General features: G+C 45.9%; 1 protein-coding gene across 3 annotated transcripts; it reads right to left on the bottom strand.

Moving 5' to 3' along the window:
- Positions 1-232: 232 nt before the first annotated feature.
- OTUD7B (OTU deubiquitinase 7B) lies at positions 233-86,097 on the bottom strand. Of its 3 annotated transcripts, XM_075908066.1 has the most exons (12): positions 85,748-86,094; positions 44,414-44,564; positions 34,530-34,700; positions 32,781-32,996; positions 21,074-21,175; positions 18,774-18,901; positions 15,402-15,514; positions 13,882-14,009; positions 13,068-13,217; positions 11,774-11,888; positions 8,314-8,398; positions 233-6,005 (listed from the first exon to the last, which is right to left on the bottom strand). In XM_075908066.1, exons 2-12 carry the CDS (start codon positions 44,496-44,498, stop codon positions 4,686-4,688), a joined length of 2,613 nt encoding a protein of 870 aa, XP_075764181.1. In that variant the 5' UTR covers positions 44,499-44,564; positions 85,748-86,094; the 3' UTR covers positions 233-4,685. The 3 variants fall into 3 exon arrangements, with proteins under 3 accessions (XP_075764181.1, XP_075764182.1, XP_075764183.1); XM_075908067.1 differs by lacking the exon at positions 44,414-44,564 and having other exon boundaries at positions 85,748-86,097; XM_075908068.1 differs by lacking the exon at positions 21,074-21,175 and having other exon boundaries at positions 85,748-86,096.
- Between the last annotated feature and the right edge of the window lie 30,252 nt (positions 86,098-116,349).

The following is a 116,349-nucleotide window of genomic DNA, read 5'->3' on the forward strand; positions in this document are numbered from 1 at the left end:
ACGACAGAGTGAGCTAAATGGACCACGGCCTCCCTTATGTTCTTATGCAAAAAGCGGACCGCTCTTCCCAGCTCTTTGGGTCAGGACTTTTTGTTGGTGTTGTTTGGGGAGTGCCAAGCACAACTAGGGCCCTCCTGAAATACAAATAAACAAGCCCCCCTCCCTCTCCTGCAGAGGTTTTTGGCAATCCAAGAAGGAAGCAGACAAAACAGCCACAGCTGCCTCTCGGCAGTTATTAGTTGAACTTTTCTTTTTATTGGTCAGTGAAATCTATGGTAGCATAAATGAAAGGATACTGTGTATTAAGACTGATTACAAAGCGCCATCTAGTGTTCATTACAGCAGTGCATTTAAACTAGAGTAAAAAGTTGCCAACCCAATATTTTTAAATAAAAAAAGTTTTTTTTTGTCAATAAGCAATTGAAGAATTAATTCAGGTCACTTCTCTTATGACTAGCAAAAAGAGGCTGTGTGCTAAACCTTCCTATGGAGATTCTTCAGGCCTACTAATTATATCCGTGGCTCCAAAAGTTGCTCTTTAAAATCAAATGAGGAAGCAGGGCTTGTAGAACTGAGGTCTAGTAGGTGAGATGCTATAATGACGTCTCCTACGGTGCTTTCCCTACAAGAGAGCCTGAGTGTAAAACGAGGGTGTGGGATAGTTAAAATGCTCTTTAGTAGTTCATTACACATTTTAACCTATTAAAAAGTCTCTAGTGCGTCTCAAGAGTCAGGACAGTGCAGAATTAGAGGCTGCACAGGAATATTCACGTCCCAACAGCAAGCAGAGTTTCTTCCAATTGCACCACTAAGTGCATGCATTTTAAGACCAAATCAAATTGTATCCTCCCACTCCCCCCATCTCTTATCAAACCTTCAGAGGTCTGTTCTGCTTCTAGTGTGTGTGCGCATCGCCCCCATTAATATCCACGGGAATTCTGCTGGGCTGACAGACACGGGAAAGTCTTCCTCTCCACTCGTTTGATCCTCAGAAGAACGGAGTGTTTGATGCTCATTTAAAAATGAAGGTGCTTTGGAGTCCACACTGCTGCTCTTTCTTCCTGCTGCCCTCCCTACCTGCTCCCATCCCCCTTAAAAAAATAAAGTACCGCAAAATATTCGGCCCCACCACAGGAAGGGGAAAATCGATTCGTTAGGTCTATGCAAAGGAAAGCCAATAGTTAATACTGTCTTTCAATAAATATAAAATTTCTATTTCATCCCTTTTAAAAAAATACTTGCACTATAAAGAAACAAAAAATGACCTGAAAGAATCCTAGCAGCTCCAAAGAAATTCAATAGATACCCATTAGTCAATTCATTATGACATAATTAAGGCGGGAAAGCTTTGGAATCAGTTATACTCAGGGTAATAGTTGAAACTCTGTAGTTTATAGAAAAAATACTCTTCAAATTTTTTTTATTGGAAACTTAACTTTGCTTTAAGTTCAATTTTTTTCTTTGATTAAAAAAGCTATGAACTATCCCTAAACTGCAATAAAAAAAACGGCAGACAAGCAAATGCCAGAAACTGACCGCAAAGGTAAGAGTCCACAGAAACCTCTGTCTAATAACAGACGACACAGCAGCAGCCTATGGTCAGAGCCCTGTCCCTACAGTCTCAGCTCCCGGGGTCATTCAGGGGAGTTATTCTTGTGCAAAAATTGCAGAGCTGGGTTACATGAGAAAACAAATGTTTGAGGCAACTTGCCCTTCACCTGTTAAACTTCTGCCGTGTCTGCTAAACTACCGAGCAATCGGATCCTGGCATATGAGAGTCTGACTGTTTCTCGTTCACTCTTTCAGACTCCTACCAACTATGTACAGGTTTACATTCACACCACAGTACAGCAAGCTGGGTTCAAAACAGTCGTCAGAGGGATGACAATACAGTCAAACTTCATTAATAAGAATACACTGTCAGTGCGTGCTGCAACTGGAGGATTAAAGCACCCGGCTAAGCGGTTTTAAAAAGAATAAAATAAGAGCAGTGACAATCTTCATGGCAACTGCTCGAGGGACTTCAAATGAATTTCGTTTAGACAAGAGAACGGATTCAGTGTTTGTTGCTCGCATCTTCCGAGCCAGTCAGTTATTTTTAAATTAGCAGTAGTGTGTGGGTGTCAGCTACCCTAAAACGGGAGGATTCATTTCAATTCATTCGGTAGCGCTAAGAATTTCTGAAGCAGCTAACGATTTTAGGGTCCCTAAGACCAACTTAAGAGACCTTAGAGGGGCCCGATTCTGAGAAAGTGCTTCCAAAAATGAGGCCTTGGCAGGGTGCACCAAAACCACCAGGCACTTTTAGGGGGAAAAAAATCTGCTCCCATTGCCCCCCTACAGCATGCTGCTGGTTTACCTCGATCTTTCTTTATCAGGTGGGTCGGGGCAGCACAATGGTGATGGCATACTGGAATCAGCCCAGAGTGGGAGAAAATCCCCTTTTAGGCAAGGAAGGAAGACGGAAGGAAGGCTGATGTTTTACCAGCATTCCTCCCCCCCCCCTTCCACCCAGGTTTTTCTGAGGAAAGCATTTTACAGGATCAGGGTCTAAGAGCCCTCACCTCCCACTGTGGTCAGCTGTAGCCAAGGATAGTAAAAACACAATGCAAGCGTGGAGCTGCTGTTTCCATGCCTGGGAGAGGAAGAGGCAGCCTGGGATCAGGATGAGAATGGAACAATCTAAACACCTGGGGCATTAACCTGTTACCCTGTGGCTTGGCCATAGCACCATGCAAGTGTAAAGTGGTCTCTGTCAATTACAGCTGCCCTACCTTTAGAGTCCTTTACATGGGCACAGGTGCATACAGGGGTTTCCGATGGTTTACCCACAAAGCTGCACCTGTTTCATCGAGGGTGTGATTTAAAAATCAATTGAGTCAAGCCGGTGGGAGAGTGGACACTCAGGTCTGGAGTCTTTAGAAAGAAGTTCAGAGAATGCCTTATCTACGCAAGAATGTTACACTGCTTTAACAAACCAGTTGAGTTACACCAGTGCGAACGCCTGTGTGGACATTTATTTTGGTTTAAGAGCAGCTTCTTTTGGTTTAGCTGAAGCTGCTTCCTAATTGGAAGAGAGTCCATCCATTTTAAAAGCACCCCTTAGTGAAACTGGTTGAACTTTTCCCTATAGACAAGGTATCGGTTCTTAAAATACACATTCAACTGGTGCAACTTGTGGGTCTAGACAAAGTCTGTGTGCATAGGAGAATAAGGCTCCAAGTTCATTTTGCAGTGTATTATCACCTTCTTTGCTGCGCTCTCCCTCCTTCCCACAAGTTAAGGACAATGGGCAGACTTAAAATGGAAAGTAATTGCATAGTTACGCCTTCTTAAACCAAAGAGGGAACGTTGGGAAGTTTTGAATTTTCTTTCAAATCTTCGACCCTGCTCTGTGCGAGCCTGGAATGAAGACAATTCCAGTTTGGGCTCGACAGTTACAAACGTCTGTGCAAACACAGTGCTCAAGTTATGCTCCCCTGCAAAGTAACATGTGGACTAAAGGACCGGTCCACACCAGGGGCCAGGCGAGGGAAAGTTGGGAACCATATAATAAAAGTGTGTGGAAAATTACATAATAGCTCTATTTTACTTACAGTTCTTTTATCAAAAATATCTTTAATATTACCTATCGTTCAAAGATCAGCTACGGCTCAACAAAACAGAGCCAAATTAATGCTATTCAGCAGAACAGAGGTAGTATGGAAGTAACTTGCTCAAGTAGAAAAATCAAGTGAGAGCGAGAGAGAGAGAGAGAGAGAGAGTTAAACTAGCAGCAAACTGGTATGGATTTAGCTTCCAGTGCCGCAGGGTGCTTGATACGTCCTTTCTATTTCCAACTTCCCCACACCGATGGTTATTGCTGGGTGGAGACACGGACTTCACTTTCCCACGGATTCTTACTAAGGAGGTTTGACTGTATCGGGAGCAGAATGGGTTTGCACAGTACTTCTGTAAGAAAAACGCCAATAATCTGTCCTGCCGCCCTCCCACCCCCACAAAAAGTTAAAAAATAAAATTTAAAAAACAGAGCTGAGCCCATCGCAACGGTAGAGTCCTGAACCTGCTGCTAAGAGGCATGCTCAGAAAAACTAGGAAGGAGATAGGTCTTGAGGTGCAGCCCCTCCCTCCAAGCCATGCCCCTGAAATACTCTATGGCCAACTTGAAATCTTTTCAGTACCAGCAAGGAATAAAAACAACATTAAAATCTCTTATTAAAAAGGTTCATGATCTTTAAACTAAAATTGCTGGGCTGCTTTGCTAACTCCTCGGAAAAGCTCTTTTAAATTAGTTTAAGTTGGAATCCAACGGAAAGGACCCAGTCACAGTCTTCTCCATGTGCCTTGACAACGCTTTGGTCTTGTTGATTGGATCATTTTAAGAACCTGGTGTCTCACTTCCTGTGCTCTGACCTAAGCATGCCTCCTCCAGTGGCTTGCTAACCTTAGTCACCCCTTGCCAGAAGAAACCGGTTTGATAGCATTCCCCTCCCTTTCAGAGTCTCCTGGAAGGAAAGGTTTGGGTTTTCCCTCCTTGTCAATGGATCCCCACTACAACACTGTAGTGGAATCACATTGGCCACCCCAGCCCTACTCTCCTTTGAAGAGGGAGAGAGGAACATGGAAAAAAATTATTGCATTCCCCCATCCTCCATGGGTCCCAATGTCAGCGCTAGCCAGACTCTTCAGAACCTGTGTATTAGTGCTTCTCGTTCCCTTTCTTTGCGTTTCAGTTCCTCTTTGTAACAGCAGGAGCAGAAATTCCCGGTTTCCGGGTGCCCGTAAAAACTGCAGTTCGGCTGCTTGCATTTGGTCTGAGGAACGTTATAAAGTATCCGGCTTTTGCTTTTGTCCCCGTTTGCTGCCTTCTGCAAGCTGTCCTGCTCCGGGGATTCCCTGTAGCCGTTGCTGTGAGGGGACACGCAGGTAGGACCATCGCACTCCACGGGGTAGTGGGGGGGGACATCCATTTCTGTGGGGGAGAGCCTCCCCAGGTGGGAAGGGCTGGTTTGGTATGGATGAGGCCGCCCCTGAGTGCAATGTCTAGGTAAGGTAGCATAGGGAGGAAGGCTGCTGCAGGGGCCCCCTGCTAGCTGTCTCCTGGTATCTTGATAGCTGGGGGGATGGCCGCCTTCTACACTGTTGGCCACAGCAGGCCGGGGAATGGTGAAGACTCCTGAGTAGCTGGAAGGGAAAGCAGTCATTTTTGCACCCATGGCAACCTCCGGGCTCTGGACACCGTACATCGGAGGCAACTGGGGGTAGGACGGGTGCAGGAGCCCCTCCTCGCCTTTGTGAAGATTAGCCTCCGGCTCCAGCTTCTTGGCGGCTCCGCCGTTCCCCAGGGCTTTCTTCTCCGCCTCCTTTTGCTTCTGCTCGGCCAAGAAGCGCTCCTCGGCGTCCGACAGGTACCTCTGGATCATCTCTTCCTGGTACTGGTGCCGGTTGCTGGTCTTGAGGTGGCCAGCGAAGATAAACTTCCGCTCGCCCTGCATGGCGGCCCGCAGGATGCTCAGGCTAAGCTTGACGTCGTTGCTGTATTTGTAGCCATCTGGCTGCTTCTCCACGGTCGCTTGGTTGGGGCAGGTTCTCTCAGTAGAGGCCGACAAATCCCCTTGGGAAGTTTCCTCTTTGCTGCCTTTCCTCGACTTCAGGGAGCCTTTCTTCTTCTTCTCCAAGGTTTCCCCCTGCCCGTTGTTCACGCCGCCTTTGGCAGTTTTACTGTGCATCAGGCCTCCCATGTTCTTTTTTAGCTTACTTCCCAAAGTCTTCCCAAAGCTGCCCAGCTTATTAGCCACTGAGTCTGCCCGTTTCTTCTCTTTCTCCTTGTCTTTGTCCTTCTCCCGCTCTCGCTTGGGTTTCTCCTTCTCCTTACTGCTCTTACTGCCGCCGTTGCTTGTGGAGCTACTGCAGACAGATTCCTTGTCCGACTCCCCGGACTCCGCAGCTGAACGGGCATCGTCGCCGGCAGAAGCAGTCGGGGATTCTGGCTGGGCGAGAGGGGCCTACGGAGAAAGCAAGCAACCTTTAGAGAAAAAGCAAGCTGAGCATTTACAGTCTACATGCCAAATTTGGGAGTGGATGCCACAGGCAGGTACCTAGTAGAAAGGGCTAAACATGCACAAGGGCACCTTGCTGACACTAGTGCTGGCTCTCCAAAAAGGCACAGACAAGCTACTCCGCAACAGGAACGTGTTGGTGCACAAGGCTGTATGTATGTCACGGCCTACCCAACAGCATGCTCCTATCCCAGGGCTGAGCAAAATACGGCCTAGGGGCCGGATCCAGCCCACCAAGCCACCGGATCCGGCCCACAGACCATCCTGCTGGGGCCCTCAGGCACACGCCACTGTCGCGGTTTAAAACCGTCCCAGCAGCTCTCTGCTCTGCAGGGAGGGGGAGGCGGTGAGAGAGCTCCCCGCCCCCAGCCCAATCCTATTGGCCAGAAACAATGGTCAATAAGAACTGACCTCAGACAATTACTCAGCTCCTAATGGCTGGAAACAACCAGCCAATCAGAGCTGACACTGGGGGCAGCGCAAGCTTCTCCCCCCACCCAGAGCGGAGGGAGCAGCCTGTATTTTCAAAGCGGCTGGGGCTGCAGCAGGCAGCCTCCTGGCCAGGAAACTTAGGCAAGCGCCTCCCAGCCAGCGCCTGCCTCTGGCCCCCCAAACCCGCCCACACCCCAACTCCCTCCCCCAGATCACCATCCAAACCCTCTGCACCCCCTGCTCCAGGTGACAACTCCCTCCCAGACCCTGTATCCCCTCCTACACCCCTCTCCCCCAAGCTAGAACCCTCTTCTGCACCCACACTCCCTCCCTGACTCTATACCCCAATCCCAACTCGGGGTCAACCCCCTCCTCCACCCAAACACCGTCTCCTGCACCCCAGTCCCTTATCCCCTGCGCCCTTCTTCACCAAACCTCCAACCTAGACCCCACACTCCTCCACAGAGAAGTGTGGCCCTTGACCACTTTCCAAAACCTTGGAGTGGCCCCCACCAAAAATTATTGCCCATCCCTGTCCTATCCAGTTAAAACACATGCCAAAAATTACATTTCTACTTTAGGTTCTGCAGATGCATCAGTTTAGGGTACGATTTTAATGGAGGAAAGCAGGCCCTTAACTAGAGACGTCCGCATGCTCTACTGGGCTGACCTATCCCCTTCGGGCCAACTACAGATGCTATTTTGGACGCGTTCTGGAAACGGCCACTCTTGCAGCCCTCATAGGCTTGTACAAATGAGCACAGAGGACAAATGCAAGACGCATGTTACCCACCCAAAGAAAGAGCCTTGGAGTACAGCAGGATGGCTCCTTACAGTGGGTTCGTATGGGACAAGAGCGGCCGTTTGGATGCTGAGATCCCATAAATAGTAAACCCAAATCAAGACAGCAGCACAATAAAACGGCAGATACCACTCAAGCTTGGAGCTGTGACCCATTTCACTAGGGGTCACTATACACCCATAGTTCATTCATGTCATTTACTTGTAATGACCTGGGGCCCTTCCGGGCAGGCGAAAATTTAGCTAGGATATAGGTTTACAAGTATTGTGGGCAATCTAATTGGGGGGGGGGGGGGGGGGGGGGGGGAGGGTGGAGAGGCAGGGGAACAGAAGAATAACTGTTACTTTTTCAATGTAGTCATCTGAGCTTTTTCCATATAGACCACAAATGAGCAGCATCTTGATCTTGGAAAAGATCCGAACTGAAATTTAACAGTTGACGCAGAATTTGGGGGAATCATTCCAGATCCTGAATTACCAATCTGACAATTTCCTTTTTTTAAAAAAAATAAAAGTCTGCAAACCTGGCAGAATCTAAGCCATGTTTACACTGTTAATGCAGATGCCATGACTTGGCAATAGGACATCTTAGGGATATTCTGGAGCACACTGGAGTATTCAGAACGCTACACATGACCCTCTCAGGTTTAAAGCCCCGAAGTTTAGCTTGTTCACCTCAATATCTTTATTCGCTTTCTGGTGGCTGTATAGCAAGTGTCCCAATCCAGTAGTGAACAGACCATACAGGCGGTGCACTGCAGTTGGTTGAATTAGTGGCTTTGTGTATTTTCAACTTTAAACTTTTCATGTAACTTATTAAAAAAAGTGTGCACAGAATCTCTCAAAGTGTCTATATGGCATTTCTCTCGTCTTTCTGACCAAAATAACATCATTCATCCCTTTTAAGGGCAGGTTAAAGAAATGTGCATGAATGAAAGCCAAAGTCCATCCCCTGTCTAGTCCTCTGTGGGAAGAAAGCATGAATGCATTCAAAGAAATAAAGTATTTCCTGTTTCTTTACCTGCATTTCACAGGGCAAGGTGATCCACTTAACATTCATGTAACTGTGCAGCAAATGTAGTTTTGCTTCCAACGACAGCGTCACACTATATATATTTAAAAAAAAAAAAAAAGAGTCATGAAACAAAGTAACAATCCAGTATCATTTTAGTGATGGTGGTTCCACTTTATGTATGGTGATTTAGTTACACTTTAATTGCCTTTTTCTTCTATTAAAACACACTTACAATAATTACATGATAGAAATTAGCATCAAAAAGTATTTTGGAGTGATACCTGTACTTTTTTATATGTATTTCCTCCTTACATGAACAGCATTTATTTAAAAAGTAAACAGGACAAATAGCTTAAATTAAGTCTACATTCTGCATTTGTATAAAAGGAATTTCTGAAAAACACTTCTGTTCACCCTACATTTGTAAAAGTTATTTTACTGAACTTTCTAAATTAAGATTCTTCTGCAGATCTGAAAACTTGGACAGAACTAGTACTGTATATGAGAACAAGACAGAAAAACTGACCACATGCTAAAAGCTTTAGTTTTAATCAACAAAATAAGGCAGCAACTTTCTCATCTCTTTAAAGATACAAATTATTTCCACAGATAAATGCATTTTCTGACTTTGCATAACATGAAGCAAACAAATTGTACATATTCTTTCTGTGATTGATAATAGTTTACTATTGGCCATAGTGATCTCAGTTAGCCAAAGCTAAAAAAAAATGAAGCTGTTAGAAACTATTACGCAGCAAGTGCGTGTATCTTGTTGGTATCCCTTTAAGAGGTAGGAGCAACGCAAGATAAATTTGAAAGCCGTCCAGTATTCTAACTCAGCCATAATGGCATACAGACGTATCATGTCTCTGTTCCTGCCTACAGAGAAAGGGGAGTGGTGTTGTTCTTTGCCATAGGGAGGGATAAATTCCTATGAAATTAACAAATCACCTAAGAACTCCTGAGGAAGCAGGGATTAGGTTACAGCAGGCATACATATGCAAAGTTGAAGAACAAGCACATCATGTCTTCAATTATTCAGGACAGCTCTATCTTAACTGGCTGAAGTTTACGAGGCTATAAAAGCGAAGGCACTTGACCATTCCTAAGGGGACTCGAAGAGCAAACAGTTAGTTAAATGCTGTCCAGGAGAGGGGCCTTGAATAATAAATCAATTTGAAGCTCTAGAACTGAATACAACAGGGCTTGTTTAACCCGGTGAGAGAACAGACAAGCTTGAACTGTAGAAAGTTTTCTGTGAGCTTCTAAGGTTCTCAATGAGTTTCTGATACCAAGAATCATTTTGTAAGGATCTAAAGCTTGCACATTTACCTGGCCTTGCTCGGGTCCTTAAGGATGGGCTCAGGGCAGGAAGTGAGGGGGAGGCGTGCAGGTGTCAGGGTTGGGGGGGTGAGGAGGAGCTCTGGCGAGGGGGCTGGGTGTGTGGGGCGGTGCAGGGAGGGCCAAAGATTCCCCCAGACTCACAGCTGGGCTGCTTGCTCTTCCCCTTCCTGTCCCTATCAGGGAGCAAGAGCAAAGGGCACAGCCTGCCTGCCCCTGTGCTCCCCAGCCAGAGAGAGGAATGCAGCATAGGGACGTTAGGAAGCGAGTAATTAGCTAACCGTGTAGTCGATAAGGGAGGAAGCACTCAGAGCTACCCCTGCTGCGGCTCTGCAGTTTAAATATAGTAAGAGCCAGGCGGGCAGGCAGCCCGGCTCCTACCACATTTAAACTGCAGAGCCGCAGCAGAGAGCTGGACACCCCTGCAAACAAAGGCTGTTGCTGGAGCAGGTTCTGTTCGTGGCCAGCCCCAGCTGCTGTGGACAGGGACTGCTCCGTGGGATGTGGAGCACTTCTGCCCCGCGGCAAGCCCTGGCCGTGGGCAGAGGCTGCTTCATGGCAACCTCCCCTGCCTGCTGCTCCCGCACCTCCTGGCTACGCTGGGGGCAGGCAGCACCTCAGAGACGGTGTTGAGGGGGCCCCCCAAGCCAAACAAACTTTTAAGCTGGCTGCCCCCCCCCCCCCCCCCCCCCATCACCAGCTCTTCCTCTTCCTCCCCCCTCCTTGCTGCCTCTGATAATGCAAGTAGTCGACTGACTAAACGATAAGCTCAGGTTTATTGGTTAGTTGACTACTCACCTACATTCCTAATGTGGCAATCTGTGCACTATCCCCTCACTCCCTGACAAAAGGGGAACAGCCAGCAATGTTCCTGTACGAATCTGGGTGTTGCTGGGGGGGGGGGGGGGGGGGGGAGAAGGGAGCTTTAGGGGCAGGGAGTAGGGGGTGTAAGTCTGGGCAAGGGGTTCAGCAGGGGCCGTTCTAAGCCGGGCTGCGTGCCTCATCCACAGCTTCTCCCTGGGGTTGGGGTGGGAAGCTGGGGCATTGCTGCCTCCCTGTGGTCATTCTGTGGTATTACTGTCCCTTGTATCGCACTCCTCCCTTTCCATTTGATGTGAAACAATCCTATTCCAGGCACATCCCATTGCTCTGGCACAACCCAACCCTGACCTTGCTTTAAGTTATGACAAGAAGAAGCTGTATATCGAATTTAGTGGACCTAGCTCTTACTGTTGAGTTTTTGAGCATATATATTCACAGACGGACAGAGACAGGATAGACAGACAGATGCACAAACACTCTCAAATATACAGTAGATTACCACGTGAGAGATGGCCAAATTCAAAAACACATTTTTCTGTATTCGTTTGGCACACAGGATTAATTTTGCATTCATGTTAAAAGGCCAGTCATTTGTACATGTGCACTTATTCCTGAAGTGGGTACCACAGGAAAAAAAAATCTAAATTCAGTTGGCTGGGAAATAAGCATTTACCTCCATAAAAATTATTTTCAATCGAAAGCCACTTTCCACAAAACATCTCTATATTGTCAAAAAGCAATTTGCCATTGAAAATACATTGCTAGAAAATTTTCTACCAGCTCAGAGCTATAACCTCAGTTACTATTGCTATAAGTTACTTATTCTATAACACCTACATAAACCTGCACTACCTTAAATACTTCTGCCTCACAATAACTGCTAACATTTGAAAAAAGGAACAGTGGTAAGGAAGGGCTGCTATGTCTGTTGATGATTTTCACACACTATGCATAAGTTTGAAACAGAGTGATAGACATTAACAGTTTTAGTTAATAGTTGGGGATACTGAGGGCTTATTTACACTAGACAATGGCAGCAATTGATCCACCGGTGATCAATTGATGTCTGTGTAAACAAACCAATCTTCGAGTGCTCCCCTCATCGACTCGTCTTCCAGGACAAGACGAGTACCTGGAGTCAACTGGAGAGCCACACTTATGGACCTAACCACTTGGAAGACATTGCCATAAGCGAATCAACTTCAGCTGCACTATTCACAGAGGCAGGGGGTTGTAGCATAGACTAGGCCGAAGTAGCAGGGCAGCTGCACTCAGGCAGTTTGATTTCCAGCTGAGAACTCACCTCGCTAGCTTGACATTGTCACTGTCATCTTTGCCCCATTCCCATTCTTTCCCAGGATCCACAGCGAAGTGCACAGGCAGCAGTTTGTGTTCCGAGTCGGTCAGAGGGATCACAGCTGAAACGGAAAGGGGTACAATGCAGCTTGTTGAGGGCCTGAAGAGACAGAGGCTGGGGCAACAACATGCAGAACAGATATGCCAAATCACAGCTTCCTATTTCTGCAGTGTCTTTGGAAAACGAAGCAAGTGTGGGTGAACAGCTCTGGAGGCTGAAGTCAAACGTTTATCTGCACAGTAGGGACAGCACAGGCAAGTTAAGTGCCCTTCATATCAGCCAAGCCTTCCAGTGTCCAAACCCTATAGTCCTTTAGTGGCTATGTCTAGACTGCAGGGTTTTTGCGCAAAAACTGAGTGTCCACACTGCAAGCGCGTTTTTGCGCAAGTTTACAGTAAATTAGAAGAAGGGGGGTTTTTGCGGTATAGATATTCTTCTTTCTTCGAGGAATAAGCCTTTTTGTGCAAGCGCTCTTGCGCCAAAATGGCACGTGGGGATGGGAAATGGATTTTTTTGTGCAAAAACAGCCTATCGAAAGAAGCACGGGTGCCCTGATGGCCTCTCTGTTAACGGCAATGAGAGCTTTCTTGCGAAAGTGTGCCCGGGCAGTGTGGACGCTCTCTTGTGCAGAAGCACATCACTTTTCCAACGTGCTTTTGCAGTGTGGATGCACTCTTGCGCAAGAAGCCTGAAGTGTAGACGTAGCCTCAGCCTCTCTAGCTCAGCTTTCATTCACCCTACAGAGGACTGGGTCAATTTAGATGGTGACTTGTGTAAGGCCAAAACATACCCAATGTCTGGGACCTGCAGTGTCTCTCAGACTGGCCACAATGCAGCCTTACACTGCTCATGACTTAGTTACTGGCTTTGTTCTATAAATATTTATTCATTTAATTAGGGGAGGGGGGAAGGTGCAGTAGACATTTTTTAATTCTATATCAATGTTTAAAAATTAGGTTTTTCCCCCCAGGGCTCTGTACAAACAGTTCCCCATGAAAAATGTACTAGTGAACTTTTAAGGTGCCCCAGCAGGATCTACATGGACAAGTAACAATCAATACTTCAGTGTTCTTTAGAAATTAACTCTCCCTAAAATCTGCATTACTGTTCCATGTAGATCAACCTTCACCACAAGTAACCATTTCCAGTGTTTTTCTTGTGTCTACTGGAAGTTTAAAAATACTTTTGTATCGGGGGCCTTAAGTGGTAAAATCCCAAAATCAGAAGCCCTATAAGGTACCTTGATCTTTTGTAGGTTCCTTCTGCTCCATGGATACTAGTGCAGAAAAATGGGCTTGATCATATGCCAATACCAAAGGAGAGCGATGACATTTGTTGGCAGGAACTTCCAGGGGCAGATAAATACCTCCAAACGGTATAGGAGCAAATGCTGAAAAGAAGGTACAAGGTGTTATTTTTCAGAATAGGTTATAAAGAACCACGTATATTGAAACTTCTGAGCCAACTTGTTTCACTTCAAATTTCACCTTCACATTTGATCTGTCTAAATTATTTTACTGGGGAGAAGAATCAGACAATGACTGTCTAGAAAGAATAAAAACAACCGGAGGTGCAAAGTTGTGGTATTAAATTTAATCTAACACCCAAAACTTACATACATGAGGTGGGTAATTGATTCATCTTTTCTGACAGGAAATGAAAGATCTGCTGGTGGAAAATTATGTTCACAGGGAGCGGAATTTCCCTTCTGCCCATGAGTACGAGGTGGCAAAGAATTTGGAAAAAAACAAGTGCATGCCATCTCAAAGCCTTTGAGACCTCATATTATAAAGTGTTTGGCTGTATGCCTTAGTGAACCAGTTCGGTTCCGATGGAAGTTCTGTGGCAACTCTCCATAATCCACAGCAATCATAATGCATCTTTCTCCTTGTCAAATTTCAAGGAACAAAGAGCCCATGTGAAACTGAGTAAAGGGAGAAGGAAGTATTCCACTAAAGTGCAACATATACAGCTTAATTTAAAAAAAAAAAAAAAAGAAAGAAAAAGCAGCTAGGCTGCAGAGAAAAGAGGACTAACAGGTCTGTAGGACTTACCTTCCCCACCAGAATCTCGCAGCATCGTATCTGCCACTACCACAACAGGCCTCTTCAACACATGGGCAAGAACAAAGACGTGGAACTCCTCCAGGCTCTCGTACACTGGCTCTTCCGAGCTGTCAACACTTTGGAAATGAGAGAGAAATGTGAACAGCCCTTTACCTCTTGCACCTTTAATCACTTGCTTTAAAAACAGACTCTGAACAAACTGTATATAAAGCATCCACATAGCTCCTATTAATATCAGATTAGAGAGGGAGGCAAGTAGAGATCAAATCTATTTGATCTTTGGGCCAAGATGGATTCCAAAACAAACTGCGTGACAACGACTCATCTTCAATAACATTAAGACTTGGCACCTCTAAGATGTCTTTCACCTTAACGACTCTCAAAGATGGCTGATTTCCCTATTATTCAGATGGGAAAAGAAAGCAGACAGCCTATCCCTAAACCAGTTGCGGTACCAAATTAGATGGCTGTCATGCTGATTAATTCTATTGCCACGTCGAGCATCAACACTTATGGTGCTACAATGCTCATTCTAAAGCCCCATATGCAGAAGAAAGCTGGGAGAAGGTTAGACAGACAGGAGGAGCTGTGAGCCAACAAGATCCCTCTAAACCAGAGACACGCTTCCTTAAATGTTGTCCAATGCTCTGTGTGTACTGAGAAGAGAAAGTGTGCATGAACATCAGTGCATAACAAGGATTTCATGGTAGCTTTTGCAGAGACATTAATCCTTAGGAACACAAATACACAGAAGATTAAATTTCTTTCGTCTTCATTGTTAACTTGGTGTGTAGCTATTTTTACTTTCGTCTCTGCCATCTGGCAGAGAGGCAAGACAATACATGAGAACTGTACAAACGTTAGACGGCTCAACTAATGAATCTGAGCCCCCTCACGAAGAGGAGAAATAAGATTTAGGGCTCACCTACATAAACAATTAGTTAACAGCAATTTTGGGTGTGACTCTACCCTGCACTAGGTTGCCACAGGCTGTCTGCAAAACCTGCTGATGTGCACTGTAAATTCACACTCCAGCTTACTGCAAACTTAACGTTTGTACCAATGAGCCCTTATCTAGTTTATTTGTGAGTAAATTTTAGTGAGACAAAGCACTGGCTAGGACCAGAGTGCCCAGAGAGGTACTGCTAGCAGCAGTGAAAAAGCTCTCCATCATGGACCATTGTGCTCGGCCCTGTACTTAACACCATAAAAAAGACAATCTCTTGCCCTAGCAGTTCATCCTTTAAGTTGGAATGCACCTGAAGCAGCATCTGGTCGTGGTCCTCAGCTCCTCACAAATAATTACTGTAAGTCATGCACCAGTGGGTCTTGCAATGAGACTACTAGATTATTTTGGTTTTGAACCCAGAACATCTTGGAGGGCAGAAAAAGGGGGGGGAGAAAGGGAGAGGGAGAGAAAAAAAAAAAAAAAAAAGACTGGAATTATTCAGCTGGGCTGCCAAAACCCAGTGGCATCTACCATCTTTGTACAGTTGTTGTCCACTTACCCTCCACAGCTGCCTCCATTTGTACCATAATGCATACGCGGCTCACTGGATGCAAGTTTGATTAGTTCGTTCCACTCCTTTTGCCACTCCTCTTCTGTGTAAACAAGGCCAGACTAAACAAAAACAAAAAGCCCCAGACAGAATAAGGCTTCAGCAATTCGCTCAAGCAAGCTGCTTTAATTGGCCCCAGCATCCACTTCTCTACTGAATTTTGCAAATATATTTAATGCAAAAGAGTCTATAATGACCTGATCTGGAAGCACAACAAGTAACTAGAACAGATAATCGAGTTAGATCCAGAATCTATGTTCCATGCTAAAGGAAATAGAAACCATTTAAACATTTAAAGCTAGAGAACTGGAATATAACAAATCTCAATATTATACTAAAGGCATCACATTCTTAGAATTAAGGATCACATAACCTATTGAGGAGAGAAGGGTAGCAGGAAATTATAACTGGATTAGCAGACCTGCAGGTTTTGCTTTAGTACGCAATTGATTCCCTACCCCCCTAAAGAAGAAACACAACCGCAGACTGTCCAGAAAGGTCACACAAGGACTGCTTTTTAAGCACACCAATGGGTCAGATTTTCAGATGTTACAAACAAAAGGAGTTTACATTCAGTCCCACTTTCATTCTAGCCTGCTCCCACTACTTCAATGCTTTTGTTGATTCATTTCAGCTATGGTCACAGATTGGTCTCATGATGTGCTGCAGGATTCTGAAATAGCTATTTTCCAGCAATATCCAGGCATCATCCAAAAGAGACTGGTACCTGCTGGGTTGAGCACTGCAAGACACCACATACTACAGCACAACCCTTGCCATGAAGAGCTGACAATCAAAGAAGATTATTGGAGAATGGCCCTACACAGGTGCCATCTACGCTACATTTTCATTCGCGGTGGCTTTCAGGATTATATACAATTCAGTACAGTTATATTTTGGGAATAAGGAATCTTCAATCGGCTCTCTTGGCTGAAGCTGGTATGTTGCTATGTCAATGACCAACATGCTCACAAATACCAACAATAAAAGGTAAAAAAAAATACCAGAAGCCATATCGCAAACAAACAATTAAAAAAAAAAGTCAGCCTGATTTTAAGTTAGACCACACGAGATGTTATACCAAACTTACTAAACCAGGCTCAGAAATCTAATTCACCAGGACTGGAATGGAGTGGGTAGGTGTGTATGTGAGGGGGCGCTGCATAGCAGCATGGCCTAGCCTCTCTGCTATCTTATGTTCCAAAAATCTAAGCTTCAATTTTGAAAATTAAATCACTAGTCTTGTGAAAAGGTTCAAAACGTGAGCCAAAAGTAACCAAGTAACCAAAGGGTCAACCCAGAAGTAGAAAGATGAAAATTTAATTGTCAACGTTGTTAAATGTTCCGTAGCTGATCAAAGTACATAAAGAGAAGAGGATTATGTTGTGCGGCTCTGCAGTTTGTGGTGAACAAGCAACAATACCACTAACCTTTTCCAGTCCAAACCCTGACTTACAAGTCAACAGTTCAACTGCACCTTTAGTATTTCAAACCGGACGCTCCACTTCCACTGAAATCAAGTCACTCCACTCAGTGAGTGTTTGTACTTGTTGAATACAAGGCGTCCCGGATTTGGTTTGGGCTTAAGAACGGATGACAGTATCACCTGAACTCTGGAATGTCAGAGTCAGTCACCAAGTGAACAATCAGATCTTCCACACAAAGCGACTAGCACAAGCCTGTCTTTCATAACACTAACAGCCATTACTGCAGAAGAGATAACTGTGCTTTATTGGCAGCCTACAGCTGGAGACAGCACTCCGAGGCCACGGACGGATGAGTTGCTGAAACACATGCTTTGAACATTAACGAAGAAAAGTCCATTTCATTTTTAAAATATTTGGTTTTGACATATTCGGCTCTCTCTCTATAGGATTAATCTCTCACACTTTAAAGCCTATATATTACTTATCTTTAAAAAACAGCTCTAGGGAAAACTGTTCTTTAGAATGGGATTCTATTTAACTACTGACATCTGATAACGTTCCACCTTTACAAACACGCATCCCTTGTTTCCTTGGGCTAGTATCACTACTGTCATGGTCTTTTAATGTGGTGAGTGTCTGAATTACCTTTTTTGGTGGTGAAGTCCACACAGCGCTCAGACTGAGAAGTGTCTGTCTGATCTTATCACAAGAGAAGCCTACATAGAGTATGATGCATTTCTTTTTGCTGAAAACTATTTAGGATCATGCTCTGTGACTACCAACAAGTGTAGGCGCAATAGGAATGGCTGCAGCAAATCCTAATGTAACAATACGAGAAAGTATGAGCGTTCCGTCACACTGTATTGTCCCAGTTGCACGGGTTCTCACGTGGGAACCTAACTAATCAGGGATAACCAAGTGCACCAATACTGGCTAACACAGCTATAAGTTACCACATGAAGAGTTTCTTTTCAAAGTTTCAGAATTGCACTTACCGTATATTCCGGCGTACAAGACGACCTCTGAAGTTAAAAAACATCCCCCAAAAATCGGGGGTCGTCTTGTACGCCGGATGCCCCGCCGCCGGAGCCCCTCCGCGGCTTTGAAAGCCTCGGGGGAAGCCGGCGGGGGGGCATCCCAGGCGCGCATGGGCTCCCCCCCCCCCCCCCCCGCCGGAGCCCCTCCGCGGCTTTGAAAGCCTCAGGGGAAGCCGGCGGGGGGGCATCCCAGGCGCGCATGGGATGCCCCCCCGCCGGCTTCCCCCGAGGCTTTCAAAGCCGCAGAGGGGCTCCGGCGGGCGGGCAGCCCATGCGCGCCTGGGATGCCCAGCCGCCAGCTTCCCCCGAGGCTTTCAAAGCCGCGGAGGGGCTCCGGCGGGCGGGCAGCCCATGCGCGCCTGGGATGCCCCCCCGCCGGCTTCCCCCGAGGCTTTCAAAGCCGCGGAGGGGCTCCGGCGGGGGGGGGGGGGGGGGGGAGCCTATGCGCGCCTGGGATGCCCAGCCGCCGGCTTCCCCCCAAAGCCGCGGAGGGGCTCCGGCGGGGGGGAGCCCAGGCGCTCCTGGCGGCTTTGCTCCCGGTGCCTCTGGTCTGCTGGGGACCATCTCCAGCAGACCAGGGACACCGGGAGCAAAGGAGGCGGAAGGGCGCTGGGGTATAAGATGAAACCCTATCTTTTAATTAAAAAGATAGGGGGTCGTCTTATACGCCCAGTCGCCCTATACGCCGGAAAATACGGTACAATGGATAGGTACGTCCCTTCTCACGGGACATTACAGATTTGCCCAAAATGCACATTATTTTTTAAAACAAGTTTTTACCCGAACAACTTAAAATTGTGCCTGGACACGCCTCCTTGAGCCATAACTAAGAACTCAGCCTTAATTCCTTCTCCTACCTCTTTGTTCTGCTGAGTTTGCTGCCATCGCCACCGTCGCTTAAGAGCTTCCCTTTCCACACCTTTATCCATTAAGGTATACAGCGATTTGCGAAGCATGAGATCTCTATCGTGGAAGCCCCACATACCTACATGGGGGAGAAGGGGGAGAGGAGGGAGAGAAAAGAAAAGTATTAACAGCAGCCGGCCTTTCTCCAGCCTCTGCACAACCCTGTGAACTAGGGGACTACAGCAGAACCTCAGTTGGGCTCCGATTAGAGGCCCCCTGCCTGGAGTGGTGGGGCTCTGGCGGTATCAGGCTTCACTTCCTCCTCTTGGGGTCATAGAGTAATTTTTGTTGTCACAAGGGTGTTGCAATGCAATGAAGTTTGAGAATCTCTCTTAGGTGTTTCTCCCACCCTGCTCATGGTAGAATCTGAGCACCTGGCCATCTCTAATGCATTCATCCTCACAGCACGCTTGCTATTAGTCTCATCTGGTAAATGGTGAATTGAGGCACCAAGAGCCCATATGACCTATCTACGGTCACACAGGAAGTCTTGGTCAGAGCAGGAATTGAACCTGAACCTGCAAAGGCCCAGACTAAGTCCCTATACCAGGGGTGGGGAACCTTTCTGGGGCTGGGGGGCTGCACACAAGTAAGAAACCAACCCCCCCCCCCCACCACACAACCATCATTGACAAGGCCCCTGACCATTCCCCACATTCCCTTCGCACACTAGAGCCTAGTGGGGCCCAAGCTCGTAGATTTTGTGCACTCCAGTCTCTCAGTAGGTGCAAGCTCTCCAGTCCTGGTGGGAAGAGGGGGGCTAGCCCTAAGCCTCAGGAGCTGGATCCAGACAAGCTGGGGGGCTGCATCTGGCCCCCAACCCTGCTCTATACAACTAAACTACCCCTTTCTCTGAATAAAATGAATAAAAGTCAGAGGATCAACTACCCTAAAGTGTAAGAGGGCCCTGTTTAGACAACTGCCCAGCACTAAAGTTACTGCAACCAGTGCCTTTGGATGCTAGACTTTTGCTGTTCAATAGGCCTTTATCTATGCTCTCCATTATTTTTATATAGCTCGTTCCAATCTTAACAACCACCATTTCAAAAGCTGTCTACTGCAATTCAAGTGCAGCTAATTTGGCCCTAGGCAGATAGCCTCGATTCTCAGGGAGTTCTGGAATTCACAGCGATTAATACAGTCCAAAGAGGCCTTCAGCAGCTTGTGTTTGCAAATCTTGGTGCAAAGCACAGTTCACGTCTGTCTGTCTGATAGACACACCCACCCACCCACCCCTAAAATCTTATTCTGAGAGCCACAAAGGCAATTCAATATTTTACACCTTGATTTTTTTTTTGCAAGATTGGCTAAGCCTCAAGCTACATTATTTTCACATAAAATGACTATTTTCTAAACAATGCTAAGGATGTTTCCTACCAAAAACCCACTTTCATAGCGACAGAAAATGTTAACCCTTCATATATTTCTTTCAGAAATCCATGTCTAACAATAGAGACTTTAAGGGTAGGTAGGGGGAAGAGAGGGGTTTTAAAAATAATGGAACTAGGGCGAAGTGGGGAAACACAACATGTTTTGCTTAAAAAAAAACCCCAGACAGAAAATCCTTCTCAAGTAGGGGTGTTGGCACTATAGGAACTTTTTACTCCATTTTTTTTCTTAATTCAGTTTTGCATGGAAACACCAGTTCATAGAATCAGCCATGTTTCCCCAGATCAGAGCGCCACTTCTACCTTGATACTTAATACAAATCCTCTGACCAAAAAAAAAAAAGAGGGGGGGGAGAGGGGAGGGTTAAAAATAAGAATGAAAGAAGCCAAGATCTTCCTGGGTGAGGCAAGATAACACTTCAGGAAAGAATAAAACTATTCTAGAGGCTGTTTCAGAAAAAGGCAGACCGCTCAAACCAGAATTCACTGCCCCATTTTAGGTTATTCTGGACTGTGCAGGCTTTCAAGAACACACACACTTACACACCCAGCTTTTCAAAGTTTAGTCCGTGTCACCCACCTGCGAAGCAGATGGAAAACGAAGGCAGAGAAAGAAGGCACATACCCAAAGCCACAAACCTAGGATTGAAATTCAAGTTCCTGGCCTCATCTCCTGTACTCAGATCATCTCCCTCTCTGACGAGCCCCCTTTAACACACTAGCCTATTAAGGGAGGGAAGAGATCAAGTGAGCCTGTTGGAAGTGGTGCCTAAAAAACTTCTCTGCATACGTTGATAATCAAGTGTCAAAGAAAGATCAGTCACAAAACTGTGGCTTTATCATTAATCGTTTGGAGATCTTACCCAGGGAGGCAGCATGAAGCAGGCAGTTCCCATCACCTGTTGTCGCCAAAGGAAGTAGCCTTTGGCAGCTGGGATCAACATTAGCCCACCAGTTTAGGCGACCTGTGGAAATATTTCAGAGAGACTCACTGTAAGCTCAGACTTGACATTGAAAGGGCGATTGGTAGCTTTGCCTGGTGAAAGGCAAAAGGTGGAAAGGATTGCAGCTTGGCCTGTCACAGAGCACCTGACACACAGGAATAAGCGGTTACATAGCCACTTTCTAGCGGGGAAGGGAACAAACCTATTTCGCTGCTTTTTCTGGCATAGATGACCATTTCCCCACTACTTCTGCCTGCTTTTCAGCAGAGAACTAGTCTCTCCAAGGGGGTGGAGGGGAGATCAAAGCAACAACAAAGAGATTTGCTGGACCAAGGAAGGCCCCTCCTCTCCTGGCCACCGCTGCATACTCTCCTCCCCCCCCCCCCCCCCCCCCCCCCCCCCCCCGAGGCTGGAGCTCCTGGCTCCACCGCCCATTTCCATCCACCCACACGTCAATGCATACTACCGTGCTCCTGCCCTGCTGCCAGACTTCGCTGTTCCTGGGCTCTGTGGTCCAGAAACATCCATGGTCCATGCTGGACCAGGAAGTCTTGGTTAAGAGAGGTAGCACCCACAGTAGCTGAACAAACAAGGTCGGGGCCAGTATGGCTCAGCTGGTACCAATCATACCTTTGAGTCAGATGTGTGGGACTTTGGCTATGCCTAAAATGACAGAGGGGCTCAGTATTGCTGGCTGTGTCATCTTTTGAATGAGACATTAGGATCCTCTCTGGCTGGGTCTGATGAGGGCCTGGTAAATGTTAGTGATCCCTATGGCACTTTAAACCAAAAAATAGCAATTGAGGTCTCCAGCATCAAGGACTCCCTCCTTTCTGATTTAATGATGAACACAAAAAGGGTAGAAAGGACAAACTTTTCTGGCCACTCTGGAAACCAAGCCCTATTATGTGTAAGCCTGGTAAAGATGCAACAGGGAGGAGTAGAACTGCAGTAAGCGACAAGTACATGAGGCTATGTGGACGGAGGAGGAAGACATAGTAGAGGGAAGGGTTAGGGCTGGGGGTGGGGTTTAAACTTTTGCAGAAGGTGAATGGACAACCAACGACAGGCTAAACTGCCACGCGTGCCAAATGACTCCCTTCTGCAAGGCACTAACACCTGCCATGTCTTCCACCAGATGTTAAAGGTTCTTTAACAAGCCTGTATGCATCAAGCCACACAATACCCACAGATTACCACATCAGACCCATTTTATAGCTGAAGATACAAGCAAAGAGGGAGAAGTATCTTGCTGAAGGTCACCCATGGTAAGGCACAGAGCTGGGAACAGAATCCTGGAGGCCTGGCTTCTCCTTCTGCCCTTTAGCCTTTAACAATTTTTCCCGCTGATGTTCAACTGCAAAAGTGCTATTTTTAGTTTTGCCTAGTGGTTTCATCCTTCATATCTTAAGCATGCAGAGGTAACACTCTACGATGCTCTTTTTCTCCACTTGCCAGTTCAGGAACAGCATTTGGGAAAATACATTGATCCTACCAACTAAGCAGCTTTGAAAGTCTTTTCCCACACGATTTTAGCAGCCAATATGTGAACTGTCAGATTAGCACTTAAAACTGGGACGCCGAGCTCCCAGGTAGCATAAAACATTGGAATTGCTACCAATCAAGATACAGCCTCTCAGATCAGCTGAAAAGCAAACAGACTTTGAAAAATTCATACTAATAACTGGGGTCACGTGTCATGTAAATGGAGGAGTTTGAATCTTTATTTCTACTAAGAAACCAAGTTAAGTTACAGTAGTCTGTAGCAGAGGCAAGACTTCAGAAGTGTTTCAAGCAGAATTCAGCTTGCCCCAGTACTTTTAAACCACGTCAGCACCAAAATGTCCATTGTTAACTTCTCCATGATAGACCAAATGAATGTCAACCAGCAAGCTGGCAAGCATCTATTCATACTCCAAACAAGTTGAGACAGCATGTGAACCTATCTTTAGAAGAACAAGCTTTCTTTCCAGCATTACTCATTAACTTTCTAGTCTATTGAGTCAGAGAAGAATGCGCTAGATATTAGCTACAAAGAGCATTTACAAGTTAGGGACACATTTCTTGTGATTTTTCCTTACACAAGAATGGTCAAACCAGATCAGACGAAAAGGTTCGTCTAACCCAGTATCTGGTCTTTGGACAGTGGCCAAAACCAGGTGCCCCAGAGGGAAACCGAACAGAACCAGGGAATTGTTAAGCGATCCCACCTATCGCCCATTCCTAGTTTCTGACCAACAAAGGCTAGGGACACCATCCCTGCCCATCCTGGCTAACAACCATTAATGGCTCTATCCTCCATGAAGTATTCTAGCTCTTTTTTGAACCCTCTTATAGTCTCGGCCTTCGCAACATCTTCTGGCAAGGAGTTCCATGGGTGGACTGTGCATTGTGTGAAGAAATACTACCTTTTGTTTTAAATCCACTGCCCATTAATTTCATCTGGTGACCCCTAGTTCTTGTGTTATGGGATGGATTAAATAATTCTTCTGTATTTACTTTCTTCACATCAGTCATGATTTTAAGGCCTCTATCATAGTCCTCAATTGTCTCTTTTCCAAGCTGTGAAGTCTCAGTCTTATTAATCTCTCCTAATATGGCAACCATTCCATACCTCTAATCATTTTTGTTTCTGAACTTTGTAGTCTGACCATCAACAGATGCAAAAGAAATTAAATTAAATCTACGAGTTTTAACACCACAAAGGGACAAACACAAAGCACAAAATGGAGTGCTAACTGCAATTTGATGCCAGTAATTTATTTTCCTGGGACCAGAAAAGGAAAAGGAATCCACTCTGTTTAGTACACAACCTCTTGAGACAATAACTCCACTCAGAAAAGCAGGCTATTTTCAGTCAATATAGCTTCTGGCACAGCAAAGTCACAATCCTTCGCCAACTGGAACAGTGCCAGAAGAGTAAACTGAGAAACAAAACAGCTTCTGAAAAAAGCTAAACAAAATTTAACACCACTGTAGTGCCTCAAGCTTTTTGTCCACTGCACACGTTTTCCTGGGAATTTGTTCTCATTTCAGCTGCTGAACTTTAACGTGTACAAGGAAGTTAACTTTCCTGGAACTAACTCTGATTAGTGTCTGAATATGTTGTGCAGTCGCAGGCCGGGACGACTTGTAAAATTTAGAACACAGCTATGTTGCTCAGAGGTGTGAAAAACCTCACACCCATGAGAGCCATAGCTATGCTGAGTGGTGCGGTCTCCAGCGCAGACATGGGTAAGTAGGTGGAAGAATGTTTCCATCGATCTAGTTACCACTGCTTGGGGAGTTGGATTACTTACCGTGACAGAAAAACTCCTTCTGTCACCACAGGAAGCATCTAACGCTTCAATATTACAGAGGCACAACTCAAATGCTTATGCCACTGTGGTTGCCCATAGTGTAGATGGCCTCTTGCAACGTGACACTAGGTTAAAATCAGAAGACACCTTAGAGAGGCATTTTCTATTTGCAGCGTGTAATCAGGATGTGCTACGTACACCCCAGGCGATGCACGAGCAGCAATTTGCGCCTTTGTTCCAAACGTGCTGAGTTATACAAAAACAGGCACCTCAACTTCAGTCCTGTAAACCATTTCCAAAATCCATTTTGGAATGGTTTGCTTTTTCCAAGGAGACGGAAAGGCCGAGCTGTCTGCTAAAAGTCTTGAAAACAAGATGCCCACACACACTTAAGAGATGTCTATCTTAAGAACTGTGGCCACAGTTCTAGCCCAAAAGCAGGCGAATTCTCTCTGAAATCTTAGCTTCAGAGATACAATTACACTAGAAGTTGCTTCCATTAGAAAGTCACATGAATATGAGCACTGAAACACAGCAAACAATAAGCCAGAGATGGTGCATTTTGTACTTCCATGGAAATTCCTGGCTTGCTCTTCTTTCCCAGCCTCAGTGCTATTATCCTGCCTAACCATGGTCTAGAGATGGATTTTAGGTAATAGGTAGCTGAAAATCACGGTATACTTCAGTGTAGGGAAAGGATTAAATCACAGGAACCTAAGAGATGCCATCATTCATAGAATCATAGAATAATAGGACTGGAAGGGACCTCAAGAGGTCATCGAGTCCAGCCCCCCACCCTCAAGGCAGGACCAAGCTCCACCTACACCATCCCTGACAGATGTCTATCTAACCTGTTCTTAAATATCTCCAGAGAGGGAGATTCCACCACCTCCCTTGGCAATTTATTCCAATATTTGACCACCCTGACAGTTAGGAATTTTTTCCTAATGTCCAATCTAAACCTCCCTTGCTGCACTTTAAGCCCATTACTCCTTGTCCTGTCCGCAGAAACCAAGAGGAACAAATTTTCTCCTTCCTCCTTGTGACACCCTTTTAGATATTTGAAAACCGCTATCATGTCCCCCCTTAATCTTCTTTTTTCCAAACTAAACAAGCCCAGTTCATGAAGCCTGGCTTCATAGGTCATGTTCTCTAGACCTTTAATCATTCTTGTCGCTCTTCTCTGTACCCTTTCCAATTTCTCCACATCTTTCTTGAAATGTGGCGCCCAGAACTGGACACAGTACTCCAGCTGAGGCCTAACTAGTGCAGAGTAGAGCGGCAGAATGACTTCACGAGTTTTGCTTACAACACACCTGTTGATACAACCTAGAATCATATTTGCTTTTTTGGCAACAGCATCACACTGTTGACTCATATTCAACTTGTGGTCCACTATGACCCCTAGATCCCTTTCTGCCATGCTCCTTCCTAGACAGTCGCTTCCCATCTTGTATGTATGGAACTGATTGTTCCTTCCTAAGTGGAGCACTTTGCATTTCTCTTTATTAAACCTCATCCTGTTTACCTCTGACCATTTCTCTAACTTGCTAAGGTCATTTTGAATTATGTCCCTATCCTCCAAAGAAGTCGCAACCCCACCCAGTTTGGTATCATCCGCAAACTTAATAAGCGTACTCTCTATCCCAATATCTACATCATTGATGAAGATATTGAACAGTACGGGTCCCAAAACAGACCCTTGAGGAACTCCACTTGTTATCCCTTTCCAGCAGGATTTAGAACCGTTAACAACAACTCTCTGACTACGGTTATCCAGCCAATTATACACCCACCTTATCGTGGCCCTATCTAAGTTATATTTGCCTAGTTTATCAATAAGAATATCATGCGAGACCGTATCAAATGCCTTACTAAAGTCTAGGTATATGACATCCACCGCTTCTCCCTTATCCACAAGGCTCGTTATCTTATCAAAGAAAGCTATCAGATTAGTTTGGCATGACTTGTTCTTCACAAACCCATGCTGGCTATTCCCTATCACTTTATTACCTTCCAAGTGTTTGCATAGGATTTCCTTAATTACCTGCTCCATTATCTTCCCTGGGACAGACGTTAAACTGACCGGTCTGTAGTTTCCTGGGTTGTTCTTATTCCCCTTTTTATAGATGGGCACAATATTTGCCCTTTTCCAGTCTTCTGGAATCTCCCGTCTGCCATGATTTTTCAAAGATCATAGCTAAAGGCTCAGATACCTCCTCTATCAGCTCCTTGAGTATCCTGGGATGCATTTCATCAGGACCTGGTGACTTGCTGACATCTAACTTTCCTAAGTGACTTTTAACTTGTTCTTTGTGAATCCTATCTTCTAAACCTACCCTCTCTCTGCTTGTATTCACTACGTTAGGCTACCTGTCAAAACTACCTGTCACCAGAATGGCAGTAGGTAGTGGCTTTATAGATTATTAGATGTACCTTTCAAGGGGTTCAAAGCTTGTGGCAAATGCCAGCACTTTAGTGCAGTCTTCAGAACTGAATTAGGCGTTAAGATTTTCAATACCTAACTGTCCAACTTTTTTTTTTTTTTTTTTTAACTTTTATGTTAAAAACTTCACTATCAGGCAAACTGGCTGAAACTACAGTAAAGACCAGATTTATCAGATACATAGATGAACACGATTTGTTGGCATCAAGACAACACAGCTACCCCATACCAATTTACTGGAATTTTTTGAGCATGTCAAAGCATATTGAGAAGGACATCAAACAAGTGTCATCGTTCTCGAGGCTAGTGCTGTTCAACATCTTCATAAATAATCTGGAAAAGGGGGTCAACAGTGAAGAGGCAAAGTTTTCAGAGAACACAAAATTACTCAAGGGAGTTGATTCCACAGCTGACTGAAGAGGTACAAAAGAGATCTCACAAAACTGGGTGACTGGACAACAAAATGGCAGCTGATAAATGCAACTACACATACAAAGTGACGGGATCGAAATTAGCGGTTACAACTCCAGAGAGATCTTAGAGTCATCATGGAGAGTTTTCTGAAACATTCACAGAATGCACAGCAATAATAAAAAACTAACAAATGTTAGAAAGCGATAAAGACGACACCCAATGACTCCGCTATGTAAATCCATTGTTCACCCAATGTCTTGAATACTGTGTGAAGTTCTGGCTGCCCCTTCTCAAAAAGGATACTAGAATTGGAGCAAGTAATAGGAACAAAAACAGTTATGGGTATGGACCTTTTTCCACATGATGCGAGAGGGAAAAAAGACTTGGAAAGAGGAGACTAAGGGGACATATGACAGTGGTCTATAAGCATCATGAATGGTGCAGAGTAAGCAATTAAGGAACGGTCATTTGTCCTTCACATTGCAGAAAAACCAGGGGTTGTGCAATGAAATTAACGTGCAGCCAGTTTAACATAACCCTCAAGTACTTTATCACCCAAAGCACAGTCACCGTTGTGAAACTCGTTGTCAGGGGATGTTGTGAATGCCAAAAGTATAATTTTAGTTCAAAAAAATAATTAGGTAAGCTAATTGAGGAAATGCTCATCGATGGCAGTTAGCCAAGATGGTCAGAACACACAATGCACTGGGTGTCCCTAAACTTCTGCCAGACATAAGCTGGGATCGGACATCAGGGAACAATCAATTGCTGCCTTGTTTTGTTAATTCCCTCTGAAGCATCTGTCACCAGCAACTGTCCAAAGGACTGGAGAGTGGGTTAGATCAGAGGTGGGCAATAATTTTTGATGAGGGGACCACTCAAATTTTGGGAAGTGGTCAAGGGCCACAGTTTTCTATGGCGGGGATGCAGGGTCTGCGATGGAGGTTGGGTGCAGAAGGGCGCTCGAGGTAGGGGTACAGGAGAAGGTGTTGGGTCGGAGATGGAGTTTGGGTGAAGGTGAGGGTTCATAGTGAACGAAGCTTCCCCCAACCTCCAGCACAGAGACTGCTGGCGCAGCCAACTGCTCTGGGCCCTAGGGCTGCTCCCTGCCTGTGGGTCCAGTGGGGTGAGCCACGGGCCAGACTGAAAGGCATGGCGGGCCAGATCTGGCTTTCAGGCCCTATCTTGGCCACCCGCTGGGTGAGATGGACAAGTGGTCTGACCCACTTTGGCCATTTCTTATCTTCTTAATAGTAGTTTTATAGTGGCACTTACAGGTTCCAACTGAGATGCGGGTCTTATTGTACTATGTGTGGTACATAGTATTGTTAGAGAGTCCCTATCCCAAATCTAAATAAACCCAATAAAGAAGGGGGGGGACCCTTCGAAATTCCCAGTTTACAAATGAATGTCTGAGCAATGGAGAAATCAAAGGAGTTGCTCATGGTACCAGCAAATCTGTAGCAGAGTCTGGGATTTAACGCAGCCCTGCAGTCCCACTTCCTTAACCACAAAACCATCCTTCCTCTAACATGAGCTCACAGTAACTACCACGAGTTACTTGTCCTCTTGCTTCTGAGGCTGATGTGACCCATTTATCACTGCCACCCACCACCAAGTTGCTCATTTAGTGTTGAACGCATTTCGTCCTCCTTCTGAATCACTGAGTATTGGGTGTGTGGGGGAATCAAAATTTAAAGTAGGTTAAAGAGACCCAAGAAATGAACAGAGAGGACACATTGGAAAGAGCAATTAAGAGAACTGGTGTCTACACGGAGGGGAGTTTTTTTAAACATTAATCACAGCTTCTGCTTTTTCAGAGTTCTTGATTATATACTGGTTAACTCACCCGCTGATTCTCCCACTCAAAGCTAGGAAAGCCCACACACAACAGATCTGACAGTCTGAACATTTTTATCTTTGAAATTTGACAGCTATGAGGAGAGCCTAGTCCAAGGTATTGATGCATTTACAGTTGGCTCTCTCCTTAAACACGGGGCTTTTTCCAATCTTTGGAAAGTTATGTGAATTTAAGTCTCGTCTACGGTGCCCGAGTGACAGCCCTGGAGACATGAGCCCTGTAGCTATAGAAAACATTCAGCAGAGGCAATGGTGCAGTACAAGAGTCACCCTCAACTTGAATGATGTGCCTCGACCTTGGAGGAGCCATCTCTATGGAGCGGATTCCACAGCAGAGCCGATTCTCCTCTCCGATAAGAAACCCATCAAGGGGTCCAAGCAGCACGAAGGGCAGTATTAGGGATGTTAAGTTTGATTAACCAAAGAGTCAATGGGATTTCCATCGACTCTTCGATCAGTGGAGAAGGACACCTCTGCCTTTGAACTGCAGCGAGAGCCCTGCCAGGATCTTGCGACAGTTCAAAAGTGGAAGTCCTGCAGGGAGCACGGGGAAGCCAGCGCCTGAGCCTGTGAAATGTACAGAACCCCAGTGGTGCTCTTGTACATTTGAAAAGCAGAAGTGCCACAGGGAGTGCAGGGCCAGCGAGGGGCATTCAAAAGTAGAATCACAGCAGAAGCAGTGAGAACAGAGACTGCTTTGTCCCTGCTCGTGCCGTTTCCTGCTGTGCCTCTACCTCCCTTGCTCCCCGTAGAGACAGTGTTGCGGGGAGGAGGGGGGGGGGGGGGAGGAAGAACTGGCTTTTAAGCCAGCTCCCCCCCAGCACCGGCTCCTGCTCCCCCCCGCCTCTCTGATAGAGGCAGCGGGGGGGGGGGGGGGGGGGGCAGGGAGGGGACACACGACTAGTCACCTATCCGATAAGCTTATGCTTGTCGACTAGTTGCTTGCATCCCTAGGCAGCACTGGGGAAAGAAAGGGAAGAGACATTTGCAGCAAGGGCACCTGTCCAGCAAGAACTGGGGCACTCTATATAATATTACTTGTTCCATGAGCATCCCAGTCCCCAGACAGCCATTGGGGCCATGGTGTCCAACCAGTTCTGAAGCAGTAGCTACTAGAGTGGCTACTGCTATAGCAAACTAATCACATTATTCAAACCACTGAGTCACATTCAACCGACCAAAAAGCCACATGTGGCTAGTGGCCAACGTGTCGGGCACCGTGGCATTGGGGAATCTTTTGACACTGTACTGAATTGGCAACGCATCTGACTTCAGTGAACCCACCTCCAGTAACAGCCACACTAGCCAACAACCAACTAGCCAGAAAACTGGCCCAAGCCGTGAAAGCTGTACGGGCGTGATGTAGAGTGGCCAGGGGATGGGGTGGAGAAGTGGGTATGCATTTGTACACAAACCCCAAACAAAAGATAACATCCTGAGAGAGAGAAACCTTTATTAAGGCCAGCGAAAGTCCTGTATTGATTTCTCTTATCACCCGTTAACAAATGGGAGGTTTCTATTCTGAGCACAAGGCAATCTGTTTGCCACTCACTCCCTGACACTTCATCAGCAGAGAAAATGCATTCAGTGGCGGGACATGCTTATTTCTGAACTCATCATACAGTAACTTTTAATGGTCTGCCTACAGATGGCGATTCACAGATGTATTCCCATAACGTATAAATTGAAGAAAGCAGAAGTTTCCTTGCCAATATGCAGTGGGCCTTTTTTGTTGTTGTTGTTTTAAAGCTACTCAGCATTGCTCAGCTGATCTCTAGGGAGAACAGATGGTCATGTGGTTAAGGTGCAAGCCTGGAAGACAGAAAACGCTTAGAAGGTCTGGAGTCTATTCCATGTGACTTTGAGCAAGTACACCTCTAGCTGTGAAAGGAGGAAGATACATGTTTTCCTCCAAGGTGGGTAGCATGGCTCAGTTCGTTAGCATTCATGCAATGCTTTAGGATCCTCAGAAAGGGGAGCATTAAGAGGCCACCGTCAGTGACAGCAGTGCACTGCCTCAGCCGCACTGAGCATCAGTATTCCCACCACTCTATCCTGGCAAATTGGAAGAATTCCCTGGGTAGTACCAGCACCAGGGCAGGACAGGGGGAGAGGCCTACAGGGGCTGTTCCATCCATGACAGGTGGAAAGCATCCTTAAGGACTCCCGGCTGTGGCCCTGAACGGAGCAGAACTGTGGGCACTTCCTGTTTAGGTGGGTCGTGCTCTCCATCTCGGAAGGGGGCGCCACAGTCAACCGGACGGGTACCAATCGGGAAATGTCTTCCGAATGCACGTGAGCAATCATTCAAAGACGCAGCATAAACACATCTGCCCTCACTAGGAGGCCCCTGCTCGGGGAAACTGAAGTTTAGCCTGCAACTCTACTTGCGCTACTTATGGACCAGCTCCATAGGCATTTTCTGGTTTCTGCAGTTAAGTAGTTACCTTGCACTTGGTTTTCAAATCATGCATTTTAAAAATGTATATTGCTAGTCATCAGCTGTGAGCCGCTTCTGTATATTGGGTAAACCTCTCTCCTTTCTCATATTAACAACTGAAGAAACGCAACACAGCAGAAATGAAATCTTAGGTGAGGGGGGAAGTAGGGACTAGAGCTGGGTGATTGTGAGGGGGAATGCACCCCAAGTTGACATTTAATGGGTTAATAAAGCCCTAGGGAGGCTGCATGAAAAGCAGCCAATAGGAGGAGGGCTGCAAGGAATAACCGATCAGGGACTGGCTGGCCCCATAAAAAGAGCTGCAGGGCAGAGTCGAGTCAGTAGGTGTCTGGAGCTCAAGGAAGACCAGGCTCCTAGCAAGAGGAAGGAGCGCCAGCACTTGGAGAGTACAGAACATGGACCACAGAAGCTAGAGAGCGCTCCTGGCTGGCTAAGACTGGCATGCTGAGAGCCAGAGGAAAGGGTGAAGAAGGCCCTTCCCACAGGGAAACGGCCCAGGGAAATATATTATGAGATCGGAAGGGACACAGCATGTAAGTACAATCAGCAGGGGCTGTGGACTGAGACCTGGATCCGTGCATGAGTCCAACTCCAACCTAATCCCCACTGAGGAAGTGACCAGGCAGTTGGACTGCAGTACCAGCCCTCCAGGAAGGGCAGAGCACAGATCATGGCATGGCCAGAGGACTGTGTCATGAAGAGGATGCTGTGGTCTTGAAGTAACATTGGTCTGGGAGCAATAGTGACAGCGAGTGACACACCAACAGGAGTGGGCACACTGAGCTGAGGAGGGAAGCACCAAGACTATCAGCAAGAGGTGCTAATGTGCTTAGTGGAGCCCGTTCACAACAACATTTAGAAATATTAAACAGATCACACACATACAATGCCTACACACAGAGCAAAGTCGCTTTAAGCCCGTTTATGGCCTTCTCTCCACTCTATTTGTTTCTATGCTATACAGAGGCTCATGCACTTTTATCTTCCATAGGTACCGAGTGCATCATCCCCATAACATATTCAGTTCTTTACAGCCTGAAATTTCTAAGCCAGAGCATTCTAGCGGCCACGGCCACAAATTGCTACTGCTGCTTCACATTAGTGCAGGCAGGGGGGAGGGGAGGAGGAAATCAGGATTGTACTTACCAGCCTGTTCCAATGCTACCAGCATAGACTGCTCAATGAGATCCCGCTCAATGAAGCTGCGAAATTCCTCAGTGTACACGGTGAGATCAGGTAACTGGAAAGTGCAAATGGGCATCTCCAGCAGATGTTCACTGCTACCATTGCTAGAGACGTGGGAGCGGGCCAAAGAGACAATGGTGGAGCTAGCGTGGGAAATGCCCCGAGACAGACGTTTCTCTGAAGCGAGAGAAGAAACATTAGGCCTCATCAGCATGTCTTCTACGTACTTCTCAAACCACTGCCCGCAACGTAAACGCATTTGACAGTCTTCCACTAGCATTTTTTTTTTGTGTGGCAAGAATCTGAATTGCCCTGGCATATAGATTTGGCAAGCCCTTCTGATTCTGAAAGGGAAGAAAAGCAAAACTGGACCATAAGCTACTCATACAAGTGCAGATCTCACGATTCTGTCTTACTTTGAATTAGCATCACTGCCCCTACCTTGGGCAAGGTCACATGAATCAGAGAGGTAGCCGTGTTAGTCTGAATCTGCAAAAGCGGCAAGGAGTCCTGTGGCACCTTATGGACTAACAAGTCTATAAGTCCAACACTTGTGTTAGTCCATAAGGTGCCAGAGGACTCCTTGCCGCTTTTGAAGGTCACATGAAGAGTCATTTCGTTTCTCTGTGCCTCGGTTCCCACATCCAACACTAAGGTTAAAGCCTACACCAACCAGGAAGCACGAGGTTTAATCTTGAAAGTGCCGTGAGATTTTCCAATGTAGCATTTCCAAACAGTGCAAGACAACTGCAATGAAGGGATTCTCAGACCCTTCACAAGCTGTGTGGGATGCACCACACAATCCTAGAACACTAGAACTGGAAGGAACCTCGAGAGGTCATCAAGTCCAGTCCCCTGCCCTCATGGCAGGACCCAGCACCGTCTAGACAAGTACAGCCTGTTATCAAATAACCACTTGAAGACAGACTGGCAGGGTTTTGATTTTTCACTTCCAAAAAGGCACAGTGGGAAGCAGACATGGCTGTGCACCACCTCGTGTAAGTTGTAAATTCTGGTCTGCCACAGGCACTGAAAGAGCCTCTGATCTAAGTAAGAATGGCCCCTGGTTGCTCAAATGCTTTAGCTTTTGGAATCTTCTCAGCTGCCTATGGACAGCAATGAAACTGTAACACCAGCAAGCACTTTACACAGAGGCTTGTAAGGGGTAGCTTAGGACCATTCATAACAGCAATGGGAAACCGAGGCTAGTGAGTGTAGCCAAGGCAAGATTGCTGTAACCAAGATGGTCTCCTGGGACAGGGTAGTTTTGCTCACTGCACATGCGTACCTAGAACTTGCAGCGTTGCGCTGAATGAACACAGTTGGGTTGTGACTGGATTCAGAGGGAACATGCAGCTCTCAACCCATGTGTGCAATCAGTGAGTACCTCACTTTACGTGTCCTTGCTTTTCATGCATGTAACATCAGTAGGGGGGAAAAAAGGACATGGATGAAAACCAGAATTGGATGAACAAAACGTCTCACGGGCCACACACAGAACTCCAGTAGGCCTCATGTGGTCCTCAGGCTGCCCAGCGATTTAGAATAACCCTACACTGCGTGTCTGCATCAAGGGAGCCATCCCCAGCTAGAGTCCAAAGAAGGGGCCAGAATCCATCCCACTGTATTTTGAAGGCTATCATTCTCCTTTGAGATGCGACTGAACGTGAACATGATCCAGTTGAAAATCAACCAGAAAAGCTGCTTTACCTTGAATGAGGTCATCCTGTCGCTGGAGTGGTGGCCGCATGGGTCGGGCGGCTTCTTTTTCCAGAGGTTTAAAGGTACGCCCTTCATTGAAGGAATGCGGCAGGTTCCCAGCGTGCACTTGCCTCAGCTGTTCAAAGTCACTTAGAGCTGCATTCACGTCCCAGTTTTTACCTAGTTTGGAAAGTAAAAAGACGACTCTCAGCATTATAGGGAAAAAAAGTTACTGGTTTTGAAACGTAGACCCCACAGAAATGACTTGAATACAAGTCATCAGCCTGTTGTCAAAACACTAACTCCAACCTAGAAATAAACCATGTGAGGAAAACAGCCAACAAGCCTCAAGCAGAACTGGGTACATTGTATATGCTTACAAGTAGAGGATGAAATAGGGAAATGTCTCCCAACAGTTTAGACTGTTCACATCCATTTCACTCTTTGAAAGATGCCTATTTTGTCTGCATGCAGCTGCACTTATTCACCAAGCTCGGTGTATCCCGACTAGTTGCTCAGCTGATTGAGGTCATGCTTAATATTGTTTTTGTAAGCTCTTCTTCTCTAAGAAATTTATTACAATGTAAGCACTGCTTGCTCGCCAATAAATTTAACAGCACACAGCTTACCATTCAACATCCATGTTAGTGTCAGTCGTGCTTGGCCAAATTCGGCTCTTTTAAAAGTTGGCAATTTGGAATTCAAGGTACTGATCATTCATGTTAGGGAGAGGAAAAGGAAAGGATTTCTTCCACAACAAACCAGGAGACAAAACTGAAGTATGAAAGCATGAATGTTGCCAGCCTCACTAGTTAGCTGGAACAGTTTATAGAAAATTCAGAGGCACTACTAACTAAATGAGAAACAATGTAGCTCAACCGCAAATTCAGTGGAATGGACTATCTTTAAAGTAAATCCACTTCACTTTATCGCTATTCACCAATCTATCAATATCAAGTCCAACCATGTAAATCTTTCAGGATGCAATAAATTGTCCTTTTAGAAACAACTGTCATTTTAGACATAGAAAAAAAGATGCCACCAAGTGGGTTATTACATATGCAATACGGAGGATTTATTAACCTTATTTAGAGTCTTAATACATTGTTAATTTGCTCCTTTAAAAAGAAAGCCAACATTACATAGCACACTCACTGTGAGGAAACCATTTAAACTGCTGATTGTCCATGTTCTATTGTAAGCCAAATGAAAACAAGTTTCACAATATCTAATTTCCTAAGGCAAATATACTTCAAGTGTTTAACTTCTGAGAGATTTAATTGATAATGCTTAGTGACTGACTCTACACAGCAATCTGCTTAGTAAATCACCGAGTCAAGCTTTTATTTAAAAAAAAAAAAAAAAAAAAAAAAAAAAAAAAACAGCATCAGGACCCCTGAAATCAAAACTTAATTTGCAATCACAAGTCAAAATCTGGTTCAGAAAAGGGAAACAAATATGATTAGGGGTTTGGAACGGGTCCCACGTGAAGAGAAATTAAGACGACTGGGACTTTTCAGCTTAGAAAAGAGGAGACTAAAGGGGGGATAACAGAATCTATAAAATCATGACTGGTGTGAGAAAAGTGAATAAGGAGAAGTTATTTACTTGTTCCAATAGCATAAAAACTAGGGGTCACCAAATGAAATAGGTAACAGGTTTAAAAATAAAAGGAAGTTTTCCCTTCACACCGCGCGGTCAACCTGTGGAACTCCTTGCCAGAGGATGATGTGAAGACCAGGACTTTAACAAGGTTCAGAAAAGAACTAGATAAATTCTTGGAGGTTAGGTCCATCAATGGCTATTAGCCAGTTTGGGTAGGAATGGGCTAATTCTAGCCTCTTGTTTGTCAGAGGCTGGGAATGGATGAGAGGAGAGGGATCGCTTGAGGATTCCCTGTTCTGTTCACTCTATCCTGTCGGAAGACAGGCTACTGGGCTAAATGGACCTTTGGTCCGACTCATGGCTATTCTTATGCCTCACTTGCCAGCACAGTCCAACAACTTCTACTGTTACACTGTGGCTTCAAGAGCTTAGAAGTGCAAGCAATCCACATCTGAATAACTGAGTATTACAACAACTTCGGTATTTCGATATTAGCCAAACAATTCTCAAATTTCCCCCCTATTTTCACAAATAAGGCCTCAAGTTTACATGGAAAGAGCCCAAATGGTGCCAGTTGTGAGGACTGCTCCAGCCATGCAGGGCCTGCAGCAGGCTGAACCCTGCGCACCATGGGCAAGGGCACTCCAGCCCAGCCTGAACAGCCCCCACTCCTAGACTCAGCATTCAACAGCATCATTATTCTAAATGCAACATGGAGACAGATACAGCTGTTCAGTAAAACTACCACCCAAAAGAGGTCTCCTCCAGGATAAAGTTGTAAGAAACAGCAGCAGTTAGTCAAACTTCATTCACTTGTTTTAACTACAAATGAACTGTGAACTCAGCTCAACTAGTATTCACTCACAGTAACTCCCCTGCTAAAGAAGCTCAAATCTCAGAGAGTAAGGGCTTGTTTCTGGCTTCAAGTAGAAGCTGTAGGTACTCAGCCCCTTTAGGGGGTACGTGCAAGGCCTGATTTAAAGGTGGAACTCTAGCTCATAGACTTTAAGGTCAGAAGGGACCATTATGATCATCTAGACTGACCCCCTGCACAGTGCAGGCCACAGAATCTCACCCACCCCCTCCTAGAATAATCCTCACCCCTATATCTCAGATATTGAAGCCTTCAAATACTTTGAAGACCCCAAGATGCAGAGAATCCTCCAGCTGTGATCTGTACCCCATGCTACAGAGGAAGGCGAAAAACCTCCATGGCCTCTGCCAATCTACCCTCTGCCAATCTAGCTGTATCAGACTTATGAAGAAAGGTGGAGTAAAGGGCTCTGTTCGGACATACCTATTTAAGGACTGAGACACAAATTAGGTAAGAGCAATAGGGATGTTAAAATGGTTAAATAGCATTTAACCAATTAACCTTTTTAAGCTAGGACCTGCTAACTGGCCCCACTTCAGCGGAGAGGTGCTGCTGATCCTACCGCGGCCTTAGGGTCCCACCGCCCGGCCCACCAGCCCCTTCACTGCCAGAATTCACTGGCAAGGGCCAGATAACCGGTAAACATACCAATAAGCCTCAGGTTTTACCAGCGATGTTAGGTATCGGTTGTCTTAGTAATCGTGTAGCTGCAACAATTTTTTTGTGGTTACATGATTGCTAAAATGCTCCCGGGGGGCAGTGTGATCCAAGCGCCAACCATGCAGGCCCGCAGCAGCCCGTCGGGGAGGGGGGGGGGGGGGGGAGGGGACAGGCCCACTATGGACAGAAGCTACTGCAGCATCCCACCTGCACCGTTAATTCGAACGACAACATGTACTCTCCCTCCGCCCCGTTGTCCCACAAGCACGGGCTCCTGCACTCACTCCCTCCTCTGTGGGAGGCAGCAAGGAAGCTCCATGAGAGCAGATAAAAGTGGGGAGGCAGCTTGAAAGCCAGGTTCCTGCATATACTGGCTCCCGCCTCCTCCCCCCAGTGCTGCTGCCGGGGAAGAGGAGGTAGCTCCGCAGGATCCGGTGCTTGTGGGGAGCCAGCTTAAGAGGTAGCAACGGGTGCAGAGGGAGAGTACATGTAGACGTTTGAATTAACCGATAAACCCGGGCTTATCTGTTAGCGATGTTGGCGTATAGACGTTTAAACGATTAATTGCTTACTGGTTAGCCATTTAATATCCTTAGTAACATCAATTATTGGACCAACTTCTGCTGATGGAAAGGAGAAGCTTTCAAGCTTCATGGACTGCTCTTCGACATACCTGGGCAAGGTAACTAGAGCATCTAAGCCAGTGATGGGCAACCTAGGCTAGAGAGTGGGCCGCATGAGCAGCCTTCCTCCATCTCAGCAGGCCGTGAGCTTGTCTTAACTAAGACCGTCTCCAGGGATAGGGAAGTTTTGCATTTGTGTACCTAGAATGTGCAGGGTGTGCCGACAATTACAGCAGCGCTTTGATTGGATGCAGAGGGAACACACGACTCTCACAGTCAGTACTGTGTGCAATCAGCACTCACCTCACTGCACATGCCATGTGAGACTGAGAGAGACTTTAAAAAACTACACAGATGGAAACCAGCGGAACCTGGCAGCCCTGCATGTGGCCAACAGTCAACAAAATGTCTCATGGGCCACACAGAACCCTGATGGGCTGCTTGCCACTCCTGGTCCACAGGTTGCCCACCACTGGACTAAGCTAAATACAGACTGGGACAGATTAAGCATAAGGGGATTCACACATGCTGAAGGAGATTACTTAAATATCAATTGGGACAGATTTTTATTTTCGATGCTCCGGTTACAATCCCCAGATGGGAGAGCTCTAAAGTTCAAGAGCTTGTCCCTTCCACCAACAGAAGTTAAATAAATCACCTCAGTGACTTTGTGTATCTAATATCCATGGACCAACACAGCTACAACAACATTACAAAACAAGCATCTAGGGATTGTCAATTCAAGTCTTCCGGCCAATGATAGGTGCTTGATTAAAACAGAATGAGAAAAAGTTTGATATAAACAAAGACCGTAAAAGGTATCCTAGAGCAACACTAGTAACTTAAAAACTAAGACCGCCAATCACTGTACTGCGTACTGTTAAGTATCCTCTCCAAAAAAGATAGCCAGTTATGCCTAAAGTCACTGACACTGCCTGAAACAAAGGCTCAAATTCTCTGAATCACAGATACCCACTAAAATGTTATAAAAAGAAAATAGTCATGAGAATGTTTTTATTCATAGAGTCTCATCTACAGTGAGCACCAATTAAATTGTGTGAACAGCATTCTTCAAAATGGAGAGACAAGTTTTAGAAAATAATTACTAAGAGTTTTTAAAAGCAAACTTTAAAAATGAGATAAGTGAGTTCATTTGTTACTGCAGTATTTCAGTAATACTACTGCATGAACAGCATGTTTTATATTCTGCCGCCACTAGCTGGATTTCTCTTTTCTAAATCAAAAGCCTTCATGAGGACTGATGAAAATTTAACTGAACTAGTGCCTATTAACCACTCCTGGATGTGATCAACTGCTCACATTTTACTTTATATGGTTAATGGTTTAAGAATATGTGGACAATTTAATTCTTGAAGAACTGACACACAGAAATGTACGCTGCATTTGCCCTACAATTGTAAGAAGTTTCATTTCACTAACATACAAACCGTTCAAAAAACTGAGGAAAGGCGATATGCCAACTCAATAGGTCCTATACAAGAAACATTACAGCTCCTTCAGGTCATCAGCATTATACAACAAATGGCTAAATATAAGCAGATTTCTGCAATCTATTCTAGACACAGGCTTTATTGAAAAAATACCTTTTATCTTAGGCATAAAATATTGACCCAGACAAGGATGGGAAGGAGCCAAATAAGGAAGCCAAGAAAAACCTCTTGGTATATTTTATAATATCTTCAGCATGTCCTACAAACTCCAAAACTATTTGGAAGAGATAGTCATACCACTAGTCTTTCAAACTAGCTGTCCCCATATTAGCAGTAAAGTCTTAGATCTGACTTCACCACAACATTGCCATTTTTAATCTATCACCACTATCAGATATTTATGTAACTAAACTCATACTATAACACAGTAGTAACTTTAGAGAGATGAGAGGTAATCAACTATTTTATTGGACCAATTTAATAAAAGATATTACCTCATACACTTTTATCGTCTCAATATCCTGGGACTGACAGGTATAACACTGCACAAAGTAATTTTGGCAGACGTACATAAATATCATACAAACTAAATTTTGCATGCACTTATTGTGTAGAAAAGGGTGCTCCACTGGGCATGACTGTTTAAATAGTCTATTGTAACTTAATACACGTCTGTGAATGATAATGCAGTATTTAAGTAGAGCCTAAAGTAAATTTTCACTGAAAAGTGAGTATGATTTAAGTAGCTCATACCCATGTGGTTTTGAAAGCAAATGGCAACATGAAATAATCTGATTTTACACACAGACTGCACTGACAGCTGAATAACTAGACTGAAAATAAAGGGCTCTTCCAAGGATTAGAACTTCAGTGGAGACAAAAAGGAAATTCACCATGGACTACGGAGGTCTGTCCACTACTTCTGCAGAATCTTTTGTTTCTGGAGGCCATGAAAAGAACATGCACTGTTAGAAAAATCTAACTGGAAGACAAAAGAACTTAGCACACTAAGCACAGATGATCTTGCCAAATGACATGTTTCCCATATTCTTTATTTTTGTATTGGAATCCTTACAACTGACACTGAACAATCCATCTTGCCAAGCAAAGCCATTTATACTTAACCGTGCTAGAAAGTTAGATTCTAACCAAGCAACAAAGCAGGTACAAAAATCCATAGCTGTGTGTCTGGGCGGAGGAAAGGTAATAATTAAGGTAACGTGTAATCAGAATGAGCCAGCTTGAAATTCACATGTTCAGCTCTGTATAACGTAACTTTATACACATTGTATAGTTTCACCCTTCTAACATTTTCAACATTTTGGCTAATTTAGTTACATGAAATATTCCTATTCCAAAAGAGTTCAGCAGAACCTTACAAATCCCCACCAAAACCAACCAAACCGCCTTGGCGCACCTCTCAAACAGTGAGCAGCAAATTCAGTTAAAACACGGTTTTGTATTAACAGACTGAATAATATCTCACTCTAAGATCACCTTTCCTATTCATTCACACAACTATAACTCATCACTTCACATCTCGATTACAGCAACATCCTTTCCCCTAGTCTTGACAAATGTAATCTTGTCCTATCATATCCATTCAGAATGCTGCTGCAAAGATAGTTTTCCTAGCCCGTCACTTTGTCATTCTTCTCTTTGGATCCCTCTACTTGCTCCCTCTTCTCCATCACATATCAACCATAATTTACCTGTCTTTACTTGCAAAGCTCTTCATGGCCTATTCCCAACCCAGCTATCGCTTCTTTCAGCTTAAAAAAAAAGTCAACTGTCTGTCATCACTCGCTTGCTAAATATTCCAACAGGCAACTTCATGCTTTCTTCCATGCTACACATATTTGGGAGGAGTTCCCCATAAATACCCACAAAAACGCCTTTTCCTTCAAAAATCCATCTTACAAAAATTCTCCTTTGCTGCACTACCTACAGAAAGATTTGACACCACTTAGATGGCTTGTATACTGAGACCACAGATTAGCACACTGACCCTTATGGTCTAATTGATTTCCTGTGCTTCCCTACCGGTCTTTCTGTACCCATTTTGTACTTAGATTATAAACTCAAGGGGTTTTTTGTTCTGAGTTTGTATTGTGCATACCATCACGGATCCTGGACCAGGATCAGGGCTCCTAGGCACTATGATAATGCAAATGAAAAAAAGATAAAACTGCAGTTGTTCTGCTAGTGTATTATGAAAATTAAGACTACAACTGTCAAAAAACCCACAAGTTTTAGAGATGGAAAGAAATCACAAAATACCTCTCCATCCCAAGCTACAATATTTCTTCCAAAAGAAAACATTCAAAATCCTTAAATGAAACACTACCTTAAATTACAAACCAGAGGATATATAGACACACCACAAAACCCACACTCAGACTTCCTTCTAGACTATATTACCAGCTGTAAACAAAATAAAATCCTGGCCCCACAGAAGTAAATATGGGAATTTTGCTCATCACCCAAAGTACATGAAGCAAACACTCTATATATGAATAAGCCAATCTTCAGACCCTGAGGGGCATTACCAAGAGGAAAAACAGGAGCTAAAAATTGAAGCAAATTGCACCTACACTTACAACTTTAGGGCCTGTACCTCATTACTGATGCAGCTCCATAGGGGTATTAACTGCAAGGAAACTAGTGCAAATTGGGTATAGATCTTGAAATGTTGGCTAGCCTCTCCCCCAGTTGGATAAATACTGACAGCTGGTCCCATCATTATTAGCACTTGTAGTAGACTGACAACATATCCCATTAAAGAATCACTAGGGGGCTATGCCCCCTGCTCACTATGTTTGCCAACTCCCCTCTCCCTGTGGGGTAGGTATCTGGCTGGGGGGATGTGGCAGAGCAGGGGAGGGTGCAGGAGTCTGGTCAGGGGGGAGGAGTGGACGGGGGGTGCGGGGCCTCAGTGACACAGGGCAGCCCAGGCTCAGACGACTGAGGGGATTCGGCCCCAGTCACTCCTCCCCAGTAGTACAGCCCCCCAGGGAGTGAAACAGCCCATGCCCAGAGGGGACGGTGCCAAGACTGGCCACAACAAGCGGCTGATAGAGGTGGCCAGTGGTCTCATGAGGACATAGATGACATGATGAGGTCACACTGTCTCATGCAGGAAAAAATATAAATGGGAAGGGAGCCAGAGAAAGGCAGTTGTATCCTAGCATTGTAACTTGATTATAACTAAAAAAACAAACCCCCACATGCAGAGAGAAGTACTACCTACCTGAAACTGGATTTTTAAAATATCTATAGTTAAGACTGACAGAGGCTGGGAGATGAGCTGCTCATATTTTCCTCAATACTTTGTGACCCATTAGAAAAAGTGTTTATAAATATTAGATGAGAGACTGGACTGAAAAAGTGATGTCATTTTCAAAAGCTAAAATTATAAATAGTTATTTTCATAACAGAGATGATTAACCTACACCATAGCCCTCAATCTTTCCAGACGACTGTACCCTTTCAGGAGCCTGATCTCTCTTGTATTGCAAGTTTGATCTCCCTTAGCTAACTTCCTTCCAAAGTCAGACAAAAATACAAAAAGTGTTAACGCACACTATTACTGAAGAACTGCTCACTCTCTCATTTGTACCTTACCATTATAAAAGAAATGTAGATGGGAATAAGCACACAGACTTGCATTTAATTATATCAACAAGTCACTGTCTGTATGAAATTTTAGTTTTCACTGACTTTGCTAGTGCTTTTTATATAGCTTATTGTGAAACTAGGCACATTTCTAGATGAGTTTATGTACCCCCAGAAGACCTCTACATACCAACAGCATTATGCGTATCTTAACCAGAGATCTACGCTAGGTCAGTGCTCCTATGACAAAACCAAAAATTGTATGTCATCAGAACGGTCACCTAAGCAAGAGCTAATATTCATACACAGATAGGAAACAGAATTAAAGTAATGAGAAATAGCTGTTCCAAATTGGAGTTTACAAATTGTATTTGCTTTGGGATCTGCATGTCTAATGCACAACACATCCTCATGGCTGTGCACATTTTTGAAAGCCGTAATTTTTGGAATAAAAAGTTGTCTGACTACTAAATGCACAGAAGGTTAATCTGATAGATAAGAAAAATGTCCTGTATTTTCAAAAGTATAAATTCTTAATCAAAGATCAAGGTTAGAGCAAAGTAATAGTAGAAGAATTTGCAGGTGAGTAGTTGAAAGGCAAAAAGGGGACATTAATAATATTCATGTGCAATTTACTCCTCCAAAACATAGCCACTCTCAAAGTCTGAAATAGCCATATGGCACAGTACACAAACACCAACACCAACAAAGGCTCTTTCCCCAGTACTATTTGTTCAAGCTTTAGAAAACCCCTGATCAAACTGATTTTTGTTAGCCCTTTAGATGGTTATTTACGGTGTGTATCACCCAAGAATAAAAAGGCATATTCCAACACTATACTGTGCTTCTGTTTTAGACTTTCTACCCCTAGCAATCATTGAAGGTTCATTACTGTAGTGACACGGATCATGAGATCAAGCCAAGATTTCACTAACTGTGCTAATATGTACAGTACAACCCCCACTGACAGCCTACCTATGCCTTGCAACTCTTTTTACTATCATTTATATCAATATAAAACCAACTGCAGAATTAACTCTTCCTATTCCATCACACACTCATTACCTTCAAGTAGGTCTCTGGCCAGTCCTGGTTCTGCCCCCGTTGAGCGAACAAAATCCGACAAGACGACATCCATATCCAGGGTCATGTGATCATGAATTCCTTGCAGGCAGTTGGAAACAGCTGGGACATAGATCAAAGCTTAGTCTTCAATCTAAGAATGAAATGTACACAGCTCGTGTTACAAAGTATAAAATAATTAGCCTTGCAATCCAGGCTATGAGCAAACTGGGAAGCATCCAATAGCAGATGGTTCATTCTCCTCTTTAATCCTAAAACAAAATTGATTTTTTTTAAGAGGTGGGTGCTTGGCTGACTGTTCACTAATTGATAGAAAATATGAATTATGTTGCTATTCCTGTTTCCTAGAATACAACCTTAATTGTTTCAGTCCATCTAAATTATGCGACAGGAGCTATAATGGACTGCAATACCAGAACTTTTTAACTAAACCTAAATGAGATGCTATCCAAAACCAGAAACCCAGGTTAGTGGCTTTACTAAATAAAGTAATATAAGAGCCGACTAACCTAAAAAAAGCCATTCCTTTAGTCAGTAAGACTTATTTCAAAACCGTAAACAGCAAAATAAATTAGGTTACCGAGAGCATTTGCAGAAAGTTCTCTTATCTAGATATCTGTACTCAAAGCACTACATCCTTGACCTCTCATCTAAATACATTCTTCAAAGCATGTTTGAAGAAAAAAAGTAGAACTGCTTTTCTTAAGTAGAGGCAGTCTGTACAAAACACTACTTTCCAGTTAAAACTATTGCTCCTTTGGATTAGAATAGTTTAGCTATCAAACTTTGTAAGAGGTAGAGACCATTTCAATATGCACTTGATTCATTCTCTCTCACACACACACCGAAACAGCCAGAGGATAACTTGATCTGCAAAATCTTCCATTAAATTTTGCAGACACAAAACCCTCCACGTCCCTCTTAATGACAATGATGATGTACTTCATTTGGCGGAAACATGAATCAGCTTGGCAACCTCTGCAATTTTCTGTGAAAGATCTTTCTACCCATAAAGTCACTACTCTCCAAAGTGTACAGCTTCTGAAAGACATGTACCAAAAAAGATCCTTCCAATGGGTAAATCTCTTCCTATAAATCAAACAAACAAGCCAGTCCTAAACATTTAAGTTCAAACACTAGACTTATATAATTGAAGCAGTTGAAAATCATACATAAGGGGTGCGCTCTGACTTATGCATACAAATACAGATTTGCTACATTCCTCTGGGTCAAAATCAAAGTAGGCATCCACAGACATTTGGACCAAGCAGATATTCTGGAGAGACTAATGCAGCACTAATAGCTAAAGGGGCTATTTTCAAGTCTCAATTTTCATGGAATATAAACAATTTGAAAAACTCATTTGGAACTGAAACTTGGCATATGAATCAGAGAGGGAGAAAATAATGGGAGAAGTGAAAGGTTGATTGCTATAAGATATTTCTAGTCCTTGTAGAGTACCCAATTTGCTCTACTAAATGTCAAATTTCTAGGCCTACAAAAATTAACTGCAAAATGGCATAAAGATCTCAAACTTGTAACTAAAGTAAGCAAAGCAAGCAAGAACTTTGAATTTTCTGGCTTTTGTTATCTTAATATAATTTTGTGCTTGCTAATCACACATGGAAAAGCCACAATATTTATCACTTATGCAATTTCTGGACTATCTTCATTTGTAGACTAAAGAAACATCAGCATACGCAACTATAAGGGCTTTTTTGTTTATTTTGCTGGCAGTATGCAAGGTCTCCTATTATAGTTAAGGTAATCAGGTATAGAAATTCTAACTCTAGGTCACACTCATATCCTTAACATGCCACCTAATTCTGACAAATGCTATATTCCATGTTTATACAGCTTTTAGATGAGAGCTTGTGAATTTCTGGAACCAAAGATAATCTCATATTTCCTTTTGATGGTTTCAGCAATTTTTTAAAAAGTTATATAGGAAAGCACTGACCTTTGGAATGGAGAGACAAGAAACAAAACAGCCTACACCCATAGCATTTACAGTTGCTTAAAAAAACTCCCTCATGCAAATGAATGTCAGTATCTCAGAGATGAAACAGATGGAAAACTTCAGCTCGGAAGACACAGTAATGAACTTTTTTTTTTTTTTTGCTGATTAATTGCCATGGTTCAAATGAAGAAACATCCACACCCTCATTGAGAGAGAGAGAGAGAGAGAGAGAGAGAGAGAGAGAAAAACAACTACTTGTGCTTTCATGATCACTGATGGCTATAGCTAGGGCAAGACCAAGGTCTCAAAACTCCTTTTGGGACAAGAGCACTTTCTACTGAACACTTCATTGCCCAATATTTTTTAAAACCAATCTCTCAAAGAACAAAAGCGCAAATACATATTCTGATCTTAAAATCACTTGTACAGGGATTAAGGTCAGAAGAGACCACTGAGGTCAACTAGTCTGAGATCCTGTTTAGCTTTATCACAGGCCATAGAATTTCACCCAGTAATTCTTACATCAAGCCCAGTGACTTGTAGCTGAACTCCAGCACATCTCTAAATCAAGACTGGTGTCTCTCAAAGATGTCAAGAGATAGAGAACCTACCATATCACTTAGTGAGCAATTTGATATGCCCTTTGAGTTTGAATTTCACTAGTTCCAATTTCCAACCATTGTTCTTATTTCTTTAATCACAAATGTATCTGACTGTTACTATATTCATTCTCAACACTTCCCATGAAGCTTAAAACTATCCCACATCCCTCTTTTCCACTTTCCATTTAACAAAGATAAGCAAAGCACAGAGATTAGGTGGTTGATTCAAAGTGACATAGGAAGTTTGTGGCAGATATAAGATCTCCTGATTCCCAAGCAGTCTTAAACAGACTACCTACCATCTCCTCATCTACACATTGTCTAAATCGTATTATACAATTAGCTCAACTGAGGAAGGTAACCCATGAGTAGGGTTTCCCACTTGCTTGCTAGTACCTTTACATATCTATTGCTCTCTTCTTTGATCTTTATCTGCTTCTTTTTAACTATCCAATTATCCAGGTGCTCATACGTTACAAGTTCTGCCTACCTTGTTTTTCCCTTTGATATTTCCATACCCTCTACTCCTTGTTTCCTGACACCTTCTTTTTTTCCTTCCCCCCCTCTTTATTTTGGGTCTGCACATCCTAAACTCAAAACTCTGGTCATCAGAAGAAGTGGGCTATGTCCACAAAAGCTCATGATCCCATCTATATGTTTTGTTAGTCTATAAAGCGCTACCAGACCATTTGTTGTTTAAGTTTATTAATGTAAAAGTGTTCGGACTGGTTTTAACATACAACTCATTTAAAATGCTTGCAGGAAGCACCAATGAGGTTAAGTCCTTTCTGTGCTCTTTGGAAGTTCATCCACAGAATCAGAGATGCTTTAGAGGGAACATTTTGTTTTTCCTCTCTCCTCCTCAAAACCCAGTTTTTACACACACACACACACACACACACACACACACACACACACACACACACACACACACACACACACACACACACACACACACACACACACACACACACACACACACACACACACACACACACACACACACACACACACACACACACACACACACACACACACACACACAGTCAGCATAACCTCAAAGAGTTTTAAAATGTACTCTTTGCTAGGTGGGCAATTTTAGTTTGCACATGTTCTTTCATCTGCTATATATTTGAGAGTTTGTCTGTCTGTGTTCGAAAACTCCTCCTAAATGATAAGAGCTAGGACCACCAAATTTGGTATGCAGCTTCCTCGTCATAACTTAAAGCAACATAAGTATTTGCTTGCACCAGAAAATGGGATGTGCCTGGAATGGGATTACGTCTCATAAAACCATACAGTAAAGCAGGGGTTGAGAATCTTTTCTGGGTCAGAGGCTGCTGACCCACAGAGAAATCAGTCGGGGGCTGCACACAAGTGAAAAGCCCCTGACTGAGGAGAAGAAAGACACTTCCCACATTCCTCTTACATACCAGAGCCTGGGGAGCCCAGGCTAGATTTTGTGTGCTCCAGCCCTGCAGGTAGGAAGCTGGGGGACTGAAGCACCAGCACAGGCTTCCCAATGCTGAACCTCGGAGGTCAGATCCAGGCAAGCCAGGGGCTGCATCCGGCCCTGAGGTTCCCCACCCCTGAAGTAAGGAGACAGCATCGCAAGGCAGGTGAAAAGGGCAGACGGGGGGCACGCCCCCCCATGTCCAGGACTATCCCAGTTCTGAACCTCATCCCACAGGTGCCCGTCAGGGAAGAAGAGGGGGGCCGACACCCTCCCTCTATTCACACAGGAACATTACTGGCTGCTCCCTTTCATCAGGGAGCAAAGGGAAAGTGCACAGTTTGTTGCATTCCTTACTATGGCTGGGGAGCGCAGGAGGGCAGAAGTCTGTACCTGGCTCCAACCTGGGGGCTCTCTCTCCCCCCCAGCTGACCCAGCTGGAGCTACAGCAGCCAAGGACAGACACTTCTCACCTGGCCCCAAGCTGGTGCGGGAACAGAGGGCTGGAGTTGTCCTCTCTCCCCAGGACAGCCTGCAAACTGACCCCCCTCATCTCCAGCCCCACCCAGAACAATGATTTATGAAACAGACATGTTCATTTTATTTTCCAAAAACCAAAAGTTGAGTTAAGGACCTGAGTAACACTGGGTAATCTTCTAGTCCTGCATAATAAAAAGTTCCATCAGTTTCACTTTCAAGATATATTAGCACAACCCTGAAGTACAGACCACAACCACAACACTGAGGTAGGGAAGTCAATGGTTAACTGGTGACCCACCCCTCCGGCCCAGCTGCCCTGTGTAAGTATTGAACCAGTTAAAAACATAACGTTTAACCAGTTAACAGGATTTTACATCTCTACTCTGAAGTGGATTAAACACAAACATCTCATTGATTTGTTTTCAAATTCAAAGGCAACTTATTTTCATAATAGAATTTTTTTTTTTTTTTAAAACAAATTTTCAAAAGGTAGGCCTTGTAAAACAACTCAATTTCCCCTCCTCCCCCATTATGGTTTCTCTGTAAGATTCATATGGACTAACACTAATCAGGATCAGAAAAGCTTCAGAAAAATCAGTATTTGAGACTTTATAAATATTTGGCTCAAATATTATCTTAATTCGTTTTCTGGACCCCCATTTGCCTTGAGTGAGGCGGGATACTTTCCCCTTTAAATGTGCCAACACTGAAGTTACTAGACATTAAATCACAACAGAGGTTAACCTCCATCCCTTCAAGTTTCTAATTCCTTAGTGATTGTTTCCAGCACTCTAAACTCAAAAGTCTCTCACCAACAGAAACTGGACCAATAAAAGATACAACCCTGTCTCACCCACCTTGTGTCTCAAATATCGTGGAACCAACAAGATCCCAACACTGCATGCAGATATCGTCTCAGTCACTGATTGAGACAGTCCTACCATCTCTTATACGAAAAGCCATCTTTCTGCTTACATGCATAAAATAAAAAGAGGGATTATTGACAAATCACACTGTTTACCCACATGTTGTCGGCTTTCTAGACTGACCTACTACATTCACACCTAAAAAGAGAGTTACTCTTAACAAGCTTTACCCGACCCCGCTTATTCTACTTATGCTATGGAAAGACGTCATGGGATACCCAATTACGACTATGCTGTATATCTAGCTACCATGCAGGTGAACCGCATTTAAGGACTGTTACACAGTAGGGATTTTAACAAGTAGTCGAGTACTCAACTACCTAATAAGTCTAAGCTTATCAGGTAGACGAGTCAAGTACTCGACTACTGGATTCTCCCCACTTGCTGCCTCTATCAGAAGCAGAAACGGGTGTATGGGGGGGGAGGAGGAGGGAAGAAAAACAGGTGCCGGTGCTGGGAGGGAAGGGGGAACAGGGGAGAAGCCAGCTTAAAAGCCAGTTCTTCCCAGCACCGGCTGTGCGGTGCTGTCTACCCTCCCAACCGGCATTGCTTCTATCAGAGGCAGGAGCTGGGCAGGGAAGGCTGCTGTGAAGCAGCCCCCGTCCGTGGCAGCCCAGGCTGGCCGCAGACAGGGGCTGCTGCCTCTGCCAGCAGTTAGCCCGGGCCTCTGCAAACAGGGGCTGCTGGACCTGATACAAGCCGGGACTGAGCAGAACCGTCTCGCACCAAACTGGGACTGCTTCAGCTCTGCTGTTTAAATGTAATAAGAGCTGCCCGGCTCTTACTGCATTTAAAAGGCAGAGCTGCAGCGGTCCTGGAGCCAGTGTGAGCCGGGATTGCTCAGTTCCGTCTTGCGCTGGCTCTGCGAGCCACTCGCACTGTGGCTCTACATTTAAAATGTAGTAAGGGCCCGCTGCGGTTCTGCAGAGCGCCTCCCCTTATCAACAAATCTTGTAGTCGATACAATTTGTATCGCCTAGACGATTAGCCAAACACCTGTTCCTTAACATCCTTCTTACACAAACAGCAGCATTTTAAAGTCAGATTGAGAACTGATTGAGTGACACCAGGGCAAACCTTTATGTGAACACGCACACTGAGCTAAAACGGGTTAGATTTGTTTAGCTTGCACCTAGAAATTTACTAGCACAAGATAAGCCCACACAAATCTGGTTTAAATACAATTAGGAGAGTCTACAGAACCTTTTGAACCAATTTAACTGAATTGATTTTTTTGAAAAGAAAATCCAACATTTTAATTAAGCTACTGTGAAAGTTGAATTTTGACTGGTGGCTAAACCTCAAGTCCAAGCTGAGCTGTAACTAGGTCCCCCAACACAGTGGCTTTTTGTATTGTGAATGGGACCAAAGAGCCTTTCACAATGAAGCAACTGTGCCAGACTGTATGAATGCAGCAATGCTCGGATGCATTTAGGTCTTGTATCAACAGTAGCAATGGTAGTGCCACACACACAGCACTTAACAGATCTTTCAAGGTTAATCAACTCCAGGACTCATTCTTGTAACGATTTCCAATGCAGTGAAAATTTCAGCTGCAGTAACAGTTCAGAATAAAGTACAGGAAGCACAGCGTAAGACCTCTTTAGCACACTGAGCTACATCAGCTGAGAATATTTTTTTTTAAAGTTTTGTTAGCTTCTGAATGGCCAGAAGGGTAAGCTTCTGTCATAGACAGGCAAAAAATCCTCTTAGGGACACAAACAAATAGCATTGGTAAGGTGATGAAGGTAGCTTCCTTGATCTCCAGACAGGCATATTTAATACTTCAGAAAGATGAGCTAATTGCTATATATGCAAAGGGTGCGCAGTAAATATTAAGAGTCTGGGGAATCTTATTTCTGCCTGCTGTAATGGGAGTATGCATCTTCAGAACTAAACACTAAATGCATCAGCTGAACAGACATCCTCCAAGTTCTTCATGGAACTTATTTCCTTCTCCAGTTGACTTGTCAAGTTTTATGAAGACCCAACAGCCTAATAATTTGTGCACACAGGCATTTACTCCAAGGCCTCTTTACATCACACTGACAGCATAAATCAGCCTTTTAAAGTGAGGGTACATCTACATTATGGCGAATACGCCACCATATGTCAGCATAGCCTTGGAGCACAGATGCAGCCTACACCAGCAGGGATTGGTCAGCACAGGAACACTGCCTTCCCAAATGAAATGAAGTTAGCTTAGCTATGTCGATGGCGACAGAAACCCTCTTTCCTCAACATACTTGCATCTCAATTAGGGCTTTTGCTGCAAAGCTACATCAGCATTTTGCTTCCATACTCCTGACCAGCATACCTGAATTGATTTATTTTTCTGTGTATACCAAGCCTCAGAGTAAGTTACACATACAGAGACATAGTCTCTAAGGCCAGAAGGAACCAGTCTTACAGCCTGCTATACAGGAGGACAAACCTCTCTGAAATCATTCCTATTCAAACTGCATCTTTAAAAAAAAAGAATCCAATCTTAGGGCTTCTCTTTATATAAATATGCATTGGTGGCGCCCACAGACTCACCTCCCCGGGGTGGGTCCTGGCTCCACACCCCTGGAAGGGCCTGGGCCAGCAGTGGAGCTGGGGCTAGCCTGCCCAGGCAGCCCTCAATGTTGCCCAGAGCATGCCATTGCAGGGCTCCTGGGGCAGTTTAAAGGGCTTGGGTCTCCAGCCTTTGCTGCCAGGGGCCTGAGGCCTTTTGAATTGCCAGCACTCAGGGCAGGTGCCCTCTTTAGCTCCCTCGCCCCCATGTCAGCAGGCCTGATCAATTTAATTGCATTGGTTTAAGTAAACCAGGGCAAACTCCTGAGTGAATAAATCTTTATAACTAAAAGATTGCACATACAGAAATTGCACTGCTAACCACTTGTACACTTAAAGCAGTAGAACCTCTTTCACCCCACCCACAGACAGGTGCATTCAATGCCTTCTATCAAATTACCTTTTCACGCACAGGAATAGGAATCAAGCTAAACCACTACAACTGCGTCTACGCTAAACGAACTGGTAAAAAAATGCTCATCCTTGTGCAAACATATTGGGACCAGTACAAAAATTGGATAAAAAGAAGAGTAGCTTGCTTGGTTTAATTTAAATGCATTTCCAACTATCTTCAGCAAAAGCTGAAGAAAACCAGTCTTAGGCCATGACTACACTGAGCTGATAGCAGCTGCAATGCTGATTCAGCAGCAGCAACGCTGACAGATTGCTTGCGTAGCTGCTCTATGCTGATGGGATAGTGCTCTCCCGTAGACACAATAAAACAACCTCAAGCAGCAGCAGCTGGGCAGCAGCAACTATGTCAGCAAGTGACATTCTCCCACCAATGCAGCATTGCAAATGCTACCACTTACGCCTGCGACTTGTGTGTTGCTCAGGAGGTGTTTTCACACCTCTGAGCTATGTAAGTTTTGTTGGCAGAAGTGGTAGTGTAGACATGGCCTTACTCTGGATTACAAGAGTGCCCACACAGGCATTTACATCAGTTTAGTTTTGAATTTGCACCTTTGGTTATACCAGTGTAACTCTCTTATGTAGTAAGGCCTTACATGGCTTGAAAGGTTCCCTTACAAGACAGTGCCAAAGCTGTGTAAAGGGGACTTAATATAACTGAGAATCAAATCAATAGTCGTTAGTATCCAAGCCATCACATGTTTTCCTGTATGCTATATAATCCAAACATGCAACTAAAGAAAAATTTAAGTAGTTAGAAGACAAATGTGTGAAAGTTGAGTGAAATTTCAAAAGCAATGAAGTCACTAGAATCAAGGTCCCACTTAGAGAAGTCAATCAAAGTTTGGTTTATTCAGTCTGCTTTATACACCCAGGGATTAAAGCATAGTTAAATCCTAGTGAAGAAAATAGGAGCATAAATTCTGTCAAATGAAGTATAAAAATAGAATTAGGAAGGCCAAAAAGGAACATGAAGAACAGCTAACCAAAAACTCAAAAAGTAATACAGGTTGGACCTCCCTGGTCCAGCACCCTCAGAACCTGACTGGTCTCGGATGAAGGATTTTGCCGGTCTGGCCCACCAGCCTCCCCACCTCCTTCTGGTTTTGTGCCCTGCTGACTCAGTCAGGCGGACAAGTTGCTGCATGCCACAGCTCCGGGACCCCTTGGGCCACTGCCATGGCTCCCAGCCCTGCCAGGTAGCCATGTGTTGGGTCTCCCAACCCCGCTGGGCAGCCCCACTGCCACATGCTAGGTGGCCACACTATCACCAAGCTGGGAGCAGCCCGCTCCATTGCCAGCTCTGCAGGGGTCCCTGCTGCTGGCCCTCCACTGGGACACTCTGGTCCAGCAACATCTGTGGTGGACCACGGATGGTGGTGGACCAGAGAGTCCTGGTTTAGAGAGTTCAGAAGCAGGAAGCCTACTGAACAACCAGTGGGGCTACTGAATGATTGAGATGCTAAAGGAGCACTCAAAGATAAGGTCATTGCGGAGAAACAAAATCATAGAATCATAGAATAATAGGACTGGAAGGGACCTCAAGAGGTCATCGAGTCCAGCCCCCCGCCCTCAAGGCAGGACCAAGCTCTGTCTACACCATCCCTGACAGATGTCTATCTAACCTGTTCTTAAATATCTCCAGAGAGGGAGATTCCACCACCTCCCTTGGCAATTTATTCCAATATTTGACCACCCTGACAGTTAGGAATTTTTTCCTAATGTCCAATCTAAACCTCCCCTGCTGCACTTTAAGCCCATTACTCCTTGTCCTGTCCTCAGAAACCAAGAGGAACAAATTTTCTCCTTCCTCCTTGTGACACCCTTTTAGATATTTGAAAACCGCTATCATGTCCCCCCTTAATCTTCTTTTTTCCAAACTAAACAAGCCCAGTTCATGAATTCTTTGCATTGGTCTTCAAGGCTGAGGAGGTTAGGTTGATTCCCAAACCTGAGCCATTCTTTTTACATGAAAAATCTAAGGAATTGTCCCAGATTGAGGTGTCATTAGAGGACATTTTGAAACAAACTAGTCAGCTAAACAGTAACAAGCCACCAGGACCAGATGGCATTCACTCAAGAGTTCTGAAAGAGCTCAAATGTGAAACTGCGCAACTGCAAACTGTGGTTTATAACCGATCCTTTAAATCGGCTTCTGTACCAAATGACTGGACGATAGCTAACATGATGCCAATTTTCACAAAGGGCTCTAGAGGTGATCCTGGCAGTTACAGATCAGTAAGTCTAACTTCAGTAGTGGACAAAATGGTTGAAATTATAGTAAAGAATAGGATGGTCATACACGTAGATGAACATAATTTGTTGAGGAAAAGCCGCGGCGAAGTCGCCTCCCCAGAAGCGGAGCTGGCAGTCCTTGCCCTCCTGGCTGCCTGGGAGGCAGCTTCGCTGAGTGTAACCAATGTTGTTAACCAATAAGCATCAGCTTATTGGTTAAATAGTTAGCCTTTACACTAACATCCCTAGTGCAGATGTGGTCATCTTAAAAAGCTATCTTGGCATTGGAAAAAGTTCAGAAAAGGCTACAAAAATTATGATGCATTTGGAACAGGTGCCATATGAAGAGAGATTAATAAAAAAGTGACTTTGCAGCTTAGAAAAGAGGAGACTAAGGAGGGATATGACGGATCTAAAAAAAATCGTGACCAGTGTGAAGAAAGATTAAGAAAACGTTTCAGGGATTTGGTCAGGTTTTTTTCTTCTAGTGAATATTCTCCAAGCTCTATATTCTAATGGGAGAGTTGCAAATATCCCATTGATGCTTCTCTTGAAGAGGTTTCTCTCTACTCATTTAATTTTACTGTTGAGCTTTCAAGGAGTAAGCCATTTATTTAAACATTAAGGGAAACATGCTGGCTTTCCAAATTATATTTCAGACAGTCATAAGAAGGCAGTTCTTTAGCACTACTTTTTAAATGAGGATATTTGTTACTTTGAAATGACTCCCACTAAAGTAAAGGTTTAGCTTTGGAAGCATTAAACCCATGTCTATACTATGGACAGCAACAAAGCCGTAGTACTATAATGCAGATGCTTCCTACTGTGACAGAAGTGGTTTTTCCCATTACTATAGGTGATTTGCCTCTAAGCAGCAGTGACTAGGGCTGACAATTCTTCCATTGACCTTCGCACGTCCACACGATCAGGTTTGGCAGACCTCTGGGGAGTGATTTTTTCACAACACTGTTATAGCTATGGTAATCTAACTCTTAAGTAGGGATGTTACATTTTGATTCATCATTCATCAACTAATCAAGTACTCAATGAAATGTCCATCAACTACTTGATTAGTCAATAAGTGAGGGAGGGCGCTCACTATCCCACTGTGCCTCTTCCTTTGAAATGTACAAGAGCCATGGGCGGCTCTTGTATATTTCAAAGGGAAAGGTGCAGCAGTGGGACCACTGCATTTCCCTTTGAAATGTACAAGAGCAGTGGCAGCTCTTGTACATTTCAGAGAGAAGCGCAGGAGTAGGGACGCCTCTGGCCACTCCTGCCCCCCATGGAAACAGTGCGGGGGAAGGGGGAGAACTGGCTTTTAAGCCGGCTCCCCCAGCACCGGCTCCTGCTCCCCAACTTGCTGCTTCTCTGACAGAGGCAGCAAAGAGGAGGGGGGGGGGGGGAAGAAAGCAACTAGTTGAGTGGCTACTCAACTATCCAATAAGTTTATGCTTATCAGGTAGCTGAACTGTCACATACATTCCTACTTTTAAGCATAGAGGAAGCCCAGGTTCAGTTTACAAAGAGACCAAATTCATTGAAGCTTCATAAATCGATTACCCTAGATATATTAAAGATGTACATCAGAGAATTTCAAAATGGGCATCAACTCATCAGTGAGAATCCCTTAAAATAACCCTCCTTGCTATGAAAAGACCAAACACTTCCCTCCCAACAATTCTTTGCCTAGGAGCAAAAGGCTTATTCACTTCTTTTGGCACCGATATTAACCCTTGTGCCCAAAGAACCCAGGATGAACAATCTTATTAAATAATCAAAACTATCAAACACAATGCCCCCTTAGGGTATGTGCTTTGTAAATAGATTTCTGGGACCAGAGCCAAACATTATAAATCATGTATATTTCACCAGAAGCTATATTATACCTGTGGGTTTCTTGGCAAAGACTGGGTAGTAGTGCCAGTTACTTTCGTGTTTAAAGTTGGCCAGTCTATCTAAACACAGGAATGACAACTACTTCATGGAGTAGTTGGGATACTTAATATTTACAAAGCTCTGAGATTCTCATTTGGAAGGTAGTGTATAAGAATGGTGCATTATTGATTTTCCCCTGGAGGCAGAGTCCTATACACAAGAGATGGAGGAATTTAATTCTAAACTGGACCTCACAGGAAGTGTTTACTTTCCATCTGGAAACTCGCATGGAATAAAGACTTTAACAGTTAAATCACCTGAGCAGTCAAGAACTGCATCACTAGGAAGTCAGTGTGAAAAAACTTCCTATGGTTTCAGTGGACAAAAAAATAGAAGCTTTCCAGACTGCTTTAAATGTAGCTGTGTGTCCAATACTTATCCTTAGACACTATGCTGTTTTCTGAAATTAATTTTAAGATAATATGCTTTCTGTGGCAATAATAGTCTTCTAGCAAATCTGTACTGTTTCTAACACATTTTGGGTGTGACTGCCACAAATACCACAACCAGACCTTCCAATTTCTAATGGCTGTAAATCCAAATGATAGTATCCTATTTCTCAATGAAAAATTCATGTTATGTTGGTTACATGAGAACTTAGCATATATGTCATGAAAATCTCTATATATTTTTCCTACAGTTATTTCTTCTCCTTCATATCTATCTCCTCCTAAGTCGAACTTTCATTTGTAGTCAATTCAAAGCAATTTTAGGAAGCAATTTGCATTCCAAGCAAGCAACTTGCAGAGATCATTCTAGTAATTACATTAAATCGGCCATTGGGCCTTCAGATCATAAACATTATGGACTATTATAGTCCCCTTTACTCTGGTCCGCTGGCCTCATTTTCAGCCATTATTAGCCTGGTTCTTTCATCCTAATGCAATGACCCTCAAATTTGCTCAGCTCCCCTTCCAGTCTTGAGGTACATCTGCTCCAGAAATGCTGCAACTGCCCTCCTGTAGCATGAACGCTTACGAGAGTGATGGAAGGGCTTGTCCTGTTGCTACAGTAAATCCTGTTGAGACACAGTAGCTAGGTTGACAGAAAAATTCTTCCATCAACCTAGCAATTAGGGATGTTAAATATTGTTAACTAAATAGTCAATTAACCTCAAGAATTCTTCTCGGTTACTCGACTATTTTATAGTCCCTGGGATGGGGCCGGCAGCCAGCGTGCTCTAGCCCCACTCCCGAGGAGCCCCTGCCACTCCACACTACTGCCTCTGTATGAGAGGCAGCAGCGTGGGGTGCCAGGCAGGAGCTAGCCCACATGGGGAGCCAGTTTAACAACCAACTCCCCTCATGAACTGGCTGCCTGTCACCCTGCGCTGCTGCCTCTGAAAAAATGGGCAGCAGTCCCTTTCCGTGGGGGGGGAGGGGGGGGGAGTCTGGGCTCCTGGATCCAGTGAGAGCCAGAACTGATTTAGGAGCCAGGCAGGCAGGCAGGCAACCCAATACACTTTAAAATGGAGAGCTGCAGTGGAGGTAGATCCCGGACCTGCCGCAAGCCAGGATTGAGCCTGGCTTCTGGCCAGCCTGCTACAAAAATTTACTGGGGGGGTGGGGGGGAGGAGAATGTGTGTAGTCTATAGCATTAACCATAAGCTTTTGCTTACTGGTTAATTGACTATACTATTACATTCCTACTAGAAATGTCTACACTGGAGCTCAGGTTAGTACAAGAACATTGTATGGGTGTGAACAATTTTTTACAGCCCCAAGCGATGTATTTAAGCTAGCTTAACTGTAGTGTAGACCAGCCCTTGTTCTACACCTGGGATTTTCTCCACCTGTACTAAAGTACGAGGGATAACAGCTTTGCTGCCATCCTACTTGTGACTGCTCTCATGTGCACTCCAGCTGACCTATTTCTTGTCCATGACAATACTGAGATCTATCTGCAGCAAATGCTGTCCAGTACATTCCTACGTCAAGCACAGGAAAAACAACTAAGGTATAAACTTACGTTGTAAAAACAGGAAAAGCTGTTCTTTACCAGTGCACTGAAAACGCAGCATATAACAACTCTAACAGTATGTCTAGACAACGTTTCCACCTCCCCTTTCCCCCGGGAAAGGAGATATGCAAATGTGGTGCTAATTTGCAAATGTTATTCCGATTGCTTTTTCGAAAGTGAAAGTCTGGATGTGTTTTTTTCCTGTAAAAAAAACCCTTTCAAAAAACAGCATAAACTTTAGGAAGAGCATTTTTTTTTTTTTCAAAAGAGGGTTTTTTCAACAACAACACCACACCCGCATCCAGACTACTTTCATTTTCAAAAAACCCGCTTTTGAAAAAGTGCTTGGAAGATATGCAAATTTGATGCTAGTTTGTATCTCTCTTTTTGGGGGGGACGGGACAAATGTAGTCTAGACATACCCTAAGATAACAAAGACCATAGCAATGTCTACTGGATTTGTTACCATTGAGATCACATCTTTACAGCTTGCAACTTTTAAGCCACTTTATTGGCAGAAACTAAGAATGTTAAGTAAATGACTAATCGTGTACTTGATGCAATTATCGATTTTTGTATCGAGTACACGATTAGTCAATAAGGGATCATTGCAGCTCTGCAATTTAAATGTAGTAGGAGACTGTTTGACTAATCTTTTACATCCCTAGCATAAGCCATGGAGAATATAGAAAATATCAAGAAAATAACCAACCATCCCCCTGGATTAGGAATATTAAAGACTAGCTGGCTATCCAATAACACGGGACTTTTGTACATTTCAAAGGAGGAATGCAGAAATGCTTATCAACTAGTCAATGGAAATCCCGCCGACTAGTCGATTAACCACATTTTAACATCCTTACCCTGGCTCATACATTCCATAGTAAATTACTGACTGGTTTGACAAAAGGCCACAGCTGAGGACCACAGAGACCATCACAGCCACTTGCCAGGATGTGCCCTCCCACTAGAATAATACATTCATGGAAACAACTTTAAACCAAACTTCCTCTTGGTCAAACACTTCAAAACAGTAATAGTTTGTTTGTCTGGACATTTCCCCTCATCCAACATGTAAATCTTGCTTCAATTTATAATATATAGATGCAATTCCTACTGTATACAATCCCACAGTCTAGCAAAACAAGTCTCACTAAAATTCAGTTTCCTCAGCACTGGCAGGTACATCTTGCAATTAGGACATTCATACAAAACTCTGATCTTATGTTCATGTTTTGTCTTTTCCTAGTCTGTTTCACAGAGCCTCTGGAGCAGTCTTGCTTTGTCCCCAAACACACTCTTCCACATCTTCAAATCTCCCCTAGCAATCCCGCATAATCATTAAGCCCATCATAACATCTTTTTTCAACTGCTTTCCTGCTTTATCTACATAGATCACTCAGCACTTCAGGGCACAAAATATTTTACCTTTGTAAAACAGCATAAGTTAAGAATTTCCTTATTACAGCTTTCATGCACACTCTGAAATGCAGTCTAATTTCAAATTACAAGAGCTTCTTCCAACTCTAAACATAGGAATTCAGTATGACTCATCTGAAGAAGTGAGTTGTTCCCACGAAAGTTCATGATTATATATATTTGTCTCCAAGGTACTACAGGACCATTCGTGGTTTTTTTTTAAAATGGTACAGCTCAACACAGCTATCCCTCTGACACGAGTTCAGTATTATTAAATTCCAGCCTTCACAATCAAAGGGGAAACCATGAAAAAGATTTAATGCAATGAAGTTTGATTAAAAAGGTAATTCTCAGAGTCAAAAAGAGATGAACTAACCTCCCACAGCTGTGGCAACAGCAATGGCTAGCATTTCAACAACTGGAGACTTAGAGATGTAAACAACTACCCAGTCTTATTTTAGACTATTGAGAACAATGTCAATATTTTCCTCAAACTGAGCATGACTACTCATTTTAAAACCACAATGTCCAAGACTGTTAGGAATTCTCAAAGTTCAACGCCTCTTCTGATATGCAGACTCCAAAATATGCATGAAAACACAAGGAGCGATCAGAGTAACAACATTTCTTGCACTTCTTAATTAAGAAAAACTGAGACAAATACTGGCAGCAACTTCTAAATCTACAGAGGACAAACATCAAATAGCAGGAAACCGATGGGTCAATTTAAATGTAACCTAATTTTCCTACATATATTTTCAGACACAGGCAAGTTAGGGTACTATGAAGACATAAAATCAGTCACAGAACTTGGATTAATGTTGTAAGGTAAAGCCAAAGGCAACTAGTTGCTGCAGAAATTTGCAATTTTTGTTTAATTATGTCTTCCTGGAAATATATATAAATAAACTTAGCTGAGCACTGCACACCTCGACAAGATTACACTAACACTGCTTACAAAATCTCCTTCTGTTCTAAGCAGTCTGAAATACTAGATATTAGCACCATTGAAAATTTGTTTCTGAAAAGCATGTTGGGGACAAATGCACAGGCACATCTTTATCTCTCTGCAAGTGAAAAGCATATACAAAACTAAGTATTCTGCTCCTTTCAGTACCTCAAGTTTCAGTAACACATTACAATAAAAATTGGTAAGCTATTGTATTATTACCAGCCCCTTTAGCTTGACTGTCTACCACATGGACATGTTATTATAAGCATGTTAGCATGACAGCTCATTGCAGTAAATTCAGCCTATTGAGAATTTACTTCCAATGATGTAGAAGTAAATTAGAACTTAGTTCCCTCACTCTTCCTGTTCACTACAAAAGGGCAGTAAGTCAGTACAACCTCTGTTATTTGGCTTAGTCTAGTTACATCTACAGTAGGGATTGCTTTTTTATGCTCTGGTAACTTTTCTTGCCCATAATCTGACATTAATTCAACTGATGCCTAACAATGCAGTCACAGCCAACAGCTTTGTTAAACCAGAAATAAGGGCTTAGCACTGCTCTATGCGTTCTGGAACATGAAGGAGAGCTAAACTTTATTTACATTTATACATTTGAGTTTTCAGAGGTTTAATATTTTCCACTTCACACTAGGGATGTGAATGGCTAGTCAGCTAGTCATTTCCCCTTCCCCCACCCTTGCTGCCTCTATCAGAAAGAGGCAGCAATGGAGGGGGAGGGAAGGGGTGCTTCAAAGCGGCAGTGCCACATGGAGCCCGGGGCCAGACACTGGACTCCACATGCTTCTGCTGCTTTGCAACGCTAGGTGCAGCCTGAGGCCAGATGGGGACTCCCCTGCTGATCCCGGGGCTCCATGAGGCGTTGCCTCCGCTTTGATCAAACTCAATGGGATGTTGTGAACTCAATGGGATGTCTCAGTGGAAGACCCCCACCACATGGAGATGCGTATAAGAGAGATGGCCAAACTGTGGCTCACAAGCCACATGCAGCTCTGCAGCTCCCAGAGCCCAAGTCTGCCTTCTTCCTCCTCCTCCATCTAAGCCTGGTGAGAGGGGTGCTCAGGGCTTCGGCCCTATGGGGTAGGCCTGCTGGAGACCCATGTCTCGGCAGGAACCTCCCACAGAACAGAAACTTCAAGCCCCACCCCCAAGCAACAAGGAAGAAAGTCCTGAGCCCTGGCAGGCACGCCCAGCCCTTGAGTTTGTGAAGATTACCCTGTACAGCTCAGAGGATCAGCAGTTTGGCCACCCCTGTGTATAGCTTGAAACAACTGCTCTAAGAGTTGTAAACTGTACCATTCAGCTCAGTGGGAGCTCTCCCAACCCTTCAGATTTCAGGTGTATGTGCCTATATCATTCACTTAGCTGCTATGTCTACACAACACCACATTGCACTGCACCCAACTGCTGCAATCGCTGCCCCATGTGGATGATGCCGTTGCAAACTGAAGGTACCCAATTCGCATTAGCACAGACCATGTTTTGTAGTTAGAGGGGGACATTTTGGCATGCTCTGCAATTTGCACTCCTGTTGCCTACATGGCAGTGCCCGTAAATAAGCCCAACAGTTTTGTCTCCCCTCTATACGGCATGCCTGTTCGATACCCAGCTCAATCTCAGCAGTGTCTGCCTGTATCAGGCGCCAAACAGCCCTGTTCTTACCTCCCTCCACAGATGCAGACTGTTGTGCCTAGCGCTGCCTTGTCAGAGTTCAGCAAACCCTTCCTGGCACAGAACAATTTCATCCTGTCGAGGGCTCTCGGAGACATCTCTCGTCTCATTTTCAGTATAGCAGCTAGTCTCAAATCACTGTACCAGGCTTCATATCCCAGACAATACCACTCAAAGTCTCCGCAGGTGAGGCTCAAACAGCTAGGTGGCATTGGGGGTGCAGAGATGGGAGATAACGTTTAATAGAACAATCATGTAACCACATCGAAATGTAGAGGTTACACGACTATTCGATAGTCCCCAGGGATGGGGCTGGCAGCCAGTGCACTCTCAGCCCCACTTGTGGGGAGCCCCACCACCCTACACTGCTGCCTCTCTATCAGAAGCAGCAGCGTGGGGTGGCAGGCTGGAGCTGGTTTGAAAACCAGCTCCCCACACAGTCCAGCTCTGGCCTGCCACCCTGCAGTGCTGCAGTAGCCCCTGTCCTTAGGCGGTCCAAGCTCCCTGCAGACAGAGGCTGCTCCATGGGATGCCGGCACAGCCCCTGTCCGCAGTGAGCTCAGGCCACCCGTGGACAAGGGCTGCTGCCATGGAGAAGCTTTTGTCCAGAGAGCCCGGGCCCATCGTGGACAGAGGTTGCTTTGTGGCAGCCTCCCTCGCCTCTGAAAGCTTGCTCCCCTCAGCACCTGGCCCCGCAACTGCCTCTGTAGGAGGCAGCAAAGGGGGGCAGGCAGGTCTGTGGCATGTCATCAGCTCCTGCCTTCCCCCCCTCACTGCTGCCTCTCACAGGCAGCAGCATGGGGGGGGGGGTGGAAGCAGGTGGATTGGGTGTTGACTCCTGCCCCGCCCTGCTGCTTCTGATACAGAGGCAGAGGGGATGGGGTGGGCAGGGGGAGGGGGTGGAGAAAATGGGTGTAGTCCACAGGATTAACCGACAAGCCCAGGCTTATCAGCTACACATTGACAACCTTAGGACACATATGCTGATAACCATCCTCAGAGTTGCACTTGTAACTCATGCTGTAGCTAAGGCAGTTGCCCAGCGATAACTTGGACATTTCTAAACCGGTCCTGCGTTCCAATCAACATCTGAGTCCAGCAATACGAGTTTTCTAAGGGTCAAAGGTTAACTGGTTTTCCTAGTTCTGCACCAGGAAATATTCAAAGAACTGAAAATTCTAAAAGCCAAATTTTTAGGTGTATCTTGAGAACTCCCGCCTAGACCAAATGTCCCCAAAACTTGTTCCACTAACCCTATTCCGATCTGCCCCAGGGAGAGAGACAAACAATTAGAGAGTGTATACGGAGCTTAAATCACTCAAACATCTGCATTTAATGTGAGAGTGTGACTCAACCTCAACTATAATGTAGCAAAAGTGTTCCCCTTAATGTATTTATATATTATATATTAGAGAGCCTTCCTTGCTTACACAGATCTCCATGTGCTTTACAGACATCCGTTACTTATCCTAATAGACCTGTAATAGTCAACTCATAGGGATGCCATGAGGGCTATTTAACTAATGTCTGTAAAATGCTATAAAAAGGCTAAATTAACCTCACCCTTATGACACACAGGTGAATATTAGCTGTCTTATTTTACAGATGAGAAACAGGGAACACAAAGGGAACTGTCCCACCAGGAGCACAAGGAACAGCCAAGTAAGAGCTAGGGATGTTAAAATTAGATCAACGAATCAAACAGTCGATGAATTTCCATCAACTATTTAATTAGTTGATAAGGGCACTTCCATTTCGAAATGTAGCAAGAGTATGCCGGGCTGTTGCTACATCTCGAAGACGGAAGTACCGGTGCGAGGCTCCATGCAGCGCTTCTGCTTTGAAATGTATGTTTCAGAGGTGGAATGCTGCCGCTGCACCCCTGCCCCCTCCCACGGAGCTGGGGGGGAACTGGTTTTTAAGCCAGCTGCCCCCCAACACATCCCTGTCTCTTCTCCTGTCCCCCTGACCTTGCTGCCTCTTTCTGATGAAGCAGCGGAGGGGAAAGCAACTAGTGCACAACTATCAGATAAGCTTTTTCTTATCAGATAGTCAACTAGTCGATTAGTCACTTACATCCCTAATATGAGCCTCAATTTTCAGTACTTGGTCAACTCACTGGACAACATTCCATGGTACATTTTTCAAAAGTAGAGTAAACTAAAGAAAAAGTTTGAGAAAACAGACATCTGTTATCTTAGTACACACAGGAATCAGTTTTATTCAGTATTTAACGTCTATGGCAAAGTATAAAACAAAGGATATTTTAAGAGTACACACCCCCAAGCTTAAACTTACTACATCTGGCTCTGAATTTCAGTAATGAATCACCATTACAGAGGATCTGCTCAATTTTTAATCACTGTTTAAAGCAGTTTATTACTTTATTGTATCCGGCTGCAACTTGAATATGTAACCAGACTTAAACCTGCAGCTATTTAAGTTAGTAAGTGTCGGATTCATTCAAGATAAGTGTCCAGAACTTCAATTACCAGGCGCAAAGTGAGTTAGTTCAGTTTCAGTTGCTTTTCTCTGCTCCAAGTAAAAACTTTGTAAAGCTCAGCGGACACATAAGAAAGGATTACCCGGACATAACTCTGCTCTTAGCGTAATAGGGTTAAAAGAATTATAAAAGAAACAAGAAAAATACTTTAAAATGTAACAAACCACAGGGTACTACTTAAATCAACAAGGAAAAGAATAGAATGCAGGTTATTAGTATATCCTGCACTTACCCTACTGTGCATAAATATTTCAGTACATGGCATCTAACTATATACACAACAGAACTCACGTAAAGGGTTTCTGTCCAGTTCATGGCTCACTCCTTTGTATTATTTTCCCCAGGGTAGAAGATGATTGGATTTTCAACTTGGTTTGTCCTAGAGCTGTTAAATATCGGTTAATTGAATAGTCGAGTAACCTCATGAATTTTTATCACTTGACTATTCTATAGTCCCCAGGGATGGGGCCGGCAGCCACTGTATCAGAGGCAGCAGTGCAGGGTGCCAGGCGGGAGCTGGTCCACAAGGGGAGCCAGTTTAAAAAGAACAGCTCCCCATGTGGGCAACCTGTCTGTCACCTAGTGCTGTTGCCTCTGATAAAGAGGCCCCTGTTTAAGGGGGGAGTCTGAGCTCCTGGACCCGGCGCGAGCAGGAACTGAGCCGGGCTGCCTGCCCACCTGGCTCCTAATACACTTTAAACAGTGGTCCCCAACCTTTAGAGGCTTCCAGGCACCCGGGAGGTGAGGGCCACCCACACGCCGGGCACCCGGGGGCGGGGCCACGCGTCCGGGGGCACACCAGGAGACTGGGATGCCCTTGCACCGGGCGCCAGCGTGTGCCCTAGGGCTGGAGCTGGGGCCGCCTGAGCGCTTTGTGCCGTGGGCCCGGGGCCGGCGCTGCCGCCCGAGCCACGCGCCTGGGGCCGGCACTGGCGCCGCTCGAGCACCGCGCGCCCGAGGGCCCGCATGTGCCCTGGGTCTGGGGCAGCCTGAGCGCCGCACACCCAGCACCGGTGCGTGTCGCGCACCTGGGGCCGGCGCCTCCCGTGCGCCGGGGCAGGGCTGGGCCAGGTTGTCAGTGGGCACCCACGAATGCCCCGGCAGGCGCCATGGCACCCGCGGGCACCACGTTGGGGACCACTGCTTTAAATGCAGAGTTGCAGCAGGGGGCAGGTTCCAGACCTGGTGCAAGCCAGGACTGAGCTGGGCTGCTGGCCAGCCTGCTAAAAAGGGGAATGCGTGAGGGAGGGTGAGGGAAATGCGTGTGGTCTATAACATTAACCAATAAGCTTTTGCTTATTGGTTCATTTACTACACTATTACATCCCTAGTTTGTCCTAATCTGTACATAGAGGAAGAGTGATATTCAGACACCAATAACTTCCTTTTGAGGAAATGAGTTTTTCCAGAGTCATACATCTTAAAAAAATAAATTGCAGTGTACTAAATAAAAAAGGGTCCCTGGAGGAAGGGCCAGCAATCGGTGTGCTCCTGACCCCACACCTGAAGAACACCCTGCCGCCCTGCACTGCTGCCTCTGATACAGAGGCAGCAGCAGCCTCTGCCCGTGGGGGACCTAAGCTCCCCACGGACAGGGGCTGCATCAGCATCCTGCCTGCCCCGTTCAGCAGCTGCCTCTGTGGGAGACAGTAAAGGGAAATGCGTGTAGTAGTTTGATTAACACATAATCCTAGGCCGATCAGTTAATCGTTTACACGACTATATGCTAACATCCCTACTAGAAACACCTCCCCAGGTTGTGAAAAAATCCACACCACTGAGACACATAACTACACCAATTTAACCCCTGATATAGACAGTTTTAGGTCAAGGGAAGAATTCTTTTATCAGCCTAAACTATGCCTGAGATGGATTTCCTGGGCTGACAGGAGGGGCTCAGCCCACCTTTCCAAGAGGCAGTAGGCACTAAAAATGCTGCATCTCTCTCTGGAGAGATCAAGCTAAAATAAAATGTAAAATATAGTATTTTGCATAAAACTGCTATGCTGAGTAGCACTTCAACGTTTTTTGCAAACAATGCCAGAGTCCTTATGTACACAGCCTGTAGTATTGCGGTCATTTGCCTTGTCGATACCACTTGTCAAATAAAAAAAAATCTTTACACCAAATTTTGTTTTTCAATACCATTTCCAGGTTTGCATTTGGCACTGGAGTCAGATCATTGTGCCAAATGCTGTATCAGCTGTAGACAAATACAAAAGCAACATACTGCAGATTCTCAAACTGCCAACTGCACTTTCAACATGACTGATAAGAGCCTCTTGCAGGCTGTTTAAGAATTTTAATAGTTCAGTTTCTATAATAAGTCTGACCTTCAAAAAAACTGGGCAATCTTATCACAGCCAGTAATACAGCAGTCAATCTTGATTCTTGCACTGAGCATAAAAAAGATTTGGTATTTATTTTTCCCAACCGTAAATCATTACTCATCAAGAGACTCATCAGAAGTGTGCACACATTTTCTTTAAGGCTCCAAGAAAGATCATTCTTAAAAGGAATCTAAAGGATTCTTCATCTATAAACTGACAATGAAGAAATCTGGGGGGTCAAATCCAGCAGCCTGACTGTTCATGCAGGTAAGTGTTGCAGGATCAGGCTCTTAAAAATGCCCAAGCGAGCATTTTTATCTGAAAGTAACTATGAAACCGAGAGCATGTGCACACCTGTTTGTTTACAGTTCTTGATGTTAGTTTCCTATTCACCCACACTGGCCACATATTTATACAACACCCAACACTGCATTAGGCATCTTTGTAACTTCAGCCCAAGAAACATATTTCATTTGCCAAAGAATTTAAAAGTTGTTTGCCTGACTCTGCCTTTTATTTTTGAAGGTGTTTTTACTTTAAGAATCTAACCATGCAAGCAATGCCAGCAGCCAAAGAAGACTTCTATCCTGACTTCACACATTCACGTTTCTCCTTTGCTGTTTAGAATAAAAATATGTACAGTGAAGTTGGGATGGGTATGTTCAAATCCCCACCCAGTTACAAGAAGCTGTTTTTTAATGGAGTTTGGGTGTGTTAGATGTCAGAAATACCATGTCATACGATAGTGTAGGCCATGAGTTAGAACCAGAGAATTTCATACACACGTTTAACTTTAGTAAATGTATACCGGGGATAGGGAGACAGGAGACAGGCCAAGGCCACATCTCTACTTGCCATGCTGAAGATCAATCTTCTGGTCATGATTTAGTAAGTCTAGCAAGGACTAGGGATATTAAAATGTGTTTATTTTAGTAAATGTTTAACCGCTTAAAAAAAAAAAATCAGCATTTACACACCTGGAGGGGGGAGGGAAGCAGGCAGGAGTTGGTGTCACAGGGAGCCAACTTTTAAGCCAGCTCCCTGCAAGCACTGGCTCCCACCTGCCCTGCCCCGCCCCTCTCCCCTGCTGCTGCCTCTTTACCAGCTCCCATCTCCAGGATCATTGATTAACCGTGTACACGGGTACACCTTCACATTCCTAGTAAGGACCTACTAAATTGAATGCTGAGGGCGCCCTCGACTGGCACCAGTACTCCTCGATTTGTGAGGAATAAGGGGAGTATTTGCTCCCATCAACCTCTCGCTGTGGAGATGGGGCCAAACTTGGTTTAAGGTGTGTTGACTCCAGCAACATTATTTACATAGCTGCAGTTGTGTGCCGTAAGCCAGCTGTCCTAATCCATCTCTAGAGCCTATGCTTCCAGTTTAATTATTCATGCATTCTCTAACCTCTCATAATGTAAAAAATCCTATAATATGAGTAACAGGCACAAACCTATACCAAGATATTTAAATTCTGGTACAACTCTAACACTAGCAACTTCAAAACTAAGGGTTATATTCAAATCTCTCTCTCTCACGGTTTTACCCCTTCCTTCCCCACACTCCAAAAATTTGTGCATAATATTAAACAAATGATCACTTCTTAAACTTGGGGTTTGAAATCAAATTAAACTGTGGATCAGAAGGTTATTTATTTCCCCAATGCTTCTGTGTAATATTAAAATTGCATTATGAGCCACACAAGGCTATGATGTATAATAAACCTGGTCCTTACATGAATAATGCTTCTTACTTGGCCACTTCACCCACAAAAATACAGAAAATGAATGCTGTAAGTCATATTAAGAACATCCATATTCGTCATTACCAAGTTTAATTCCTTCATTATTCTAAGCAATGAAACATATATGTAACTACACAGAAAAGAGGACATCACTTTTAGCTGCAACCATATCCTGATGGAGCCATTCAAGTGAGGAGATGAGCTAAGCTATTGGGAAAACTTTAGCCACTACTAGATCTCTCTCTGAACAAGAAGTGAAAGACATGTTATTTGAATCAAATGCCAAATGCTGCCTGCCATCTGAGTTTATTAACCTTAGGGTTCTTCTCTAGACTCATAGTAGGCAGTGAAAGAAGACCACAGGAATGCCGGAGTTGAATTGTATTTCAGCTCTTAGCATGAACACAGCTATATTGACGAGATCAAGTATTTCAGTGTACAAAATCTTTAGACTGTTCATGCAAAGATTAAGTACACAAGAGAACCACAGAAGTTAACCCACTTTTGAAGCCCCCCAGCAAAAGTCAACAATGTTCCAAGGACAGTCATACTTGTAGTGCCGAGCCGTAGATGATTTTGGAATCATTGTAGATAAGAGTTCTCTGAAAACATCCAATGTGCAGCAGCAGTCAAAAAAGAAACAATGTTAGGAAGCATTAAGAAATGGATAGAGAATAAGACAAAGAATATCATATTGCCTCTATATAAATCCATGGTATGCCCACATCTTGAATATTGCATACATACATGGTTGCTTCATCTCAAAAGAGATTAGTGGCATTGGAAAAAGTTTAGAAAAGGGCAACAAAAATGGTGAGGGGGATAGAATGGCTGCCATATGATGAGAGATTAATAAGACTGGGACTTTTTCAGCTTGGAAAAGACAACTGGGGGGGAAATAGGATAGAGGTCTATAAAATCATGACTAGTGTAGAGAAAGCAAATAAAGAAGAGTCATTTACTCCTTCCCGCAACACAAAAACTAGGTGTCACCCAATTAAAAGTACTTTTTTGCAGAGTTAACTTGTGGGACTCCTTGCCACATGAAGTTGTGAAGTGCAAGACCATAAGAGGATTCCAAAAAAAAGCTAGATTAATTCATGGAGGATAGGTCCATCAATGGCTATTAGCCAGGATGGGCAGGAATGGTGTCCCTAGCCTCTGTTTGTTAGAAGCTGGGTATGGGTGACAGGGGATGGATCACTTGATGATGACCTGTTCTGTTCATTCTCTGTGTGGCACCTGACATTAGTATTCTGTCTTCTGACAGTGGCCAAACTAGACGGACCTTTGGTCTGACCCAGTATGTCTGTTCTTATTCCATTTGCTAATGTTTAGAGCCAGGTTTTCAGAGCCGATTAACAGCATTCATAAAAATACGGCACCAAATATAAACTGGTGCTGATCGGTCTGTGTGTTTGAGTTATAGTCTGCTTTTCTGATCATTTAAGGGACAGCTGCCACACCAGCAAACTTTCTGAAAAACAGGAGTTATTGCTCAAGCCACCAAGCAATGTAACAGAATTTCAGTGTTAGGCACATGCACCTTTCTTAAGACATGTCTACACAGCATCATTATTTCGAAATAATGGGTGGCTTATTTCAGAGTCTGTAAGCCTCATTCAAGGAGGAATAAACCCTATTCCAAAATCGCTCTTGTGGAATAGGGGGAGTGTAGACAGGGCAGCTAGAGTTATTTCAAAATAATTGGCCTCCAGATCCTCCCACAGGTGTCCTGCTGGCTCCTCTGTCCACACTCAGCACTACTCTATAGTACACCTTTCAAGGCACAGCCTCAGGGGACAGGCTTGTAGCCCTGACAGCCCTGAGCCACATTGCAGCAGCCTGCACAACCGTCCCTTCGGACATGAGACACCCCTGTGCTCCATCCGCGCCCTGCATGGCTACAGCCGAACAGGCAGCCAGCTCCCAGGATCCTGCCAGGGGATGAAAGAGGTGTGTGTCTTCCTGGTCGGGTGCAGAGATCTTGGACCCCAAGGGCCACATGTGCACCCAGGAGCAGGGGCACATGAAGGTGAAGGAGCTCAGGCAGGCTTATGCCAAGGCAAGGGAGAACAGCTCCCACTCCGGGACAGCACCCCAGACCAGCCCTTACTAGAATGAGCTCCACTGCATCCTAGGGAGCAGGTCAGTCCTCCCTCCTCCCCGCTGGTAGTGGACTCAGGGCTGGAGACGTCCCATTGTCATCCTCCCGGGGGCGGAGACAGGGAGGAGGAGGAGCTGGGTGATGCCAGCAGTGCCAACCAGGAAGCCTTGCTCTCCCTGGAGCCAGTCAGCCCCGCGCTGGATGTCTCCCAGGCATCATGTGATGCCAGGGAAGGCCAATCAGGTGAGTGCCATTAGTTTCCATAGACACACATGGGTGGAGGAGGCTGGCGGTGAGGGGCTGCTGCGTGCTCCTCACTTGGCCTTCTCGGCCCGGGGCTCGCGCAGCAGCCTGTGCATATGAGTGCCAGTCGGGGGCACACAGCCCTATGAGGCAGCAAGAGAGGACCCTTGTGTTCTGGCTCCCACCACAAGCCACCATAGAAGGAGGCTGGGGACGGACACACACGCATGCGCACCCGCACCCTTGGGGCAGCATCTGCTCCCGGGAACAGCACAGCAAGTCAGAGGAGCATCTGCCACTCACACACACCTTCCCCCAACACCCTGCTCCCCCCCTCTTTCAGAGATACAAGCCCTCTCCCTGTGGACGTTCCAGTCACCAAGGTCCAGCCAGATGAGGAGGCAATGGAAACTCCCCTTGAGATGCCCTTCACCACAATATGGGCCCTGCTGAGCCTGGCATTAAAACATTCCTTGGTGGGGGTCAAGGTGCCTGATGTAGGGCTTCAGGAACCAGGGGAGGAGAGGGTAGGCAGAGTCCCCTACAACACAGACTGGCATGTTCATGTCCCTGACCCTGATGGTGCGATTGGGGAAAAAAGGTGCCAGCATGCAGCTTCCAGAACAGGCTGGAGTTTTGGAAGACACATGTCTTGTGTGCCTTCCCCAACCACCCAATGCAGATGTTGGTGAACTGGCTGTGGTGGTCAATGAAGGCCTGCAGGACCATCGAAAAGGACCCCTTCCAGATGATGTACTCAGATGCTCGGGGGCCTGGATGGGGATGTGAGTGCCATCAATAGCCCTGCCCTCCCCCTCCCCCTGCAATTGGGGGAAGCCCTTGGTGGTAAAGCCAGCAATGATGGGGTCCACGTCGCCCAGGTTGATATTGCATAGCAGGACGGCATAGATGGCTCTCACCTCCTGCAGAAGGAGACAGAGAATCAGGGGGTACCAGGGCCCTCGGGAGTTCTCCAAGCACAACCTCCTCTCCCCCTACACACATCAGAAGCAACCCCAACTTGCCCTATCCCTCGTCAGGGCTTTGTGAAGGTGGGACTGCATAACCTCCCAGGGAGGGGGTTTCCATCACCCCCACCACACTCTTTGCCTAGGGAACCCTACTCCAGTAGTTCAGTTCAACACCCTCCTGGGATAATAGCACGGAAGCACCATACCTGCACGACTACGACCCGGACGGTCGATCTCCCCATGCCAAACTGGTTCCTGATGGATTGGCAGTGGTCTGGCATGGCGAGCTTCCAGATGGCAATGGCGACCCGCTTCTGGAGTGAGATGGCGGGTCTCATGTGGGTGTCCCATCGCCGGAGGGCATGGGCGAGCCACTCACACAGCTCCAGAAAGGTGTCCTTCCACATGTGGAAATTCTGGAGCCACTGCTAGTTATCCCACCACTACACGATGATCCCGTCCCACCAGTCGGAGCTGGTGTCCAGTCGCCAGAAGTGGTGATGCACTATGGGCAGGGGAGGGTGGATGGATGGAGTTGAGCTCCGTGAGCAGCACCCGGAGAGCGGAGAACAATTGCCCCACAAGTAGCTGAGGGTCCTGTTCCTGCAGAGCATGGAAGGCAGCCTGCAGAAACGGCAGCAGGAGGTGCACTAAAACATACAAGAAGGTGGGAGGCAGGTCCGGCTCCATGTCTAGAGTGCTGAGGTGTCCACCAGGGCAACCAGAGCAGGCGAAAGAATGGGTTTGCTGTCCTTCAGTGAGGTATGCAAAGGAGAAGAATCTGAGACACAGCCGTACAGGGGGAGTCCCTTTAAGCCTGAGCTTCAGCTGCTCCAGGAACAGAGTGCTTTCCTGATGCCCTGCCAGGTGCCTTACATGCGATTCAGCATCCAACGAGTGTGAAATTTATTTCAAGATAGCTCAGCGCTATTTCAATGGGCATATGCTGTGTAGACGTGCCATTTCGGAATAAGCATGTAGTATAGACATGCCCTTACTGTTACCATAATGATGGATACAAGTAGTACCTCCTTGCCATTGCTTATATAGAAAAGTAAGCGTTACAAATTCTGTTTTCCTTGTAGTAGGTTAATTGGTATCAACAAATATGTATATAGAACGCTAATTTTGCGAAGCAGTTTACAGAGATTAGAGTAATGGTCTCTGCCCCAAAGATCTCCGTCTTAATGGTAAAAACACACATGAGAATAGTCTAGGAAAAGGAATAAAAATCTAATTGATAAAGTATATTCCCTTACTAGGAGTTAAGCACATTAGATATCTTCAAGTCTCTTGTGTCTTACAGTGCATAATGAACCAAGTATCAAATTTTACTAAGCATTTTACCAGAACGTAAGTAAAATCCACCATACGAAAGGAACTGTTCGTGTCAGCACCCAGTCCCTAGTTCTAGGAGTGAAAACTCTTCAGGTTCTCAAATGATCAGATATAGACTTTAAAAAGCAATGAAAGCTAAGTCAGATGAACAGCTGCTTTGCGAGAAGTAGTTTATCGTTTCATTAGGGTGACTGCCAAAGTTAAGCATTAACATGGACTTTAAATACAGTCCTATGTTCATATCTTAGCTAAACCCAAAAAATACATTAAAGACAAGAAACTTAACCTATAAGCCCCTTCCTCAGCTTTACTCTGTGACCTTTGTGTGTGGGAGGAAGCACAGACTCATGGAGCAACTATGGGATTCAAAACTTCAGGGCTGTAGTCTCGTTTCTGCTACGAACTCACTGTGTGTCTTCTGTACCTCAATATCCCTCACTCTCAATCTTAAAAATTGGACGACAGCATTTTGAACAGCAGAGGTATCAAGCTTAAAAGTCTGCAGAGTGCTTGGAGACCCTCAGGGGACAAGTGACAGAATATGTAATTTTTAAAAATAAATAAATAAACATGAGCTATAAAAAACCCTACACCACACAGAAGACCTACAATTTGGGACAATTTGGGAGGCTGACCAATTTGAAAAAAATGTATTTTGAATTCTGAAAGGAGACTTGCGTCACTCATACCACCACCCTATTAGAAAGTCCTTTAGCAAGAGACAATACAATAATGGCAGCAGGAACCAATTTAATCAGTCGAAGAGCAAGCACGAATCTGGATACAAGTACTGTGCAACATTTTCTTCATGATCACAACGTAGTGTTACACAAAAGGAATCATCCTAAAAGAGAGAGAACTGCCTGATATGTGCAGCAATGCCCAGGCACACCTAAATCTTAAATTTATCACCAAAGTCTCAGACACAGAAACTCATTGAAAACCTGCATTAAATCAGGACTCAAGGTCTATGTCTACATTGGTATGATTTTGCGCAAGAACTCTTTTGCGTAAGAGTTCTTGTGCAAAAACTCTTCCAGAAGAGAGCGTCTACACTGGCACATGCCTTTGCGCGAGAGATGTGCTTTTGCACAAGAGCATCAGTGCCAGTGTAGATGCTCTCTTGCGCAAGAAAGCTCCGATGGCCATTTCAACCAGAGGGCTTTTTTGCGCAAGAAATTCATGTTGCCTGTCTACACTGGCCTCTTGCTCAAAAGTTGCACAAGAGGGCTTATTCCTGAGCGGAAGCATGATAGTTCTTGCACAAGAAGCACTGATTTCATACATTAGAATGTCAGCGTTCTTGCACAAGAACTCGTGGCCAATGTAGACAGCGCCTATGTTTAGTGCAAAATGAGACAGTAAGCTTTCTTTGTTTCTCCTATAAATATGACCTCCTTAGATGTACACTGAAAATCTATCTGAATGAAATAGTCATGGTAAAAATCCTGAGGCTAGGCAGGCAAGACTTCTGGGTGTTAAGCAGCCCAACACCTGTACTGATCCAACCCACTCCTTATCAGGATAGCTATTAGCAAAGCAAACTACTCAACTGGCCTAGTTTCAGACCCATGAGATTTGAAAGACTTTGTATTTTGCTATAGTTTCTGCCACCTTTGGCTTTAGGACACCTATCCTCCTTCCCAAGCACACTGCTGCTTGGACATACGCAATGAACATAAGAACATAAGAACGGCCGTACTGGGTCAGACCAAAGGTCCATCTAGCCCAGTATCCTGTCTACCGACAGTGGCCAGCACCAGGTACCCCAGAGAGGGTAGACCGAAGACAATGATCAAGCGATTTGTCTCCTGCCATCCCTCTCCAGCCTCTGACAAACAGAGGCCAAGGACACCATTTTATCCCCTGGCTAATAGCCTTTTATGGACCTAACCTCCATGATGCTAACCTCAATGCTGTTTAGGTGTCTAATGCACACCAAAGCCAGACTAGTAACACAATTGCTAAGTGTTGACAGAGCACTTAGTGTTATATAAAACACAAATCATTCCTGGTTACTAGGCCGCCTTGAGGAAGAAAACCTATTCTCCTCCCATTGCCAAAAAACCCCATCAGTTCCAATAGCCCAAGTGAAGGTTTGCCCCAGTATGAGACATCCACAAAGCTAAAGTGCATGAGTTTCAACTTGAATGAATATTGTTTGTCATGAGGTGAGTTGTCAGTTCAGGATGCCAATTTGTAATCCCCTCCCCGCACCGCAAGTAGGGTTTTCACACACAGGAAACAAGACATTTTTAACAGAGTACCCTGATCAAACATTACAAAAAGCAGCAGCTAAGCAAGTGTACAATAATGCTACAGTAAATAGTTCCAATACATTTTTAAAGTGTCAGCTCTCTAAATTAAGGAATCTTAACTTTTGAAAAAACTACACTTTTTATACATTGCATCTTCCTAATTAATTGTTTAAATATGACCTTGCCAACATCAACATTAAGGCTGATAGCTAAGAAGTTTCAGACCAATTGGGTTTGAATTGAAAGAGTCTAAATGTTAAACCTCAACACAGTATGAAATGCAAAAGGGTTTCTAGACATAAAGGAGGCTGTCTGAATAACTCTGATATCCTACACACAACTCCACTATCCAGTAAATGCATGACAGACTTCACCCTTAATTTTATTTAACAGTTCTGAAGTATGTCTCAGGTTAAATTAAAAACTCTAGTTTTCAGTCTCAGAGCAATGCCGAGACTAAATAACTGATCAGAAATACAGGCAAGTACAGAATTTTCAACATACATTATGTTAAAGTGCAGTGTTTCACACTAAAAGCAGTGAACTATAGACATGTTCAATTACTAGTTTTCAAACAAAATGGACACAAGGATAAGTTTCAATAGTATTATCTAGTACCATTGATCCTTTAGGATAATTTCTATAGCAGTGAGTTTGGCAACCTTTGAACCCAAGTTCTGCACAAACTACACAGCCTGCTAACTCCAGCAGAAAGGATGGCAACCGGTCATAACATACAGGAGGTTGCTTAACTTAAGGGTGAAGGAATGGTTGGACTCAGGCACCCACAGTAAATCCCTGACCTTTATGAAGACTGTGCTGCATGAATATTAAAGATCCTGATGCAGATAGGTTTCTGGATTGTAAGGTTTTGTCCTAAAGACCCACATACTGTAACGTTCACAGTGTTGCATTTAACCTCCTCAAGAGGATGGAGGGCTGTGCTGGCAAGGGGAAGACTATGCAGAAATAAGCATGTGAAATGGAAGTTTTACACAATTAAGCCTACTTTATGCATGAATTTGATAAACACTGTAAAACAATTAAAAACTGAAACATTACACTTCCAAAACCTCCTTAAGCTATGAATGCACGTTTCTAAGCATGGGTAAAGTTATTCTTATGGTACAGACCCACACACATGTTCTGACAGCGCCAGAGTAAGTTAGCTTCCAAGACGTCAAACAACGTGTGAGCAATTCCCGTGCAACTGTAACACTGTTTCCTGGCCAGTCACTTTACAGATTGCAGTAATTATAACACAATGAATCAAGTTAGAATCATTCCCCAACTTCAGCCAAATTGGAGGCATTTATCTAATATAAACAAGTAGTTTTCCTGTGGGCTATCTGCACTGACAAAAAATGGAGAAAACTACCTGCATAAGAGTCAGGGTTAAGCTGGAGAAATTTAGTGGCCTGATTATTCACACTACTGAGCAGCTGCAACTCTCACCGACCTCCCATAGGAGCTGAATGCACTCAGCACCCCTGAAAAGGCGGCCATAAGAAATGTATCTACATCAGTGATGGGGAACCTATGGTTCGCAGACCAGATCCAGCCCCAGCTTCCCTTGATCCAGGTCACAGCAAGGCTTAGGCCTTCCCTTCCCTGCAGCCACATAGGTATGTTAAGTAACGGTTAATTAGCTAATCGAGCAGTCGACGGAATTTCCATCAATTAGTCGATAAGGAGGGGGTGCTCGCTAACGCCGCTGCGGCTCTGCATTTTAAATGTAGTAAGAGCCGCTGGGCTCTCACTACACTAACGGTATGTCTACACAGCAGGGCTACACTCAAAATAAGCTACACAACTTGAGCTACGCTAATTAAACATTAAGTCGAAATTGCTTATTTCGAATTTAGGTATGTCTACACAGCACTTATTTCGAAACAGAGCACTCTTCCCCCAACTTCTGTAACCCTTACTGTATGAAGATTAAGGGGGAGTTGGAGTAAGAAGTCCTCCAGCTTGACATTATTTTGACATTATGTCAACATAACTGCTTGTGTGTAGACATGGACTATGTTATTTCGAAATAACTTCAGTTATTCCAAAATAACACTCCTGTGTAGACATACCCTTAAAGTGCAGAGCCACAGCAGGGTTAGCTGCCGGGAGAGGAGAGGGGGTGGAAGCCAGGACCAAGCAATGCAGCTCTGGGACCACTGCGGCTCTGCCTTCCCTACCCCTGCTCTTAAGCCAGCTCCTCCCCAGCACCAGCTCCTGCTTCCCCCCACCTTGCTGCCTCTGATACAGAGGTGGGGGGAGAGGGGAACAGTTGACTACTAGAGTAGTTGCTTACATCCCCAAAAGCCATAGCAGGGCAAGCCAGTGCTACTGCTCCAGCCCTGCTGCAATTACCCCTGCCTCTGCACCCCGCCCCACATCCTACAAGGTTGGAACATTAGCGCCGGCTCATCCTGCTGCCTGGGAAGGGGGAGGGGGAAGGAGAGGGTGGAAGAGGCAGAAGCTCCAAGCCTCACTATGGGCCAGATAGAGAAGCTGGGGAACAGATCCAGTCCCAGTGCCCTAAGTGCGTCTGCGTCTTTTTGGTTGGTTTTTATTATTATTATTTGAGGGGGGCCAGGCCAGTGAGGGAGGAGTGTTCTGTTTCTTGCGGAAGGTAGTGAGGGTTTGGTGGTTTTGTTTGGTTTTTTGTTGTTTTTGCTTCTCATTGGTATGTAGCCCCAGATGATTTTTCTTTGAGTCAGTGGGCCCCCTAACCAGGAAAAGAGTCCCCATCCCTGAACTACACTATAAAGCACTATTCTTACAGACACTATCTTTGATTTAGTAAACTTCTGGATAGTATAGATATTGTGTCCTGTAAACCTTATGAAAATGGAGACCTTAATAAAGAGTAACTTATGGTTAACCTGTTTAAAGAACTTTTACAGCTGCAACACAAGGGGGAAACATTTAGGCAGAGATATTTCCTTACCTGGTATGCAGCATATTTTTTTGCAATACTGAACAAAATAGACAGTAATGCCATTTTAGACTGCAAAAGTACCAGATCATGGAGATAAGATTAGATATTGCTTTATATGTGGTTCTGGCACTGAGATGCCCAGAACTTTATGTGGTCTCATCAGAAAAATGCCAACTCTGGAGAAGAGTAACAAAAGTAAGGCCTCTGCAGCTTCAAATTCTGAAGAAAGTTTACAGTACTAACTATAGCCCACTGATACCTGCAAGCAGTTATAGTAGTTTGGAGAAATTCTGCATGCGTAACACAAATGGTGAAATCCTGACTCAGTTTCTTTCAAAAGTTAGGACTTCATCCATTGATGGGAAAGGAGTTGTATTTATACATATCCTCTAAACAAATAAATAGCATGAAGTTAAACAAATGAAAGTTAAGTTAATTAGGAGTCTTGGAAATTTATTAGATTATGGAGCAATCTTCCAAAGCAAGAGGGTTGGAAAAATGTATTACAGCTATCAATTCTGCACTAGTTAAGGGATGAGCTAGCTGGGACCAAAAAGGTCTTCAGCTCTAATTTCTATAATTGACTACTTGTGCTTATATAACTCTCCCCACCACCCAGTATAATGTTTCCTGTTGCTCAATCCTGCAGTGAAGTTATAATCCTGTTTTTGCAGCATCACAGTCTGGTGCTATGGCAATGATGGAGAAACTGTAAATAGAGTCTATGACTACATGGCAGGATCAATCAGAAGATAGGAAAAAAGGGAGCAAGCCCTTAAGACGTGCATGCAAAACACATTTCTTCCGTTGCTTCCCTTTAAAATATATCAATTTAAATACACTACCAGCTGAATTCACACACTCCTGGTAGAAGTGTACTTCTGTAATACATAAAAACTGATAGACATTTAAAAAAATTCTTTGAATTTGGCATTCCGCAAAGGGAGATGCAAAAGATAACAGCTGTTCCAGCTTCCAAACATTTACTTTGCCAGTACATCCTATTTTTCATTAGCAACACACTGCTATTTTACCATCAGATCTCTCCAAAGCAAAAACTGACATTCTTACTAACTTGTGGTAGCATTCTCTTATTTAGACAGAGAAGCTCATCACCAAACAAAAGCAAAAGGTTTCATTCATAAATCCAAACGCTCAGGAATGTTCAAGTATTATCCCCATTTTACAGACAGGTAAGCGAATCTTAAATTATCACAGCAACTCTGTGGCAGTCATCAGATAAAATCCACGAGTCTTGGGGGTCTCTAGACAACGCTGCCTCTTGAAACCATACAGAATACCTGTCCCGTTACTGCATTCTTTACATAGTAACTCCCACTATCAAACATCAATGCAAGGACTGTTTCCCTTAAGCATGGGTTTGTCCAAGCTTCTCAATAGCTGAAGTTGGTGAGTCATGAGCTTCCTCACCCACGGTGAAAACATACAGAATCTACTGTTCTGTAGTGAGGTAACCTTTAATTATCAAGGCAAGAAACACCCTTCCCGCATCACATTAGGACTTGTAAACTCAGGGCTTGTTTTTAAACCTGTGTCAATGCCTCACTACGTCACTTCAAGGCAATGAATTCTAGCCTGTTTACTCATGCACACAAAGCAAATGCTGCAGAGCAATATAAAGCCTTGCTCCCAACCTTTATCAACAAGATGCATCTCTATCACTATCATGTGTGTGGCATCATTATAAATATCAAGCATGTGACAGGAAATAGGCTTCCAAAAAACTAAATCTTTAGTGAGCCCAGGCAGGATAATAGCACAGTCCATTCTGATTTACATCAGAAAGTTGTATTTACATACAAAGATGGTACTTACAAGCCATGCAGATTTCTAATTTGTTAATATTAATTCTATTTGGTCCACAGTAGAGTAGCCTAGCGAGATGAAAATTATTGGCTATTAATCCACTGCAAGTGAAAACATTTTAACAGAATGACAAGGCAGGAGGCTAGCGTGAACCAGCAACATCACCGTCCTGCTTGTTTACCATTAAAAAGCAACCCCCAAACATGCAAATTCTGAATTACTTCCTGTCACTGCTGCATTTAACCCCACTCACCCACTTGTTATATATGAGCTCCTTGGTAGGGATGTAAGCCACTAGTCAACTACTCAATAAGCATATGTTTATCCACTAGTGGAGTCACTACTCAACTACTCACTCTTCCACCCCACCACACTGCTGCCTTTATCAGAGAAAGGCAGCAAGGTGGGGGAGCTGGAGCCAGTGCTGGGGGGAGCCAGCTTAAAATCCTGTTTCCCCCCCATCACCATCTCTGCGGAGGGGCAAGGTGAAGCAGAAGCTAGTGCGAGCTGATTCCCGGCTCATGCCCAGTTCCCCAGCTGGGCCTCTGCCTGGTGGCTCTTAATACATTTAAAAGGAAGAGCTGCAGCGGGGTTAGCTCCCGGGGCCAGGAGCTAACACCGCCGTAGCTCTGCAGTTTCCCCTCTTATCGACTACTCATTTAGCTAATTAAGTGCCATTTTAACCTCCTTACTCCTTGGGGCACACTGTAGAACCATCTGATTGCATCTTGTGGGTGCCACTATAATTCAAGAGTAGTTTTTATTATTCAGCAACAAATAGAAGTCCAAGACTGTTGTCCATTTTGTAATAGTGGATTTCTCCCCCTCCTGATCTTTTATTTAATATTAATGCCAGGGCCATAAAGTCAAAAGATATCTTGTGCCACCGGGCAGCCACCCACAGAAAATAAAAATTGATTATGCTGTTCAAGCATCATTCTAAACTGTCATGGGAACTAGAATTACTCAGGACCACTCAAGATCAAATCCTTAGAGCTCTTCATTAAACTATTTTGGCTTTGATCCTGCATACATAGACTTCTCTGCCTGCACAATAGCCCCACTATGACTTAACTGAGTCTGGCTAAGTGGAGCTCTTTGCAAGACTAGGGTTACTAGTCCAGACCAAGATAGAAATCACTGACTGGGCAGCAAGACTTCAGACTCAGGCATTTAACGTCCACTCAGGATTTCAATGTGCACAAACATTTCTACTGGGACAAATATTATTTTTGAATCTTGTGCTATTTAAGAGCATGCCTCAATTTGAAAAATATTTCCTGAGCGCAAACAAAGATTCAATTTTTTACAAAAATTTATCTTGGGTAGTATTTGGGAGGAAATCCATTAATTAAGTTTAGGGCTGTCAATTGACCTGCGTTAACGCCTACGATTAACGCAGGACAGGGTTAACACGTTAAAAAAAATTAACATGTTAATCGCAGGCATTAATGCTGTGCTGCCCCTTTGAAGTGCCGCTCCTGCACCTCAAAGAGGCAGGGCAAGCAGAGCTGGGGATCAGTTGGCGTTCCCAGCTGATCCCTGGCTCCTAATGCACAGCCCCTTGGAAAGGCTGCCATGGTGCTTCCAAGGGGCAGCACTTCATGGAACCCGGGGTCAGCTGAGGACTCCAACTGATCCAAGCTCCATGCAGTGCTGCTCCATTGAAATGCTGCTGTGGCGTTTCAAAGGGGAGACACACGCAATTAATCGCACTTAAATGTTTTAATCGCTTGACAGACCTAATTAAGTTTGCTAGCTAGAAGCTTTGTTCCTGGTGTATCTAGGTCATCTAAATATGAAAAAGAGCATTCAACAGCACACTTCTTTTCTACCTTAGGCCTTAATAAAGGTAACATATCCCCAAAGTCACAATTAAAGTTCTCAGCGCAAGAACCTCACCTGCATCTTTGTTCATGAAAGGCCTAGTATACTAGTTTGCCAATAATTACCATTGTACCACAAAAGCTAGAGAATTTGACAGTCCATCTCCCTGATAAGTCCCCAGTTGAGGACATGTCTGACAAACACTTTACTCGAGATATTACAAAGCGATTAATGTAACTGTGTAAAATTCTTAGCGGTTACACGCCGTGGGCTCTGTATTCTAAAGCTTATACTGCAGAACCCATAGCACAGCACAGCCCAGTCCAGTGTGTGCCGAGAGCCAGCTTACTAGCGCACCAGCTCCCAGCCCTACTCCCGGGGAGTCAGCTACAGTCCCACGCTGCAGACTCTGATACACAGCCAGAAGCACAGGGCAGTAACAGGCTCCCTGGAAGCCGGTGCACACCAGAAGCCAGTTTTAAAGCTGACTCCTGGTTCATTTAGGCTCCAGACTGCCAACCCTGCTCCGGGGTAGGCAGCTGCTGCCCAAAATGGTTACATGTTTAAACAGTTACACTCTTACATCCCTACTCTTTACTACACTGAAATTATTCAAAAGGTTAAGAGATCACTGAAATCGGACTTTTGCCCGAACGGGAGCAGCATAGTATTTCCGCAAGAAGCACTGATTTCTTACAGTAGGAAGTCAGCACTTTTGCGTTAATTCAAGCGGCCGGTGTAGACAGCTGGCAAGTTTTTCCGGAAAAGCAGCTGATTTTCCGGAAATACTGGCCAGTCTAAACACAGCCCCGTTTTTCTTTTGAACTCAAGACAAAACAATGCTGCAGATACTGCTGAATGCATGATCATACATAACCCTGCGTAACCAGGGTGAGGTGCTGCAGACAGGATTGGACTTGATGGTATAACAGCACTGTTTCATCTTTAACTGCCTTGAGCCACTAGAGTAGCCAGTCTAAAAACACACAAGAGTAATAAACAAATAGGGCCTATTATGTTCATTCCAGCCACGCTGTTAACCTATTTATTACAGACACAGGAAGCTGCACAACCTTACTTAGTCATTAGCAACTCCCAAAGTTTCTTTCTTCATTACAACTTCCAAGTTAACAGGTCTGAGTCTCAGATCATGTATATTCTGTGCATTTCCCTACATGCACGCACTCCAAACACACATACATAGCCTTTCCAAAATACTAACTTTGTATTTGTAGAGCAGTCTAAAAAACAAGGTGACAACTCATCACTTTTTCAAATCAAAAGCCACCATATTAGAAAACAAAAATAACCCTCTGAGGCTACAACAAAAGTACTTAAATAAAGCTGTTTCAAAGCTAATGACATTGTGACCCATGTAACCTCAAAGATGTTATCCGAGTTCAACCTCATTTATCAGAGCTGGCTAGGTTAAGAGCGAAAGTTTAGTGAAACCAATTAAAAACAAATTAAATCTTGCACTGAAGCTTCAGACACATAGGTCCCTAATTGCTTATCACAGGTGAGGGTGAGTCCACATCACAAACATTGCCTGCAGCTGTTTGTCCAGCATTAGTGTATTTAAAAACAAAACAGAACTAGAGTCAAAGAGATAACAAAGATAAAACTTGAGACGATCAGAAGAGGGGCGGAGAGAAGAGAGGGTTGGTCCCTGCCTGGGGCTGAAGAAGAAAGGGGGAGGAAGCTGTAATGATAGGGAAGAGGTGCGAGGCAGAGGAAAGGGAGATACGGTGTGGAGCGGAGTGAGGACAAGCAGGTTGATAGGAAGAGAGCAGGAACCGCTCTTAGGGCCGTGCACCTGCCCAGTCAGGCTGCAGGCACCAGCTGGGAGTGATGAGGCAGGGATGGATTAGGGGGGAATAAGGCAACAGGGGAAGGAGCCAAGGGGGCTGCAGCGGGGGGGGGGGGGGGGAGGAGACTTGGGATGAGGGAGCAGACACGGGAATGGGGGGCGGGGCCTGAAGCCGGGGAGGCCATGGGGGGGGGGGGCAGAGGGTTGTAGGCGTGGAGCTGAGGGAGAGAAGAACGGGGGCAAGTACAGAGGAGGGGTTGGGGGGCCTTGAGGAGGGACCCGGGAACTTCCGGGGGGGAGTTCAGGGGGTTTGGGGGGGCTCTAAGAGATCGGGAGGGGCTCCAGGGAGACCCAGGTGAAGGGGGGGCTCCAGGGGGACCCGACAAGGGATTCAAAGGTGGGGAACTCCGGGGGGGCTCCAGAGGGGGGAGGGGGATTGAGGGGGGAGGGCGGGGGGGCTCCAGAGGGGGGAGGGCGGGGGGGCTCCGGGGGGCTCCAGAGGGGGGGAGGGGGATTGAGGGGGGAGGGCGGGGGGAGCTCCGGGGGGGGCTCCAGAGGGGGGAGGGGGATTGAGGGGGGAGGGCGGGGGGCTCCAGAGGGGGGAGGGCGGAGGGGCTCCGGGGGGGCTCCAGAGGGGGGAGGGGGATTGAGGGCGGAGGGGCTCCGGGGGGGCTCCAGAGGGGGGAGGGCGGAGGGGCTCCGGGGGGGCTCCAGAGGGGGGAGGGGGAATGAGGGGGGAGGGCGGAGGGCTCCAGAGGGGACCCGATGAGGGATTCGGGGGGCACCCGAGGTGAGCGGGGGGGGACTCGAGGGGGGCTCGGCAAGGGGGGGGTAAGTTACCCTTGGGCGGCTCCATCCCCGCGCGCGGAGTCTCCGGCCGGCGCTGAGGGGCCCCAGGCGGGCCCCGGGGCGCGTGTCTGGCGGAGGCCGCTCTGGGGCTCCGGGACCCTCCCGCTGCGCCGCCGCCTCCTGCCCGCCGCTCGCTCGCGCTCCACAGTCGAGGCGGGGGAGGGGTGCGTGCGTCGCTCCGAACCCTCCGCCCGCCGGGTTTCCGTCCGGACGCCTTTCCCGGGGACACGAGACACGCGGGTACCGCCCCCCGCCGGCCCGGGCCCAATCACAGCGAGGCGCCGCCGCCGCCAGCCTCCTCCCCGCACACGCACACTCCCACGGCGCCTGCGCGCACGCCGGGCCGGAGGGGAGGGGCGTTCCGCCGGAGGGGAGGGGGCGCACGCGCGAGGCGGCCCCCTGCTGGCGCGCGAGAGCAGCCGCCGCCGCCGCGACCTGCCCCCAGCCCGACACCCTGCCCACGTGCCCACAGTCACCCGACGTCACTGCAGCCCTCCCGCGTGAATGGCTCCCCCAGGCTGTGTGCAGCCCGCCCCCCCCCCAGCAGCCCCTAGAGCTACCGGGGGGGGCACGTGGGGATACTTCACTTAGCAATTGCAGGGGGGGTATGGGGGGAATTGCAGGAGGGGGTAATGGGGGGGAATTGCAGGGGGGGTATGGGGGATGCACCTCCGGAGGGCTGCCTGGGTCACCTGGAGGGAAGGGGGAGTTGCAGGAGCAACCCCTGCCTTGAAGTGGTTTCCATTGTCTATAAGGCTGCCAGTTTGGTTCAACATCACTCAGCACCCCACTACACCCATTGTTTCACCCCCTTTAAACGGGGGGGGGGCAACAGAATTGCCAGGTCATGGACTCTGTGTGTGTGGGGAGGGGGGGTGCTCTGTGCTCCTAGGGCCGTAGGTGCAAAGCAAGGCTGGGGCTAGTCCCCCATGTGCGCACACCTCTGCATACCACAAAGGATTCCGTGGCAATTTAAAGGGTCCCAGGCTCCAGCCAGGGACCCGGAGCCTTTTTGAATTGCTAGGTCCCAGGGCAGTGGCCCCCTGTGGAACTCCCCATCCCCCCACCCAGTCAGCAGGCCTGTCAGCTGGAGGTCTATTTTAGGAGTAGGTGGGTGAGGTTCTGTGATCTGCAAATGTTCAGGAGCGTAGACTGGATGGTCATCATTGTCTCTTCTGGGCTTAAAGCAAGGGTGGGCAGTAATTTTTGTAGGGGGGGAACTTAATTAATTTTACTACTCCAGGGGTGGGGCCTAATGCAGAAGGGGCATGGCTGGGGACTAGCCTCCCCCTGAAGTTGTCTAGGGCCAGAGGCTTTCAATTAAAACCATAGAAACGGGCTCATGGCTCCCAGCCCTGTCACCAGGGCCGGCTCGAGCCATTACTGCACCCCGGGCAGCGGGCGCATGATGCATGCGTGGCTCCGCCCCTGGGCGCACGGCGCATGCACAGCCCCGCCTCCCGGGCACGCTGCGCACCTTACAGCTGCAATCGGGCACGCGGTGCCTGATTGCAGCTCTAAGGGGCGCACCTTACAATTGCCATCAAGCACCCCCTATAGGTTGGTGCCCCGAGCAGCTGCTCGGTTAGCCCCCTGCTTAATCCGGCCCTGCCTGTCACTACCTCATTGCCTGGCAGCTGGCTTGGATTGCTGCGGCTATTTAAAAGGCTTGCGACTCTGGACCCTTCCACGGTAGTGCCATGCTGTGAGCCATGAGCCAGTTTAATAGGATCCTGTTACCTGAGCCACTGCCTGGAAATTCGATGCACGGGCAGCAGGATATAAATGAAATTAGCCGGATGCAGTCCACAGACTGGATCAAAGTATTAGGTGGGCCAGATCTGGCCTCCAGGCCACATCTTGCCTAGCCCTGCCTAAAAACCTGGGCATACAAAAAGTTCCACTGCACTCCCCACAGAACATCCTAGTGCACCAATTGTCATACCTAGCCCCCTGTTTTCCCACCCTGACAACAGAAATACGTCCCCTGTCCCTTACAATCTCCCTCGCTCAACCTGTCAAAGAAAAAGCTATTTGTGTTTTCAAGGTTGCTAACTTGAGATTTCATTACAAGTCTGGTGATACTTGGCGTTCTCAAAGCCCTAGCTTCTGGAAGCATGTGATTAGGTGAGAATCTCAGCTTTCATTAAAAACAAGCCACACAGTTTCTTATCTTTATGGTTTAAGAGACAAGCTGGAAAATATGGTCCCAAGTGTAGCCTAAAAGTTCAGAAAACACAAAGCAAAAACCCAAAAATATTAATTCAAAATCATTTTTAAATTAATACTTATTTTTAAGCCAATTTCATGGTTTGGGGATGGCCTGATTCATGATTTTTGAGTGGTTGGCATTTGTGCAGACTAGACTGTGGAAAACAAATAAACCAAAACCAACAAGAAGTCCTGCATTGTTTATGCAAATTCAGACTAACCCAGCTTCCCCTCTGATTCTTGTCAAACAAACCAAAGTGAGGAGTTTGCCTTCGGGTAAGAGAAGGAAATAATGGTGTCTAGTGGGAGGACATAGTAACAAAACGGTAGTGATTTTTACATCTTAGCATATGTGCAACATAGACCTGTTCACTTGCCCCATGACTCTAGGTTGGGGGGCAGGGTTGCCTGAGTGTTTCAATTTTAGTTGAGCAAATACATTTTTTAAAATTTTTTAAAGCCAAAATGTTGTCCACTGTTTCACTAATTCTTTCATTGCTTTGTGATTTTGCTCCGGTGTATTGCCTCTGGGTTGCGATCAAGCATGGAAAATTTCAGCCCAAAGGCAGACTTTGAGACTGTAACGGAGAAGCTCAAGGATCACTGGGCTAGAAATTGGAAAATCTGGGCTCTGTTCGTGCCTCTGCTGAGAATATCTCTTTGGGGCAGTCACTTCATTTCTGATCAGTAAAAAGCTGCTTGTGCCTATTTAGATCACAAGCTCTTTTGTCTCTTAGGTGACTGTGCAGCTCCTAGCACAATGGGGCCCTGACATGGGTTGAGGAGACAGGAAATGCTACTCTTTGGAGTTTGTCGCTTGATGGTACCTCTATCTGGTACTCAAACAACATAGCCTGGACGGTGCCCCTCAGCGCAATGCTCCCTACAGCATCTACATCAGAGGCGGCCAATAATTTTCACAGGGGGGCTACTTAATGAATTTTGGTATGGGGTCGCAGGCTGGCTCCACCTCCCCATCCCCCGGAAAACGGTCAGATGCAGCCATGGGCCAGATCAAAGTGGTTTGTTGTGCACTCGCTCACCATTTAGGCAAGCCCCAAGTCCGGTCTGTATCACAGTCCCCGAGGCATTGACATACAACAGTGCAGGGAGAATGTTCCATAAGGCGGGCGCAGCTGAGGAGAAGGCTCTTGCACCAGCCACAGTGAAAATTCAGGGAGGGATTTGGATAGAGCCGGGAAGGGAATCAGGGGCCCAATCCTGCTCCTCTGGAAATTGCTGGCATTTTGGCTATGGATTTCTTTGGGGACAGGAGCAGGGTCAGCCAGTTGGGAAGCAAGTGGAAGTGTCCAAGGGCCGGGCAGTGTGCTGCTCTCAAGTGTGATAGTGTGGTATATGGACTACCGGCCTCTTCCTGAGATCCTTCCTCAGCCAGGCTGTCTCATTCCCATCAAGAAGAATGGAAGGAACCCAGCACCTGGCAGGATCAGATGTGTAAGCAGGACCTTCCAAAAAGTCATTTATTCATCCCCAGAAAAAGCGGGCAGGGGAGACACCTAACCCTTTGCCATGAAATCAGAAAAGCTCCTTCTTCCGCCTTCGCTGCAGCAGTTTTAGCCTGAGCACCCCAGGAAGTCTGGGGCGTGGAGGGCGAGGGAGAAGAGGCAACAATGCACTGTGGGCTGTTCTGGCACGCCGACTCCGAAAGGAACGGGACAGCGTGTACCGTACGGGCGGAGGGGCACCAAGTGCTTCGCATTCCCCCGGCCGTAGGCTGCTAGCGCTCGCAGGCGAGGCATGCCGAAAATGCACCGCGTCAGCTGCCATTCATTGTAGTTTGAAAGGCAGGGAGGATGCAGCCCCACAGAGCAAAGCAGGGCTTCCCATAGCCGTGCGCCAGTGGATTCTGCCGGAGGTCCTCTGGCGCTCCTGGATTTTCATAAGTGCCACTGAGGTCAGGCTCTGTCCTGCAGCAACGGGAGTCATTCAGGGCTGCGAAGGCCACGTAGGAAGGAGATGTCCCTGCACTGCATGTGTAATAGATCCACATTTTCCCCAGGCTCTGGTGAGCAAAGGCCGTGCTGAGTAATTGGCCTGCAGCAGCTACACATCAACGTTTAAAAATCAAACCAAAGCACTGAGGGCAATAATAGTCCAGGAGCTATTACAGCATGTCAGGCGGGTGCAATCAATACACCATGTGCTAGCTGTGGTGATTCTGCATGCCAGTGTCCAGGCACTAAAAGGCAGTAGGGTCTAGTGGCTAGAGCAAAATGCCAGGCAGCTGATTCTCCATCACCCCACACACAGAGTGGTCCTTTACCTCCATGCACAATGTTACCATTCCCCGCGGGTAACTTCTTGCATCCACTTCGCGCTGCTCTACATAATACCCAAGGAGCAAGGGACCGGCGAGAATTTTTTTCCCTTAGATTGAAAACCACTTTTGATTGAAAATTGCCAACCAGTCACCAACCCCGAGTCCAGCTACAGACATGCCTCTCTGCACCAGGGCACTCTGCTAGCAGCATACACCGAGGGAACCGTGTGTAGTTAGGTGACGGGCCTTCCAGAACCTGCAGTTATCAGCTGCTCTTTTTCTGGCCTCCATTTCCCTAGCACACCCACTCCCCGCTAGCCAGGCCCCTTCCTGGGTGTTTTAATTTAGGGTTCCTAAAAATTGAGGGGCCCCCAAATTGTTAGATGCCTTCAAAGACCTCAGCCTTTGTTTCTGTTGGTTAGAAGCACTTCTTAACCCTCCGCGTGCCGCCCGAGACATTCTGTTCCCATGGGCTAAGGCCCCCATCACCATCCCAGCTCAGCTCTGGATCCGGGGTCACCTCTGGTGCTTCGTGCTGCTCTGACCGTGGAACTGGCTTGATTTCCGACTGGTTTGACCAGGACCCAGGACAACCCAGAAAGACTTTGCCCGGCCCCTTACAGGCCTCTGGTGGATGTGGTGTAGAGCTGGGACTCCAAAGATTTGGTTTGTGTTCCTGACTCCCACCTGTTGTGACTAGAGTTGCCAGGTGTCCGGTATTGGGCCGGACAGTCCGGTATTTGCGGTCTCTGTCCGGTAAAAAAAAAACAGAAAATACCGGTATTTTGTTTTTCTCGGATGGGTGGCCACTTGGGAAATTCTTCCCCTGGCGGGGGTGGGGAAACCATGGAGCATGGGGATTTAAAGGTGCAGTAACGGTTTGTTTGATTTTTTTTTTTTTGCTCAACCAATTTTTTTCCCACCATGTTCAGTATTTTTTGTGAAAGTATCTGGCAACCCTAGTTGTGACTGTAGGCAAGTGCCTTTCCGCCGAGGCAGAGGATGGGAGGGGAGAGCGTACTGAGGTATTTAGAAGCAGTGCTCATTACTGGGGCATTACCGTCTGTAATACATGGGATCTGCCGGGACTGATTCTCACCGTGTCAGTTTTATTTGCTTTGGTGAGGGTGTTTGGGGCAGGAGGTGGGACTTATAAGTATAATAGAAACTTCAGAGGGGTAGTTGAGTTAGTTTGTAACTGGAAAAACTTAAAAAACAACTAACAGTCTAGCAGCACCTTAGAGACTAACAAAACATGTAGATGGGATCATGAGCTTTCGTGGGCGCAACCCACTTCTTCAGATGACTGGAGTTATTAAAGGTCCAGTTTCTAAATAAATAGGAGATGGGGGAGGGGAGAATAGGGGATGTGTGTGACTCAAATTGCATAGCTTATTATAGCAGTGTAGATGCACCCATAGGCTGAGTCTAGACAGCGGGGCTATTTCAGGATACCGGCAATAATCTGAAATAGCAGTTCCATGTCTTTAAATGCTCCCGTTATTTCCAAATAGATTTTGAAATAATGGGTGTGCTATTCCGGCGACCCTGCAACCTTCATTCTATGCGGTTTAAGGGACTTGTCGAATAGCCCTTTATTTTGAAATTTGGTGCTGTGTAGCCACGCCAAATTTCAAAACAAGCTATTTCGAAATACAATTGAAATAAGCTACTCAGTTTCGTAGCTCATATTGCGTAGCTTATTTTGAGGTAAGGGTGCAGTGTAGACGCACCCTTCGACACTAACCAAAATTATATAGAATCATGAGCTTTTGTGGGAAAAACCCACGTCCTTAACCGGCGTGTCATGGGGAAGAGTTCCACCCAAAAATGGCTGCATTTCAATAGATGCCCAAAGTTTGGGGCTGGGAAGCACAGATGTCGTTTATTTTCCACAACTCCCACGATGGAACATCCATAAGATTTCAACTTTAGCCTGCCAGGACCAAAGCGCAGCTCCCTCTCCCTGGAGTCTAGAGGAGCAGTGGTAGTAACAGGCTGTGCTCTTCTGTGCAAGATGAAACTAAACTTTGTACTTTGAGCCTCAATCTAACACTATCTCACCCAGGTCTCTCTTCCTTCCTCCCTTTAGTAGCACCAGAATGGGGAATAGCAACTTGGCTTCTGTGTCCAACAATGCCCAGCTTCTGTATAGTAATTTTTATCCAAAGCATTTTACAAAAGATGGTCACTGTCATTGCCCCTCTTTTACACATGGGGAAACTGAGGCACAAAGTGACCTGCCACAAAGGAGGTGAGCAGCTGCGTGAACAATCAAACCCAGCTATCTGGCCTCCTTAGCCGCTGGGCCTCATCATTATGACACTGTCAACATTCCAGCCAAGTCCTATTGCTGCAGAAAGCCACAATCATCCTGCCAACGCTGTTGTATGGGCCTGGATTGCTCAGGGAGCTGGCTAGCCAGACTATGGAGTTCACCTTGTCCAAAACAGCTCAGGCTGGAACCATCTAATCCAGCCTGGGCAATAATTTTTGGCCGGGGGCCCCCTGGAAGGGGTGGGGCCAGGATGCTTCTGGCTTCCCTATCCCCAGACCATAATTGGTCTGGAGATGAGGAAGCCCCTTTGCCCCCACTTCCCGCTAGGCACCCATGCCCCTGGCAGGGTGGGGAGAGGCTTCGCATGTCAATCAGGGTTTGGGGGCGGGAGACTGCCAGGTAGCTGAGCCCTCATACCTGTAACTGGAGGCAACTTCCCTTAAAGGGCCAGCCACACCATGACCTCCTGCCCCAAGATAATTAGGTTCCCACGGCCCAGCGAAATCGATGGGCCTTAGGTCCCGAAATACCTGTGAGGATCCGGGCTCCGCCATCAGGGGACCTGGCCTTGCAGGGACACTGCACGCAGGCTGGTGAGCCCTGCTCCCGCAGGGAGCCACGTGCCCATCAGGCAGACACTGACATGCGTGTGCCTCACCCTGATTTGGACTGAAAGCGTTTCGCCCTGGTCGCCCTACTCCCTGGGAATCTAAGCTCCGCTGGCTTTGTCCACGATGACAGCTTTGCAGGATCGGAGGAGAAACTTTGCTCTCAGTCCCCTTCGGTTTCCGGCCCAGCCGCTTGTTCTCCTCCATGAGTTTATTTGGCGCCCTACTGTACGCAGAGAGGGGCCCACCTCCTCAAACCCAAGGCTTCTCCTCTCCTCAGAGTAGCCGTTGGTATCGGGCAACCATGCGCGTCAGCGCAGGCAGGATGGGGCTCATCATGTGGACAGCTCAGCTGACCCAGTGAATGAATCGAGGCCTTTGTTCTTGTCCAGCAACCTGGTGTTGTTTATGCCGGACACAAAAGGATTGTTTGTTGTGTCGGCGGCATGGAAAAGTCCAGCAGAGAAAGAAAAGGCTGTGCCCGGAAGGCCGGCCCCTGGGAACTGAGTTTTCCCTGCGGTGTTTGAGCAAAGGGCAGATCTTTCCAAGGGACGATGATTTTACAGAAATCGCCAGTGTGTTTCGGTCGGTGCCCTGCTCCCTGCCGCCAGTGTGGCGTGTGCGATTTGCCTTCCTTCCGCAGGGCTCGTGGGTTTTGCTTCTTTCCAGCAGCCCAAAGTGCACAGCTCAATGCGACAGGCTCACAGTGTAAGGAAAAATAAGTCTGCTTGTCCCTTTGCTGCCAGTTCTTGGAATTCTTTTGGCAACGAACTCGCCTCTGTCAACACTCCCGCAGAGGCAGAGAAGCGGGGCTTCCTCCCAGTTCTGGGGTTGCCAGATGGTTTAACAAAAAATACCGAACACCCCTCACACACACACCCCAAAAAAAACCCCACCGGGAAAAAATTCTGTTGAGCAAAAAAAAAAAAGAGACCAAAGTTGTTGAGAAAAAAAGGGGAGGGGGCGCTGTGCCTTTAAATGGCCCTGCGCTCCTCGCTCCCCCACCTCCACCAGGTGCGGCAGGGGAAAATTGTCCCCGCCAGGCTTCTGTCTGAGAGAAACAGGAAATACCGGACATTTCACATGTGCGGTATTTTCTGTTTTTTTGTACCGGATGAGGGACCCGAATAACGGACAGTCCAGGCGAACACCAGAGACCTGGCAACCCTACCCAGTTCAGATAACAGGGGCTTACGTGTCCTCAGCCCCTTTTGTGCCGAAGAAATTGACCAACTGAAACGGGCCCGCTGTGCCACTGATATGCAGCCACTTCTGGGCTGAAATGCAGCGGCTGCTGGGAGGGCACACCCATCAGCATTAAAAAAAATCCCTTGGGGGCCTTGATTTGCATTGAAAGTTCCTTTTACACATGGGGAACGAGCCCGGCCTGGCATGTTAGTGTCATCACGAGAGGCGAGCCAGCTCCAAGCCGAGTGCTCAGTGAATGTGCAGGACCTCATATTGGTTCCAGGAGGAGACAGGAACAGAGGCAAACACGGCAGCGAAGCCTCCTGCATTTGCTTCCCCACAGCACGTGTCCCGCTCTGGCACTTTCTAGCACGCTGGGGCTGCAGGTCAATATTCCTGCCGTAGGTGGCAGCGGAAGCCAACCTGCTGCGAATGTGGCTCTCTGAGATAGACACACAGCAGGGCTGCTCTGGGCCTGTATGGGAACCCTGCATGGACCAGCCTCACTGAAAGGGGATGAACATCCAGCCAGCCAGAACAAGTCACTGCCCCCCTTAGCTAGCGGCTTGCAGGTTTTGTAGCGCTCCCCCACTCCGGTTCCATCAACCAAGCTTCATGGAGAAACAAGGGCAGATTCATACTCAACGTTGCCGGCCTGCGCCTCGCACGCTCGTTTGCACGGGTGCAAAGTGAGTGGAAGACGCTGACCGTTCTGAGCTGGGAGCATTTCGATCTATTTATCCTTGGGGTAAATAATTGTGCAAGGCAGCTGAGGATCCGGCCCTGACTACGAGTCTGGCGAGGTGCCAAGGGTGTAAAAAGCGTTGGGATCTGGAGCGCTGAATGCCCCCAAGAAAGGAAGCTCTTTCTGGTGGGCTGGATCACAGGTTGCATCAAGCCAATTGCTCTAGACCAGGCTGGACCTAGCTGCTAAGCCCTAATCCACTTGAATTTGGGGTGACTTTGCCAACAAGCCCCTTTGTGCTTTCTCCCCGTAAACAGCTACCTCTTTGTCTCCTTGAAATTGCTACTTAAAACGCCCCTTTTCCGCAATGCCTACAAAAAACGTAATAACCGTTAGGCTGCTGGTTTGCTGAAAGTACAACCCTCTCCCTCCCGCCCTGGCCAATACTGTCTCATTGCGCCCATGTGCTGCCCAGTCTGTCTGTCTGTCTGTCGTCACTTGTTCTCTCTCGTCTTCTCCGTAGACTGTGAGCTGTTTGGGACGGAGACCATCTTTGTTCAGCTCGCACGCTGGAGTCCTGGTCTCTGGCTGGCGTGCCTAGATGCTACCCCAGTGCAAAGAACACCTGGCCCGTTTCATCTATCCATTCAAAAGCACTTTGCACAGGAGGGCACGATTGCTGCCCCCATTTTCCAGATGGGGAAACCGAGGCACAGAGACGGGAAAGTGACTCACCCAGAGCCAGAGCCCAGGGCTCCTGAGTCAGGCTAGTGCTTTTCCCACTAGACCACACTGCCTCCTGAGTAGTAATTACACAGAGTAGTAATGCCACGAGCACCCAGAAGCTCAATCATCATACTGCAGTGTTCGAAGACTAAGCTCAGTGGCAAGCTATATCCCCTGGCCACCGGGGGTGTATTCCCTCTGCCTATATGCGTCCCATCAGCGCTGCTCCCCAGTCAAGGGAATTTACACCCCTGGGGGTCGCCCTCCATGTTCTCTGCAGCCCTGTGACGGCACGTCAAGCCCATCTGTGAAGCAGCCTCGTCCTGGGATCTGAGAAGACACCCAGCCACCGTCATGGTTCCCGTCAGCGGATGCGCCGGCATCAGCGAGGCCGCACTTGGAGGTAGGATGGTTCCTAAAATACATCTTGGCCTCTTGGGGGGCTCAGTGGGAAAGGGGCTGGTTTGTAAAGATCAAGAGCCAAAGAAATAGTTTTTAGAATCCTGAACTAATAGGAGATGCTGGGGAAGATGACAGAGGAACAAAGGGGCACATGTACCACTGGAGGAGCCCCCCCCCCCCATCCTACCATCCAAGGGTGCCACCTCTATCCCTCAGGAAGCCGCTGGTAGATTTACCTTGGACAGGTAGGTCTTGAACCCTCAATCTCGCACTCTAGAGCCGTGGTCACCAACCAGTCGATCGCGATCTACCGGTAGATCTTGGAGAGTCTAAGAGTAGCTCTTGAGCCCTCTCTGAACTGCCCGCCTGCGCAGTACATGTACATTAGATTTCCTCATTTAAGGAGCAGCTACTCACTGAGCAACAGCACAGGTGAGTAGCTGCGAGGAATGGTGGGAATTTTTTTTTAAAGTAGCAGTATAAGGATTGAGGATAGCAAGTAATGGAGAGGAGGAAAATAGAGGGGGCGGGGCTTCAAGGAAGGGGCGGAGTAGTAGATCGTGGCTTAGTCTGTCATTTAAAAAGTGATCTTGGGTGTAAAAAGGTTGGAAACCACTGCTCTAGAGGTAGGTACTTTATCCACTGGGCCACTGCAGAAGCATGAAGCTGAAGTATGGAGGCACCCAGGAGGTATTTTCAGTGGGGTCCCTTTTCAAACAGGAGCTCACATCAACGCTGGGGCAGATGACAAAGCTGGTGACTGGTTTCTGCCGTCTCCCCAAACCTTGCTATGATTCACACAGATGGTATCGATTTGTGTATGGATTCTAATGGGGTAAGACTGACGAAGAAGAAGTGTGGACGTGGGAGGACTGTGGAGTGGTTGGAAGAGGCCGAAAGCCAAGAGGCAAAACAGCCGGAGACTCGATGGCGCAAAGTGACTCTGGGACAAACCACATGAGTCAAGCACGGCTCAGGAGAGTGACTGTTTGTGAGAGACCCAGAGGAAAGTCCGAGGCAGCAGTTTCGGAGGAAAGTTTTACACAGCAGGTTCTCGGTGAATCATCGACAGAGCTGCTGATGAGACGTGTGGAAGGGTCCTTCGCACCGGGGCATCAGTGGAGACGAATCAACAGACGCTGAGGCAGCGTGTGCCCTGCCAGACCTCCAGCCCTCTCCAGCTATGATCAGGGTTGGCCACGTGGTCAGTACGCTTGTGTGAATATGCTTGAAAAGGGAATAGAATATCTCACAATCGAATAGACAAAGGAGAAAGTTGGCATGTTGGTGTGCTAGTAACTTGGACACTGTAAGAGCTACTGCAACCAAACTTTGCATGGGATAACCTGTCATCCAGGAGAAGGTTTTAAGGGACTGTGGGAGGGAGGAGATGAGAGACCAACCCCTCTGCCCAGGGCTGCACGGAGCTTGGCAGGGCAGGGAGAAGCGGCTTCCCAGGGGAAGCGGCAGGGACAGTCGCTCACTAAGGCCGGCGGCGGGACAAGGAAGCCGAGGGCGGGCTCGGGCGCCGGCAGCAGGTGCGTGGCTCCCTTCCCCCTCCCTCCCGTCAGGCGCCTCACCTCAGTTATATCAATTGTCCCGAGCAACGCCGGCTAGTTACATATAAGCCATCTTAACATCTTTGTCTGGTGATACGTATACGGAAGAACACTAATATAAGGATACTACCCTCAGGCCTTCCGCTTTCCTCTAGAAGATCCCTGGAGAGGTCTGATCACCCATCCCCAGAGGGACAGGTTTGTAACAACGCACAGTGGGGGGGCTGCAGGTTGACTCGGGGCAGCACTGTGACCGGGCTTGCTGCAGTCCTCGGGGCTAGACCCAGTTCTGCTACTAACCTGCTGCAGGACTTTGGGAAAGTCACTTCCCCTCTCCCACTCAGAGTGGAAGGTTTGTTGGGGGCAGGGACTGTCCGTGCAGCACCCAGCAAGGAAGACCTAGCCGTGCTTGGTGCCTGCTACTGAAATATTCGTCACCAGAAGATTTACCCGGCCTTGCTCAGGTCCTGAACTCAATTCATTTTGGGCATTTGGAAAATAAAATGACCATGTCCAGGCTTCTTCTGAATCATTGCTCTAGGGTGGGGCTGGGGTGAGGGGTTTGCAGGCTGCCCTGGGGAGAGAGGACAGCCCCAGCCCTCTCTCACTGCAGCAGCGTGGGGCCAGGTGAGAAGCGCCTCTCCATGCCCCCTGCAGCTCCAGTGAGCACAGAGGGGTGTGTGTCCCCTGGCTGGGAAAGGTCCAACTTTGTCTGCTCCTTGCACTCCCCTGCCAGTGAGGAATGCAGAAAACTGGGCAATTTCCCCTCGCTCCCTGACAAAGGGGAACAGCCATCAATGTTCCTGTTTGAATTGGGGAGGGGGCTTCATCCCCCCCATCCTCCCTAAAAGATTATTGGGGAAGTGGGAGGCTTGGGGCCCCCCGCCAGCCCCTCTCACCTGCCTGCTGATTCTGTCTCTTTTCTGTATAGTTTTCTGAGAAGCAATCCCATTCCAGGCACGTCCCGTTGTCCTGGCCCAACCAAACCCCGACCTTGCTTTTAAGTTCTGATCAGAGGAAGCGGAACCCCCCAATTGGGTGGTCCCAGCTCTTACTGTTTAGGAGTTCTTGAACAAACGGACTCGCAGATGGCCGGACAGACACACACCGATGGACGGACAGACGCACAAACTTTCTCAGAGATATAGCTGGTCATTAACCATGCCGAACAGAGCGGTGGTGACCAGAGCTGTAATGTGGGCATTTGAGGCCAGGGTCTGACCACTGCACCCATCACCCCTCTACTGACCACTTTCCCACTCAGAGCAGAGGTTGGCAAGGCCAATGAGAGAGGCGTAAAGGGGGAGGACTGTACCCTGCCTCCTCCCAAATATCGGTGTAACTAGCATGAAATAGGCGGGGGAAGGGCTGCAGGCACCAGCGGGCACCAGGGTTCCAAATTTCTCGTGATGGTCTTGGCCAGCTTCTCCCTGCACAGATGTCACCTCACCACAGCCTCAAGCCTTCTCCGGGCCATGGGACCCTCTTGTTTGCTAGCCCCGGGAATGCACTGACCATGGGGGTGCTGGTGAGCAGGGCTGGATGCCAGGCTGGTCCCCATCTGGGGGGAGCTGTCGGGGTGCCTCTGTTACCGCCACCAGCACACGGTAATCCCCCCAAATGCAGCAGGGCTCTCAGGAAGCACTAAGCAACCCAGACTCCAGGCCTGACTCAGTCCCCCTCACACCTCCTTTGAGCTCTGGCAGAATAAAGGGGCCTCAAAGTGAAAAGAGCCTTCTGGGGAGCCCCCTGGGCAGCTGAGGCATTACTTTAGGGGCCCTGCTCCCCCAAAAGGCTTGGTCAAGGACTTGTCCCTACACTGCTATGCTGTGGCTATTCTCTGCGTCCTGGGGGCGAAGGGGAGCAGAGCGTAAGTTAGAGCAGCCTCAGGGCTAACTTATACCAGGGACCTCCCAGAATTCACGGAGTGCCAATAGATCTTAAAAGCACCTCCTCCCTGCCCCTTCCCCCACAATTCCTCGCCCCCGGGGTCAAAACCGAGTAATTAAAGCCAGGCCCTCCCAGTCAGTCCCTCCCCCTCTGTTTTCCTCTCCCCCTCCCTAGTGGACTCAAAACCAAGGCTGCTAGAAGGGGACAGCACAGACAAATCTCCATGCCTGTCTCCTTACCCTCCACGCAGGCAGGAGGCTGCCTGGAGGGATTTTTGCTGTCAGGAAGCACAATGCCATCTGATAGGGGCTGGCGTTCTCTAAGAGCTTGCCTCGCTCACTGCTTACAGCACAGCAGGATGGCATCCGCCGTTCCGGGCCAAATCCCGACCCGGAGTCAGCCTGTGCAACTCCATTGTGTTCCGCAGCGTTTTGCTCGTTAACTCCAGCTCCTTTGCTGCAGAGACGCTTGATGGATTTTTGTATTCAGCGGAAAAGCTTTTGGGGGGAAAACTTCCTGTTGGACACATCTCAGTAGCCACCGCGCGAGTTGCTCTTGAGACAGCAACCAGATCATAATGCTTTGCCCTCCTAAAGGGCCTTTCGTCCGAGGGCCTCGTTCACTTTGCGAATGTTAATGGGTTCACTCGGACACAGCTGCCTCGGGAAGTTTTATCATCTCAGTTTTACAGAGGCAGGGTGAGGGACCAGCAGCGCAGAGAGGTTAAATGACTGACTCAGATTTACATAGTGTGAGGCTACATCTACACGACAGGCTCCTTGCCTGAGAGAACTCTCCCTCCCCTCCAAGGAGAGGCTGTGATCCTGGGGTGTCCAAAGCAGGGGGGCCAGTGGGCAGGGGGGCTACATACCTGGTCCGATGGCAGGCCATGTGTAATCCCGTCCTCGGGTGGCCACTCTCCTGCGGATGCGGCTGCCACTCTACAGTATCAGTCCCCCGTGCTCACTGCCCCCAGATCACTCTGCAGTATAGCATCTTTGTCCTCCTTTCCGTGTTATGGAAAACATTCCCATTTCAGGCACTTCCTGTTTTCCTGGCACAACCAAACCCAGACCTTGCTTTAAGTTATGAGACGAGGAAGCTGCCTACCGAATTGGCTGACCCTCGCTCTTATTGTTTAGGAGGAGTTGTTGAACAAATAAACTCACGGGACAGATACACAAACTCTCTAAAATTATATATATGCGTATCCAAATCTGAGCCTAGCCTCCGCCCCATCCATTTTTATTGCATTCAAGCTGTTCAGCTCCATTCTCCTGGTTACTAAGATGTTATGTAAACAAGCTCTCCTCAATAACAACATCCCAGGTCTCCTTGGGCACTAAAAGACTCATAGCTCAGGTTCTGTGAACCAGACCTGGCAGAGATTTTCAGCTTCCTTTGGAGCATCAGGCATTGCCCACTGACAGAAACACTGCACCGGGGAGCCAGTGGTCTGTGCCTGTACTTGGTGTTTCTGTTTTTACCGTGGTCACAATAGGCTGACACCAAGGCAAAGAGGAACCTTTATGGCAATTTACATCAGTGATATTGAGAGAGATTAAGATGCAGGTCCCAAGTCAATGCCATGACTAGTAGGAGAGCACATGGATGTGTTAGGGAACATCAGGATAAGAACACAATGAAAAGGAGGAGGGCTTGGAGGAAAAGGGGTTAAAGACACATGAACAAATGGCCTGAGCACCGACATTCTAACGTAGGTGAGGGAAGACATTTGTGAACACAGGACTGCTAGTGTCTGCACTTTGGATAGAAAATATTTCAGTGCAGAGAAAGCACCAGGGTTCGGAGCGTGAAGCCTTTTCAGCTTGAATTAGAATCGAGCAGTTAATACTGGACTGATTTGTGAAGGAGACAATGAGAAGTGAAGTGGTGATAAGGGCCTTCGCTAACCGGAAGGCACTTGGGTTAGTGAAAGCTTTTTTTGCCTTAAAACTGACGCGACTTTTTCCAAACAGCTCACGGAGTGGGCAATTAACTTGATACAACTGACAGATCTCTGCCGTTTCCAAAGGGCATTTGATAACATTCTGGATGGGAAAAGATCTTTTGTTTGTTTTTTTCCTCTCTGTGAAGAGAGAAAGGAAAAATTAGATTACAAACAAAATGATGGAGTGAAGCCGCCCATTCCAGATAATTAAGTATGCACATTTTCCAGATGACCAGCAGGAAACTATAAGAGGCTCTTTAGTGACTGTTCAATAAATGCAGACTATGCTCAAGGCAGTTAAGTACAGCTATAAGTATTTACTAATGACATATAACCAGGTAGAACAAAAAGACATGCATACTTATGGTAAAACAAGTGGATTTATTAGATAACAAGAGGTTTAAATGGCAGCTGATATCTCATACATATCAATACAAATTAAGTTATGGCTTTATGAACCAGCAGCTCTTTAAAAATGGGCTCTGATCAAAGCGAATGGGAGTCTTGCCACTGACATTAGCAGGAGCTGGATCAGCCTTGTGATGAGAAGCTCAGGAGAGAAATAAGGATGGTCCAATTAGCCATTGGCTACGTCTAGACTGGCATGATTGTCCGGAAATGCTTTTAACGGAAAAGTTTTCCGTTAAAAGCATTTTCAGAACAGAGCGTCTAGATTGGCACAAGCAAAATGCAGGACAATGTAGCACTTTAAAGACTAACAAGATGGTTTATTAGATGATGAGCTTTCGTGGGCCAGACCCACTTCCTCAGATCAAATAGTGGAAGAAAATAGTCACAACCATATATACCAAAGGATACAATTAAAAAAAATGAACATATATGAAAAGGACAAATCACATTTCAGAACAGGAGGGGGATGCGGGGGGGGGGGGGGAAGGAAGGAAGGTAAGTGTCTGTGAATTGATGATATTAGAGGTGGGGAGAGTGGGATGTTTATGAGCTAATGGTATTAGAGGTGATAATTGGGGAAGCTATCTTGGTAATGGCACTTTTTGCAGAAAAGCGGCCGTGCCAATCTAGACATGCTTTTCTGCAAAAAAGCCCTGATGGCCATTTTCGTGATCGGGGCTTTTTTGCAGAAAACAAATCTCAGCTGTCTACACTGGCCCTTTTGCGCAAAAGTTTTGCGCAAAAGGGACTTTTGCCCGAACGGGAGCAGCACAGTATTTCTGCAAGAAGCACTGATTTCTGACAGTAGGAAGTCAGTGCTTTTGCGGAAATTCAAGCGGCCAGTGTAGACAGCTGGCAAGTTTTTCCAGAAAAGCGGCTGTTTTTCCGGAAAAACTGGCCAGTCTAGACACAGCCATTGTGTCTAGGTTCCCCATCTGGAAAATGGGGAGAATCATTCTCTCCCCTGGATGCTGTGAGAATAAACACATTAATGATTGTGAGGTGACAGACCCTACATCATCGGGGGGTCATGTAATAATATGTAGAACTTTTCATCAGTGGGTCTCGAAGAAATTTACATCATTATCCCCATTTTACAGATGGAGAAATGGAGGGAGCCAGTAGCAGAGTCAAGACTAGACTGTATGTCTCGAGGCCTAGTTCAGTGCTCTATCCCATCAGAATACCTTAGACAGAAAAGCTAAGGAAAGTGAACCCATTAAATATTCTAGGAAGTTTCCTATAGTACATACTCTAGATAACCAGAGGAAGGAGAAATATCACAAAGCTATGCAAGCATCACAGTCAATAAGCCCTTACTGTATTTATCAGTTTTTCATGTCCTATAGGTCCGTTTCATTAGCAGCTTTTTAAACAAGTGGTTGTTTTTGCTGGTGATCTAATGTTACATCCACTGTAGCTTACTACCCTTCTAGCTAGCAATATGATAGGAAAATAATTTTGTTTGTGCATTGACAATATTAATTTATGGGACCAGATCCAGACCTAATGTGGGCCTATAGTTCACTCCAAAGCTGTATCCTCTTTCATCAAGGATGACTTTGGCCTACAATGTCAAACTAAAAAGTACAAGAGATGCAATATATTTTTGGATGACATGCAGAGACCTGTATATTTTGAATGTGGTTAGTCTCCCATGACACAGCCAGGCAGTAATGAAATCCAAGGCAACATTTCCAACATGTCGCTCTCATTATAAGACTGTTCTGTCCCTCACAGAGATGCAAATGACCTCATTTCACGCCTAACATATAGCTGTCTGACAACAGTGTTAACATGCTGGGTGTGGCATGATAATATACAGATCTGATCCTGCAATCCTTTCACATGCAGTGCTCTCATTGATTTCAACAGAAGCTTCGCACATGAAGCAATGACAGGATGTACAGAAAGGATTATCTTCTCTGGCTTGATATCTGATCATGTGTTTCGCTGCAGTCCTGCTATGTCTCACCCGCAGGCATGGGAGCTTTATAACTGAAACGTTGTACATTTGCTAACTAGTTCATCGTGCAGACATGATATTAGTGGAAAACAGACACTGATGTCTGGACAACTGAGACAGCTGATTCGAGTGCGCACATCCAAACAGTTTTCTAGCTGTGAATTCCAATTGTAAGCAGGGGCTGAACTGCTGCTTGCTATCAGCCAGCTAAAAGGAGGGGTGGGTGTACCCGCTACAATTGTTTAGATCTGCAAGATAATTAACTGTTAACTGTTGATATGGAAATACAGCTCATGCCAGGATGGGAGAGAATATGAGGTGTGGCTATGTAAATCCCATTCAGCCAGGGCTGATGGAGGGTCAGTGTTGGAATGGAATGTGGAGAATTGTAAATAATTTGGGGCTGTTGTGGGGGTCACTAATCATGCTACCCCTAAATGTGGGAACTGTAAAACATGCCACCAATGCCTGCAGGGGAGACACCACCATCATTGTAAGAGGTCTCCGAGGAAAAAGCCTCCCCCCTTCCGGAGTTGAGTGAACTGAGCGGGGAGAAGAGGGTTAAAGGGCTTGAGTCAGCCTTCTTCATACCTACCAGGTGTGAGCTGTAAGACTGGCCCAACCTACCCCTTTCCCCCTTTGTTTTAAGGACAGACCTAAAGCAGACTCTCCGGCTGTGTCTATGTTGGCATGATTTTGCACAAGAACTCTTTTGTGGAAGAGTTCTTGTGCTAAAACTCTTCCAGAAGAGAGCGTCTATACTGGTATGTGCAGGGCTCACCGAACTGTGGCGAGCCTTGCTTGTCAACCGTGCTGTCCAGCGATCTATGCATGAGCAGTTTGCCTGAACCCAGCTCTTCCGGGTTGCCACAGGTGAGTAGATTGTCTTATTTGTTGAGCCCTAAGCACGTGCCTTTGCGCAAGAGATGTGCTTTTGCGCAAGAGCATCCGTGCCAGTGTAGACGCTCTCTTGCGCAAGAAAGCTCTAATCGCCTTTTTAACCATAGGGTTTTCTTGCGCAAGAAATTCATGTTGCCTGTCTACACTGGCCTCCTGAGCAAAAACAGTTGTGCAAGAGGGCTTATTCCTGAGCAGGAGCATCATAGTTCTTGCGCAAGAAGCACTGATTTCATACATTAGAACGTCAGTGTTCTTGCACAAGAACTCATGGCCAGTATAGACAGGCAGCAAGTTTTGGCACAAAAGCGGCCGCTTTTGCGTAAGATCACGCCAATGTAGACACAGCCTCTGAGGAGTCTTTTCTTTTGCTAGTCGGGTGGAAGCTGGCTTCCTTTACCAGTCCAGCTGGTGGCTAAAGAGTTGAAATAACTGAGAGCTGAAATCACTGGTTTGGTTGATAGCCAGACCCATTGCAGCCAGCAAAGTGGCGGCGGCCAGCAGAGTGGCTGGTGGGAATCACTGGCCTGTGGAGTGGCGTGGCCGGTAGGAGCAGTAGCAGGTGAGGAGCGGCGACCAGCGCAACCAGTGGCATGGTGTGGAGCGGCAGCAGGCAAGGAGCAGCGACCAACGGCATAGCACGGAGCAGCAGCAGGTGAGGAGCAGCAACCAGCGGTGTGGCACAGAACGGCAGCAGGTGAGGAGTGGCGGCGGGCAACCAGTGGAGTATCTGGTGGCGTGGGACGAGACAGCTGGTGGATCATGGTGGAGTGCTGTAAGGTGCTCCCTATCTATCCCCCCACTCCCCATTTCTACCCAGGTTGGGAGGTGAAACCCTGTGGGTGAACTTTGGGACTCTGGGTGGCACTGACCAGGGACAGAGACTTTTGGGGTGTCGGACTCTTCGGACTTCAGGTGATTCTTGGCGGGGGGCGGGTGGCTTAGCTCATGTTTGGGTTATGAACTCTGTTTGTGGTGTTTTCCCCAAGTTAATGCCGTATGACTTCTCTCTGGCTGTGTCTAGACCGGCAAGTTTTTCCGTAAAATCATCTGATTTTGCGGAAAAACTTGTCAGCTGTCTACACTGGCCGCTTGAATTTCCACAAGAACACTGACGATCTCATGTAAGATCGTCAGTGTTCTTGTGGAAATACTGTGCTGCTCCCGTTGGGCAAAAGCCCTCTTGTGCAAATCATTTGCGCAAGAGGGCCAGTGTAAACAGCACAGTATTGTTTTCCGCAAAAAACCCCGATCGCGAAAATGGCGATCAGGCTTTCTTGTGCAAAACTGCGTCTAGATTGGCCACGGAGGCTTTTCCGCAAAAAGTGCTTTTGCGGAAAAGCATCCTGTCAATCTAGACGTGCTTTTCCGAAAATACTTTTAACGGAAAACTTTTCCGTTAAAAGAATTTTCGGAAAATCATGCCAGTGTAGACGTAGCCTCTTTGTTTCATTAAATGTTTCTTTCCTACACTCAGACTGTGCTTGCGAGTGGGGAAGCATTGCCTCTCAGAGGCACCCAGGGGTGTGTGAATTTCCCAGATTACTGGGTGGGGGCTCAAGCCGGTTCTGTGTGAGATGGACCCCAAGATATTGAACCCAGCCCTGGTTACTGCCAGGCCTATGTGGCAGAAGGATTACACAATGTCAGTGACATCTCACAAAATGGAAAGTTATTCCATAACACTGTTTTGGTTTTGTGCTGAATGGTTTCTTGTCCTCCCAGCTACAGTTTGGCGTACTCTCTCTTATCTTTGGGATGTCATTATAGGTTTCTGATTAAACAAGCCAACTGGAATAGTTATATATGAATGTCACAAAACGTGACTGAAATTTTATAGTTGCAAGAAGCTACTTGATACCTGTCAAGTCAGTTACTCAAAGGGAATACGTGTAATGCAAAGAATGACTGTAGAGTCCCACTGTTATCAGGAGAAACCACCCTCAAGCCAATCCCTTAGATGATGCTGTGTCAGTATCTGGAAACTTGCTACGCTGAGTGGTTGGCAAAGAAATCTGTAACCTGACGAGATGGGCCAGCTATTATATGCTAAGTACAGCTAGTGAAAGGTGATTTTCTTAAATGAGAATTTGTATACAATTATTTGGAAGAAAATGATAGAAACCCCCCTTATTCATGCAGAATTTCCCTATGTCGTCCTTCCTTTTGAAATGAGAAAAGGAAAATCCATTTAATCTTAAATGACAAGGACTGGATTCTGATCACTTTACCTGCACTGAATAGCATTTTATTGCACCAGTAATCTCATTGACTCTACTGGAATTGGAGTAGGGAGCCATTCAAAATAAACATATAAAATCTGGCTCTAAGAAATCCTTTTGTCATCAGAATGTTTTAAAAGTAACTGGACTAGAACAAAGCATCAGTGGGATTAGAACACCTTTATTTTTAATATAAATATCTATATTTGAATAATTTGTTCAGTAAGAGTTAAATGTGAAATAATGTCAAATATGTTGTGCAGCGGCCAGACATATTAAAGTCAAATTGCTCTTCTACCATTGAGACTCATCCTGTGAAGAGAAAGCAAGATGGTTACCATTTCCTAGAAATACAAATAGTTTCTGGAAATGTCTCTTCTAAAAATAACAGATTAACTTCCTATAAGGGTACATGAAAATTTTCACTCTGCATGTTTAAAAATAGTTCAAATGATTCTTTTATTAACTATGACCACTTCATTTCTGGTAGCAGTGGAAAGTTTTTATCGTACTCTTTATTAATTGATTTGGAAAAGTCATCAGATTACAATAAATGAATTCCAGTTAGTAACACATGGCTAGTTTCAAAGCTGTGTGGAAGTCTAAGCATGACTTTGGTTTATCACAACAACTAGACAATGTTTTTTTATTCTTCCTCAAAGCAATAATGGCATTAACATACCAGTCTTCTTCAGATAGAAAAGTGCCACAGAAGAAAAGTATTTCAGGTAAAGCCAGGTCTTGATCTTGCAATCCTTTTCTAAAAAGTCTTTAGTGACTACAATAGGTCTGTTGGCTTCCGTGAGAGTGAGTATGGCAGTGGTGGGCATTGTGTTTATTCTTGCCCATTTGCAAGGTTGCTAGAATCTGCTGGTTTCTAGCCACGTTAGTTTTTTTTCCTACTAGTATTACTAAAGTGACACTCCCATAAAGCAAGGGCACGTGAAGTGAAGTGTGTGCTGGTTGGCTGCAGAAGGAGTGCATGGCTCTCAGTCAATCACAGTGCTGCTACAGTTCAGTCAGCACAACCTGCAAGTGCAGTAAGCAAAACTATCCTATCTGGGGAGACCATCTTGGTTTTGACAATCTTGTGGCCCAAAGACATGAAGGGCTACTCAGGTGGCCCACTCACTAGCCTAGGTTGCTCATTGCAGGAGTATGGGCTGCAGCACTGACACTAAGAAGGCAGCCTTGACCTGTTGGAGAACTCAGTTCAAATTAGAGATGTCAATGGTTAACCCGTAAGCATCATCCTCATCGGGTGATTCTTACTGGTGGCCCAGCTGGGCTCAAGCAGCCCCTTGCCAGAGATGGGTGGGGATTGCTCCAGACCAGCTGAGCCAGACCTCCACCCCATAGTGAGCCCCCAGCCCAGCCAAAGCAGCCCCTGCCCACAGCAACACGGCTGAGCTGGTGGTCTCCTGCCCACCCCATTTAACCAGTTAACCGGATAAATGTTATGTTTAACTGATTAAACAGGGTTTTATATGCCTAGTTCAAATCTTGGTTAAGGTAACAAAGGAATAATTTTTGTGGTTTCACTCCAGTCATCTGCCCACATTTACTACGGATACACTCCTTCACATGACTGAAGCAGTTCGAATGGCACAGGCTCAGGTCTATTCTGAAGGTCGAGATGGAGTGAGGAGCATTGACAAAAGTTTGTATAGCACCTGCCCACAGTCTGCTGGATTCCAATGAGGCAAAGCCAAGAGATCTTGATTACCTGGGCCAAGGGCTCTTCAACTATGCAGCTGGGTTTAAAAGAAGAACAACAAGATGTCAGTATCTCCAGATTTTATGCCACCTTTTAATTCAACTACTAAGCTGTTTTATTGAAATACTACACCATGCCTTTCAAAGCACTACAGTTATTACATTTTTACAAATTACACTACAGTAACTTACATTTTTCAATAAGACGCTAATCTATGATCAGTATGACTATGTATTTGTATTGAACCAAGAGGATGCCAGATAGGGGTGTTAAAATGTGTGTATTTATGTAAATGTTAACTGCTAAATTTTTTAGCAGTTACATGTTTACATTCGGAGTGGGTGGCTTCCTGTGAGCCAAAGGCTCTTGAAAGCCTGTGGCTCTTGAAATCCAGCTCCTCACAAGCACCTGCTCCCACCATGGAGCCTCCTGCCCCTCCGCCCACATACTGTTGCCTCTGTATCAGAGGCAGCAGTGCAATGGTGGGGGTGGGAGGAGCAGGAGCCGGTGCTCCCAGGGAGCTGGCTTAAAAGCTGGCTCTGTGTGTATACTGGCTCTCACTTCCCCTCCATGCTGTACGAGAGGGAGGAGTGCGGAGGTGGGGGGGAGGGGGCTCTGCTGGAGCCAGTACTCATGGGTCTCCCCTCTTGTACCGGTTCCCACCTCCTTCCTTCTCTCTCGGGCTGCTGATACAGAGGCAGCACCCTAGGAGTGGGGGAGGACATGAGGGCTGCATGTAGCCATGTAAACTATTACATCCCTAGTGCTAGATGCTTGAAAATAATATTATTCTATTTGTTTGCATTGCACTAGCTTGGAGAAGATCTGCACCGTATTGACTAAGTGCTATACAACACAGATAACAAAAAGCTTTTCCCTGCCTAAAGAGCTCTCAGGACACACAAAGACACACAATCCCACCACTGATGACTTATAAAATAGGCTCAAGGATGTCTAATTTGGGGTGTCTCCATTTTCTGAGTGCTTGACTTTAAAAAGTTAGGGTGAAATCTTGGCTTCACTAAAGTGAATGGGAGCTTTGCCAATGATTTCAGTAGAGCCAAGCTTTCGACCTTGGGCTTGATTTTTCAGAACTCCTGCTGCTCTCAAGGGAAGTTATGGATGCTTAGCACCTCTGAAAAACTGGTCCTAGTTGTCTCAAGTTGGGCACTCAAAAATACAAAGCAGCAGCCAATTTCTTTAATATCAATGAAGTGGTGACATGAGAATAGCCATATTGAGTCAGACCAGTGGTCCTCTGAGCCCAGAATCTTGCCTTCCAACTGTGGCCAGTGCCAGGTGCTACAGAGGGAATAGACAGAACAGGGCAATTATTGAGTGATCCATCCTATGCTGTCCAGCCACAGATAAAGATGTTTTAACAACAGAAACTTGAACTTGAGTTTTTGGGTATGTTTCACATCTCTAAAAATATGCAATTAACTAAACACTTCTGTACAATCATCTTAAGAAACAAAAACAAAAAAACAAAGTGCTTTACTAACACCTGGAGGGTGTTTTTAAAGAAACATTCAGTTGTTTCATCAAATGATACCTTGAGCTATCTTCTCCAGTCTGAGTTGCAACAGTCCTGTGTTGCAAAAACAAACAAAAGATGATTAATTGCATGTCTTTTGCATCCTTCTTTATTATATTGATTTTCTGATCTTAAAAGTAAGTCTACTCTAATCTTTTAAAATTCACTTTGGCAAATCCATCATAATACAAGCTGGTGAATGAACAAAGAGAATTCTTATTCTTTCAAAGATTATTATAAAGATGAATTTCTAAGGAGGAGACAGCATACAGGGCTTATTTAGTTGAAAGTAACATCACTGACATCATTACAAAAGCATTTCCACGGAAACGGAACAAATAATTAAATAAGCACTTTCCAGACATTACAGTATTTTAAACGAAAACAGGCACAGAAAAACAACAAAATGCAATTAAACCCTAATTTGAGACCTGATTTTACAATCTGACGCTATGATGAATAGCACTTTATGTAGTCCAATTGACTCCGGGTACGTCTACACTACAGCGCTAGTTCGAACTAACTTAGTTCGAATTAGTTAATTCGAACTAAGCTAGTTCGAACTAACGCATCTAGAACTAAAAACTAGTTCGAACTAGCGTTTTGCTAGTTCGAACTAGTAAGTCCACATTGAGTGGACTCTGAACAGGGCTTAAGGATGGCCGGAAGCAGTGCCGGCAGGGCATAAAAGGAGGACTTAGAGCATGGAGATACTGTCTCAGGCTAGCCGAGGGCTGCGCTTAAAGGGTCCCGACCCCCACCCCGGACACACAGTTCTAAGGGGTGCCCCGCTTGCAAAGAAGTTCTGGCTTGGAGTGCCCTGAGTGCCCACACTGGGCACATCACACCACTCGGCCATCAGCCCGGCTGCACTTGCCGCAGGCTGCCATCTGGGGAGAGGGAGTAATTGGGGGGCTGCAGGAGAGCTTCCACCCCCAGAAGCCCGCAGAGCCAGCCCAGTCCTCCCCATCGGGGGCTCGTACCCCATTCCTCCCTCACCTCCTTCCACTTGCCCTTCCCTAGCCCCCCTTCTTCTTGATGTACAAAATAAAGATAACGTTTCTTCCAACATTGACTCTGTCTTTATTGAAAAAAACTGGGGGAGACTGGGAAAAGGAGGTGGGAGAGGGGAAGAGAAAGGCTGGGAGAGGGGAGGGCAACTAACATGATCAGGGGTTGGGAACAGGTCCCAGATGAAGAGAGGCTACAGAGACTGGGACTGTTCAGCTTAGAAAAGAGGAGACGGAGGGGGGACAGGATAGAAGTCTGTAAAAGCAGGGGTTGGGTGGAGAGGGTGCATTCAGAAAAGTTCTTCCTGAGATCCCATAAAGAAGGACTAGAGGACACCAAAGGAAAGGAATGGGTAGCAGGCTTGAAACTAGTAAGAGAAAGTTGTTCTTCTTGACAAAGCAAATAGTTAACCTGTGGAACTCCTTGCTGCAGGAGGCTGTGAAGGCTAGAACTAGAACAGAGTTTAAAGGGAAGTGAGATCAAGTCATGGAGGTTGGGTCCATGGAGTCCTATTAGCCAGAGGGTAGGAGTGGTGTCCCTGCCCAAAGTTTGTGGAAGGCTGGAGAGGGATGGCACGAGACAAATGGCTTGGTCATTGTCTTCGGTCCATCCCCTCCAGGGTCCCTAGGGTTGGCCGCTGTGGGCAGACAGGCTACTGGGCTAGATGGACCTTTGGTCTGACCCAGGACGGCCATTGTAAGCTCAGGGCTCAGGGTCGGGGGTCTCAGTGGACCCCCTTGATTTTCATGCACACCTGGTCCTGGGTGGCCAGGCTGGCAGCTCTCCTGCCCTAGACGGCCACTTTCCTGTGCCTAGTGCGGAGATCGTGGACAAGGTCCACGATGTCCGCACTAGCCCAGGAAGGTGCCCGCCTCTTGCGGTCCAGGGCAAGCTCCCGGGAGCCGCCAGCCTGGTCCCGGCAAGAGGGGGTGGGCTGGGGGGCATCGGGTGGGTGGCTCTGTGCCGTGCCAGGTGCAGGGTCTGCTAGCTGGGTGCTGGCAGGCTTGCACCTGGCACAGGCACCGTAGCCAGCCCGTGCCCCTTTAAGGGGTCCGGGGCCGGGAGGGGGGCATAGAGTTTCCCTGGTGTTGGCCAGAGTGGCCACCAGGGAAACCTGGGGAGGGCTAGCCTCCCACTAGTTCGAACTAAAGGGCTACACAGCCCTTAGTTCGAACTAGCTAGTTCGAACTAGGCGTTAGTCCTCGTAAAATGAGGTTTACCTAGTTCGAACTAAGCGCTCCGCTAGTTCGATTCAAATTCGAACTAGCGGAGCGCTAGTGTAGCGCATAGGAAAGTTAGTTCGAACTAACGTCCGTTAGTTCGAACTAACTTTCTAGTGTAGACATACCCTCCTAGAGTAAGGGACTAGGAGTGACAAAAGTTGGTCCTTAGAAAATACCTTCTTATGGAAAAAGCTTAGATCTTTCTAAACATGCCAAAAAGTAAAGTATCAAGATCTGTGCGTATAACTTCTCTCCAATTTGTAATAGTTCTTACAAGAACATATCCAAGAGCTCATAAATCAGCAGAGCAAAATAAAACAGTCTCATCTGTGCTTAAAAGGCAACAAGTATGTATTTTATTAGATGAAGACAAGGAGAATTGCTTAATTGGAGCTGAAAGACAGGATTTATTAATTAAAAATTATAAATAGTGACGTTATAGTGGAGATGCATTGAATTTATTATGTTTAGAGTCCTACTAAATTCATGAGTCATTTTGGTCAATTTCATGGTCATAGGATTTTTTTAAATGGTAAATTTCATTATTTCAGATGTTTAAATCTGAAATTTCACGGTGTTGTAATTGTAGGGATCCTGACCCAAAAAGGAGATGTGTAGGGGTCGCAAGGTTATTGTAGGGAGGATTGCAGTAGTGCTACCCTTAGTTCTGTGCTGCTGTTGGCAGCAGCACTGTCTTCCGAGCTGGGCAGCTAGGGAGTGGTGGCTGCTAGCTGGGGGTTCACCTCTGAAGGCAGAGGTGCTGCCAGCAGCAATAAGGATGGTATGGTATTGCCACCCTTATTTCTGTGCTGCTGCCTGGAAAGCTGGGACCTTTGTAACTGCCACTCTCCGGGTGCTCAACACTGAAAACAGCAATACAGAAGTAAGGGTGACATGGGTTTGGTATTGCCACCCTTACTTCTGCCCTGCTGCTGGCGGGGTGCTGCCTTCAGAGCTTGGGCACATGGTGAACATTAAAAACACTTCTCTCCAATTGCCCATCTCTGAAGGCAGCACAGAAGTAAGGGTGGCAATATCGTGAACCTCCTAAAATAACCTTGTGATTCCCCTACAACTCCCTTTTGAGTCAGAACCCCCAATTTGAGAAATGCTCATCTCCCCCATGAGGTAAAAGCATACAAAAGGCCAGATTTCACAGGAGAACACTAAATTTCACAGTCCATGGCGTGTTTTGCATGGCTGTGAATTTGGTAGGGCCCTAATCATGTTTAACCCCTTTCCTTAGCTCTCTCATGCTAGGAATAGCTTCTAATCCCAAATGCTATTATTGTGATTAACAGGACCCAGAGCTGTTCTCTGTTCTTTGACATTACTGAATCACAGCTGACATTCTTTAAAAGAGTGAGAAACCTTTAAAAACATATAAATTATTGTTTAAAACAGATTGCTTAGAAAAACAAGGTTACAATGCCATCTTTCTAATGGTTTGTATTATGACCAGGAACCGCTAAACAGATGAGATGCAATAGGCAGCACAGGACATCCTCGACTAATAGAAATCGATAAAGGAAAGAAATAAGTAGAAGAGTCAATAAAATACACCCTTGCCATCTATAAAACCTGGATGCAGGCCCATATCCCCAAAGGGATTTAGGCACCTAACTCCCATTTATTTTAAAGTATAGGTTTCTGTTCGACAGGGATTTATTCATCCCGGTTATATGCCTGATCTGGCCAAAGGAAATGTCATAGCTTTTTGGAACAACTTTTGAATGCTCCCAAAAATCTGCTTTTTAATAACACTGAAGGGAGAAGCTGCAAGGGATTTCAGGATGTCTCTACTCATCTCAAAATACATTTGGATTTCTTCCACTCTGTTCCTTGAGAGACTCTTATTGCATGGTAACAAATCTTGCATATGTGCTGGTTGCCTGACAGGTACAATGGACCAGTTCCAGTGGTGGAATTTTCTTTGTTCCACATGTCTCAAGGCTCGTATTCCTCACATTAGATTTAAAGTTTTCTTTTGGTTTCAAGATAAGTCTCTGCACACCGCTTCTTATGAAAAACCTTTAGTCACAAGCTGAAATACTCATTAGGCATGACATCCTAGTAACTGGTTATTCAAGACAACCAAGCAAACTGATAAGGCCTTTCCATCTATGGAGTTCTATTTATTACCTGTATCCTCAGGACAGGAAATACCTAACTAGAATGGCATTTGGGACTGGGTCAGTTCTATAGCTGCTCCCACATTTACAGTCTTGAAGAATTAATTAGGAAAGTAGCAGGTGGCAACCCTCAATGCCAAATTCTTAGAGAAGCTTGCCAGCCAATAACTTTGCCACTTGACACCTGGGATGTGTGTTCAATGGTTACTCCCACTCCCTTCACTGTTTCACATTCATTTTAAGGACAAATGAAACTGCAAGTAACTCCACTGAGAGCAAGCATAGCTGTAGCAATTAGATAAAGTAAGTAACGAAAGTGAGGTTTGTTTCCAAAGACTCCTTAAATAAGATCCAGAGAAAAACATACCAAGTTAGAAAAAAAATAAGATCCTGAGCAACTGTGGTCATTGTTTATTTATCACACATTTAGCAAATCACCCATCCCTGCTTACAAAAATGCAGCGCTATCTGTCCATCATAGCTACTTATATGACCTCCAACTGAGCACCACAAAATCTTTAGTGCATTATCCTTGCAATTCTCCTGTGAGACAGAAGTGCTATTGTGACGTAGTGGGGGTACTTGCTGGGCTGTGGTGACCCCTGCTGTCTGGAGCAAGACCCAGCAGGGAAAACCTCACTATGCAAAGGTAGTGCCAAACTTGTTGAACCAGTGGCCAGACACCCCCCATGGAGAGGAACAAAGGAAGGTGGAATGCTGCCCTGGCTGGGGGGCAGGGCTGGAAGGGAATTTAGTTAGTTCTGTCTGAGAGCATGGAGGAGAGCCTAGGGGAAGGGGCTGGAGTTTAGGGGCCCAGTCTCCCCCATCTCAAGGGGGGCTGAGGCATCCTAGCCCAGCTCTGTGACCAGATTCCATCTGTGCTGTGCTGTATCCTGGAGAGGCAATAAACTTCCTCTATTCCACCGGCTGGTGCAGTCTGTTTGTGCCATTTCAGGGTGCAGGAGACGGGGGACCCCCAACGCGCCGTCACAGCTATTAACCCTATTTTACAGATGGGGAACTGAAGCACAGAGGTATTGAGTGACTTGCCCAAGGTCACATAGAATATGTGGCACAGCAGGGGAGTGAACCCAACTTTTCAAAGTCCTAGGCATTTGCAGGTTTGAACCCTGTCAAAACCTGAATGTGTGTTTACAGGGAGTTTTATAATTGCAAATCAGATGTTCAGAACACTAAATCTGCCCTATTTATTTGATAAAGGTCCCTCAGGTCAATGCAACTGAGATATTTGCAATTTAGATCTAATTCTAGATGTACATTTTCTATTGCACATCTATGGGGAGGTGAAGACGTTGAATGCTGATAAATCAGGATAATTCACTAGATGCCTTAGTGACAGATTAACAATAAAGACATTTATATAGCACTTTTCATCTGAGGTTCTCAAAGCACTTTAGAAAGATATTTTAGTATTATTATTCCTATTTTGTAGAAAGCAAAAATGAGGCATGTAAAAGTTAAATGGCTTGACCAGCATCATACAGTGAAGCAGTGGCGGTGGCAGAGTCAGAGAGAGAAATAAGATCATCCAAATTCCAGTGCCAGCTTCTAATTTCCAGACACTCTCATATCGAGAACTGGTTGCATACTTTTAGAAACATTTTTAGCAAGATGCACAGAGATTTAGCTATGAAACTTTCAAAAAGTAAAGGCTGGAAGGCTCGACTCTTAGAGCAC

Source organism: Pelodiscus sinensis, chromosome 24 (genome assembly GCF_049634645.1).
Source record: "Pelodiscus sinensis isolate JC-2024 chromosome 24, ASM4963464v1, whole genome shotgun sequence".
NCBI classification, from domain to species: Eukaryota; Metazoa; Chordata; order Testudines; family Trionychidae; genus Pelodiscus; species Pelodiscus sinensis.

Bases quoted from the DNA above. Each gene is read 5' to 3' on its own strand.
- OTUD7B (XM_075908066.1), bottom strand. From the start codon at position 44,498: ATGACCCTGGATATGGATGTCGTCTTGTCGGATTTTGTTCGCTCAACG. The intron at 21,176-32,780 runs GTAAGTACAATC...ATATTTCCACAG, and splicing joins GGTAGCATTGGAACAGGCTG to GTCGCCTAAACTGGTGGGCT. The intron at 11,889-13,067 runs GTACCTTATAGG...TTTCCGTTTCAG, and splicing joins GGAACCTACAAAAGATCAAG to CTGTGATCCCTCTGACCGAC.